The 144,179-nt window shown below is 41.9% G+C and overlaps 1 protein-coding gene and 1 pseudogene across 1 annotated transcript; both read left to right on the top strand.

Annotated features, from left to right (window-relative positions):
• The first annotated feature begins 14,313 nt into the window (after positions 1-14,313).
• LOC149441889 (serine/threonine-protein kinase SBK1-like) lies at positions 14,314-18,263 on the top strand. Its single transcript, XM_089656791.1, has 4 exons — positions 14,314-14,346; positions 15,005-15,173; positions 17,174-17,376; positions 17,664-18,263. Exons 1-4 carry the CDS (start codon positions 14,314-14,316, stop codon positions 18,261-18,263), a joined length of 1,005 nt encoding a protein of 334 aa, XP_089512917.1.
• Positions 18,264-85,142: 66,879 nt separating this feature from the next.
• Positions 85,143-135,346, top strand: LOC149441888 (sodium channel protein type 8 subunit alpha-like; annotated as a pseudogene).
• The last annotated feature ends 8,833 nt before the right edge of the window (positions 135,347-144,179 follow it).

Below are 144,179 nucleotides of genomic sequence, written 5' to 3'. Positions count from 1 at the left end.
CAGTTGAAGTATATGTATGACCATAACCTTTATTTATTTTTTAGTTTTGGGGTAGGAGTGGATTCTATTGTGTCCCCCTAAGAAGATTAGTTTTCTCTAAAATGTGTTGGTGACCACTGTCATTAAGACAAAGTGATGGGAAATTCAGAATATTAGTTTTAACTCTCATTTATTCAAGCCTAAAAAAATGGGCATACCTGCACCTTAATGTACTTACAGTTAGAAAAATCATGAACAGATCACCAGCAGGGGCCAGTTCTTGGCCAAAGATGAAGTAGTCAATGGTGGAAAAGAATAAGCCATAAGATCCAATTATATTTTGATGAACAGAAAAAGTATGTAGGCGTGCTGCCACACCTGGATGTTATCACTGTCCCTCTGACCTTTTATCGAGGCCAAAGTCTGCAAACTTTATGCAATGGCACTCCTTGTCAAACACAAACATTTTCTTGCTTCAAATTCATGTGTACCTGTATCTAAAGCTAGGGGGGGTATCATATGAAATAACAGACAAAAATTGAGTAATAAGGAACAAACCAAGTGGAAGAGATGAGAGAAAAGAAGGGGGTTGGGCTGGGAGGTCCTGTTCCACGCTTACCCCCATTGCCTCATAACCTCTAAGTCAGTACATACTATGAGAGCACTCCTGTAGTGGATATTGTTTTGGTGTAAAATCTAAAGTATCAGTCGTGACATTTGTGCAATTGTCATGTACCATTTGCCAGAAAGGACGAATTGAGTCACAGGACCACCAGATCTGTAGCATGGTGCCCACTGCAGAGCTACATCTCCAGCAAATTTTTGGGATTGAGGGGAAGAATTTGTGAGGAATAGCAGGAGTCCTGTACCACCGCATTCGAATTTTGTAGCAGTTTTCCTGGATTACTACATTTAGGGGGCTTTTGTGGACACGCTCGTTGATTCCCATTCTTCATCAGATAAGGAATGTTGTAATTCTCTTTCCCACACTTGGCTGTAATCCAGTGGTGTAGACATTGCTTGGGTCAGCAAATATTAAAGTGCTGAAATAAGGTGCCTTTTTGAGGAGTTTGAGATGGAGGCTTTCATATTTTGTGTAAGGCGCTTAGGATACAGTTTTTTGGCTGTAGCTGAATTTACTAAAGTGATGTAATTAAAGATACGCCCAAAATGGTAAGGCACCTTACTGAGAAATGGCCTACCATTTCTATTCCAAAACTAAACTTTTTACTCATGCTCAACTAAATGTTAACACATCCTTGAGTAGCCAGATGGTAGCCAGGAAGTGGTCCGATATGCTAGGAGAGAAATCAGAATTGCCTTTCACTGCCGTTAAAGGGACCTTGTTTTGAAGAGAAAGCGGAAGATTTGCAAGCCCATCTAAAACTGTTTCGGGTTGGGTCAATCAGAGGGTGATTCAGGAGAGCGGGAGGAGTACAATTGAGGGGGAGCAAGGGTAATAAGTGGAGAGGTGGGATACTATAGGAATTTTTCTAATGGGATCCATGCTTTCTTACAAGAATGAACGTTGCAGTCAACTCTGGTGTGTAAGCATGCGTTTGTAGTACAAATCCAGGAAGCTGATCCATCCTTTAATTATTGGTAAGGTATGATTATATAATACGTGGAGGAGAATTCTGCCAGATGAAGTGTGAACAGTATCTTTTATATGTGGAGAAAAAGGATGGTGGAAGGTGGACTGGAACAGTCTGCATTTGATAAAGAAGCCATGGGGGAATGTACTTTTTTTAATTAAGGCTGAGTGTCCAAAACAAGACAAATTGCAGCTTCTCCATTGCTTAAGATCACTTTGAATTTTCCCTAACAGTTTGGAAATTTCTGACGTAAAGTTCAGACAGATTGGACGGAATTTGAATTCCAAGGTAAGAGCGTCTTTCTTTCAAGTGAAGGGAAAATGTTCCTGGAAATGAGTAAGCAAAGATGGGGGGGGGGGGAGATATTTAATGCACATGACTTTGTATAATCTAAGTTTGATATTTTGCCTAAAGAATGTTAGATCAGTAAGGACATTAGGCAGGGATGTACAGGGTTCAGATAAGAATTAGGAGCAAATAATCGGCAAAAGCTGCCACTTTATACTCTACATTCTTCAGCATGAGACCCTTGATATCTGGGTTGGCATGCAGCCCATTCAGGAAAAGTTCCAGGGTCAATACGAACACCAATGGTGAGAGAGGGCATCCTTGGCATGTGCCATTTTTGATGCGAAAAGCATTTGACAGGTGGCCATTGACTTTTGCTTATGGAGCAGAGTTTAACGCTAAGATACTAGTACGCATTCATGGGCCCAAGCTGAATGCCTGAAGCACTGCTACAGTATATAGCCCCAGGCCACACAGTCAAATGCCTTCTCAACATCAGAGTGGAAAAAGCCCTGATGGAAGCTGTTTAATAGCCAGTGATGTAGAGTAATTAATTGCATTTATGGTATTGTTCCTCGCCTCCCAGATACAAACCCTACTTGATCAAGAGGACAGGTGATAGTCTGTTGGCAAGCATTTTGGCGTACAACTTCATATCCAGGTTTATTAAAGAGATTGGCTTGTAGCTAGATGGTTGAGTCAGATCCTTGCTCTCCTTTGACTGTAATGTGAGCTTCAAGTAGGCATTCTAAAGAAGCCTGTGAGGTAGGTAGGGAGTTTAGTGTTTGAAGCAAATGCAGAAGTAGGACTGTGCCAAGTCACATATAATATTGGAAAGTGAGACCATCAGGTCCTGGGTTCTTTGAGCAGTCATTTTATATTAGCCCCATTCTTTTTTCATAAATCAAATAAATGCGGCCATTGCTAAGCTACTTACAGAAAAGAGACCTTTTTACAGGATGAAACTGACCATCCTCCCAGAGACTGAGCTGTACATTCATATGGTAAAAAAATAGGTCAGTGGGGTATTAATAGCCGTAGCAGTCCACGTGTCTATGGGGCCCTGGGGTAGGAAGAGGACCTTTTTTTTTTTAGGGAGGTTGTGAAGGAAAATAAGCTGTGAAGTATCCAGTATAGAAGGTCTGAAGTCCAGATCTCAGGACCATCAATGGTCACCGGTCCTCCTCTATGCAGTAAGAGGTGTTTGCTAATCTGTCTTAGCAGTGTAGATTTATTCTCTGAATTTTCTTTTTTTTTTACAGACTGACATTGACCCTTAATGGAGTCACCAATTCCAGAGATTATCCTCTAAAACCTCATAGGTTATTACTGTTACAGCTATAGTTCGCTAGAGAAATATGTCATAGATTGGGGAAATGAAATCACAAAATCCCAGAAATTAACTACTTATTCAATAGAGAGACTACACACTGGCCCCATACTTGGAGATGCTACCAATAGCCTGTAAATTGAATAAGGATGGCACAGACAGACCTACAAGCCCAGGGAGAGTAGACTGTGCAAGCATTGTGACCAACGGTCCTGGAGGATGAGACCCATTTCCTACTACAGTGCCCTAGGTACTCATCAGTGAGGGACACTCCCCTTCCAGACAAGGCCTGGGCAGGAGGGGCAGATGCCCTTGGCACTGTGGTATGTGAGGAGAGGGAGCGCGACAAGGATTTTGGGGGGGGGGGGGGAAGAGGGGATTTAAGCTGTGGGAATTTGGGGGCATGGCAGGGGGTAAGAATTGTTCTTGGAGGAAAAATTTGGGGAGTGGAGATTTTGTATTTGGAGGGGGCAGAGGATTTTTTTCTAGGAAGAGAATTTTTCTAACACAAATCCCCCTTCCTAGAACAATTCCTCTTCCATAAACTCCAAATCCCCCCTCCCCCAATCGCCCATCCTAGCCCACTCCCCCCCCCCCCAAAAAAAAAATCCCCCTCAAAAAAAAAATCCCCCTCAGCACCAATTCCCTCCCCCCATATTTTTTCTATGAGGGGATTTTTTTTTTGTGGGGGGGGGGGGGGGAGTTGTGCTAGGAAAATGATTTTTTTGGGGGCGTTGGGATTTGTGATGGGGGCATATAAGGAGAGGATTTTAGCCCTGGGGGCAATGAGGGTAAGGGGGGCAAAGATTTGTCCTGGTAGGGGAGATTTCAACAGGGGTGTATTTGTACTAGGAGGAAGGTAAACTTTATGGATTTTTATTTTAGGGGGGTTGATTTTTGTTCACAAAAAATGCTTTTACATCTTGGGAGGGGGCACAATTTAGCATGTTTGCCCTGGGCTTTAGATAACCCTGTCCCAGCACTGCTTCCAGAGACTCTCAGCTCTCCACATTCTACTGGGAGAAGAAACCAATGACGAAAATTGCTCCACAATATGCCACATAGAGAGAGGGACATGAAAAACTGAGGACTTATCCTCTGCATTTACTCCCCCCCCCCCCCCCCTCACCTTGTTAGTCTTACTATAACATTGCCCCACGCAGCCCATATGAACTCAAATGCTTTGGAAATTCTAAAATGTATTTAAAATGAGAGAGGGATGGGAAGGAAAGGGAGAGGGTAGAGATGGGGAAAGAAAACAGGGGAGGAGGAAGAGAGATAATGGAGAGGAAAGGGGGCAGGAGGAGTGACAGAGAAAAGGGAAGGTGGAGGGGGAGGGAGGAAGAAAGACATAGAAAAGTGAAGGAAATAGAGTATAGGTGGAGAGGAAGGAGAGAGATAGGAAGGGATGGAAAGAGGAAAAAAAGAGGGAGAGGAAGAGAAGGAAGTAAATCAAACATATATGTACTAAAGGGAACTTTAGAAGTGCGAAGCCCCATCATAGGGGTAGATTCTCAGTACGTGTCAGGGAGCGAGGAGCCAGACACACAAGGAGGTGCAATTTAAAGGTAAGTTTATTATACAAAAAACAAGACAGTCTATGCAAGTCCAACAGCAACAGTGGATGACTTGATAGGACAGTAGCCAGGAAGGATGGTTGTCAGAAGCCAGGAAGGAGTCTTTCCAAAGCAGAGTCGGTATACAGGAGAGCAATGAGAAACTAAACAGGAGCTTGCTGCTGTGCAACAGACAGGACACAAATGCAATGGACAGCTACAAACAGTAGACTTGTGTAATAAGCCACCACCTCCTGGAGGCGGAGCTGCAGAGGGCTAAAAGCATAAATGATCCCACAATGCTTTGCAGACACCTAAGATGGATGCCAGCACATGGAGCAGCACAAGTCCTGAGGAAAGGTAGGACCTCGACAGTACGGCTGACGTATTTTTAAGTGGGTCCCTTCTTCACCAGAGCTCTGATGACTTACATGCTTGATTTTACTTTGTTGTTTGAGTATCATTCTGAATTTAATAAAATTTTGGTTTGCTGAAGTAATGCGCAAGGTTGGTGCGCTTTTTTTTTTTTAACTTTGCAGTACTGGTCGGGCTTCCCCAGCCTTGTTTAGAGCTTCACAACCTTATATACATTGGTGGTTGAATTTTTCAAGTTCTGGTTCCATCCATCCACCCTTGCTCTCGGTCATAGAGCGCAAGAGAGATTGTTTCTAATTCTTCGTCGAATACCAAAACTTTTTTAGGTTTTATGTCCATATGTACAAAGTCCTATCTCTGCAATAAATTGCAGAGCACTGGAAATCTGCATGGTGCATCTCTTAACGCTGTACATTCCAGGTTGGACTTCCAGAAGTCAAACAAAAGGTTATTCTTCTTCTGAAAATTAAATATCTAGAAATTGCTAAATGTTGAATAAATTAAATTAGAATCAGACTTACATGGGGTGTAATGAGAGAGAACAGGTCACCCAATGGTTCCACTTCCTAAGAAAATACAAAGTAGTCTTGGGTCCTGAAGGCCACGCCAAAACTCCTGATGTTGGAATGAGATAAAAAGTAGGACACACTGAACTCCATCAGAAACTTCTTTTCACTTGTTCTCTTTTCCATGATCTTCAGTGCCATCCTCTGATCTGTAAATAGGGAATGTTCAATATAGATTAACCACAACTTATGTGTCACATAAATTGAATCAAATGAAAACTTCCGAAACACAAAATAATTGGTCACGCTTACTTGATTCTTTGCCCTTCACCAGAAGCACTGACCCGTATCCTCCAAGTTCTTTAATAAAGTTGAATTTTTCATCTAAGTCTATCTGCCACAGATGCTGTGATAAGGAGAAAAGTCCATTCAGGAGTATCTCCATGTCATGATCAGAAGCCATTTTGATCAGGATAAAAGGGAACAATTTTTTATTCATTCAAATAGCACCTATGTAATAATAAAAACAATAAATACTACATTAGTGTGCAGCATGATTTAGGGAGATATGCCTCCTCACCGCATGTCAAATGCCCAGTGCATGTATCAATGAGGCCTTTGAGTCTCATAAGTAACAGCACAACATGGGCACCTGTTAGGATGATTTTTTTTTTTTGCTTGACTTATACTCTATAGAATGGAATGCTTACAAGACTGTTTCTTAAAACTACTGTTCCATTTTTTGTTTGTTAGGTGAGGTCAGAAGGGGTGGAGGAGCCTTTTTTTTTTTTTTAGTTCTATGGAACCTGGAATTCCACTTTTGGACTATAAGTTACAAAGTATTCCAGACTGGACATGGCAGCCATTTCTGTCAGAGGGTAAATATGATTTCCAAGGTATTCAAACTTTTCAAAGTTCCACTAACAATGGGAGAAAATATGAATGAAAAAAGGTGTAAAACCTAAAAACACAATTTTTTTTCAAACCATAATAGTCTGAGACAAGAACATCCAGTACACCCAAGCAGCTCAGACTCTAAATAATAAAAAAAGAGGGCAAGAACAAGCGAAATAAAGAAAAAACATTAACTTTAGCAAAGTTTGTGTTTTTTTTCTATAAGACATTTGTATTATTAGATTGTCATTGTAAAATTTCCTGGAAAATTTTTTTTTTTTTTTGTGCATGCAAGTATTATAATAACAGAAATGTTGAAATTTGGAACTCAGAAAATTAACTTTTTGACATTGAATTGCTTAACATGAAACTAATCTACAATCCAGCAGACAACCTGAGATGGAACTGTTTAACCCCTTCACACCTAAGGGTGAAACACATCTTAATGTCAATGTTGAAAAATTGTGCTTAGACATTTTTTTTATTTTGCTTTATATTTCTTGCTACTACCATAACCTGTCACCAAAAAAACCCCTCACATTCTCCTGCTCTCATTGATCACAGCAATACCACATACATGTATGTTGTTGTTTGTACCCATAGTACAGCCCAGAAACAATAGTGCGCATTTTGCTTTTTTTTTTTTTTTATTCTACCTAAAATACACTGATACCAATTTAAAAATGTAAAAAAAAAAATACATGCGCGCACACAAAAAATACTGACCCAGATCAAACCTTGCGTATATGTGTGTGTTTTATTTCTGCAAGGACAGAGATACAATGCATCTCTCTCCTCCATTCAAAGAGAAAAAAAAACATGGAGCGCACTCCCAGCACAAAGACAGGTATGCAAATATGCGGCTCCAGTGGGGTCACATATTTGGGTACTGGCAGTGCCAAGGGGTTAATCTTATTTCAAGGGTACATGAAGAAAGAACATCTGATTTGTAATGTGTGAGGTTCAATATATTGGAAAACTTAAATATTGTAAGATAATGTGGATAATCAATAAACTGATCTCTGAAAAAATACACCCTTCGTGTAGCAATAAGTAAATTAAAAAAAAAATTTAGAGAACATTAAAATATTTTTCTATTTACTCCCTGCTAAGTACATCTCCTAAAAGCAGAGACCCCCCCCCCCCACAGCATTTTAAAGGATAAGACTATTAGAATGATAAAACTGCGATATTTTAAATGACTTACCTTTTAAAGAAAGAAGGTATAGATGGTCTTCACTGAAGAAATCGGTGGTCTTATCAAAATAAATTCCTGTGGGAAGTAGTCAATAGAGAAAATAAATCTCTTTACTACAAGCAAAATGAGATTTACTAACTGGAAGGACTGGACGGAGGGAATATATGTGGGGAGAGATTTGAACTTCCTAATTGATGGGAGATACTGATTGGCCAACACACAGACTGGCTCTGAGGATGAGGTTCAACCTCGAAATGCGTCGGCCACCAGCTAGCTAGAGGTCTACAGTCCCCCACCAGACCACCAGGGGTTTTTGGACCACATTTCATCCTTTGACATGCTTTCCACTTGACTTTATTTCTCCAGTGAGTATTTTACTATTTAAAAGTAAATCTCATTTTTAAAAGGTAACGCACTAGGCCCGCGTGCCATTTTTGTTTCCTATATACAACACCCAGAAGCTGCTCATTAACCTTTTGACTGGAGATTTTGGAAGGAGCTCTAGAAGGGTGTAGTCAATAAGTCCATATGAATGGGTTCTGTTTATGCTGTGCCATTGTGTTGAGGGTGGGAAACCTATCCTGAAACTAAATTTCAAAATTTAACCAAGTAAACAGTTTCTGGATATTTTAGTTATCTTTAGAAAAATAAAGTATTCTGGTTTGAAATATAAATATAATAGCATACAGTATATTAAAAAATACTCAATTATATATTATGCAATGGAGTATTTTATATTATATAATTTTATACTATTCACACTCTGAAACATTGTATCCAGCCACTGTAACCAGATCTAATAAAACATAAAGATAAACCAAACCATAGAAAACTGTGTTTCCAAAGATTAAATAAATGATCTCTCTTTAAAGAAAATGAATATACAATCATACATGCATCCAGATAAAACTCGTGAATATAACCACTTGACCCCCCCAGGCCAATACTGACACTTCTCATATACAGTCCCAGGTTACCCAAGAATGGGAGAGCCCAGGAAGGCAGTGGAAGGAGCTAAGGAGGGGGAGAACCATACTCTACCACATGTAAACGTGACCCAGCAGCCCTATATAGTTACTTGGATCACTTTTACAATATAGAGCAGGGCTCTCCAAATTTTCTTTATCAAGGGCCAGGTAACTCTCTTTCAGATGTGGGGGTGGGGGGTTGGACTGTGGACATTGGGAGTAGAATGTTGAATTGTCCCTGCATCATCTGGCCCCATTGTTGGTATCATTGGGCTTCATTTTGTTGTCAGTGGGAAGAATTGTGCCCCCTTCACTGGTGTCAATGGATGAAAGAATGCTCCAAGGGCTAGATGATTAAAAAAAACAAAAAACAAAAGGGTTGTATCTGGCCCACGGGCCACAGTTTGGAGACCGCTGTTATAGAGCATCATCAGCTCTAAAAAAAAAAAAAAAAAATAATAAATACCGTGGTCATAGCTGCAGCCATGGTCCTGGTAAAACCACAGATGGATAATGTATAATATATACCAATTGGCTTCCTAAGAAATGTTGAGACGTTTGAGCGTAATTAGAGAAGAACTTCAGTTCCAGGACCCAAAGTGTTTGAGGAATATGCTCAAAGCTCACTGAAGGCTTCACAAATGCTTTGCAGACTCTTGTGGTGCACACTAATATAATGTACAAGCAGTGGGCTGACATAGCCATACATTTTGTATAGCTGAAATCGCACTACATCAACACCTAAAAAAGTGCAAGACCCTTTTTTAGTCCGCACCAGAATCGGATCACATGGGTGTTCACACTCAATTTGGACAAATTCTGATTCTAACCTCCAGCTAATAAAAATAGAGAACAAAAGATGACCTGGAGAGGTTGGTCAGCTTGTGCAGAGGCTGAAGGATGCAGCGAGGGAAGTTCAATGATCGTCTGCAAGGAGCAGCTTGTTCAATTTCCACATACAATAGATATGGTGACTGATTTGTGTATTTCTAAATTCCACAGGAAATGATCCACATCTACTGTATGTGTAATGTGAATAAATCATTGGAAGGGCAGAAAGAAATTTCCCATATCTTGTAAGCAGCCAGAAAAAGTTCAAGTTTCAGCCATTGAATGTTCTCCAGCCTACAACCTTGCCTTTTCTTAAGAGATTCTGTAACACTTTAAAAAAAGTTACACATGTGGATTTTTTGGCCACATTTAGATTTTTGTCCTCTTATAGGGGAAATAGTGCAAAATAAAATACTGAACAATGAGGTGTAAGTGAGTAAGGAAACCCTGAATCATGGACCCTCTCCAAACTATTAGGGCAGAAAATGAGTCTTTACTGGCTGAGAATAACCAACAGAAACTGGAAGTAGATGGGTTTTTGAAGGAATTCCAAAATTTCAAGAGATTTTATTGAATCCATGAATTGGAAAGAATCAGAAGGAAGTAGGTGGCCCATTAGGAACCTTTTGGAGAGGTAGAGAGAAGTGTTATTAATGGTTTGAGTTTTGTGTTTTAGGAAAAATATTGACCTAACTTGGCAAAGTAAATCAACAAATGACTGGAAAGCATGGCATATTTTTTATTTTTGTTTAAAAGAAATGCCTTTGAATTTATATTCCAGTCAGGATCAAATTATATTTATTGCAGTTAGGATCAAATAAAATTATATTTTTGTTAATTACAAATCAGGCACAAAAAAATATTTAAAGTGAAGAAAAAAAAAACAATTGTTAAATTGAACCACTTAATACAACTTTACATGTTGATCACTACAATGGGGGAGGGGTTGCCTTTTGTTAAGTCACTGGGGAGCTGCAGTTTTTTTCCTAATGCAGTTTGCATTGATTTCTCTGGCAACTCTATTTTTTTTTTTTTTTTAAAGTGAATACAAATTGAATGCTCTAACTATTTAAAGGGAAAATTGTATGATAAATGTCACTACTGAGACAGCAGTAAATCTGTACTTTTGTTTTATCATTTTGACCACTTTTATCTTTTCTTTTTATTCTTCCAATGTGCTCATTAAGTTGCTGTTTGGGTTCTATGTGAAATAAAAAAAGGAGGTGGATATAGAAAGTATGGAGAACGTTTAAATTTTTCTGTTATATAAAATATTGAACTCCCCTCTACAGCATTTTGGTCAATTTTCTAGCAATGATTTGTGTAACATATTGAGGCTCTTCTATGTCAATTAGCTATTGGTAACTATGAGAACAGTAAAAGTAACACCAGGTTTAAGAATTGGTCGTGTAACAATTTTGTACATGTCACAAGACATTCTCCCTTCAAGCCAAATATGCATCAGTCCAGATATTTGTCCATATATTTTTTTTAATTGGGCCAAGTTAACGGAAAACTGCTTGGATATCCTATACTAATGATATGGAATATGGTCAATCAATATGGAGATGTGTAACCACAGCCTTGGTTGGGATTTTAACCAATGACCCTAGTACTGCCAGGTGGAAGTGCTAACCATTTAGAAACTGTTCAGTAAATCACCATGGAAGGATGTTCATGAAGCTGGTAAAACATGATCAGATCAGCATTATGGACTATTGGACTGTTCTGAATTAAGACTTTTTATTATGGACTTCCTATATCCAGAGCACGTGATTGTCTATATATTGATATCCAAAAATATGGACTGTAGAGATCATTGTGTTTTTAAGTCATTGTGTTCCTTCCTATACTGAGATCATCATGCAAATCTGTCATTCTCTGAGGTCCACAGCTGGACACCCCTAGTCCCACCAATGGAGTTCAACTTCCATAAACATGGTCATTGTGATGGAAACAGTATCTGCAGTCACACCTCAGCCAGGTATTCTACCTCCTCTTTAACATATCAATTCACACGCCCATCACCATTGAGATGATCAGTTCTGTCCTGGGTGTAGCCAGATATACATTTTAGGTTTTGCTGCAGACTTTGATAATGGCTATTTGTGAATAACACAACTTCAGCTGTGTTGTTAATTTATCAAAATGTTTAAAAGTCAAATTGGTTGCTGGTTTATACTTTTCACTACATTTACAGGTCTTCAGGTTTTTTGTTTTTTTTTTAGCAGCCATCTCCATGTAGTAGGCATCTCTGGTGAACAGCAGGCGCCAGAAAGGGAATCTATATAGCAAGTGTATTGCATTTATACAGTCTATTTAGACTGGAAGAACCTTATTGAGATGAGGTGAAGTAAAACAAAAAGTGATAAGATGGAATCCGATTCTCTATAAATAAGTAATTGGGACTCCCTTTTTGTAAATATAGGCTTTTTTTCTACATAAAGCATAGCTAAAGACTTTTATTTTAAGTAATTGCTAGCTCTTTGGTAGTTTTTTTTTAAAGGCAGACAAGACAGCATATGGCTGCTCTGCCATGAAAGCTATTTATTTGCCTATTAGATATATTTTCCTAATTTTACACCGACTGCCATACAGAGCAACTCGGCATGCGATCTCTGTATAACATGAGTAAGTGCCGGAACAAAGTTACATCAAACCTGGCTGCCAAATAAAGTGGAAGACTCTGGACCAAGAAGATGGGGAGAAGGTGGCAAGAGGATCAACATTCTAGCTAGTGTCCTGTGGCCCTTATGTCTAGTTCCATTTTATACTGATCACATATACTGTGTGTTTTCTCATATATATATATATATATATATATATATATATATATATATATATATATATAATTTCTTTAAAACAGAAACTTATTGTCTAAACCATGCTAATAATTACTTTATCTACAGCTCTGCGTACATTAGTGTGATGGTCAGTGGAAAGAATGTTCCTCACATTTGTGGTCAGTGAGAAGAATCGACAATTCTCTTTCTAGCTATCGGTAAGGTAATTTGCAGTTTGGGTAGAAATGACAGTTTGGGTTGTCATACTGAGCAATTTATTTGTATTCTTTTACTTTTTGATTTTTCACACTTATGATTGTAACCTTCCTTGCCATTAATGGGCAATTATCCATAGGCATTGCTGGTTTTCTACTGTGCCACATGGCTTGATTCTTTCACCTGAATTCATGATGTATCATTTTTGTGAGGATAATGGATACGGGTTGTACAAATGTATGTCATTTCTAATATTTGCATTACTCAATTAGAGTGATTTACTACACTGTCAGCTCATATCTTTTGACCCGTCTACTATCCGATTTGTACAAAATATTGATCTGACTATTGCCATGTTGTATTCTGTTTTTGTTTTTCTCAATAAACATCTCTATGGGGAAAAAAAAGAAGAAATGAATGTTTGGTAAAATAATCTTTGGGAACTTTGGCAATCCATATCCCAGATGTGAATGGCTGAGCTAGATCTTTTCTCTTCTTATTGGAACTTAGTTAAAAAGGTTAGATGTCAGAATGATGTTTTTCTATTGCTTGATATACACATGGCTTGTTCTAGGTCAATGACCCACCAAGAAGTGAAGAAACAATCAGACTGTCTGGAGATGAATTTCTAGAAATAAGCCCAGGCATGGCAGCTCCAATATTCCTACCCCGACAAGTCATTTAAATTCTCCTGCAAACAATTTTTATGCTGATTGCATTCGTATTCTCATTCATTTTTTTTATTTTCAATAAAGTCCTTTTTAAACTAAATCCATCTGTGTACAATGTTACTGGAAGTAAGACCTAATGTATAAAAACCAAAAGAATCTACAGCGGATGTTACAATGAGATGTTTCCCAATAAATGATCTGGTTAATGTTCCCTCTTGTATTAGTTATTCTACAATCAAGTTTTTAGTATGGCAGAAAGTAAAACTTTACTGAGTTTAAAGTAAAAAGGGTTTCCGCATGTTTAATCCTATCACCTATTCTCTAGGAAACCTCTTTAGATGCAAATTGGGAAGAACAATCCGGGGTTATTTACACAACATTTACATTAGAAGTCGGCCAATAGAGAGACCTCATTCTCTGCCTTCCCCACCCATCTCCCTTGTATAAAGCGGGCCTCTCCCTCTGATCAGTCACTCTACTTCCAGAGATTTTGGTGTACGCATCTATTACAGCCCAGTTGAAGATTTTGGTGACGTCTGGAGTTGATCTTCAGTGGAACTCAATACTCAAAGGGACTAATCTGATATCACAGTTCTATCCTCCTCCACAAAGGTAAAATCACTTTCATCTAACCAATCAATGGATGTTTATTATTTAAGGAACATTCTGAAAAGGTATCCTACAGAGTATCATATTTAGTTTTTAAAAGATTACAAACATGCCATGACCAACTGACCAAAGGGGCAATGAGTGGGGGGTCAGGACAGGATCATATGTAATAGAATGTATAACAGGAGGACAGGATAGCCATTGGAGGCTTGCCACGATCAGCCTGATGAAAAAGTTGTTCATAATACAGGATATGTAACAAGCTGATGCAGTCATTTGTGTGATGCAATACAAAGGGAAACATGTTTGTGTGGCCAGGTAATGTATAATTTTACCTAAAGCTCCTATTACAAGTATATTCCAATCTGTACAAAAAACAAAATGAAAATGTTTTTAAGAAGCCTGCAAAGATGTGTGACATCACTCATGGTTATTGTGGGTTATTCTGGGACCTCACAGTTTTGGGGAGAAAGCTTTATGGAAGTGTTACTAATATCTTCTGATGGCCTTTAGCATGGCCTCTGCTGCCTTGTACTGGGTTCTAAAGGTGAGGCAACCATTTTCCATATTTTACGTGATAGTTCTGATTAAACTCACACTTCTTACCTGGCTCAGCTCTGTGTTCATCCTCTTAACTTTATGCAACAAGACTGGAAATTCAACATAACTGGTTGGCAACAAGAAATCAGAACATATCTTGTAGTTCATTCTTATGTTTTAGTCTTTTCATGGCAGTATCTGCCAGAAATATGAGGGTTACCAAGATGGTTCTGGCACCAGATACACCTTTCCATAAATGCTGGCCAATGTTTCATTGCATTCCTTTCCTCAAGGACACTTCAGGATAAAAATTATTATTTTGGCCCCCAGTTACTGAGAGGGCCCCCACACACAAATGAACTGGAAATTATTAGATATGTCCTGGCACTTCTGTATGTATGTATGTCTTTTCCATTGTTTTTGTACTGTATCAAGGTCCTTTAACTGAACTCAATAAATGAATCTTGTTGTGTTCAAGCTCTACAGTATATGGTGTCCAAACTTATTCCTGAATCAAATACATGTAGATGTGGACGCCTATTGAGCATTTCATATTATTAGGCATGTAACTGAGGGGAACAGTATTTGTATTTGACACATTTCTGAAGTCTGCCTTTAAGGTTTGTTTTCTCTTAATGTAACAGTTTTCTGGTGTTGTTCTCCAGGACACTATGGCCTCCGTTGACCAAGATGTTGGACGTCTTTTGGATAAAATGGTATCCTTTTACTCTGAAGGACTGCAACAGGTGGACTTCCTGGACTACTTCGACATTGAGAAGGAACTTGGAAATGGTGGCTATGGAAATATATACTTGGTGAAGGACAAGAAAACAGGTCAGTGAATTATCTAAACATTATTTAAATATCCTCTACAAATATATATATGCATGTAAATTTGATCTACAAGTACAAACTTTTTCCAAGAGATCACTAATTGTCATTGTAAAGGAACAGTAAAGTAGAATCCCTGAGCAACATGCTAAATGAAGAATAGCAGATATTTGTAGTGAGCAAATATGGCCCAATACCAGAATTTATTACATCTCTAATTCTAAAAGGTTTCAGATATTTAGGGATCTAAGCAGTGGGTTGATTCATGCGAGGAATTATACAAATATAAACAAAATGCTTTGATGGTAAATACAGTATTTTTCTGGATAAGTGGATATTCCTAGACAGAATGTATTAGCATGCAGTTCACCCTAGATCAGGGGTCTCCAAACTATGGCCTCCCAGCTGCTGAAGTATTAAAAGTCCCATCATGCTTCTGGGAGTCTTGCTTGTAACTGTCAGTCTTGCAAGGCCTCATGGGACTTGCAGTTCCTCAACACCTGGAGGGGCATAGTTTGGAGACCCCTTCCCTAGATAATGAATAAATAATGAATACGTGATGCTCATTCAGTCCACTGAATGAAAGGAAGGGGATTAGGAACAGTCAGGCTGGGAAGGATATGATGCTGGATATCCTCTAGTCTGGAAGTGAGGCCGGCTCTATCTCACTTGCTGCAGCAGTGTGCAGTGAAATCGGAATAAACTATTTCTGTTCAGGAGATGAGCCCATACAGCTGACTGTTGGCAAGGTTGAAGTTTAGCCTAATACATTCTCAGTCTGGGAGGAGCAGATCCAAATAAACTTTGAAGATTTTGGTGGGTGAAATCCATACTTCACCTTCTGGTGGAGTTTGGTAACCTGGCACTCCCCAACTTTAAGGTCTACTACTGGGCAGCCATTTTAGTTACTGTCCAATGTTGGTTTCTGAGATCAAAGGAGAATGCTGCTGCCCTGCTGGGCTCCTTTATGGAACTGGCTAATTTAGAGTATAGGGGTTTTCAGACTTATTCCTCCCTCGCTCTCCCCACCAAGAACATGCTTGGTGTGTGGAATTCAGCTAGAGTGCAATTTTTTTTCAACCCAATCAATTGTCTCCATACCATCCTTTCTGGGGAAATTCCTCATTGTCACACTTCAGGCTCATCCCAGATACATCTGTCTGGGCCTGGTATAGGGTCAAAACCCTTAGAGATATGATGCTCTCCAGAGTACTCTTGTCCTTCTAGAAGCTCTCTGTTTGGTCTGTTTCCCCCACAGGTTGTACTTTCACTACTGCCAGCTGAGTTATGCTACTGGATCCCAGTTTCCTGTACCACCCATATTGGTTACTAACAGATCTCCTGTCATAGGATTCTCTCTCTAAGCTGCTTTCCACACTCTATTCTACTTTTACTTGGGGTGATCGCCTATAAAATAGACCAACTCTTGCCAGGAGCCCCTATCCAAGGTTGGGATATCAGCCCTCCAATATTCCCAGAGTTAGTTTGAATCAATGTGTCACTCAAGGAGATGACCAACTTGAAACTGTGTTCCAAGTTTTTTCATAGGGTGTATTACACCCCTCAGAGGTTGCACAGAATCTATCCACAGAGATCTCCAGACTGCACTAGATGCAGCACATTGGTGGGTAATTTCACACTTTGGTCCTGCCCCAGGATAGTGCAGTTCTGGGCTGAGGTGTTTAACCTAATCAACAGTCATTTACAGCTGTCTCTTCCACACTTGCCTTAACTGGCTCTCCTGGGGATACAGGACAATGAACAGAGACCCAGTACCGGTTCTGTATTCCTTGCATTTGGCTTTCATGATTTTGACCCTGTATGCTCTTTCGTGTTATTTCTCCATATTTCAGCTTTTTCTGAGTTACTTGTACCATTTGATCTAAATAATAAAGAGCAACACTGGTTGTTTTTAAAATCTCCAATTTTTTTAAGTAAAACATACAGAAATGATCAGTTGTAAATTTCCAGTTGTTGATCCAAGTTTTCATTTTTTTCCACAGGTAAAAGTATGGCAATGAAGGTGATGGATAAAGACCGGACCAGTCAGCAGTCTTTTCTCCATGAATTCAGCATTTCTTACTTTCTTTCTGCTCATCACAATATCGTCGGATCTTGTGGCTTATTCTTCTCCACCATCGACTACTTCATCTTTGCCCAAGAACTGGCCCCTGCTGGTGATCTGTTCTCCATGATTTTTCCAAATGTAAGTGCATTAAGGTGCAGGTATGCCCATTTTTTTTAGGCTTGAATAAATAAGAGTTAAGACAAAGTGATGGGAAATTCAGAATTTTTGTTTAATGACAGTGGTCACCAAGACATTTAGAGAAAGTGAATCTTCCTAGGGAGGGACACATCCAACAATAGAATCCACTCCTACCCTAAAACAAAAAAAAAAAAACATGTTATGGTCATACATAACTTCTATTGATTCTTTATTTCTCCTTATAATATACACTACTGTATTTAACATCTATTGTATTTTTTTTCTAGGTGGGAATTCCAGAAGCTTCAGTAAAGAGGTGTGCTGTGCAGATTGCCAGTGCTCTCGAGTTCATAGCGGAAAAAGGTCTCGTCCACATGGACCTGAAGCCAGAAAATGTCTTGGTGTTTGACCAGGACTGCCATTGTGTCAAGGTCACAGACTTTGGCCTTGCTAAGGTCAAAGGGACAGTACTTCGAGCCAGGTGTGGCAGCAAACACTACATGGCCCCAGAATTGCGTGAGATGACCATTTCCGATACACTGGTTGTAGATGGCAGTCTTGATGTGTGGGCGTTTGGTGTATCCATCTACTGCCTCCTCACAGGAGAATTTCCATGGCAAGTGGCCAACCTTGATGATGAAGGATACAAACAGTTTGTTGAATGGCAAAACACTTTCCAGACAGATGATCCTCCCGAAGCATGGAGAAAGGTTCCCACTGGGATACAGAAGATGTTTTGTGATCTTTTGGCAATTGATTTTACCAAAAGAGGTCAAACAACGGAAGTCTTCAAATATCTGAATGAAAGCTGGAAAGAAGAAACTTTGGATTCAGACATAGGAGGAGATTATGAGAATCTCATAGAAAGTATTTCTTCTTTTATATAAGAAGCCAATGGTTGCTCAGACTGTAAACACCTCACAGAACATCACATCGGCTCCCAGCTCCTTGTCTTCGGCTTTGAACACACACTTCTGGATCTCAGTCTGAGATGTAAGGGATTTCTGGCAAGAAGAATCGCGATCGGAAATGCGCATGCGCATAGGAATTCCCACAGAAGAATTGCCGGTTGTGCTCAGAAATATGGGATCGCACATGATTGGTGCCAGGTGGCCTATTTAAGGAGTGTCTCTGCTCATGTTAAGTGCTGACTGGTCTTCAGCTCCCCCTTGTCCTGCTTGTTCCTGTGTGATTCCTTTGTTGCTGGCCCGGCTTGTTCCTCACCTGACTCTGATTGCGCTCCTGATTGATACGGATTCCTGACTTCGGCTCTGCTCCTGACCTTGGCTTTTCCTTCTGATTCTGTACCTTGCTGCCCGACTGCTGATGACCCTGGCTATTCCATGACACTGCTCCTTTTCTCTTGTCCTGCCTTGCTCTGGTGCATGCCTGGTAATCTACAAAACCTGCTCTGCCTACTACTACTGTGCCAAAATCAGAGGATCATCAGCCTTCCAAGGTCATCTGTAAGAGCTGCAAACAACAACTCCTGGCGCTCTTGTCCCCCTGGGTCTTAGACTCCCTCTGTTTCAACTCCAGAAGGGTCAGGACTAGTGACGCAAATGAGGCCAGCTTCGTCATTTCAGTCTCCCATCAGGTATGTGATAGTACCAGTCAGTCAATGATAGAGTCTGAAAGGGAGGCCTCTCCATTGGGGGACATTTGCCAATCAGTATCTGCCTTGTTTAACTTGCTCAAAGTTTCTCTGCAAATCTTGCACCATCTGCAGAGTAAACTGCTAACTGACTCTAATGACTGCATAGACACGGATCTCACTGCAGATGCAACACTAAAACGGAGCCCAATATGATCTTTGAAACTCCTGCCCTACCGGAACCCCGGGTGCCTACGCCTGAGTTTTTTTTTACAGGAGACCGCAAGAAGTTGAGAACTTTTCGTAAGTCCTGTGAGTTATATTTTTCCCTTCTTCCAAGGACTTTTTCATCAAATACCAAGGTAGGATTTATCATCACATTTCTTAGGAATGAACCTCAATCCTGGGCATACCACCTTCGTCAGCAACATGATCCGGCTCTAACTTCAACAGACTTTTTTTTTTTCACAGCAATGGCACAAATCTATGCTGATCCTTGCCTGCGTCAAACCGCTGAATCTATGCTTATTTTCTTCCACAGGCCTTTGGCCTTGTTGTAGCTTACTGTTACTGATGTCCGCATCTGGAGTTCCGATACTTAATGGAACGAGTCTGCTCTCCGCTACCAGTTCCGTCTTGGTCTTTCTGACACCCTGAAGGAGGAGCTTGCCCGAGTGGGGGTACCAACAAGGTTGGAGAAACCTGATAGACCTGACAATCCACATTGACCGTCGGATTTGGGAAAGATAGGATGAGAAAACAAATGGGGGAATTCTGATATGTTCAGAAATAGGGACCTCCGTGCCCTCTCTGAATGCTGTCCCATCAGAGTCGCCCATTAGTCCATCTAGGAGAAGCTTTTGGAGACCACAGTTGTCTGCGGCTGAATGCATTCAATGACAGAAGTTTAACCTCTGCCTCTACTGTGGTGGTGCAGGTCATTATGTGGCAACATGCCCAATAAGACCTCATAAGCCCTCTCCCAACTGGTTCTATATGATGCACCCCCAAGGTACAAACCAAACGCATCCCTCCTTCCACCTTCAACTACAAATGGCCGAAAGGACAATCACGGTCCCAGCCATCATAGACTCGGGTGCTTGTAGTTGTTTTTATGGATGCCAACTTCGCTACCCAGAATAAGATTTCGCTCCGTATCAAGTCACAAAAAATTGCAGTTCATCTTGCAGATGGGTCCGTTATTAGTTCCGGCCCCGTGACACAAGAAACCATGCCAAAGTTATGCTACTCTCCCTCAGGACACCAGGAATTTCTATGTCTGGATATTATTACCTCTTCGATTTTTCCAGTTATTCTCGGCCTGCCCTGGCTAAGAGCACCCAACCATCAATTGGTTGTCTGGAGAGATCCTCTTTCCTTTGGAGATACAGTGATTCAGACAGTATTCCGAAGAAACAAGTGCAGCAACCCCTCTTCTCAGCATTCACTCTGATCCCAAGGCCATGAAACTCGTTCCTGTGGTGTACCATGAGTATCTGGACGTATTCAATAAAAAGAGTGCCAATACTCTTCCTCCTCATCGTTCCTATGACTGTCCGATTGAGTTCCTGCCCGGCGCCGAAATTCCTTTCGGCCGAATTTACCCCCTATCCAAAGTCAAATTAGAGGTCCTCTGGGGTTATATTGATGAGAGTCTAGAAAAAGGGTTTATTCAGCCTTCTACATCACCAAAAGGAGCTGTTATCTTCTTTGTTGAGAAGAAGGATCACACTCTTAGACCTTGTGTGGACTACCGTGTCCTAAACAAGAGAACGTTTAAAAATCGTTATCCACTTCCTCTAATTCCCGAGTTATTCCAAAGGCTGCGAGGAGCATGTTTCTTCTCCAAAATTGGATCTGAGGGGTGCTTACAATCTAGTGAGAATTTGTGAAGGTGACGAATGGAAGACGGCCTTTCGAACCCGATTTGGGCATTTTGAATACTTGGTAATGCCTTTTGGTCTCTGTAATGCCCCAGCAACCTTCCAACACCTAGTACATGATGTATTTCCAGACTATCTGGATCTATTCCTAATCATTGAACTGGAGAAAACTAGGATGTCATCCAGGTAAATAGAAAGACATCGGGATCACGTAAAGAAGACTCTGGATAGATTACGCCAACATCGCCTTTACGTAAAGGCCGAGAAATGTGAATTTGAGACACATTCTATCCAGTTCCTTGGACTTGTAAATCACCCCCAAGGGAATCTCTATGGACCCCCAAAAAGGTGTCCTCTGTCTTAGAATGGCCCATTCCAGGAGACAGGAAAGCAGTGCAGCGCTTCGTAGGATTCGCAAATTTCTACAGGAAATTTTATCAAAACCTTCTCTGGGATCATCGCACCAGCAATGCAGCTCACCAGGCAGCATATTCCCTTCAAGTGGACTCCCAAGCAGCCTTTGAGCAATTAAAGACCTTGTTCACCTCCCCACCTATCCTGAAGCATCCAGACCCTGCTCTAGCCTTTGTCTTCAAAGTGGATGCTTCGGAGAATGCTGTAGGAGCCATCTTATCACAAAGACAGGGACTTAAATCCCTTCTGCACCCTGTTGCATTTTTCTCCAGGAAATTAAATCTCTGAAAGGAACTATGATGTGGGAGACAGAGCTGCTAGCCATTAAGGCAGCCCTGGAAGAATGGCGCTACTGATTGGAGGGAGCATCCCACCCTATTCTCATCTTCAGAGACCATAAAAACCTGGAGTACCTGAAAACGGCAAAAAACGCCTCAGGCCACGACAAGCAAGATGGGCACTATTTTTCTCCTGCTTTGTCTTCCATTTGACATACCGTCCTGGATCAAAAAAACGGTAAACGAGACGCACTCTCCCGTATGTTTCCTGACCCAATTATACAGTCTGAACGTGACACGATTTTGCCAGCCAAGAGCTTCTTACTTCTCCAGACAGACCTCATAACACAAATAAGAGAAGTGGTGGATAATCATCCACCTCCCATAGATATGCATCTGCAGTTAAAGGACGGTCTGTACTTTTCACAAGGAACAAATCTTTGTGCCCGAAGAACTCATGAATCCTGAAGTGACCTGCTAAGCGGTGATCGTGACATCTTTTGAGGATAAGAGTCCTAAGACTTCAGATTTGGTCTCTCGTTCCTTCTGGTGGCCAAACGCAATAAAGGATTGCCAGGACTATGTGAGATCTTGTACAGTCTGCCAAAGCCAAGACCTGGGGCCTGTTGGAATCTTTGGCCGCACCGGAAAAACTTTGGAGTATGATCTCCATGGACTTTATTGTGGAGCTTCTCCCATCGGAGGGATTCACCACTACTTTTGTAGTGGTTGACCGCCTGTCAAAAATGGCTCACTTCATTCCCTTGAAAGGGACTCCTTCTGCCACGGAAACTGCCTCTGCTTTTATCAAAGAGATAAGAACACCATGTAATCTTACGAATATTGTATCTGACCGAGGAGTACAATTTACATCCAAGTTTTGGAAATCGCTGTGTGAAGCATTAGATCGAGTTACGCTTTTCCTCTGCATATTACCCACAAACTAATGGACAAATGGAAAGAACGAACCAATCTCTGGAGCAATACCTCTGATGTTTCTCCTCATTCACAGAATGACTGGGTATCTCTCCTTCCATTAGCAGAGTTTGCATACAATAATGCCATTCATTCAGCTACCAAGCAATCCCTCTTTTACTCCAACTATGGATACCATCCCTCCTTTCTTCTGGAAATACCAGTGGAACCCGCTGTCCCGGCAGTATAAGAAAGGATGGAGTTCCTCAGGAGGAACGGTGAATCATTGTAGAAAAAACTATTTCCGAAGCTCAGGTGAGTAACACATTTTTTGACAGAAGGAAAAGGGGAAACGTAAAACTGAAACAAGGAGATAAAGTCTGGTTATCCACGGCAAATCTAAAATTAAGTTGTTCTTCAAGAAAGCTTTGTCCAAGATACCTGGGACCATTTACTATCGAGACAGGTTAACCCTGTGGCTTTTGAACTGAAACTACCTGCTAATATGAGGATGCACCGGGTGTTCCATTGTTAAAACCACATATCCCAAGTGGGTTTCCCAATCGAGATCTGGAGGCGCCTGCTCCACTGCTGGTTGAGGGAAATGAGTACGAGGTTGAGGCTATCTTGAATTGTAGGAAGAGGGGCGGACAGACCCAGTTCCTCATCAAATGGAAAGGTTATGGACCAGAGGATAATTCCTGGGAACCATCTACTAATGTCCATGCCCCACGGATAGTTCAAGCCTATCTCCATCTTCACCCTGAGGAATGAGCTTTAGTGGGCATCCGGAGGCTGCCCCTAAGGGGGGGGGGGGGGGGGCGCAATGTAAGGGATTTCTGGCAAGAAGAATCGCGATCGGGCATGCGCATAGGAATTCCTGCAGAAATGCATGATTGCGCACGTGCACACGCACGCTGAAGATTGGTGCCAGACGGCCTATTTAAGGAGTGCCTCTGCTCATGTTCAGTGCTGACTGGTCTTCAGCTCCCCTGTGCCCTGCTTGTTCCTGTGTGATTCCTTTGTTGCTGACCCGGCTTGTTCCTCACCTGATTCTGATTGCTCTCCTGGTTCCTGACTTCGGCTCTCCTTCTGATTCTGTACCGTGCTGCCTGACTGTTGATGACCCTGACTATTCCATGACACTGCTCCTGTCTCTTGTCCTCACTACCTGCCTTGCTCTGGTGCACGCCTGGCAATCCACAAAACCTGCTCTGCCTACTACTACTGTGCCAAAATCAGAGGATTGTCATCTGCAAGAGCTGCAAACTACTGGTGCTCTTGTTTCCCTGGGTCCTAGACTCCCTATGTTCCAACTCCAGCGGGGTCAGGACTAGGAAGTGAGGCCGACCTCATCATTTCAGTCTCCCATCAGGTACGTGACAAATGTCTTCAGAGCCAGAGAAGAACAGCATGGCAGAGGCACCAATCATGTTTGATAAATTCTCTTTACATGTTGGTGCAGAAGTAGAAATTGGATGAACAAAAATCGAGTGATGGTGAAAGAACATCACATATGGTCAACTTTCTCAGGTATGTGGCTTTCTTGAGGAAATAAATGGGTCTTATAATTTTGTATTTCATAGTATCAACTCCACAATTCAATATTTAGGGTGCATGTCAACCTGCAGATCTTCACTAAGTGTGTAGTCATGTTCCAACACTGATTTTAATTTGTTACTAATGGCATTGTGTCTCCGCCAAAAGGATGGGATTATCCATTTTTGGAACTAAATCCTTCTGTCTAATTTCTTCAGTTGTCCCTTTTCTGAAGTACAGATTCCTGTAAAAGTGTACTATTTCACTACCAAGAATGTTGTAATGTAATAGTTTAGAAGTTGGATGAATGATTTAATGCAAGCATGACTGGAGTACATTCTAGGCCTGCATGCTATGTGTCCTTCCTGTGAGGTACTATATGCCAATGATATAACTTTTGTTGGCCATTCCTAGAGTGGTGGGGCCAAGCCTTACAGTTCGGAGTACTAAAGTGAAACTAGAATCAGAGGTTGATACAAAAGTTCTTCTAGGCTTGCAATGACAATAGCAGGACTCTTGTTGGGTATGCTGTTATTCATTTTAAAATATTTAATAGTAAAATGATAACCAATTAATTTAATCTAGAGATGTAATATCTGTTCTTGACAATGCTAAACACAACTCAGGCCCCTACGAGTTACTGCACTAATCAATCTATTATCAAAAACAGTAAAACCAGTGAAGGATGGTTTCTTTTGGTTAATGTAGGTCTCTCTTCCTTTGTTGTCTTATTAACTAGGATTCTCCATTCTAGGGCCATTTTCTAATTTGCACAAACCACTTATATAGCCAGTACCTGTAACTTTATAAATCTTTAACATTTCATATATACATAATGTAGATCACTTTGTACTGGGATATTCAGTCATTCTATAAGGAAGTAATGTTTGAGAACTGACCCTGTGCCGTTGATTACCATACAATTCTGCTTTCATGGTTGCTGTTCACAGATACTTTTTCTTTATTTTGCTCTAACAATATTTCTTTATATTTTCTTTCATGACAAATCTGGACTATCCCTGGTGGATGGACAAGACCCCTGCCTGATGCATGGGGGATGTAACTTGTACATATATGAGAAGATACTCCTCCTGTGCACTGGGTGGGGCTCTTGAATTTTCTCCGTACATAAAAAAAATGCTTACTGATCCTGCCAAAATCCTGTGAGCACCTAAATTCTGGCTTGCAATGACAACACGGCCTCTGTTGTTGAACTCAAAGCTTATCCATGGTGAAAACAAACCACTTCCATATATGGCAAGAAAAAATGCCAAGTGTCCAATTTATATTGGAATATTTCAGACCATGTTTAGCCCCTTGTTAAATTAGGTGAAAACATCACAGCACCCTTCCTCAGCACTCCTCTCAAGCCATTTTTAGTCCTGAGGCAAATGGTGGGCTGGATGTTGGAGGAGTTGAAAACATAAAAATGCCTTGTTTGGTGGATTGTGAGTATGGAGGCGTGGCCATTCCTGGACAGGCTTTATTTTCATGCAGACTCCCCTGGTAACGCCCACAACTGATAGAACAGAAATCCAATAAATAAAAGGTGGACCAGGGACAGTCAGGCTGGGAAGGAAGTTTTAGATAAAGCTCAATGTCTTCCAGCCCAGAAATGAGGCTCTCTCACTGTTACAGACTACATTCACTGACAGTCCAGGAAATTCCTGGTCTGGGTTGCCCACTCATTGCTATCAAGATGTGCTGCTGCATGATGGGACTTTCTTGGAGAAGTGCCGTATAGAGGATATGACTGTGGCACATATTTGATCCCTCCTATGGGTGCCCAGGCATAACTCCATTTTACTCTGGAAATTGATGATGTCACAGACCTTTTTAGAATGTCATTTTCCCCACAGCTAGGTAAGTTGGAAATGTTCATTTTTAATATGCCCAGGGAAAGGATGGATTGGTTACCATTTGAAAGTGTAGTGGGGTTTATCTTGAATACTGCAGATTTAATATAAGCATCTTTAATATATTTAATAACATTGCCAATACAAGGCAGGAATATGCTGCTTCTCCTTGGAATGGAGATTTTTCAGATGACATGAAATATTCACCCGATTTGTAGGAGTCGAGGAGAGGAGATTCTCTGTATGCAGAAAAGGATATTTGAGCTTCTAGCACTATATCGTATGGATATATCAATGATACTATACTTTAACAATGTACTAAAATATAAAAATCACATCGACCTATTTCATACATGAAGACATGACACAACAGAGAAGGCAAATAAAGAAGAAAATAACTATATAGACCAATGCAACCTACTTACCTTCTAGTAGAATTCTCATTCTTCCTCTTACTAACCCCTTTGTGATGCAGAGTTCTAACCCCTTTGTGTTAAGGTGTTGGGATTTGTAGAACTCTCCATCACAGTTTTAAAACTATGATGTGTTAGATATCTGTACATATCATCCCAGATAGTGTGTATTCAAGTGGATTATGCCGGGTTTTCTTCAGAACAAATGGGCTTTCATTTGATAAATGGTAACACATCACCTTTTTTTTTTTATTTTTTTTATTATTAAAAGAATACTTCCCCTAAATAGCAAGAAATATACAGCTAAATTTAAAAATATTTACTATTACCATAACCTACCACCAAAGAACAACCCAAAATAAATTCTCCTGCTATGGATGATCTCAGTGTTACCACGTATGTGTATAATATTTGTACTTGTAGTAGGGCCCAGAAACATTGGTTAGTGTTTTCTCTTTTTAATCCTACTTCAAACACATTGACACTGATTAACAATATGACACTTCCGGGCTATATATGTTAAAACATTAAATATAAAAAAAAAAAGAAGCAGCCAGCACAGTATCGCAGGTATCGATACATAAAGCTTATAAGACAGTACAGTGCTACAAATACAAAACTATAACTAAACAAAAGATAATTTTCCATTTGTGGTTATTGGTCACATGATGTAAGAGGGACTCCCATCTTAATTTGAATACTTTGCTGCCTTTTTTATTGGTGCAGCCAAACATGCAATGACTTAGAAGCGGACTGATCCATGGACTAAGAACATGACATGTTTTTATTTTTTTATATTTGTCAATTTGACATTTGGAACTATGTAAAAAGAAAATTTACAATTTAATATTTTGATAATTTGGAGTGCTCAACAATTTGCTTTTTTTATATATATATATCTGTGTGGCAATACAGTGCCAACAACTTTTCATCCAAATCAACAGAAGAATTATGAAGTACAGGTCATTCAGCACTTCTATGGTAAACTATTTTCTTTGTGTAGGAACAGTACTTGGCAGAGAATTCAGGGCTGCCACATAACATTTTTTTTTTGCTAATTCTTGTCTTAATTCTCCTTTTGCCAGTGGTGATCTAGAGCAGGGAAAATAAATCTGTTCCGAAAGTGATGGAAGGATGAGTGTCCAAATCTCTTAATTCCAGAAAGATCAAACAACTCTTTCACTTTTGCATAGCTTTATCCAGATAGAACAATGGAACCTGAAATTAAAATGTTTCCTGGTGCCAGATTTTTTTTTTCTTAGGCTGACTTTCCCAAAATTTGGAATGATGTAAAGGACAAGTGGAATACACTGCTGGCATACTTCCAATAAATTGCTTTTCTAGCTTCATCCTGCAAAAACAATCTTCCTCAAGACAATAAAAAAAATTGTGGATTTTGAATGCTGTTTAGATAAATTGTTATTAGACAATATTTATAGGAGGTGAAAATGTTGGCATCTCCTTACCCTTTCTCCCTTACTGTAATCACGTTACCCTATTCCCCCATTCCACTGTCATCCATTTTTCCCTCCCCCCCACTGTCATACTCTTTGCCCCCTGTCATATCCTTCCTCCTATCCCTTTACCCTATCCCACCACTGTCACACCCTTCCCCATCATATCCTAAGCCCCCCCCTGTCATCCCTTCCTCCTATCCCCCACCATCTCTTTAGCCTATTTCCCACCCCCCCATCATTCCTTTACCCTACCCTCTTCACTCCCATCCCTTTACCCCATCTCCCCCCTACTGTCATCCTTTCTTCCTATCCCCCGTCATCTCTTTACCCTATTTCCCACCTCTCGGCATCCCTTTGCCCTATCTCCCCCCCCCCCCCCATTCCACTGTCATGACTTTACCCTTTCTCCCTCCCCCCCTGCTGTCATATCCTTCTCCCTATACCCCTCCGTCATCCTTTCCGCCTACCGTCCTCCCCCCCCCCCCCCCCCCATCATCCCTTCCTCCTATCCCCCTCATTATCTCTACCCTTTTTTCCCCACCCCCCTTTCATCACGTTACCCTATTTCTCCCCAACTCTGTCATCCCATTGCCGTTATTCCTTTACTTCCCCCACCACCCCTTTGCCCTATCCCCCCACTGTCATCCCAGTTTGGTTGCTTTGGAAACCATGTCTTTATGCACCTGTGAAGCAATTTCCTGTGAGTATACAGGAGATTCCTGTCCTAAGTGAAGCCATGAATGTGCCTTTGTCTAGATATCTGTGACAACTCCAGTTCCTATTCTCTGCCCCATGGAAACCAAAAATGCCACCAGAACACCAAGTCCTCGTGCACACTGGATGTTTTTGCAGCTGATGTTTTTGGCTTTTCTACAGCCAGTAAACTTTCAAGGATGTTATCCTACGTGTCAATGCACACACAGGCTTTAATCAGCGTCTTTGGTTGTAAAAATGTGGCCACATGCATTTTTGATGCCAAATGTTTTTTGAAATGAATATTTTTGGAAATGGTAAATTCCTCCTGCTTTTCCCATTTTTCTTTGCTGCTCTTGCAAACCGGAACAATTTCCCAAAGTTATTTGCAGCTCCATTGCCTTTGTACTCTTTGCTGCCGGACTCTGCCATCTATTGAAATGACTCGGGCTTGTGCAAAATCATATTCCCATTGTCCTTTCATCTGTGCTGATCTCCATTTTTGTGATGGACTTTTGTACAGTGAAGATAGCTCGTGATGTTTCCCAAACAAATCTAATATCGGCAGTACAAGCTCATCAAGAATTGTGGGATGTGTCCCATCCACAGCACACTAATGATCTCCATCCATATATTGTTTTAGTGAACATGATCAAATTAGGATCAGATGAGTACTCCCAGGAAAAGTAAAGGGGTAAGTGAATAAATTTAAACATTTTCATTATGAGAAAATACAATTTATGTTTCTAGTCTTTGTTAAATTGTGTTGTGTCATGCATGGACTCTTAATGCTTGGTTAAAACTGAGCAGGTGCACCACTACCATGTGAAACCTTTTCCCTCTAACTTCACAACTAGACAGATTTAGTGCACAGCTTGGATTATAAGACAATCTAATATAGATACTTACTCTCTAGTATTGGCAATCATAATTTAGTTTTTTTGATAATTTTAATGTACATATTTTGATTATATTTTCAGTTAGAAATGTGACACCCCTTCCCCCACCTCCCAGTAGGGGGTTCAAGGTCTTTGCTTTTTTTTTCCCCTCTGGGTAAACAAACTCCAACAATCAAGGAAGACATTTAAAAAAACACTTAAGCAAAACCCAGAGACTCTAACAAATCCGTTTTCCTTGTATTGTGTTCAGTACTAGAAAAATAAGCATTCTATAACGAGAACACAGAAGACTGCTACCCAGCTTTCTGTAAATACTACAAGAATAGCAAGGGAGGTGTCTTCAAGGGCTGACAGAACAAGGCCAGGGATGAGGAAAATAATTTTTGCGCTACTCACCCTGAACATATACCACCATGGCACAAGGCACAGAGGAAAAAAGAGTTCAAGTAGTCTTTCCTCAAATTAAAGATCAGGTCAATGGTCTAAAAACTCCAGTTAAAATGATGAGGAACATATACCAACAGAGATTTTGTCCAGAGACATGCCTGGTCTCCCCTCCCCCAATGTCTCTCTCTAGCTGAGATTAGCAGTCTGAGGACTTTATTCAGTTCAGGGAACAGCTTCAAAAGATAGCTAGGTGACAAAATGTAAAATGACCAGCTGAGGGAAGAGCTGGACACACAAATTGGAACATGGGTCTTTTGGAGAAGAAATCCAATCAACAAAAAAATAAAATAAAATCTATAAGAAGAAAACACTCAATTGAGGGAAGAGATAAGGGCCCTGACATCACAAAATGATGCTGGACAATCCGGAAAGAAAATTACAAGGGACGGTCTGTACAGACATCAAACAGACAGGTGAGACAAATCAACATGAGAAACACCAGCAATAGCCAAGATAGCATCAATAATCCGGAAACAAGAACAGGCAGCACACTCCTGAACAGCTCTTCACAGAAACAAGAGTCACCAAAAGGCACTGCTCTGCAAATGAACAAACAGAAGTCCTGAATCATCCATATTTCACTACCCCCAAACCTATACACACAGGCACAAACATCATCCAGGGACAACAGGAAATTATCGTGGACAAACTACTACAACAGAGACTGCACAACAAAAAATGTCCACAATCCAAAGTAATACTGTTCTCCTCTATTGCAAGAAAGGACATCTAAGGATCAAACAATATAATCCAGCAAATCAACACAGAGCTGGCAGATAAAACCAGGTCAAAGCCTTCCATTCACCTGGCACAACATCACCCCATAATAATTCAACACCTATCTCAACAAACACGGGGTCAGTCACCTGGCAAGAGAATGTAAAGCTGAATAAAACGAACAACCCTGGATCTGACACAAACCATTCTCAAACAAACAATTGCATCACCAAGAAGACCTCAAACCTCACCACAAGTCCAATACAACAATACAGTCAACCGAAAAACAGGGCCACAATTATGGCAAGAATGGAGGAACCACCCACCCCAGGACCACCACAGAGCAGAGAAATGGAGGAGATAAGAACCCTCAGCATATTATGCAATAAACTAATGTGACTGAGCTTAAAAAGCAAACACACTGACAACCACCCACAACCCGGTTTTGTCTCAGAATGTTTACTCACGTCAAAGTATAACACTACAAAATTACATCATTCGTAATCAGTAGCTGGAACAGCCAGGGTCTGAATGCTTCAGTCTTCGGCTCCAAAGTGATTGATCCAGATTTAAACCAAACACTACTCAAGACTGACATACAAATCCTCCTGGAAACATGGACACAGGATGAACCAATAGCACCTACTGGCTATAGGGAATTCTCTGTCCCAGCACAGAAGGATAGAAACATCAAACGGTAAGTTTTCAGGAGGAACTACATGAAAACATCAATGCAATCAAAAAAGGAGAGTGGCACATCTGGATAAGAATTAGCAACTCCATCCTCACTTCTCAGTCTGGTAAGGACAATGTATGCTGCACACAGGTAGATGTCAGAGTACCCAAATGTCAGATCAGACATCTATGAAGTTCTAAAAAGTGAAGATACACAAACTCCTACATAAGCAGCAGTGTGGTCGACTACACCTTCACAGACATAAACCCTGCACTCGTCAATGCCTTTACAGTCACTCCACAAACACACCAACCAGACCACAGCCAACTACTGCTATATATTAAATCTTCAAACAAACCATCTCCAAAAACTCCACTGACTTCTCTCTGCAACCTGCCACCATCATTTAAATGATCCAAAGAGTCTACCACAAAATACAGAGAGGTAACTGACAGACCTAACATCCAAACAATCCCTATGGAGGTAAGTCCATGAGGTGTGAACCAGGCAGTAAAGGACTTCCACAAAATATTACACACCATTGCAGAAAAAGCCCAGCTGAGAAAAGTCAACCACAAGAAACTATCTAACAAACAATCCAATAAATGGTTTAACAAAGTGTTTGAGAGTGACCGTAAGGTGTTCCTCAATGCTTTGCAGATAATAACATTTGACCTAAGGATAGCCTATGGCACCCTAAAGAAAAAATACAAACCCTTAAAAAGAAAAAAAACCCAAAAAACACTAAAAACTTCATCTTCAACCTGCAACAGTTAGAATACACACACTTCAGGAACACTCTTCCTGGGAGATAGAAGAATAACCTTCACATCCAAAATGGCAACATTTGGCTCAACCACTTTCCACAAAGATATTCCAGAAAAGGCATTAACTGTGGAACAAAAAAAGACATCACCAAATGACTGAAAGTCCTTGATTTTTTTTTTCCTCCATATCATTTTAAAGCCCCCCTGGATGTGTTGAATTCTCTCCATTATTTCATGTAGTGTAATCAACACCTGTAAACTAAAAAAAAGCCAGCGGAATGGATGGAATGCTGACAGATGATTAAACACGGCTCCCTAGGTATAGATGCCATAATATGTAACGTGTTCAATGTGGTCCTGAGTGCTGGTTACTACATTCAAGTTTGGAAGCCTCACAACACCTATCCATAAAGAGAGGAGACCAGTAGGATCCAGCAGCACACTGGGGAAACTATTCAGCAGTATCTTCAACTTCCTGAGGCAACACAACGTCCTCAGTAGAAGTCAGCCGGGCTTCATGCCAAACCACCACACTACAGACCACATCTACACCCTGCACAGTCTCATCAAGAACCATGTCCACAATACAAAACTTTAAAAAGACCTTTGACTCAGTGTGGCGCCCAGACCTGTTTTAAAAATTATGGGAGCGTGGTATAAGAGGGAAAACATATGATGTCATCAAGAGTTCATATACCAAGAACAGCTGCAGCATAAAGGTGAATGGGAAAAGAACAAAGCACTTCTGGCAAACCTGTGGAGTCAGACGGGGCTGCAGCCTAAGTCCAACCCTCTTCATCAATAAACTGGCTGCAGCTATAGATTGCTCCCCAGCACTTGGACTGACTCTGTGACACCAAGGTTAAGTTCCTTCTGTATGTGGATCACCTATTACTGTCACCAACAGAGAAAGGTCTACAAGACAGCCTCAAAGTGCTGGAAAAATACAGTTCCACATGGGCACTACCTATCCATTCAAAGAAAACAAAAATCATGGTGTTTTCAAAATAACAAAACAAAGTAAGAGCCCTTGCTGTACATTAAACAAATGCATTCTTGATTAATCCCACAGCTACACATACCTCGGTCTAGAAATAAACCAATCAGGAAGTTTCAAGCCAGCCATTGAGGTCCTGAAAGATAAAGCATTCAGAGCTTTCTATGCCATCAGGAGAAAGCTGTACCACCTAAAACCACTTGTAAGAGTCTTGCTTAGAATCTTTGATAGCGTCATCACCCCAATCCTTTTTTATTTTAGTGAAGTTTGGGGTCCTGTCACCTACCCAGACCAATCCAAATGGGACTCCAGTCAACCAGAAATATTTAATCTGCAATTCTGCAAGCACCTCCTCTAAATCCATCGGAGCACCTCCACCAATGCTAGCTGGTCTGAGCTGGGCAGATTTCATTTGCTTCTCAGTACATAAGGATGGCACTATCATACTGTGGCCATCTACAAAAGAGCAGTCCTAACTCAAAAAATACCATCAAAATGTCCTACTGACCAATTAGGACCAATCAAAGCCATCTGGCCTGCAATGACTCATCGGCGTCTTGTCCATCCAAACACCCAACAATTTGGTTTGACTAAATATCAAATAAAAAACATGAGTGATTCTGAAGAAAAATATGTTGGGGAATGGAGAAATGAAAAACTCCAAGAAACTTTGAACCAGCGGTAAATGATCGCTGCTCAGTTCTCTGGAATTCTCGGAGAACACGATTCTCCTGTGAATGCCTTTTATGAAGCAGTGTAGATCAGTTCTCCGAACGAAGGGAGAACAGTCTACAAATGCTGGAGAACGGCTGCTTTTACTATACCTCTGCTTAGTAAATTAATCTTGTGAGATTACAGTAAAAGATCAAATTAACTCTGCTTAGTTTGCGGTTCCTCTGATTCTCCAGCTCTGGGCTGGAGAATCTGGAGGGAGAACACAGGAGATCAGTGGAGAACATGTTCAGCTCTTCGCTGGAGATCTGAGTGTTTTAAACTTGAATGACCAGAGAATAGCTGCAATCCTCTGAATCGCAGCTATTCTCTTGTCATAACAGACACCTAACTGTTTACCAGTCACTACAAACTGGGGTCTTGTAGCATCTCCAGGTACGGGGCTAAAGACAGACAGACAGACCCTGATCCGGTACAGACCAAGTGTCCACAGCCTGGAAATCTAATCACAATGGCACAAACAGACCTACAAACCCAGGAATGTGGACCAGGGGGTCCTGGAGGACGAGGAGCACTTCCTTCTACAATGCTGCAAGTACTCATCAGTGAGTAACACTCACTTCCAGAGACCCTCCACTCTCATCCCAGACTTTACTTCTTTTTGAATTTGGAGTTTCCTCTTCTTTTCTATAGAAGAGGAGCCAGTGGTGACAAAATAACTGCACAATATATTATACAGTATTTATAAAGCGCCAATATTTCGCTCAGCACTATAGATTACAAAGGGGGACAGAACATGTGACAGAACAATACAAATACAATGCAAAACATGAGGGGATTGAGGGCCCTGCTCTTTCGAGCTTACAATCTAGGAGGGAGGGGATGGTGGAACAGGAGGAGATATCTGTGGGGGATGGAGTGGTAGGAAGAGTGGAGGAGGTTGGCAGGTTAGCAGGGGGTGGGGTAGGCTTCCCTGAAGAGATGGGTTTTCAGGGTGCGCCTAAAGGAGAGGAGAGTAGGTGATAATCTGATGGGTTGGGGCAGGGAGTTCCAGAGGATGGGTGACACCCTGGAGGCGGGCATGGGAGGAGGAGACCAGGGAACTAGAGAGAAGGAGGTCTTGTGAGGAGCGGAGTGTGCGTGCTGGGCGGTACTTGGATATTAGGTCAGTGATGTAGTATGAGGCAGTATGGTGGACGGCTTTGTATGTCAGTGTTAGGATTTTGAATTTGATCCGTTGCGCAATCAGAAGCCAGTGGAGGGATTGGCAGAGGGGGGGTGGCAGAGATGGAGCGGTTGGAAAGGTGAATGAGTCTGGCAGCCGTATTCAGGATGGACTGAAGCGGGGATAGCCAGCGGCAAGGCAGGCCAGTGAGGAGGGAGTTGCAGTAGTCGAGTCGTGATATGAGGGAGTGGATGAGCTGTTTAGTGGTTTCTGGGGTTAGGAATGTGTGGATTTTGGCGATGTTGCGGAGGTGGAGTCTGCACGAGTTTTTGTTAAAGATAGGGTTGGAGTTCAGAATGACACCAAGTCCAAAGTACTCTGGCCTGCGGGGCGGGTTTGTTGGTGGCGTTGTTGGATGTGACGGAGAAGTCAATGCGGGGTGGTGTCCGGGCTGGGGGGAAGACAAGACACTCGGTTTTGGAGAGGTTCAGTTCAAGGAAGTGGAGTGACATCCAATCTGATATGTCGCTCAGTAGGTGTGTGATTCGGGCGGAGACCGAGGGGGTGAGGTGGGGGGTTGAGAAATAGATTTGTGTGTCGTCGGCATAGAGGTGGTAGTTGAAGCCGGGAGAGTGTGAGTTGGCCAAGGGAGGAGGTGTAGATAGAGAAGAGAAGGGACCCGAGGACACAGCCTTGAGGGACCCCAACAGAGAGGGGGAGTGAGGGGGAGGTGGTAGCATTATAGGTAATGCTGAAAGAGCGTTGTGACAGGTACGATGAGAGCCAAGAGAGAGCAGAATCTGAGGCCGAGGTAGTGTCATTTTTTTGAGGAGGAGGGGGTGGTCGACTGTGGCGAAGGCCGCAGAGAGGTCAAGGAGTAGGAGCACTGAATAGTGGCCATTAGCTTTGGTGGTTAGCAGGTCGTTGGAGAGTTTGAGTAAGGAGGTTTCGGTGGAGTGTAGGGGACGGAAGCCGGACTGTAGGGGGTCGAGGAGGTTGTTGTCGTTGAGGTGAGAGCATAGGCGGGTGTAGACTAGGCGCTCGAGGAGTTTAGATGTAAATGGGAGCAGGGAGATGGGTCTGAGGTTGTTTGGGTCATTGGGGTCCAGGGAGGGCTTTTTAAGTATGGGGGTGATGTGTGCATGTTTCAGAGGGGAGGGGAAGTGCCGGAGGAGAGGGAGAGATTAAAGATGTGGGTGAGGGAGTGTAGAATGGAGGGGGAGGGAGGTCATGGAGTTAAGGGGATAGGGTCGAGGGGGCAGATGGTGAGGCGGGCATTAGAGAGGATGTTGGAGACTTCCTCGATGGTAGCAAGGTCAAAGTTGCGGAGTGTTGGGGGGGGGGGGCTTCAGTATTAGGAATGTAGGGTGGGGTGGAAGTGGGGGTCAGAGCAGTGGTGGGGCCATGGGAGAGGGGTGATGAGGGGGTAGTTGAGTGAGGGGGAACGGGGTTGGAGGGAGTTTGAGCAGCGACGAAGTTCCTGCGGGTTATGTCGAGGGAGAGGGGGGGATGAGGGGGTAGCTGTGTGAGAGGGGACGGGTTGAGAGGGTGTGTGAGTTACGGCGATGTCCTTGCAAATTGTGTCAATCTTGTTTTTGAAGTGATTGGCAATCTCAAGGGCAGTGAGTGAGGTGCTGGGTGGAGGTGGGGTGGCGAGAGTAGAGTTGAAGGTGGAGAAGAGTCGGTGAGGATTGGAGGAGAGGGCCTTGATGAGGGTCAGGAAGTAGACTTGTTTGGCTGCGTGGAGGGAGGAGGTGTAGGTGTGAAACGCAGATTTGTAGCATGCGAAGGCTTGTTGGGATTTGGTTTTGCGCCATAGTTGCTCCATTGCACGACTGTGTCATTTGAGGGTTTTGGTGTGATCAGTCTTCCAGGGCTGGAGCGGCCGGGGTCTGATGTTGCGTGTGGTTAAAGGCGCTAGTGAGTCAAGGGCCGTTGACAGCGCGTTGTAGGCAGTCATAGCCAAGTCGGGGCAGGACAGGGGGAGGATGCTGTCGTGGAGTTGATCAGCTGCAGAGTGGAGGGGGGCAGGGTTACGGTTGCGGAGGTTACGGCTGGTAGTAGTGTGACATTTGGAGGGGTAGGTGTTGGAGGGCAAGGAGATAGAGAAGGTAAATCAGGTTGTGGTCAGAGAGAGGGAAGGGGGTGTTAGTGAGGTTGTGGGGAGCGCAGTGGCTGGAGAAGACAAGATCAAGGATATTACCGGTCGGAGTGGGTGGTGGATTGTATGCACTGTGCAAGTGCAAAGGAGGAGGTTAAGTGGAGGAGATGGGATGTGTCTGGGTTGTCGAGGTTGACAGGGATGTTGAAATCCCCAAGGATGATGGTGGGTAGCTCAGAGGAGAGGAAGAAGGGTAGCCAGGAGGAAAAAAAAAGTCATCCAGGAATCGGGATATGGATCCAGGAGGCCGGTATATCACAGCAATCTTCAGGGAGGTTGGGGAGAATAGTCAGACGCAGTGGGCCTCGAAGGAGAAGGATAGGGAGGGGGGGGTTTGGGAGAACTCGGAAGGTTCTCTGCGGTGACAGGAGCAGACCAACCCCACCACCTTTACGACCGTTAGGCCTGGGTGAATGGGTCCCAGATGAGACCTCCGTAGGAGAGTGCAGCAGGGGAGGTAGAGTCAGTGGGCTGGATCCAGGTTTCTGTGATTGCTAGGAGGTTGAGGGAGCGGGGAACAAAGAGGTCATGGATGGCGGTAAGCTTGTTGCACACCGATCGGGCCTTCAGGAGTGCACATGAAAAACGGGGGGGGGGGGGGGAGATTTTAGGGAGCAGGGACAGATACTAAGTTACGGGGGTTGCGGCAGGACGTGGAGGCGGGAGGGTGTTGTGCGGGTGAGGGAGGTGGTAGAGGGCCAGGATTCAGGGAGATGTCCCCCGTGGTGAGAAAGGTGGTATGGGAGCGGGATGTGCAGGAGCGTGAGAAACTACTAGTGGAGGTGTTGGGGTCAGTGGGAGAGTGGAGTAATAGGAGGAGGTGGTGGGTGCCGTAGAGGGGCGAAGGAAGCAGTGAGGACACAATATACAATTGTTTGGGAGGGGCAGAGGGATATAGTGAATGGATTTTGGGAATGGAGGAGAGGAAAATGAGTGGAAGAGGCATTTTGGGGAGGTGATGAGAGCAGTCAGTAGGGAGATGATAGCAATGAGGGGGAGATGTACAAGTGTTGGGGTGGAGCAGAGGGGTAAAGAAATGAGACTTGGGAACAGAGGATAGTAATATGATAAGAAGAGGGGGGCGTATTATATAAAAAAGGTACTCGGAGTGGGACTCGGGTATGTAAGAGATGTTTCTCAGGGTGTATGTTTGCAGTCTGTCCAGCGTGCAGAAGAGTTTCTTGCTGCTGTTGTGTCTTCCTGCTGCTTAAGTTCTCCTGCTTTAGTTCAACTGCTGTGCATATATGACAGCATGCCACAGACTGAAAGGGACATGAAACACTGTATGAGAAAAGTGGAGGGGGTAAGGGGTAATAAAAATCCTTTGCACATACCCTTCCTCCATTCTCCCTTTATAATTCCTCAAACTGCTTTGGCAAAGCTAAAATTAGAAAGTGAGAACTGTCAGACAGCATGAGCGAATGTCAAGACCGAGCATTTTCTCCTTTTTTCGAGTTGGCAGTTGTGGCGTGCATCGTGATTGACGTTGGATCTGCTTTGGGGGACATTTTATTTGTGTTTTACACTAAAAGGACCAAAAAGTATTCAAAGACAGAAGACAGTCTTTTTAATACACTGTTTTGTGAATGAGTAGCAGTACTATGTACTCCATACTCGTTCACATGTAGGTGGGATCTGGGGGGCCCCTTTGTGGTTGTCTGTTAAAGGGGCTTCCAGATTATAAGCCCCCCGCTAGCAAACACTGGCCAGAGTTGTGGGGAAGAGGCCCCAAAGCACCCCCCTATGTTGAGGGCCTGAAGGACTTGGTATAGATGAGGGGACCCCACGCCAATTAAAAAAAAAAAATTGCTGGCCATTCTTTTTACATTTAGCTATCAGTGGGGAAACCCGCTGACAACTGAAACAAAAACTGGTCCCTGTTCAAGCAGTGGCTGCTTAAGTTGTTAAAATATTATACCCAAAGAAGAAAGTAAGCCATCTGAAGACCGTGCTAAGACCTTGCTGCATCATTTGCTGGACACGATCAGGGTAAATTCTGCACATAACTTCAGTCTTTTACTGCTCTGAGCATCACAGGCCAATGCCAACCCTGTTTCATTTTGGACGCTTGCTTTCATCATTTCGGATCCAGAGATTTACAAGAAGGTCATAAGTGGAATTACTTCTGTCTTTGGTGAAAGAGGGAAGCCTACCCCACCACCAACTAAGAACTGTACTTGAATCACCTCCACCAGATCATCCCCCGCAGCTATCACCTTTTGTATCACCTCCCCCTTCCTTTAGATTGTAAGCTCCACGGGCAGGGCCCTCACATTCCTCCAGTACTGAAATGTATTGTAATGTCTCCCTTATATTGTAAAGTGCTGCGCAAACTGTTGGCGCCATATAAATCCTGTATGACGACATGACAAATAGTTTATTATAAAACTACACAGCACCTGGCTCCTGTTTATACTTTAATACAAATGCTGCCACACTTTTCAGATATGTATTTGTGAAGTGTAAGGGAAATGATAAATGGTTTTCCAGAATTTTTTTACAATTATGTGGCAGTGTGTTGGTCTATCACATAAAAGCCATTTATGTTTTTGGTTGTTACATGGCAAAATGTGGAAAATCTCAAGGGGTATGACTTTTTCAAGGCACTGTAGAAAAAAAAATTTCACTCAGCAGGGATATCATGGTGAGGTTGCTTCCAGGTCTTCAGCCACTGCAGCTGGTATCTCCAGATTGGACTATGAATATCTGTGGCCCCCAAGACTAGCCCACTAAACAGTTCCACCTGTTCCTATGCTTGGAGACCATGAGTTGGGTAAGCAAAACTCTTGGTACTAATCTTGGGCATCTACCACCAGATTTTGGAGAGTCTCACAGAAAGGATGTTCATCTGGGTAGCGAAGGAGAAGTGTGCAGCCTCTATGAGTGGCAGAGTCCAAATGGAAACTTCCATCTGTAGATGCAGTGTTCCCAAAGGGTAACGAGAACAGGGTGCACTGCTCTGTGATTTTGCAGCGTGAGCACTGAAGTCCTGGAGAAAAAAAAAAAAAAAGCACTTAGGCCCCATTGAAACTTAGGAGTTCTGGGTTCCCGGTACACTGTATGACCGCCTCCAAGCAGTAGCTTACAAGGCAGCATAATATTCCCTAGGAGGGTCAGTGTCTCTCCTCCTAGGTCTAAGCACCCTGTGTACTTTCTTAAACTCCACCGTAGAGTAATTGGGCCATCCCAGCAGTTCGTTGAATAGAGTTTGCAAAGCCTGGGGGATCTGAACATGCTCCAGTGTTTTGAGGATTCCACACACTCACGGATACTTCCTCCTCCTATTGTCAACCTTCCAGGTCCTTTTGAAAACGCATTGAGATAGTTCTGATGCCCAGTCACATGGCATAGCTCTTCCAGCTCAGCAGAGTGGATGGCCCCCCTCTTCAACACTTCAAGGTGGGTGTCCATAGAGTGGAAATTCACTTTTAGATCAGAAATGGCTGCTGAGAGGACAGGCAAGGTCCAAAGCTATGGTATGTAGAGCGGTTATTTTAGTAGCAGAGAGATTAGAGAAGTATCATCTGACCTGTGTGATATTGGCACTGGAGAGCCACAAGACGTGCTAGGAGGAAGAGGCCGTCATGGTGTCCTGGACAGGAGAGTGGGGCTGAGAGTCTGATGGGCGACATTTACCCCAAATTGTTTGGATGCAGCCAAGTTGATATTGTGGCATTTTAGTAGCTGGAATGTATTTTCCAACCTTGCCCATAAAGGTGTGTCTCAGCAGAAGCCGAGAAAATCCTGTGCAGAAGCCAAAGCAATCTCAACATGCAACCAAACTTCTTTGAAGAACAGGAGTACTCTGCGTACATTTCTATAAATATCCTCATTTTTGATAAGTATACTAAATTTGTGTTTGTCCAAATAGATATTTGATTTCAAAGAGGATAAGTTCACCAAAAAAAAAAAAAAAAAAAAAAAAAAAGCGCATTTTATTTTTAAAATTTTTATTGATTTTCACATACATATAAATAACAAAAAAAAAAAAATCACAGAAGAAAAAGGAACAAAGGAACACATTGATGATGAGAACTGCATGCTTATGAACATTGGGGTGGCCAACAGAACTATACATCTGCAGAAAGGCGGAAGGACGAGAATGTATCCCATGGGTGACACACTGCCTCAAACAAAGCAAGCGAACTAGCTTATACAGCCGTCAGGTACTCCATCTGTCGTACATCAGCAATAATTTGTATTGTTATTGTTATGTCACATGTTCTGTCCCGCTTTGTAAATGTACAGCGCTGAGCGAACTATCGGCGCTTTATAAATACTGTATAATAATAATTTTAAACAGCGTTGACATCGAAGGGGGTATAGTAGATAGCCAACACATCAGAATGCTTCTTCTGACCGCAGTCAGGATATGTGTGGAGAGTTTCCTGGTCATTCTGGGAAGACCTGGGAATGGCAGGCTCAAAAGGGAGAGAAGTCTGCAATAACAATTGTAAAAAAGACCGAACCTCCTCCCAAAAAGGGACAATGGATCCACAAGTCCAAAAAATATGGACGAGGGAGCCAACATCCCTCCCACAGCGCCAGCAAGCGGAAGAAGCATTCGTATTAAAGGCATGGACAACCTCAGGAGTTTTATACCATAACATTAAAATTTTATACGTGTTCTCTTTATAAACTACACAGAGGATTTAGATGTGTTATCCCAAATTTTCTTCCATGGTATAAGGTCAATGTCACATTGCAAAAACTGAGACCACTTGCGCATGTAATGATGAGTGTCCTTAGTAAGGGAGCAGCATCCATAAAAGGGTATAATTTCTAATATATATAAACTTCTTAATGCGGGCCTTGTATACAGAGACGTTCATAGGGGGTAGGTTTCCCACGAGTCAATGTGGGAGATATAGTGGAGAAAAAAAAATGACGTATCTGGAGATATATATAAAAATGGTGAGAAGGCAGGTCCCTTTTCTGGAGGTGTGAGAATGGCTGCAGTCTCCGGGTAACAGGATGTGTTAGGTGACGTAGTTGGAAGAGCCTAGCCGTGACCCAAGGAGATAATTGGGGCACCATCAGACTGTCTGGAAGATTGGGGTTAAAAAGGATATTGATCAGTGGGAAGCAATCGGAGGCCAATGTAAACCTTGTTTTACATTTCCGCTATATACTCATGGAGAACCGCATGGGGCCAAGGAACAGACGACGAAGAGGGACAAGGTCCACCTCCGAAGCCAACCATAGGAGAGAACGGGGATGAGTCGGGGCCAATTGTAAGGACTCTCAGTCCATAAATTGGGGGGGGGGGAATAGAGTGGACCGGGAAGTAAGGAAGCAAAGGTGAGTGGCGTAATAGGTCACAATATCCGGTGCACCCAGGCCTCCTCTAGAACGCAGGGAGAGTAGTACAGTAGTGCAATTGTCGTTTATTATGCTAAATGAAATGCAGGAGGGATCTCTGCAGGGAGTGTAGCTTGGACAAAAGGGACAGGAAGGGTTGCAAATAAGTACAAAAGCTTGGGTAATACCGTCATCTTTATGACGTTGATACGTCCCAAGAATGACAAGGGCAGAGTATCCCAAAACTTCAAGGAGCGGGAAATAACTAAATAGGGGAGGGAAATTCACGTCATTTATTGAATTATAAGAGTAAGTAAGATTCGTACCAGATATTTTAGAGAGCGGGTGCACCATCGATACGAGAATGATTCTTGAAGGGACGAGAGTACAGCTGGGGAAATATGAAGTGGAAGTGCTTCAGTCTTGGAGGTGTTAACCTTGTAGCCGGAGAGAGTCCCAAACTGTCGTAAAAGTTTATGCAGTGCTGGGAGGGAAATTTGGTGATTCGAGAGTGTAAGGAGGATATTATCTGCGAAAAGGGACAATTTATATTCACGGCAATGAGATGTTATGCCTTGTATATCTGGATGGGACCAAACTGCAATAGCCAATGGTTCCAAACAAAGAACAAACAATAGAGGGGAAAGGGGCATCCCTGTTGCGTACCATTTGACATTTGAAAGGGTGATGAGAGAAAGGAGGACAACTGACCTGCGAGGATGGGTCTCCTGGACAAAAATAACATCTGCTCCTGAGGATCGAAATTCCTTCAAAGCCATCCACCGTTTCTGAACAGAATTAAGGCCTTTAAGACTTCTGTTGTATAATGTTAAAGCCATCACAAAATGACAATGAGTAAGGCACATGTACCAGCAGAGAAAATAAAGGAAATACCATCGATGAGACACAGCAAAAAATGAAGAATAATAATGGATAAACTAGGAACAATACAGTGGAGAACATGGGTGTTGATGTTTTTCCCAAGTATATATCCTTATGGATACCTAACTTGTCCAGGCTAAAGACTGGAAGAAGTCGGGGGCAACACGGCAACCGGGACATAATCAAACCCGGCCAAACAGAAGAAAACATAGTAAATGAGGGCACCCAGCACAGGAAAGGGAAAAGGAGAGGGGATAAAGGGGGAGGATAAGGGAGAGGGTGAGGGGAGAAGGATACCATTCTGGAAGTCCACAGATGAAGACCTCAGCGACACATCATGCAGGCTCATTCCTGAGACGAGGAGGGTGAGAGCGTTGAGGCATACGTGAAAGCTGCTTCCGACCCCTATGAACTGGTATCCAAATATTGTTGGGGGTAGCAGAAGGAAGAGAAGGAGTAGGTGGCAGGGAAGAGGCATCTTCCGGCAGAGGGGGTAGTCCCAATTGCTTCAGAAAGGAGTCAGCTTCCAAAAGATCCCGAAGAGAAACTTGGGAGTTATCCTTCGAGACGACCAGCTTGAAGGGGAAACCCCAGCGGTAAGGGATACGATGGATGTTGCAGATATGTGGTGTTTGGCCAGGGTAATCGAGGAGAGATCACAAAAAAGCTGAAGTCTGTCCCCTTTAAACTCCAGGGAGGGGCTGTTGCGTACGGCAGCCAACAAAGCTTCCTTGGTCTCAAAATGGAAGCGAGCGATGACATCACGTGGACTAATGCCATCTGCCGGTCTGGGGCCCAGTGAACGATGGGCCCTGTCCAGGCGCCAATCCGCTTCTGGGACCATGGGGGCAGTTGCAGTGAAGAAAGACAGGAGATGTCGGCAGAGTTGGGAATCGACAATAGATTTGGATATCCCGTGAATTTGGATATTCTGCCGGTGTTCCCGATTTTCTAAATCTTCTTGTTGGAGTTGAATTTGGGACATGGTGTGCTTCAAATATGCATTGTCTTCTTCTAAGACATGGACGTATTGCACCAATTCATCAAGTTTATTCTCCAGATCTCCTAACTGCGCTATTTCCCCACGGAGCTCCAAGGCCAATTTCCCCACTTCAACAGATATAGAGGCAGTAATATTATGTAAAAATACTTGCAGTTTTTCCTCTAATGTAGATACCGTGAGAGCAGGTGAGGCAGGCAGGTGATTGGCAGAGACAGTGGAAGAGATCCAGGCCCGGTCGCTCCAACATCCCTTCTCCAGGGATCAGGGGTTCTGATTCCTCCGTCTCGGAAGCAGGAGGTGAAGAGGTTGGCTGCAGTGGCACAGGGGCTGCAATATCGCCGACCACCAATGGGGGCCCTGGGCTTACTGTAGAAATTGAGGCCGGGGACTGAGGCCCATGCAAGAAACGCCTCAATGGAGATGGCCGCGGATCACAAGGCGGCGGAGAAGGGGGCTTCCAATGCCCTATTTTCCCCATTATCGGTGGGGATTATGGTGGGCTGGGTGCCAAGCTTAACTGACTCACCCGGGGATGCCTACAAGACGGCAGAGCGCTGCGTGTGAGTCGTGATTGCCGGGAGAGGAGCGGAGCTCAGCAAGAAGCGGCCATCATCCTCCCTGGCCGTGCATGCGCCCCCCGCATATTTTTATTTCATTTTACTAGGAACCTGGAAAGCATTGCACCCACGGTCAGCAGATTGCGGGTGCCATGCCGTTCGCCTGCAGACTTGTCAGCGTATCTGCTCTTAACTTATATGGACAGGAAGAGAGAACAAACTACCAGAGCGCTCAACAGCACCCTGGTAGTTCATTGACTACAAGTCAGTATTTGTAGTTGACAATTCACAGAATTCTGAACGAATGATGCAGCCTGGTGGGTGGAGCGCTGAACAACCATGTTTGTTTTTTTGTTTTTTTTAATTGTGACATTGAGCAGAAGGAGAATTTCCCCAGCAGGGTGTCACTAGATTCAGCTGATCAGAGAGCTGTTGAGGGAGTGGGAACATGTTCCATGTTCCATCCTAAAAATGGGTGGAACATGTAACATGTTCCCAAATGTGAACATATCCTTTAAGTTAGAACGCAGTTTGTTTTTATCCTTTAAATTAGAACTTTATTTTCTTTATAGATATGACAATACATTACCTGCTTGTAAGCATGGCACAGGGCAAAAAACACTTTCCCCAACGTCATTTTTTTGTTTTCTTTTTACAAAAGACACAATACTAATTCAAATGCGTGAATAACTGCAGGCATGGGAGAACAAATGACTGAAGACTTCACAAAATTAATAGCTGGAGACAAATGTGGAGATACATTTCTCATGTTTTCATCCCATAACAAGGTCCGGGATAAATCCCCTGCTCACATTTGTTCCAGAAAGAGTAGTTTGTTGCCTTCTGAGGGGCTAGAAATATCAGAGATTTGTTTACTATAGGTGTACTGTACATATACATGGGAACACGGGTTCAGGTTTTAGTAATTGATCTACTACATAGCTTTGTAGTGGAGGAATGTTTTGATGTGCTGAACATGTGCGTGCCACAGAGAATGCTCTATTATACTGTATGGGAGAAGGGCCAACCACTAATTAACTACCTTATAACTTTATGGGGCCAACGTAATTATCTGGACCAGGACATTTAAATCTTTGGTTTTTACTATGTCCACTTCAAAGTACCCTCTTTACATGTGCAATGGGGATGGCCATCTGTCCAGGAATGCACAGTTTTCCCAGGCTATGACCTTACATATGTTTAGATAGACCGGTGTTACCAAATCATATATACACGTGTTAATTCTATCCCATACGTCAAAACTATACCTTCACCCCCAAAAGTTCACAGTTTAAAATCACTTTTGGTGTCTCAATGTCCTATATCACCACTAGTGTACACCAAAAACATGATCTTCTTATTCAGTGTTCTTCCTGCATATGTGAAATCTTTCATATTCACTTGTCACACTCAGAAAATAAGAAAATATAACCACACAGCGCATTACCCACAATATGCTGATATAAAAACCGAAAAAAAAAAAAAAAAAATTGCAAACTAGTGCAAAAACCACTCCACCATGTGTCCACTTCAAAAACATCTATAATCTTTACTATTACCCTAAAATTGGCTTGAACATAGCCTTAACCACTTCACGTCCGGACACTTACCCCCTTCCTGTTCAGACCAATTTCTTAGCTTTCAGTGCTATCACACCTTGAATGACAATTGAGTGGTCATGCAACACTGTACCCATATTAATTTTTTTTTTTTTATTAGACATAAAACTTTATTTTGGTGGTATTTAATTCAGAGATTTTTATTTTTTTGCTATACAAATGAAAGTCCAGAAATTTAAGGGTTTTTCTTATAAAAATTTAGCAAATAAATAACTTCATGAATCTTGGTGACTATTTATTCAGTTATCTTTTTAGTAAAAAAAAACCCAAAAAAACACAAATACAAAATTTTGTTTATTTTGTTTTTTTCCCTTTTAAGCATACTGTCACTCTAGCAGTACAGTGTGACCATAGTGACACTACTACTTGTGAGGGGTGATGAAGTTTAATTTTTTTTACACCCATAAAAGGCTGTAAAAGCACTCATTTCTCCTTCTGGCTGCATTCTTGCAGCCATTGAAAAATACTGTGTGAGCTGTGATTGGTCACAGCTTGTCACATGGTACAAGGCTGTTGTGAATAGCCCTTTATCATGTCACCTCAGTGATCATTCACAGACTTTACACATAAGAAGCAATGATGTCAGAAATGACTACCAAGCCAATACAATCTACAAATGGCAAGAGCTTGTAGGGGGCAATTGTCCAACTGATTCATCACCTGTGAGGTCCTCTGCGCAGGTTAAGGATATAGAACACCATAAAAATAATGGATCCAGAAATCCAACTAAGGGGGAGGAAAGGAGAGGTCCCCAAATCCACTGTCAGGGACAAAGGAACAATGGTGTACCCTATAAAAAAAATGGGGAGAGGAGATACTGGATATTACCATAGCCGCTAGGGATTTAGAGGGCAAGAGGAACCCAGACAACAATATAATGTCTCTATGCACAATAGATTTCAACCATTAGAGGGCTGGAAGGAAGGATAACTAGAATTATGGAAGAAGCCCTAGAATGAGTGGAGGGAACCATAATAAGTTTGTTTTCAGAGGGAATACAGAGGAAGACCACCGGGACCTCCTCTCAGGACCCCAAATCAATATCAGGGATGGGGAAGGGGAGGGCCCAGGGATTATCAATATCAATACAGGATGGAGGGACCCAGAGAGCAATTTCAAGATCAAAGGGAGGAAGAGATGACCTACAGATCGAGTCCAGGAAGAGGAATGCAGAGGGAGGGAGGAAGGAAAAAAAAGGGAGAGAAAACAAGAGATGACAAAAAGGAAACTTAGGGGAGGGAATATATAACCTTAGCTCTGCCTCATCAGATAAAGAAATTAAAGTATTAGATCGGGGATTGAAATTCGCACCCAAGTCAAAATTTGAATAAGTTTCAGACGTTCATTAAATCTCAAATATATCAGAAAACTGAATTTAAAGAAGTATTTTTTGTCCTTGCCAGGGCCTACTAATTCTGCTAATAAAAATGGGACTCCTTGTGAATTCAGAGTGGTTTGAAAAACAGATCCGCTTTTAATCCGAATCAGAATGTGGAGGTAAAAACATGGTAAATCAGATGGTCGGTAGTGATCTTTGGGAACTTTAGATTTGGAAAAATTGGCTGATAAGAATATTATTCGCCCAGCAAATAAAGGGGGAGGGGTGGTCCTTTTCGATAGGAGAGACTGAGATGGAGATGAACAGAATTTTAAGTGAAGATACATATGTCAAAATTAAAGGCAACCCCACTAAAAAGGTTTAAAAAACAACTTAGCAATATAGTTATGGAGGCCAAAGATTTAAAAATGATCAATGAGAAGGAAGCTAAATAGTTGATCCGTTCTGTAGGGTTCCAGTATTTTATTATTTGCCGAAGATTCATAAAAGTCTTAAATCTCCCCCCCTGGCAGACCGATTGTTAGCGGTATAGGTTCTGTGCACTCCAGAATTGGAGAATACATAGACATTTTTGCAACCTGCAGTGATGAAAATGCCGGCCTACCTGAAAGATGGACAAGTAGTAATTGAATTGGTAGAAATATGGAGATTACACACATTATACTAGTCACCATAGATGTAAAGTCATTGTACACGAGTATTAAACATGAAGATGGGATCAGTGCGGTGAAATGGGCCCTCATGGAATATACTAAGATTCATAGGAAAAAGGAAATTTATTATCCAATTATTGGTGTTTTTCAAGGCTAGGTGGGAACATGCTGAGATTTTTGGCCAGGAATGGAAAAAGTGTTAAAAACAAAGAATTAACAATGATATCCTATTCATTTCGGAGGGTGACATGGAATTACTGAAATTATATTTGAGACACATTTAAAATAATCCATATGGACTAGAATTCTCGCAAACTATGGATGAAAATAAATTGGTGAACTTTATGCATTTTCTACGTAAAGGGTAAACTGTATACTAAAACATTTTAAGGCCACCAAATCGGAATGGATTCATCCCTACATCGGGTGGTCATCACCCACAGTGGATTCAGGGAGTGCCTAAAAAGGACAATGTTGTAGGGCTAAGAGGAATTGTTCAAAGCTAATTGATTATATTGAGCAATCAGAGGTGATCAAACAGATTTATTCACAAGGGCTATGACCCGGATAGATTGGAAAAGCTGAGGTTTGATAGGATTACATAGGGAATGGGAAGAAGAAAATTGTTAATAAAAAGTAGATTGAAAGTAGGGAGATTTGAGTTTGCTTTTGTCTCCAATTTCAGCTGCCAATATAAAGCTATAGAGATGATTAAATATTGGCCTATAGTGAAAAGCGATAGGATTTTAGGCCCAATACTTCCGATCAAACCATAATTTAATTTATTATGTAAATTCGGTGCCTTTTCTATAGTTAAGTATCTCCCTTCTTAACAAAAACAGAATGTTCGACCTGAAAAGGTTTCTTCCCATGTCAGAAATGCAATTTGTAAAACTACAGGGATAAGAACAAGAAAAATAGAAAAATTTTAAGTCACAAGTGACTAGTAAGGAATATAAAATTGATTACATGCACTGTTATGTAACCTACCTATTGAAGTGTTCATGTAAATTCCAATATGTGGGGTGAACAACTACACCATTGTTCAATAGACTAAGGGAACATGATGTAAATATTAAGGAAAGAAAGATCATAGTCTGTCCAGGCATTTTAGGGATTCCCACAAATGTGATCCATCATCACTGACATTTATTGGGATTGATAGGGTGGATGAACACTGAAGGGGTAGGAACAGAACGAGGGAGGTGTCAAAGAACGAAGCATTTTGGATTTTTTAAACTAGATACTATGAAACCAAAAAGGGCCTTAACGTGGAACTAGATCTCAACTGTCTTATCTCAGATGCATAATGACATTTTAGTTTGAAAGGTTGGAGGTTGAGGAATAGGTATCCCTTATTCCCACCATACATAGGACTTACTGATCAGCCTCACTTAAGTTCCCACGTAGGAGGTGTTCTAGTCGTACAGCATACTGTATGATGTAGAGATCCTCCTCTAGATAATTGGGGTCTTCTTGTCTTGATTGAGGGTGCCATATGTAGTGCTTTTCACGATATGAGAGAGCCGGATATTAGATGGTTTAAATTTTCCCGGGTAGTGTGATAACTAACCTTGCTGGAGGGTGATGTATGCTTATGTTGCTTATAGGGAATTTTATGCTAGATAGATATGGGGGTTAATCTTATCTTATGTATATCCTATTAGTACATACCTATTCATATTTGTATCCTAGACTAAGATAGGGACATCCATTTGCCTTTATGTGGATATTGTCTCCACTAGTCTGATATTTTATGTGATGAGTGGTCTTATATCATTGACAATTTACTAGTCTTAATAATAGACACTTCCGATTCATTTATATCATGGTTTGTATTGGGATGGGGTAGTTTAACTTTTTTCTTTTTTTTATAGAATAGGTATCTTAATATATTTTATTTATTGGATAAAGTTAGTATGGTTCTGGTATAGAGTGAGGCAGAGTACTCATATTCCCTCAATTATATACCGTATTTTTCGCTCCATAAGATGCACTTTTTTCCCCAAAAAAAGGGGGAAAAGGTCAGTGCGTCTTATGGAGCGAATATGGAGCGGCCGGTCCGGTATTTCCACCGCCGCCGTGTCAGAATAGCGGGCCGGCCGCTCAGCTCTGCAGTGGGACCTTACCTGTTCCTCTATCTAGCGGCGCTCTGTCTTCCCGGCTTCTGTAGTGTGCGTGACAGCTGGGTCCCAAGTGCGCATGCGCAAGAAGCGGTGCTCTTTGTGAATGGTAAGGCGGTACCTGGAACACATGACAGATCCCAGAAGCCGCCGGACCAATCACAAAGCGCAAGTGCTTCTTGCTCATGCGCACTGGGCACCCGGCTGTCAAGCCAAGCGCCCACACTACAGAAGCCGGGAAGACAGCACGTCGCTGGATAGAGGAACATGTAAGATCAAAGAACAACTCCGCGGAAGTAAGAGCGGGTACCTGTCAAATTAAGGTACCCGCTCCCCCCCTCCCCAAAGGTCAGTAGTCATCCCCTGTACTGTGTGCGCAGTCTCTGGTCATCTCCTGTACTGTGTCCGCAGTCTCTGGTCATCCCCTGTACTGTGTGCGCAGTCTCTGGTCATCCCCTGTACTGTGTGCGCAGTCTCTGGTCATCCCCTGTACTGTGTGCGCAGTCTCTGGTCATCTCCTGTGCTGTGTCCGCAGTCTCTGGTCATCTCCTGTGCTGTGTCCGCAGTCTCTGGTCATCTCCTGTGCTGTGTCCGCAGTCTCTGGTCATCTTCTGTGCAAGGTATGCAGTCCATTAGTTCAGAATTTTTTTTTTCCTGTTTTCTGCCTCTAAAACCTAGTTGCGTCTTATGGAGCGAAAAATACGGTACATTTTATTCACCTGTTTAATTTTGGTATAATTATATTTATTTTAATTTTGTAAGGTATATGCTGTGTAATTTTTATTGTTGTACTCCATTAGGAGTAAGATATCCCATATATGTACATGCACAGTGGAGTTCAGTTATAACATATACCACTAGATGGCAGTATGACTGATGTTATACATTGTGTATTATTTATATATTTATTGGGGTGCATATATGCTGCCCCCAGTGATGAGCATAATATCTATATCTGCAAATTACAGGCGTAGCCATGGGTGCCAAATTTGCACCAAGTTTGGCCAACCTCTTCATGTCCAGATGGGAGGAGGACATGATCTACTCTCGCGAATGGCCATACTTGCGTTTCTACTTTCGCTATATAGATGACATCTTGTTACTCTGGGAAGGTGATGAGTTCTCGCTACAGAACTTTTTCGTTACTCTCAACTATAACAACTTGAACATCAAACTTACCTTTCCAGTACAGTTATAGCAACATTTTCTTGACCTTACTCTCCTCAGTGACGGTACTAGAATTACAACTAAAACATTTTTCAAAAGTACTGATAGAAAACGGTTATATACCCAAGGACAGTTGCCACCTACCAAGATGGTTGGACAATATCCCTAGGGGCCAATTTCTCCGTATACGTGATAATTTGGATGATTACACTATACAATCTAATATACTCAAAACAAGATTTATGGAAAAGGGTTATGACAGCCATACACTGGATGCTGAAATCAGTAAGGTGGCTGGTATGGATAGAGCCAATATTCTCACTCTACAAAATAAGGCTCAAACTGAAATATTTTCTCCATTCATAACCAATTTTTCAATGCAGCATAGAGAAATCGCTACAATTTTAAAAAATTGGAACATTCTCAGAAATGATCCAGTATTGGGTAAGGTCTTACCAGAACACCCAGAGATCACATTCCAGAAAGCACCTTCGTTGAGAAATAAATTGGCTCCCAATATTGTCAACCCTCCGAAACAACCATCATTCAGCTTTCATAACAGAAAAGGATTTTTCCCATGCAATAGATGCATGATGTGCGTTTGCAATGGTATCCACAAAAATCCTATTAAAACCTTCCGCTCAAAACACAACTGGTAGGTCCTATGATATCCAGTCTACCATATCTTGTCACAGTTCCTATGTCGTTTACCTTTTTGAATGCAATTGTGGAAAACAGTACGTGGGAAGAACAACTAGGAGACTGAGAGACTGAGGGAACACTTAACCAATATTAAAAAAAGGAACATTCACTATCAATGCATTATCGCCAGCAACACAACAAAAATCCACATTCATTAAAATTTACCGGCATAGATATCATTACAAAAAACTGGAGAGGCACCCATAAAAAAAAAGAAGAGGGCTGTATCGATGCTTGAAACAAAATGGATATATCTGTTATATACCCAGCCACCCCACGGGTTAAACGTTGAATTAGATATAATTTTACTTGTTATCCAGCCCGAGGTTTTATCACATATAGATTATCATCTTATATCATTATTTGTTACTATTTGTTGTTTTACAAACAACATTTTTTAGTTTATATACTGAATTTTTTTATATATATTATATTTATGGGATGTTTTATCTTATTTTATTGGTGTAATTAATTGTGTATATACACACACAATATCTAATTATTCTCTGGGAAAGAAATGCTGGACGGAATGATTTTTATTACTGTTAATTTATGTAATATTTATTACTCTTTTCGTTCTGCCATAAGATCACCTGTGACACTGTTTCTATTCATATAGATCTTTCATTCATACATGTTCCCATTTAGATCATAATTTCTCATATAATTCGGCTTGAATGTAATACAAGTATCCACGAGTCACACCTTAATTAAATATTTTGTTTCTCTTGCTGAGCTACTTGTTCCATCCAGCATCCCACCTCAGATAAATCTGATCTGTTTTATCCTACTGACCTTCAACAAAATGGCCGCCGCGCATGCGCGATAGGCCCATATGCGCTCCTATGAGAGCTTCTTGAAAATGGCCACCGCAAATGTCTACTGCGCATGCGCGGACCGGGAATGATGACGCGGTCGTACTAGACTGCGCAGGCGCACCGAGGGCTACATATTTAGTGAATTTGCAGTGGGCACAATCCCTCTGATGAAGTGTATGGACACGATAAGCGTCAGGGAAGTGCCCCTTACTACCATTGTACATGTACCACCAGGCCAGCTGTCAGGGAAGTGCCCCTTACTACTATTGTACATGTACCACCAGGCCAGCTGTCTCATGGCGGCCGAGCTATCAATGTAAGTTGTGTTATATTTATTACTGATGTATAAAAGACGCTATCACAGTATCGGAGGCCTTCTCTGCAGGCTCTTTATTTCCTGTGGATCCTGTGTTTTGAAGATCCTTTACTGTGGCTGGGAGCTGTGCATGCTAAACCCCCCCCTGGTGGTTGTGACTGACATTTCTGGAACCTGGATGCCTCTCTTAGATGGATGACACCTAGTGTTTACCACACGGATGACACCACTTTGTTCCAGAAACTATACACCCTGAGCACCAGGAGAAGGTCTTAAATGCTCCATGCGCATTCCCTTGCGCTATCTGGTTAGTGCAATGTTTGTCCTTTTCCACCACCACGAAAGGCACAAGCCTATGTCATAAGATAATGTGCACGCATCACCTCTATCATCTCAGCTCAGAGAGACTTATGCACGTCATAGTGTTTATATTGGTTTTATATATTTTTTGTGATTTTATAAGGGCTTATTACCCATGCGTACTACCATTATAAGTTATTGATTTATGTTATTACGCACTGTTTTGGAGTTTATGCACACATTTTAGATTAATATCCAGTGTGTCCCATTTATATGTTTTTATTAGCGCTGCATTTCAATTTTGTTTTCATTTACTGTTTATGGGTTCCTGAGGTACCTTTTATGCCAGCAGCTATTGTACGTTATAGACCCAGCGCTCGATCTTCCATTTTTCAACATAATATCTATATAGTAACATCGATAGGGGAATTGTGGTTCTAATATATTTTTAGTGTTCTTTAGAGAGTAGGCATCTCCATACAGTGTACTGCCCTTCTCTAAGATGGTGCATGCCCACCCATGTCAGGGAGGAGTGAAGGTATTTACCTGGCCGCAAGTCCAACAAGCACAGCCTTTGATGAAGTCGGAAGTGACGAAACGCGTCAGGACGTGACGTCGCACATAAACCAGAAGTTACGGAGCAGCCTTCTTGAAGGAGGTTTTTGTCCCATGCTGTTGCTTAAGAGATTCTTTACATGCTCAGACACTTTATTCTTCTGTAAGCACAATTTTACTAATAAATGGTTAATTTGATATTACCTTCTACACTATATTTATTCTGATCCATGTTATGATGCCATTTGGAAGCCGGACACATTGTTGAATGAGAGGAGCCAATGTTAATCTATGCTGTTGGATTTATACGGTGCGGTAAGGTGCATGGGTTGTGAGATGGAGGAGAGTATTCACAGACACTGGTGAATTTTCTTTTGGAGAGGTGAGGAGCACAAGAGAGCGTACAATTATAAGGATATCACACTATATCTTATTTCTTTGGATGTGTATCTCCTATGAAGAGGACGACGGATTAGGAGGTTGAATTTTGGAGGAAGTTGGAGAAGGAATGTGTTTAAGGCTATGCTCAAGCCAAGAGAGGGTAAGAGTGAGGATTATAGACATTCTGAAGTGGACACATGGTGGAGTGGTGTTTGCACTAATTTTGCAAGTGCATTTTTATTATATCAGCATATTGTGGATAATGCGCTGTGTGTGGTTATATTTTCCTTTTTTTCTGAGTGTGACAAGTGAATATGAAAGATCACATGTGCAGGCAGAACACTGAATAAGATCATATGTTTTGGTCTACACTAGTGGTGATATAGGACATTGAGACGCCAAAAGTGATTTAAACTATGACCTCACGTAACTAACGTTCCCTCCAAACAAAGGTCATGACCAGGCATACATAATTTTAGCACCACAATGGGAGGTTCTGGTAAGGGGCTGAGTTATTCTAAATATATGGGATGGGAACATTGTCCAATCCTGGATGAGATGCGTGAGATATAGGAGATGGATTAGATAGTTCTACCAATCAGGATGGCCCCATGCAAGTCTATATCAGGGTAGGTTTGGGTGGAAGACAGGAGAGAAGATCCAACGATCCTGGTGTCGCCCATGCTACACCACTGGTAAATATCAGGACATCTCTCTGGCACGTACATGTATGCATGCTTGTCTTATGTGTTGTCTGTCTTGCTGTTTATAGGTGAAGGGTATGAGTATTATATTCTGTAATTCCTTTGTTTAATTTTGCAAGTTTTTTTTTTCCTTTTCTTATTGTAAAATAGATTGGATTGTTAGTTAATACCTGCGTACTATTCACCAATACATGTGTTAGTTTAGACCTCCGTACAATTCACCAATACATTTTGGTTGTTGTGTTAAACCTCTCACTCTTGGTCAAAGAACTCCCATTAATGTTAACCAAATCATAGTCAAGAGATATTAAATCTCAAAAATAGAAAGTGCAGGTAACAAATTGGTGACCATGAAGGGACCCGAGAGAGAGTAATACAACAACCCCGAGATTTACGTAAAGTAGGTTATGGTTAATGGGGTGGTTTTAAACTGAGTCAGTTTGCAAGTCGCAGCAACCCGATCTAGGTAAACCTGTACCTTTTGCATTTTAGTGGGTATTAGAAGAATTCTAAAAGAGGGAGGATACTTCATAGAATTTTTGTTTTATAAATATCCCATAATTATACTGAAGTAGTATATTAGAAGAACCATTAAAAACCAGTCAATTAAATGGGGAGGATATACAGAGCAGGAAAATTGTGTTTTTGTTTGTTTCTTTTGGGCTTACCAAGCTTCATTTCTCTTGAATTATTGTTGCATTTTGCTTTGTTGGTTCATATACAGTATGTATTTATTGGAAAGGCACTAAAAGTTGTCTGTTGTGTGGTGAAAAATCTTGCAATCTATTTTTTTTTTTTAATTATTTTTCTTTCCCCTTTCCTTCTTTTATTTATACAAAACATGACTTATTTTTTATGTTCTCTTTGGAAAAAAACTACTTAACAATTTTGTTGGTATTCAGATTGGGTAGCCACGAAAAGGCATGATATTTCATTTTTTTATAATAAGTTTAAGCTACAGTAGTATAGTGTGTTATTTATGCAGTTTTTTTTTTTTTTTTTTTTTTAAGAGCGATTCTCATGGTTGTCAGAGTGAAAAATGTATTGCAGATGATGAGAGTTGTTCTTTTGTGCATGGTTAGAACACTAAAAAAAAATTTGAAGCAAATTATTATTGAGATTGCAGGGCAAAATAAGTTGCTGTTACCATATTTTAATAGACACGGGCAATGCTTTATCTACTTATTTTAAAGCTAAACCACACTAATCATTTTGTAAACTGAATTTGTGGCAGGGCCAGATCTAGCCGTCCAATGTGGGGGTGCAGTAAAGAATGTCAAGGGGGCAGAGGATGGGAGGTCAGCAGGGCAATGTACAGGGGGTCACGAGGACAAAGGCTAGGGACATCTTTGAAAAGCAGGGAACAGAGGCCATTAACTTGTAGATCAGTGTACAGGAGTCCACAGGGCTCAGCAGGAAGGAAGACAGGAGGTCACTTCTGAAAAGGCAAAATGTAGAAGTCACTGCTGGCAAGACAAAAAGGCAGAGGTCAGGGGTCACTGTAGGAAAAACTCAGCAGAGGTTAGGGGTCACCTGCTGGCAGGGCACTCAGCAGGAGGTCCTTTTCCCCATCCACGCACTGCACACAACCTGGGCACAAGCAGCAAATCTTCTCCTCGGCACAGAACACAGCTTTACACAATCAGATACAAACCTTAACTACTCAAATGGTTAAATCCTCCCAGGAGGGAAAAACAGTAATAATTGCAAAGGAGCTCAAAAAAGAATACAATATAAAAAGACATGCTAGCAAAAGTTGAGTGAACGGGACCATATAATTAGCGCATGCAAAAGTAGTCCAAGATCAGTTACAGGAAACAAAGAAAGCAAAAATGAATGATCATGCACAAATTATAGATCATGCACAGTGCAAAGGAGGCACAGCTGCTACAAATTCCCTAAAGGACAGGCTGCCATGGCTAACAGATTAGGACACATTAATGCAACTGCACCTATGAAACTGGGGACAACTATGATGAGTATTGGGGAGAAGATATGGATAGAAAATCTCCTTTTCCTGTGGCTATGGTAGAAATCACTGACTCACAGGAAAATAGAGAGTTCACCATTGTTATAGGCACTGAGGACAATGGGGATCAAAGATCCACATATGGGGATCAGGACAAAAAGTACCCATCATGCCTAGGACCCAGATAGTCTCCTCTCCTGAAGTCAACCAAATAGTTCTAGGATTTGACAGTGAAGGAAATTAGCTAATATCTAACCTATACCCTACTCCGCCTGTGAAAACCCTCAGGAGTGTGGCTGATTTCATTGGCAAAATTAAATATAATGAACACATTACTTCACATGCAACAAATGTACAACAGAGGTGTGAGCTTCTAGATGTGAGAAGTCCTAGTGACCAGGTTAAGGTGTTACAATTAACCCTTGATGCCCACACCTGGAATGCTCTTCCAGATTTAATTAAGGAAGGCTAAGGGAGTTACAAAGAAACAGAGGCAGAATTGCAGAATGTTATAAACCCCTCAGCCATAGGTTTGATGGTTATTAAAAATATAGTGCAGCGCTGTAATATAGATGTCAATAGATATGTAAACAAATAAGTGAGCATAAAGTTCATAAAATCTTCATAAATGCGAAAAAAACTCTTGCAGAATCATTTCAGTCACACTGCTGATGGCGTCCCCCCTCTGATGATGTGCCGTAGCACGAAAGGCCTCAGGAGGAGCCAACAGCACGTGTGACTTTCTGCACCGCAGTGACCACGAGGAGGTCCAGTGGCTTCTTACTGTGCCGGGTCAGTACATGTTCTTTTATTGCTCCAATACTGGCAGTATATGTATACATGTACCCCTGGTTGTTACTCTGTGACCTAATAAATCCGTTTGAACCTACTACACTATTGGCACTCCCTCTCGGTTTTTAACCCTCTCTCCGAGGGTTTCAGATCTATAGCAGCTGGTTCCTAGTGCATCTTGTATCCAGAAGAGGGAGCTCATCCACCTTCACTTATTGGCTTTGAGTGTTCTCTGGACCTTACTACATATCACTACACCCAAGGCTGATGATCCACCTGGGAGGGATGGTCCGTGTGTCTGGCTGATTACCTGATAGAGGGTCATATACATGCGCATATTTAATGCGCGGTCTGTGAGTGCGCATTTTATCTATACGGTTCCAGTCACCTATTTTGATAGAGAAGATTTTCACTGCAAGTTTTTCTGCAAGAGTTTTTTCACATTTATGAAGATTTTATGAACTTTATGCTCACTTATTTGTTTACATATCTATTGACATATCTATATTACAGTGCTGCACTATATTTTTCATACTTATATGAGATCTGGTAATTCCTTGGAGTGTTTTAGCAGCTGATTATAATGAGCGCTCGCTATATTCCTTTTAATAGGTTTGATGGTTGCCTATCAAATTAAACAGGATACCGAGGAAAACCCTCTACTTTATGCCAATAGATTGTGGGCAGCATATAACACTAGTAATGGGAAAGCCACTTGGGAGGATATACAATATAAAAATGTATGGATTCACAATGCCCATCCGGCTATTTGATTAAAATGTGAGATCCCAGAAAACACATCTGAGAAAGTGATCGGATTAATACATAGATCATTTCAAGCAATCCAAATCATATAAAACAACACAGGCTTATAGGAAAAAAAAAAAAAAACAGTTGCTGAAGAAGGTGGCGGCATTACAATGTTAAACTACCACCATAGAAGGCCCCCAAACCCCAGGGGAATCCAATCCTTCATACAACCCTAATTAGAACAAAAGTTTACAAGGGAGGGGGAGTGGATTAGGGAAAAGTGTCAGGAATGGACTCACCACTGGTGGTGCGGTGGCTCACTTGCTCTGTGGGCTGCAGTACCAGCTCCTACCAGAGGGTGTTTTCAGCAGCCAGGGTCTTACTCCTGCAATCAAGCCATCACCTGAGGCTGATTGCAGGAGGTCTATTTAAGCAGGACCAGCCTGCAATCAGTGCCTTGGTGTGTTTTCCATGAGCCCCTGTACCTGGTATCCTGTGAATCTTCTGTTGCCGACCTCTGCATTTTTACTGACCCTGCTGACTGTCTCCTGTTTAACCCCTGGCTTGCCTGACTATCCTTCTGCCTACTCCTCTGTACCACGCTGCCCATGAGTTACTGAACCCGGCTTGTGACCCTGACCATTCTCTGCCTGCTCCTCCGGTACCTTACTGCCCGCACATTGCTGACCTGGCCTGCCTGACTACGCCTTACGCTACTCAGACAATCCATCCATCCCACACGGATCTGTCCCTGTTACCAGGTCTGCCAGCCTCTTCACGTCAGGCTCCTTTCCCTGCACACCTCTGACGAATCTCTCTACCATTGCCAGATGTACTCAGGGGTCGCTACCTGGTTTCAGTCTGCTCCAAGTTAATCCCCACCATCAGGGGCCCTGGCAAATAAGCAGATTGGGACTTAGACCCCGCGCCCTGAGGAACCCTGTGCTGTGGGCTGCTAGAGACGCTGCCAGGTGGTGCTTAACAGTACCAAACAGCCTGCCTGACCATTCCACCTCTCCAGCCCTGACTACACCTGTGTTCCCACACATTTCTGGTCATACCCGGATCCCTGACAAAAAGTCTGCCTATAGAGGCATGAGAAGAGGAAACCTTCATAGCCATTCATCAAAAGGCAAGCAGATCAGTGAGACACAAAGAGCCCCTACTAATGCAGAATTACAGCAACAATTACAGGAATTGCAAGTATGCCCTGAAAAGGAAACAAAAGTAAAACCCCAGACATAGGCTGAAGGTCTTCAATGTTGACAATTACAAGGCCCCATAATTTTGGCACCTATTTCTCTGGATAGGTGCGGGTGCCTCCAAGTGTCACCATTGATTAGGGGCTGTCAATGTACTATGGTTTTAGATATAGGGGCTGCCGTTTCCATTCTGCATGACAAAAGACCCATTAAAATCAACATTATCTTCAGAAAAGCCATTAAATCTCCATAGCTTCACTGAGCACACTGTTGAGTCAGCTTTGTTTAAACCACTGACAATCCAAATTGGATATTTAATCAGTAAAACATCCACTTGCATTAATGCCGTTGCCAAATGAAACCAGCCTCCTGGGGTCAGACTTCTTAATGCCTAATGGATGCATTTTGGACTTGACCAATCAGTTACTATGGCAAGGGGTTCCAAACAATTATGCTAGCACCATAGTGATACCCGATTCACACACAATTGCAGCTATCAAGGGTAATGATTCCACATATGACATCTTACAAACCATAAAAGATCATGCAGATCATGATAGAAAGACAGCAGGAAGCTTTTGCAATGCATAAGCATGATTGTGGAAAGGTAGACAATTCACATCAATGGGCCAGATTCAGCTCCACAAAAGCAATATCCCTTTCCACAGGAAGCTATCAGTTACATTCTGGAAACGATAGATTCAATGCAAGACCAAAGGGTCTTCAAACCATGTGTATCCACAACAAATGTGCCAATATGGCAGATTTGCAAACATTCTGACAATTCATGATGATTACCAATCAATTGCCAATTAAATTAAACAGTGTTACTAACAGTTGTGCCCTCACAGTCGCATCTGTCCCGGATGTCTTAAGCATGTTGAATCCGAATCAAATATTTCATATATTCAGAAGAAATGTCAAAACAAATTTGCATTTACATTTCTGGGGAAGCAATACACATTCACATGTCTTCCTCAGGGATTTCATAAGTCTGCTTTATTTCATGCAACCATGAGAGATGTTTTAATGGATTTTTCTTCTCCAAAAGAATCTCAGTACGCTGACAATTTGTTAGCCACAGGTGACAAAGAGGAACATTTGCAGCTATTGGGAGGAGCTCTTGCGGATCCTAGAGAAGGTGAAAATGAAATGTAATCCCCTTAAGGCACAATTGCTGAAAGATTGTCTTTTCTGGGGATTACAGTAACCCCAAAATGGTCGTGTGTTAGCAACTGAGAAGGTACAAACCATTTTACAATTACCTCTGCCTGCAAGCATCCCCACACAGTTTTCTAGGGCTAGTGAAATATTCAAGAAATTTTATTCCTGAATTTGCCCAAAAGTCTGTATCCGCTGTATGATCTTTTGAAAAAGGATACCCGATGGCACTGGACTGAGCAACACACCAATGCAGTGCAGGAGCTTATAGAAGCTTTAGCTCAAGAACCAGCTTTACCAAATCCAGATTACCAACTGCCCTTTCACATTGAGACTACAATATCTGATAAAGCCATGTCAGCTGTTCTGTCACAGGAAATTCATTGGCAACAGAGGCCCATATCATATGCTTCTAAAAAATCTCATGTGGAAATTAAGTACTCCATTTGAAAACACCTCCTTGTTACATTTTGGGCAGTGAAATACTTCACATACGTCACAGGGCTCAACCTGGTCATCTTGCATACAACTCACACAAAATGTTTACTTACAGAAAGAGTGAAGGATGACAATGTATCCAATGCTAGACTGGCCCATTGGGCTCTGTTGCTGAGACATCAGTTAAAAACAAATAGTCCTTCCACCAGGGTCCATGGCCTTATTTACCAGAGAGTACCACATGAATGTGATATCATCCCACAATCATCTGCCCACCGATTTTTTAGACCCTTTTCATCAAAGGAAGAAGTCCCAGAAAATGCAGCCCAAAATTTCACAGATGGATCATGCTTTTATGTGGATAGTTCCCCACATGTAAGGTTTGGTATATTATTGATCCCCAAGAAAAGACACAAAGGTCTATATCTTGGTCATGCCAAGTCAAATCAGCACAATTCTCTGAGATGGCTTCAATCACTCATGCCCTAGAGTTAATGAAAGGAGACCAAGAAATTGTCTTATAGTCTGACTCAGCCTGGGTGTGTAACGGTCTCACAGAATTTCGGCCCTTTTGGCACATCCACCAGTACATGTCCTCAGATGGGTATCCACTTAAGCACGCATTCCATTTGAGATACATTGCCACATAACTTGCCAGTCAAACCATGGATATGTAAAAAGTAAAAAAAGAAGAAGGACATTCCACTAGTGCCCCATACTGTGAAAAAAAGAAGGTGGCAGATTGCTTGGAAATTTCCTCCTCTTTACAAGACCCAACCTTGTGCCCCAGTGTTGGTGCCTTCACAAAATCCTGCATATATCCTGATATTTCAGACATACAGAGACAGGATGTCAACATTAAAGAAATAATTCAGAAACTGAAAAATGAGACTCGGGAACTATTTGAAGTGAATACTTTGGCAAAAAATGCATAAAAAGCCTCACTTTCAAAAGACCAAAAAGTATTGTTGCACCATGGAGAGGAAATAACTTGGGTGTTTCTGGAAAATTAAAGAAATTATTTACTTAGTGCATGACCTACCTACTGGGGGTCAAGGGTCAGAAAAAAAAACATTTGAGAGGCTAAAGAACATAATATGGTGGCCTTCTATAACAGAAGTGAAACCGTATTGTGACAGGAAGATCGATGCCCCTTTAAGGATACGATTGAAAGAAGGGCCCTGGAATGCCTTACAAATGGATTACATGGGACCCTTGCCAGTCACCTCCAAAAACAAAATGTTTAGGTAGTCACTGATCTGTTCTGTAAATGGGTAGAAATCTTCCCAACCAAAACTAACATTGCACAGAATACTGCTAAGATTTTGGTGGAACAGGTATTCAGTAGATGGGGGCTCCCATCATCAATAGAGTCAGATCAGGGGTCCCACCTTACTGGAAAAGTGATGAAAGCTTGCCTAGAGATGGGGGGAGTGAACCAAAAATTTAACATTCCATAATCACCCAGAATCTACCTACCATAGACAGACTTTCAATGGACAAATACCTCAAAACTAGAAAAAGCGGTAAAGGAGATCCATATATTTGCAGTGGCACAAATGGGTAAGAATCAAAAGAAAACAAAAAGCGTATTTTGGCAAAGTATAAAATACTACAATACAATGGAGGCTTAGTTCACGCCCCTAATTATACTAGCCTATAAATGCCAGTCCCTGTCACCCAATGCGATATCCTGAGGAAGCCACGTGTTGAATTGTGGTGTAACGCGTAGAGCGCATGCGCGATGACGCACTTCCGGTTTCGGATGCCATCTTGGAACACCCAGGTCTTCCTTTACACCCATAGCATATGGGAACTGCTGGATTGTTATGGGATTAATGTGAGTGTTCATTTGTTTTGGCGTTTTTTGTTATTAAAAAGCGGTATTTCACTATGGAGGTCCTTTTTATTCTACCTTCCTTACATGCCTGAGTCCGTATGTGTGTAAGGGCATCTTGGAGTGAGCTATACTAGGAGTGGAACCCTATTGAAATTGTGGAGCCGGTGGAGCCAGCTTATGGGACGTTATCTTGTGTGGGAATACTCAGTGCTGTGACCCTGTGGGGTCGATGTTGGGAGGTGAGGAGGCATTTTAGCCACTGAGGGATAAGTCTCACTAGAGTCACTGAGATCACAAGCAAGTGTACACGGATTATTGAAACACTGTTGGATTGGACTGATCACTATTATTCATTGCACTAATTATATGGTTTTTAAACTGATTTATCTAAACACTTATCACATTGAATCATTTTTGTGGTTTGTATGTCACTTTATCTGGCGTGCATTTATTGGCAGACCATATATTTGTTTTTGCACTAAGATTTTGAGCACATTGTCACTTTATCAATATGTTGAGGTGTGGTAGTCTCACGATTTTGATTTGAATTAATGTTTGAGCACGCGTCACTATTTTAAAATGAGAGATTTATAATTGATATATTTGCTTAGCGCTTCACCAATTTCTGTATTCTTTATTTTTCCTGAGGTATAAGGAGCTCGGTGATAGCAGCTTGCTTATCATATTAAGTGATCACATAGTTGAGCGCAGGAGGATATTTCTAATTTATAACATCCTTGGACTGTCCATCACTGCAGGAGGGAATGCCTAGAGGCCTAACTGTGACATCAATCCCCAGAACACCATTTACTAAAATGTTAAATTCATTCATGTACCCATAGTGCTTAATTTGTCCAAGTGGAACATAGCCACATGTGGCTCATATGCCTGGACAAATATATGTGTCACGGTTTTATTTTTCCTTGCTGGTAGAATAAATGCCTCCCATGCCAGCCAAACTCAGGATCCTTTTGCACAACCAAAATGGTTTGATGACCAATGTTCCATCCATTAATTGGGATGGACCCAATTAGACCTCCTGAAACAAAATCAACCCTTCGATTTTAGATTGTCCATGAAAAAAAAAAAAAAATATGTCTTTGAAAGCTGCCTCAACCGTTTGTTTTTCTGTTTTTCTCTTTTTTTTTTTTTTTTTTTTTTTTACAATGTCTTGGAAGCATGACAGTTGTGTTTTCTACATGTATATTAAATCATGAGAATCTTTGGGAACGTCAACCCGAGATTATAAAAAAAAAAAAAAAAAAAAAAAAAAAAAAAGTGGCTGTGGGAAATGTTTCCAGTTCTATAGTACTCTTGGGTTTCAGCTGCACGAAAGTTAAAAATTTGATTTTTCAGGAATTAAAATTTTCAGAGAAACTTCCTTTCACTATTTTCAAAGCTGATTATGTATTTTCTTTTCCAGTGAAAGTCAAGTCAATTGCAGAAAAAAATTAAACAGTCCAAGAAGAAATACATAAAAGAACAGGCTAAGAGAACACATTTTTCTTAGCCAGGGATGGTCAGTGTGACAGCACTGGATTCAGTGCCAAATTCTGCACATATATGTTTATGGGTACAATCTCCAGGAAAAGAATGGACTTTGAAGTACTGCAGGTAACCCCAACCACTTCATCAACAGCAATGCAAAAGCAGGGATTTCAAAAATGCTTAACACATTCTGGATGAAAAAAGTTTGAGCAACATTTTATTGGTACTGATAGCTACACAGGTATGTCAATCATCAATTTGATATATTTGGCATTATGAAGAAAAAAAAAAAAAAAAAAAAAAGAAAAAAAGTGCTACAAATTTACAAAACACAAAAAAGCAAAAAAAAAATTGGTTACCTTGAATAGGCGCAATTGTTAATTTCTAATGGTGCAGCCAATAGGGGCAAAGTAGAAGTTTTTAAAGAATGCTGGGAATCTTTGCTGCACCACATAACTGATGAGTACAAATGGAAAGATGGTGATGTTTAATATACATGTTCCCATAAACCAATACCTGCTGAAAATCAGGATGTTGCATGGCTATCAAAATAATCCTGCTTATGAAGCACTTTCAATATTGATGTTTATCCTTAACTACAGAAGGACAACCCACACTGAATGTACTTTTACCAAACAGGTGTGTAACATCCTCCTAATTAGATAGGGGGAGCTCTAGCTTAGAGGCAGAGTAGCAGCCTGCATGTGATAGCCAGGTGGGTCAAATTCAGGTTAGATCCTTTAACTGTTAATAAGCCTGCTCTGCACCAAGAGTTTGGATGGAAGATGGCGGGGAAGTGAGGCTCGAGAAAGGAGCTTGGGGAGGGGCCAAGATGGAGAGGGGCTCACCTCCAGGCAGAAATTTTGGAAAAAGGAAAGCTTTGGACTTCACCAGCCCCCCCCCCCCCCCCCCAGAGAAAACCACCTGTGTGGCATGGAAGGAGTGGCCCAGCTAGAAGGCCTGGTAGCAGTAACTGACCCACCAGCAATACAAGAAAAGTATCAAATGAGTAAACCTGCACCCCCCCGCCCCCCCGTCCAGATAGAGAAAGGAGCACTCGGTGGGAAACCAGATTAGCAACTACTCTGCTTTCTGTTAAAGTGACAGGAACTAGATTCCTTGTTCAGGGATTTACCCAGAACAGCTGGATTAGGGGAATCTGGGGTTGGGTGGTACAACAGGAGACACTGGCTAGCTATTCAAGAAGATGATTTTTTTTGCAAAGATTTGTACATAGTTCAGGAAGATTGTCCTCTTACAGTTATAGTTCCTTTGTACTTTCTGTACACTCCTTACCCTATCCAAGTTCAATTCCCCTAATAAAATCAAATCACAAAACAAGCTCAAGGATTGGTTACTGTCTCCTGGATGCATGTTAATGTGAAAATGTGTGTCGCCTGGCTGTGCAGGACAATAGGTGGACCCAAAACTTCAGCGACTCTGAAGGGGGTAGGAGCTACAAGTGCATTGGAGATGAACCACAGCATAATGCTAAAATGTTGACAGAAAGGAATACACTACCGTTAAGATTCAATGGAGGGCAGGACAAAACTAGCTGCATTGTATCAATACAAATCTCATAAGAAATCCAGCAATATAAAAAAAAAAAAAAAAATGAAAGTGGTGAAATTGTAGTAACAAAATGAAAATAAATGCTGGAATTTCCAAGAGGGAGAAAAAATGGATTGTAAGAGACGTATATCAGACATTATTAAGCTCCCTTTATATGAGCATTAGGCATACAGATAGAATTAACTTAGTCAAATGGGCTTTGAGAACATTTACAGATTTACACATTAAAAACAGAAGAAACTTTTTTGCAATTATTGGAGTTTGGCATGCAGAGAAATTACTTTTGGTATGGGGGGAAGGGGAGTTTTTTGCTCAGAAAAAAGGGAGTTGCTATGGGAGCAAAGTTCTTCCCCAGTTTGGCGTATATCTACGTCCAAATGGGAGCAAGAGGTTATTTTTAGTCATGAATGGGAGGCGATTGGATGCTATGGAGGAGGTTCATTGATGATATTCTGGTGATATGGGAGGGCAGTATGGAAGCACTTGAGTTTTTTGTCCTCAGATAGCAATGAATATGGATTGGAGTTTAAGAATATTGACACCCTTTCGGTTGATTGAATTTACATAGTTTTAGTATGCAAAACTCCTTCATAGCAAAAACTGTCAGGAAAGGGGTCACCGCTGGTGGTGCTGGGGCTCACCTGCTCTATGGGCTGCAGTACCGGGACTTACCAGCAAGTGCCTTTCAGCAACCAGGATTTCACCATCACTTGAGGCTGATTGCAGGAGGTGTACTTAAACAGTAATCAGGCCTGTAATCAGTGCCTTGGTGTTTGTTTCCCATCAGCCTGTGTTATCCTGTTTCCCTGAACCTGTTATCTGATCCGTGTCCTGTCTTCCTCCCTGTGCCCCATGCTTGATCTCCCTTGTATGGCCCCGGCTAGCCATGACTACGCTTTTATTTCTGTACAAGTATATATAATCGGGTGAAGGTTTTGGTTTTTGTGCTCGCACTGTGCGTTTTGTATACTGGTGTATCTCGCAATAAATTAGATTATCTGCATCACTCCTGAAGCGTGATATTCCCTGTGTCAGTCCACACATCTCTGGTCATATCCGGATTACTGACAAACTCATTTTAAGTCTCCTGACCAAAAAAACGGATATATTCCGAAGTTCAGTTTCCAAGCTTAAGGACTACACAAGAGGCGATGCAGAGGCGGTGAAGAGAAAAAAGGATCTGGGAAGGTGATAAAGATATGATCATTAGGTGCACTCTCTTGATCAGCCTTATTGATCATGGAGCTCCGGGTCTGCTATCCTTTCCAAGTGATGACCTCCACCTCGAAGAACTGAGCAAGCCAGTTAAATATATGTACGACAACAAGGACGTACAAAAAAAGAGATTGTTCAATACATCGAGACCTGTGAATTTGGCTCCATGAAAATCTACCCAACATTGAAGTTTATGCTACCATAGCAGCCAACCCTCATGAGTCCTCTTACACTGAGAAGCAAGACCGATACCTCGGTGATCCTTACAGAGTCAGCTGGATGGAAGACTACACAGTTTTACTGGTCAAGGCACACACTAATACCAGTCATGTGATGCAGTATTGGAACTGGACCATTTCAAGAGGAAGGCGAGCCAGTTCCAGGGTAGCGCTAAATCAGTGGCTTCTTGCAAAACCCTGGAGCCGCTACACAATGTGGACCTTATCCCTGGCCCAGCAGAGCCCATGGCCATCCTAAAAGAAGAAATTCCTGGCCATCAAAAATTAATTTGATTTTAATTCTAGTGATTCTATTTGTTTCTTATCCCTTATAATTATTTCTGTAATTGTTTTACATAAAAGATATGCCTAGCTACACTTAGTGCTGATTGTCACACACAGTAGACGCAATAGATTGCCAACTTGCAGAGGACTCCACACAGAGATTTACTATTAAAAGCGTCTGAAAAGAAAGCGCCCACGGCAGACAGCTAAATTGTGTCCTGCACATGCTCATTTATATCCGTGCATACATGCTGGAGAAGCATCTAGTTCTTGACTGTCATGTATTCCTTTAAAAAAACGACTTACCCATTTTTTTTTTTTTTTTTTAAATGTAATATTTAAAATTAAGTCCCAATACTTATGAAAGCAAATTTCAATGTGAACATGTTTCTGCAGTGATTTTTTGTTGTGTTAGACGTGCTTCTAGCATATCTGCTTTCTTAGATGGATTCCTGTATTGTGCCTAGTTCGTAAATTCGCTTTTGCGTCTACTTGTTAGATGCTCTCTTTAGTAAGTGTCTTTGCCATCTAAAAGTAGATGGACTCTAATGAAAAGTAGACATTAGCCCACGGAAATGTACCTAGGTGCCGTCTAGATACATTAGTAAATCAGGGCCTCAGCATCCAATCACCTCACCTTTCATGATGTCACAATATATATTCTCTCTCTCATGCAGATCAACTATGTTTAACATAACCAAAAAGGTGAGCTAAAGGCTGATATCCAATTAAAAAAAAGGAGGTTATTTGCAAAAATTACCCACTCAGTTGGGCTCCCACTGGTAAATACATAAATCCTGCATTTTACAATCCCTATTTGTGGGTCTCGCATGACATGAATTCACTTTGTCTATCCCTCACCAATTTGGCCTTAAGGCATTACAATATTTCCCATTATTAGACCCCAAACAAGCTACTGTCATCATAGAAGTTACACAAGTCTGCTTAATCCATAATTATTTTAGTTATAATGGTGAATTCTATATACAAATCCAAGGCACAGCTATGGAAACCAATTTTGCTCCCTTGTATAAAAAAATTGGGCGATGGGCCTCTGGAAAGAAAAACTACATATGGAAAAAAAAAACTTTTGCTGATAATTTTTTTGGGAGATATATAGATGACATTCTTGTCATCTGGGATGGCACAGCTACATTAATAAACCTATTTGTGGAGCATTGCAACAGCAACCCTCATGACCTTTGCTTGGCATATGTTTATGACCAATAGTTTGGCCTTCCTAGATCGATCTTGAAGTTAGTCACAATAGTGGGGTAATACAGGCCAGAAACTTCACAAAGCCCACATTGGGCAATTCCTATATACGACAGCTGCCATTTCCCCAAATGGATTAACATCCCTAAAAAAGGGACAGTTCTGTTGGTTGTACATTGAAGGAAGCATAGCCCTAACAAAAAAAATAAAAAATAACAAGTTTTCAGATGAGGGTTAGCCAACTGAACCAATAGAAAAAGTCTACAAACTGATATTTAAACCGTAAACCTGAAAAGAAAAAAATACCAAGAACAGCGACCATTCTACTTGTTTCATTACTACATTTCACAATCAGCATGTTAAGATGGAAAGGGTACTAAGCATTGGAATATCCTACTAGAAGATCTACACCTTAAGACCCCACTCCCTAATAAAGTCACCTACCGGAGGGATCCAAACCTTAACAAAAAAAATAGCCCGCTAATCTTCCTCCCACTGTGTCCAACTCAGTCCACTTGCCTTATCCCCCTTACCGGCATGTATCAATACCGTAAGGCTCTGTGCAAGACCTGTTCCTTTGTCACCCATGGACAGAGGAATTTACTATAAAAAAAATGGTAAGACCTCCAAATTAGACACTCTATAATTGCTTCTCTGATTTTATCTAGTATACTGCCTATCTTGCCCATACACTAAATTTTATGTGGGCCGAACTATACGCCATTGACGGCTAATAGAGGAGGGGAAAGACAAGACAGTGTTCCTGTACACTTTGCAGAATATCACCACAAATCAACCATCGGACATCAAGTCTGGGTGTTAGATCACATCCCCAAAACATTGCCAGAGGCTGAGCGATTCCATAGGTTGTGTGTCAGAGAATCCTTTTGGATTTACTCCCTGCATACTCGCTCTTCAAGGGGTTTGAATGAAGAATTGGAAATTTCCACCATCATGTAGTTTGATATATATTTTAACCTACTATACATAAAATTTTTTTTTTTTATTTACATGAAAATTGAATTTAGAAATTTCTGGGAAAATATGGGGGTGGATGGTCCAATTGGGGTGACTTTTTTCCTCGACATACCAGTGAGTATATTAGGATTAGCAGGATACAGTTTTATTATATCTTATGTTTTTATATTCTATTAGTTGTCTCACCTCTATTAAGGCTTAGGAAGTGTCCTGATTTTATATATGCTCAGAGTCTCGTAACTTATCTCACAGCATATGCATTTATTTTTGGGTTGTACAATTTACACCTTCTATGATGGTTGCCATGGCTTAGCCCACTTTTATTTATGTAATTTGCACAATTTATACAATTTATCATGGTTTATTTGCACTGCTCTCTTTTAATCCTTTATTATGAAGTATATTGCATATAGTCCCTGTCACTTTAAGAATGGCAGCCTTCAACTGACTTCACATCTTGTGTAAATAGCCGAAAATATTCCTCCTCCGTCAGCTTGACAAAGGAGCTTTCCTGTGAAGAGACCTACAGTGCACATGCTCGTGAAACGCATAACGACGCTCTGATGTCATTACACCAACGTGAGCTCCAGCCCTCACTTCCGGGCACCACCATCTTGCCGGATCAGCCTGGAATAGTGATAGGAAGGATCACATTGTGATGACAGGACCACCACACTGAGGCGGTTTATCCCCGATGGACTAGATGCCATATTTCACCTACTTTCCTGCAAGTGGTTTTTAATTGTGTACAATAAATGTTTGTTTAATCTACACTTAGATGCTCTCTTCTTTGGTTTATTGTAGTTGAAGCTGCATGATTTCCAAGTATAATATAGATCACTTTAGAGAACTCAATGTCCTTACACTGAAGGGGGTCAGTTAAAGAACCAATATAATGTGTTTTTCATAGATATGGCGGCTATGGCCAACAACCAAACCTTCTTCACCCATGTCAAGGCTCACTTGCTTTGTTCTTACATTTCTAGTCATACTGGTGTCCCGGTGGCTGGTTTAGGACATTTGGGGGAGGACCAACACCATCAGGTGTGGAGCCAGGATCCCCGGTGGTGAGTATATATGATTATACATTAACTTGTGGTTTTTCACCCCCTCCCCTCCTAGCTCATGCACAGTTCATTTTCAGTCTGTTTTTTTCATATGAATCCTCATCAACTGTTCGAAATTTCGTCCCGATATCCAACATGCAGGATAAGACACTTTCAGCTATGGTCCGAAAAATGCATGTCGTTGCCGACACACTAATGATGCGAAAAACGAATGATCCAACTATCAACATGAATGTTAATTTGCTTTTCAGCTCATCTGTGGCCTGCTTAAAGCGCATCTTCCCTGCATCAAAGCACCACAATTAAAAACACAACCCAATTCATTTTTAATACTCAATATCTATCCAGGCCTCCATTTTTATTTTATTTTGTTGAGATGTCACAATCTGATCTCATTGCTGTGATAACACCCAGAGTGCAGACCGCTGCAGGGGAGCAGGGTCCTGTTACTAAATGTAAGATGCTTCCTGTAACAATAATCCTCAGCCTTACTGTCCTAGCCACATCCATGCCCATGGATGACCCAGAGGTTGGATAGAAGCAGTGGGTGGTCCTGGTGGCTTGCTCCAATGGCTGATACAACTACACAGACATCAGTGCCAAGCTTATCAAATCAAGTAGATCATGGTGATGATGTATGATGATATTGCAGATAAGAGAATCCAACCAAGGGAATCATTAAAAATGAGCCCAACAGTATACATGTGTATGTGAGAGTGCTTAACCACTTCCTGTCCGGACACTTTTACCCCCTTCCTGTCCAAGGCAATTTTCAGCGCTATCACACTTTGAATGACAATTGCGCGGTCATGCAATACTGTACCCATATGAATTGTTTCCCATTTTTTTGAGACAGAAAGTTTTATTTTGGTGGCATTTATTCACCGCTGGGATTTTTATTTTTTTTACTATGTAAATGAAAAAGTCCAAATATTTTGAAAAACTTTTTTAATAAAATTTTGCAAATAAATATTTCATCATAAACCTTGGCCAAAATTTATTCCGTTATTTTTTTAGTAAAAAAAAAAAAAAAAATCCAAATTAGTTTAGAACCAAAAATTATAATTTAAAAACTTTCAAATTTTTTATATTTTTTTTACATACTGTCACCCTTGCAGTACAGTGTCACCATGGTGACACTGTACTACTTGTGGGGGGGTGATTTTTTTTTTTTTTTTTTACACTGATTGCTTTTACACCTATATAGGATGTAAAAGCAATCATTTCTCTCTGTCTGCATTCTTGCAGTCATTGAGAAGTACTGAGTGAACTGTGATTGGTCACAGCTTGTCACATGATACAAGTCTGTTGTGAATAGCCTTGTACCATGTGACCTCTGATCAGTCACAGATTTCACACGTAGTAAGCAATGATGCCACAAGTGACATCTTGCTTACTACTTTGCATGTGATCACTGATTGGCCAATCAGTGATCACATGATCGTGACCTCGTACAGAGGTCCCGTCCGACAATCGGTGTTTCACTGGAGGACACAGCGGGCACCGGATCGCGGTGGTGCGCGCTCCCAGGGAGAGCGTAGAACTAGAAAAGGAGGGGGTCATTTAGGGACGGCAACCCGCCCCTGGACTGCCACCGCCCTGCCATTTTTAAACAGCAGGCGGACGGCAAGAGGTTAAGGACTACACAAGAGAGGCGATGCAGAGGCGGTGAAGGGAAAAAAAAAAAAAAAAAAGGATCTGGGAAGGTAATAAAGATATGGTCGTTAGGTCCACTCTTAATCAGCCTCATTGATCATGGAGCTCCGGGTCTGCTATCCTTTCCAAGTGATGACCTCCACATCGAAGAACTGAACAAATCAGTGAAACATATGTACGATAACAAGACGTACAGTTGCAAGAAAAAGTATGTGAACCCCTTAGGATTACGTGGAGTTTTGCGTGAATTGGGCATAAAATGTGCTCTTAACGTCATCTAAGTCACAACAATAGCAGAACACAGTCTGCTGAACATAATACTACACAAACATTAGATGTTGCCATGGTTTAATTGCACATAACATGTACACATTCACAGTGCAGGGAGGAAAAAGTATGTGAACCTTTGGACTTAACTGGTTGACCCTCCTTTGGCAGCAATAACCTCAATCAAATGTTTCCTGTAGTTGCAGATCAGACCTGCACAACGATCTGGAGTCATTTTGGACCACTCCTCTTCACAAAACTGTTTCAGTGTAGCAATATTCTTGGGATGTCTGGTGTGAATCGCTCTCTTAAGGTCATGCCACAGCATTTCAATGGGGTTGAGGTCAGGACTCTGACTGGGCCACTCCAGAAGGCGTATTCTGTGCTGTTGCAGCCATTGTTTTGTTGAATTACTTGTACACTTTGGGTCATTGTCCTGTTGCATCACCCATCCTCTGTGGAGCTTCAGTTGGCGGACAGATGGTCGTATGTTTTCCTGCAAAATGTCTTGATAAACTCTGGAATTCATTTTCCCATCAATGACAACAATCCGTCCAGGCCCTGAGGCAGCAAAGCAGCCCCAAACCATGATGCTCCCTCCGCCATGTTTTACAGTGGGGATGAGGTTTTGATGTTGGTGTGCTGTGCCTTTTTTTCTCCACACATAGTGTTGTGTGTTCTTCCCAAACAACTCAATCTTGGTTTCATCTGTCCGCAGTATATTCTGCCAGTAGTGCTGTGGAACATCCAGGTGCTCTTTTGCAAACTTCAAACGTGCTGCAATCTTCTTTTTGGACAGCAATGGCTTCCTCCGTGGTGTCCTCCCATGTACTCCATTCTTGTTTAATGTTTTCCTGATTGTAGATGTGTCAACAAAAATGTTAGCATGTGCCAGAGATTTCTGTAGGTCTTTAGCTGACACTCTGGGATTCTTCTTTACCTCATGCAGCATTCTGCGCTGTGCTCTTGCAGTCATTTTTACAGGACGACTACGCCTAGGGAGAGTAGCAACAGTGCTAAACTTTCTCCATTTGTAGACAGTCTGTCTTACCGTGGACACATGAACATCAAGGCTCAAGGAGATACTTTTGTAACCCTTTCCAGCTTCATGCAAGTCAACAATTCTTGATGGTAGGTCTTCTGAGAGCTCTTTTCTGCGAGGCATGGTTCACATCAGACAGTGCTTCTTGAAACCAGTAAACCCAAAACAGGTGTGTGTTTTTTAAGGGCAGGACAGCTGTCAGCAACACATCCAATATCATCACACTGATTGGAGTCAAGGTTGGCTCACTCCTGGCTCCAATTAGCTCTGGGAGAAGTCAGTAAGCTAGGGCCTCACATACTTTTTCCTCCCTGCACTGTGAATATTTACATGTTATGTGCAATTAAATCGTGGCAACATCTAATGTTTGTGTAGTATTATGTTCAGCAGACTGTGTTCTTCTATTGTTGTGACTTAGATGATGTTCAGAGCACATTTTATGCCCAATTCATGCAAAACTCCACGTAATCCCAAGGGGTTCACATACTTTTTCTTGCAACTGTACAAAAAGATTGTTCAATACATCGAGACCTGTGAATCTGGCTCTATGAAAATCATCTACCCAACATTGAAGTTTATGCTACCATAGCCACCAACCCTCATGAGTCCTCTTACAATGAGAAGCAATACCAATACCTCTGATCTTTACAGTGTCAGCTGGATGGAAGACTACACAGTTTTACTGGTCAAGGCACACACTAATACCAGTCATGTGATGCAGTATTGGAACTGGACCATTTCAAGGAGGAAGGCAAACCAGTTCCAGGGTAGCGCTAAATCAGTGGCTTCTTGCAAAACCCTGGAGCCGGTACACAATATGGACCTGATCCCTATTAAGGATTAGGAAGTGTCCTGATTTTATATATGCTCAGAGTCTTGTAAACTTATCTCACAGCATATGCATTTATTTTTGGGTTGTACAATTTACACCTTCTATGATGGTTGTTGCCATGGCTTAGCCCATTTTTATTGTTTATGTAATTTGCACAATTTATACAATTTATCATGATTTATTTGCACTGCTCTCTTGTAATCCTTTATTATGACGTATATTGCATATAGTCCCTGTCCCTTTAAGAATGGCAGCCTTCAACTGACTTCACATCTTGTGTAAATAGCCAAAAATATTCCTCCTCCGTCAGCTTGACAAAGGAGCGTGCCTGTGACGAGACCTACAGTACGCATGCTCGTGAAATGCATCACAACGCTCTGATGTCATTACACCAATGTGAGCTCCAGCCCTCACTTCCGGGCACCACCATCTTGCCAGATCAGCCTGGAATAGTGATAGGGAGGATCTGGTTACTACACATTGCGATGACAGGACCTTCACACTGAGGTGGTTTATCCCCGATGGACTAGATGCCATATTTCTCCTGCTTTCCTGTAAGTGGTTTTTAATTGTGTACAATAAATGTTTGTTTCATCACACTTAGATGCGCTCTCTTCTTTGGTTTGTTGTAGTTGAAGCTGCATGATTTCCAAGTATAATATAGATCACTTTAGATAACTCAATGTCCTTACACTGAAGGGGGTCAGTTAAAGAACCAATATAACGTGTTTTTCATAGATATGGCGGCTATGGCCAACAACCAAGCCTCCTTCACCCATGTCAAGGCTCACTTGCTTTATTCTTACATTTCTAGTCATACTGGTGTCCCGGAGGCTGGTTTAGGACATTTGGGGGAGGACCAACACCATCAGGTGTGGATCCAGGATCCCCACTGGTGAGTCTGTAGGATTTCTTATTATACATTAACTTCTTGTGGTTTTTCACCCCCTCCCCTCCTAGCTCATGCACAGTTTATTTTCAGTCTGTTTTTTCATATGAATACCCATCAACTGTTCGAAATTCGGTCCCGATTCCCAACATGCAGGATAAGGCACTTTCAGCTATGGTCCAAAAATTACATGTCGTTGCCGACACACTAATGATGTGAAAAACGAATGATCCAACTATCAACATGAATGTTAATTTGTTTTTCGCCTCATCTGTGGCCTGCTTGAAGCGCATCTTCCCTGCATCAAAGCACCACAATTAAAAACACAATCCAATTCATTTTTAATACTCAATATCTATCCAGGCCTCCATTTTTATTTTGTTGAGATGTCACAATCTGATCTCATTGCTGTGATAACACCCAGAGTGCAGACCGCTGCAGGGGAGCAGGGTCCTGTTACTAAATGTAAGATGCTTCCAGTAACAATAATCCTCAGCCTTACTGTCCTAGCCACATCCATGCCCATGGATGACCCAGAGGTTGGATAGAAGCAGATAATGAAGAGAATCCAACCAAATGAATCATTAAAAATGGGCCCAACAGTATACATGTGTATGTGAGAGTGCTTAAGGACTACACAAAAGGCGATGCAGAGGCGGTGAAGGGAAAAAAAAAAAAAAAAAAAGGATCTGGGAAGGTGATAAAGATATGGTTGTTAGGTCCACTCTTAATCAGCCTCATTGATCATGGAGCTCCAGGTCTGCTATCCTTTCCAAGTGATGACCTCCACATCAAAGAACTGAACAAGCCAGTTAAATATATGTACGATAACAAGATGTACAAAAAGATTGTTCTATACATAGAGACCTGTGAATCTGGCTCCATGAAAATCATCTACCCAACATTGAGGTTTATGCTACCATAGCCGCCAACCCTCATGAGTCCTCTTACAATGAGAAGCAAGACCGATACCTCTGATCTTTAGAGTGTCAGCTGGATGGAAGACTACACAGTTTTACTGGTCAAGGCACACACTAATACCTGTCATGTGATGCAGTATTGGAACTGGACCATTTCAAGATGAAGGCAAACCAGTTCCAGGGTAGCGCTAAATCAGTGGCTTCTTGCAAAACCCTGGAGCCGGTACACAATATGGACCTGATCCCTGGCCCAGCAGAGCCCATGGCCACCCTAAAGAAGAAGTTCCTGGCCATTAACAATTTGATTTTAATTCTAGTGATTCTATTTTTGTTTCTTATCCCTTATAATTATTTCTGTAATTGTTTTACATAAAAGATATGCCTAGCTACACTTAGTGCTGATTGTCACACACCGTAGACACGATCGATTGCAGACGACTCCACACAGCGTTACTATTAAAACAGCGTCTGAAAAGAAAGCGCCCACGGCAGACAGCTAACTTGTGTCCTGCACATGCTCATTTATATCCGTGCATACATGCTGGAGAAGAGTCTAGTTCTTGACTGTCATGTAATCCTTTAAAAAGCTATTTACCCATTTAATTTTTTTTGAAATGTAATATATTTGTTTAAAATTAAGTCCCAATACTTGTGAAAGCAAATTTCAATGTGAACATGTTTCTGCAGTGATTTTGTCGTTGTGTTAGACGTGCTTCTAGCACATCTGCTTTCTTAGATGGATTCCTGCATGGTGCTTAGTTCGTAAATTCGCTTTCACGTCTACTTGTTAGACGCTTTCTTTAGTAAAATGTCTTTGCCGTCTAAAAGTAGACGGACTCTAATGAAAAGTAGACATTAGCCCACGGAAATGTACCTAGGCGCTGTCTAGATACATTAGTAAATCAGGGCCTCAGCATCCAATCACCTCACCTTTCATTATGTCACAATATATATTCTCTCTCTCATGCAGATCAACTATGTTTAACACAACCAAAAAGGTGAGCCAAAAAGGCTGCTATCCAATTAAAAAGGAGGTTATTTGCAAAATAACCCACTCAGTTGGGCTCCCACTGGTAAATACATAAATCCTGCATTTTACAATCCCTATTTGTGGGTCTCACTTGACATGAATTCACTTTGTCTATCCCTCACTAATTTGGCCTTAAGGCATTACAATATTTCCCATTATTAGACCCCAAACAAGCTACCGTCATCATAGAAGTTACACAAGTCTGCTTAATCCATAATTATTTTAGTTATAATGGTGAATTCTATATACAAATCCAAGGCACAGCTATGGGAACCAATTTTGCTCCCTTGTATGCAAACTGGGCGATGGGCCTCTGGAAAGAAAAACTATATAATGGAAAAAACAGCTTTGCTGCAAATTTTTTTTATTTGGGAGATGTATAGACGACATCCTTGTCATCTGGGATGGCCCAGCTACATTAATAAACCTATTTGTGGAACATTGCAACAGCAACCCTCATGATCTTTGCTTCACATATATTTCTGACCCCAAAAAAAGTTTGGCCTTCCTAGATCTTGAAGTTAGGAACAATAGTGGGGTAATACAGGCTAGAAACTTCACAAAGCCCACATTGGGCAATTACTATATACACTATGACAGCTGCCATTTCCCCAAATGGATTAACATCTTTAAAAAAAAAAAAAAAAAAAAAAAAAGGGACAATTGTTGGTTATACATTGATTACATTGAACACAGCATAGTCCTAAAAAACAAAACCAAGTGTTCAGCTGAAGGTTAGCCAACTGAACCAATAGAAAAAGTCTACAACCGATATTTAAACAGTAAACCTGAAAAGGAAAATACCAAGAAAAGCGACCATTCTACTTGTTTTCCATTACCACATTTCACATTCAGCATGTTAAGATGGAAAGGGTACTAAGCATTGGAATATCCTACTAGAAGATCTGCACCTTAAGACCCCACTCCCTAATAAACCTAAAGTCACCTACCGGAGGGCTCCAAACCTTAAACACAAAAATAGGCCCCAGTAAACTTCCTCCCACTGTGTCCAACTCTGTCCACTTGCCTTATCCCCCTTACAGGTATGTATCAATGCCATAAGGCTCTGTGCAAGACCTGTTCCTTTGTCACCCATGGACAGAAGAATTTACTATAACAAAAAAAAAAAAAAATGGTAAGACCGCCAAATTTGACAATTTCTATAATTGCTCCTCTGATTTTATCTAGTATACTGCCTATCTTGCCCATGCGCTAAATTTTATTTGCTCAAAACTATTCGCCATCGACGGCTAATAGAGGAGGGGAAAGACAAGACAAACAGTGTTCCCGTACACTTTGCAGAATATCACCACAAATCAACCATTGGACTTCAAGTCTGGGTGTTAGATTACATCCCCAAAACATTGCCAGAGGCTGAGCAATTCCATAGGTTGTGTCAGAGAATCCTTTTGGATTTACTCCCTGCATACTCTCCCCCCAACGGGTATGAATGAAGAATTTTAAATTTCCACCATGTAGTTTGATACTTATTTCAACCTACTATACACTTTTTTTAGTTTACATGAAAATTGAATTTAGAAATTTCTGGGAAAATATGGGGGGGGGGGGGTGGCTGGTCCAATTGGAGTGACTATTTCCTCGACATACCAGTGAGTATATTAGGATTAGCATAATACAGTTTTATTATATCTTATGTTATATTATATTAGTTGTCTCACCTCTATTAAGGCTTAGGAAGTGTCCTGATTTTATATATGCTCAGAGTCTCGTAACTTATCTAACAGCATATGCATTTATTTTTGGGTTGTACAATTTACACCTTCTATGATGGTTGTTGCCATGGCTTAGCCCAATTTTATGTAATTTGCACAATTTATACAATTTATCATGGTTTATTTGCACTGCTCTCTTGTAATCCTTTATTATGAAGTATATTGCATATAGTCCTTGCCCCTTTAACCACTTCCTGTCCGGACACTTTTACCCCCATCCTGACCAGGGCAATTTTCAGCTTTCAGCGCTATCACACTTTGAATGACAATTGCGCAGTCATGCAACGCTGTACCCAAAATTAAATTTACCTTTTTTTGCGACAGATAAAGCTTTATTTTGGTGGTATTTATTCACTGCTGGGATTTTTATTTTTTTTGCTATGTAAATGAAAAAGTCCAAAAATTTTGAACAAGTGTGTTTTTATAAAATTTTGCAAATAAATAATATTTGATCATAAATCTTTGCCAAAATGTATTTCGTTATCTTTTTAGTAAAAAAAAAAAAACACAAAAACAAATTAGTTTATAACCAAAAATTATCATTTTTAAACATTTTTTTTTACATTTTATTTTTTTATATTATTTTTTATTTATTTTTTTTACATACCGTCACCCTAGCAGTACAGTGTCACCATGGTGACACTGTACTAGTGGGGGGTGATGAAGTTTTTTTTTTTTTTGTTTTTTTTTTTACAATGATTGCTTTTACACCCATATAGGATATAAAAGCAATCATTTCTCTTTCTCTCTGTGTGCATTCCTGCACTCATTGAGAAATACAGAGTGAGCTGTGATTGGTCACAGCTTGTCACATGGTACAAGGCTGTTGTGAATAGCCTTGTACCATGTGACCTCTGTGATCAGATTTCACACGTAGTAAGCAATGATGTCACAAGTGACATCTTGCTTACTACTTTGCATGTGATCACTGATTGGCCAATCAGTGATCACATGATCGGGACCTCATACAGAGGTCCCGTCCGACGATCGGTGTTTCACTGTGTCCAGAGGACACAGCGGGCACCGGATCGCGGTGCTGCGCGCTCCCAGGGAGCGCACAAGCAGGGTGCGGGGAGGCCGTTCATAAACAGCCACCCGACCTTGTACTGCCACCGTCCGGCCGTTTATATGCAACGGCTGGTCGGGAAGTGGTTAAGAATGGCAGCCTGCAACTGACTTCACATCTTGTGTAAATAACCAAAAATATTCCTCCTCCGTCAGCTTGACAAAAGAGCGTGCCTGTGACGAGACCTACAGTACACATGCTTGTGAAACTCATAACGACGCTGTGATGTCATTACACCAACGTGAGCTCCAGCCCTCACTTCTGGGCACCACCATCTTGCCGGATCAGCCTGGAATAGTGATAGGGAGGATCTGGTTACTACACATTGTGATGACAGGACCTTCACACTGAGGCGGTTTATCCCCGATGGACTAGATGCCATATTTCACCTGCTTTCCTGCAAGTGATTTTCAATTGTGTACAATAAATGTTTGTTTCATCTACACTTAGATGCGCTCCCTTTGGTTTATTGTAGTTGAGGCTGCATGATTTCCAAGTATAATATTGATCACTTTAGATAACTCAATGTCCTTACACTGAAGGGGGTCAGTTAAAGAACCAATATAACTTGTTTCATAGATATGGCAGCTATGGCCAACAACCAAGCCTCCTTCACCCATGTCAAGGCTCACTTGCTTTGTTCTTACATTTCTAGTCATACAGGTGTCCTGGAGGCTGGTTTAGGACATTTGGGGGAAGGACCAACACCATCAGGTGTGGAGCCAGGATCCCCGCTGGTGAGTATATAGGATTTCTTATTATACATTAACTTCTTGTGGTTTTTCACCCCCTCCCATACTTGCATCCAATTGCCTCATCCTGTGTTGTGGAGATGCCACCTTACATCTGCACTAAAATACACACCTGCAACAACGTGGTCTAAATTGTCCACATAACCCCCAAAACTGTTTTTCCCCAAATAGAAACACAGTGTTTGGAAGCCTCAAACTTAATTTTTTCTAAACATATCCCACTGTAGTATATGCTCACCTCAAAAACAATTTGTTTCCTCGCTCTGCATGACTCACTCATGATCGATTTAGTTGACACCCAAGTCTCCTGAGAGATGGTCTGTCTCCCTTCCAGGACACAACAGATTAGTTTTACCTTAATATACTTAATGACCCAAATACCTATGCACTTTACCCAAAGATCCCATTTTAACATATAAACGCACCTTAAAGATTATCAGAAATGATTTTAAAGATGGAGTGATCAATAAAAAAAAGGAGGGAATTTTTTTATGTCCCTCTGATCCTAAACTACCGGTTCTTTATAATTTTACCCAAAATCCACAAAGATCCAATGAAACCACCTGGAAGACCTACTGTATAGTAAGAGGTATAGGTTCCCTTTGTTCTAAGGTGGGATAATAAATTGATTGTTTGCAACCACTGGTGGTACAAACTACAGCTTTCTTGCATGACACCAGCCATATTTTGGATATTAAAAGATATGTCCACAACTCTTAACACCTTTTTAGTTACGGCAGACGTTGCTTTGCTTTATAGCAACATTGCCCACAAAGACGGAATGGAAGCAGCAGAATTTTATTTAAGCACACATAGCGCTTTACCACTACCCCAGATTAAATTTTATTTTAAAGCTATTGGATTTTGCCATGAGCAAGAATTACTTCTGGTTTGACCAGAAATATTTACAGATAAAAGGCGTGGCTATGGGGGCTAAATTTGCCCCCAGCCTCGCTAACTTATTTATGGCACACTGGGAAGAATTTTTAATTTTTACTAGAGATTGGCCAGAACTAAATTTTTTATAAGAGATATATAGATGATATCTTTTACAGCATGGAACAAGCGCTAATAAAGTTTAACACTTTGAATGACAAATTGAATATTGACCTCTCCTATACTTATAGCACCAAGGAGATCAATTTCTTGGATCTCACGCTGATAAACCACAACGGGAAAATAATCACTAAATCCTTCAAGAAAACTGACCGGAATAGCTTTATCCCATTAGGAAGTTGCCACTATCCGTTATGTTTGGCAAACATACCCAAGGGACAGTTCCTAAGAAGAAAGTATCTCTCCTCTAAAGAACAAAAATAGAATGTTCGACCTGAAAGGTTTCTTCCCATGTAGGAAATGCAATATTTGTAAAACTACAGGGATAAGAATAGAAAGTTTTAAGTCACAAGTGACTAGTAAGGAATATAACATTGAGCAATAACATGCACTGCCTCTTATGTAACCGACCTATTGGAGTGTTCAAGTAAATTCCAATATGTTTGGTGAACAACTAGACCATTGTTCAAGAGACTAAGGGAACATGATGCGAATATTAAGGAAAGAAAGATCATAGTCTGTCCAGGCACCTTTAGGGAATCCCACAAATGTGATCCATCATCAGTGACATTTAATGGGGTTGATAGAGTGGAGGACACTAGAACAGCTCATTTTTGTAGTTTGGAGAGATCATCTGCTTTGTAAAATCTAAATACATGGCTAGGTAAGAGTGGCTAGAGAAGTGTACAGGGCTTTGTTAAAAGTGATATGGTGCAGACTCCACCATATGTCTGGAAAATGTCAGACTGGGCCAGGGAAGACTGATGGGGAACTGGGGAAGCTGGATCCCCATCAGGTCACCTTATTTTGGGTTACAGAATCTACAACTGCTATTGGAAGGACTAACAGCCTTTCACAGACACTTCTCCACACCGTCAGGTTAAAGTGAAGGGATAATGGTTAAGAGTTGTCTCAGGAAAGAATCCGTGTCTGGCCACCACTATTCAGAAACTCCTTTGTCGTGCAGCTGTCGGTGTCACGGCCACATTGGCGGATGAGGGAGGATGTAATGGAGTTTGAGGATGTATTGTGGTCACAACTTCCCAAGGGCACACGTTAAGAATCATGTTACAAAATGCTTCAGCAGTATTATAGGGTGAACATGCAACATGCTGGCCAAGCTGGACGTAGCCTTTTTCAAATGAGGAAAGTTGGCTTAAAAGCAAAATAAGAAGCTTCACAATTAGAATACATATGGAGGATGCATTTGTTTGGTTGTTCAATGGAGAAGCTACTGAAACATGTAGTCTGTGCCGTGTTTTGCATTTTTTTTTTCTGCCCAACCAAAAATGTTTACCTTTAACCAAAAAAAAACTGCAGTAAAAAACAAAGCATGTAAAAATGCAAAAATCATTGAAAGTGATCAAAGCAAAAAAGCATAGGCGTTAACCAAGCCTTCAGCTGCAATGGATTGCATTAACCTTTGCTTTTAGTAGTGATAAGCTTTTGTTTTTCCTACAAAATTGCTTGGTAAATGTCATGGTCCTCTAATATTGAAGTTAATGCTCAGCCTCCTATAAACGTCTGTTCTAAATGCTGAAGCCCCTAAAAAAGCAAAAGTCAAAAACAAAGTACAAGAATAGATTGCAACAAACACAACATTCACATTCTTTCAAAAATGTGGACTTGTTTACAAAATTAAAACATGAAACCAAGAATTGGATGGGCAGTTAGGGTATTGGTGTGATGGGCAGTGGGAGTGCTGAAGTGAGGGTTTATGGACATGCAGGAAGCTATTGTCTTTTCCTATAGCAGGTATGGAAAGGTGTAGCATGGGAAGGGATGTTGGAGCTGTAAAAAAAGGAACATGAAGGTGGGGCGTAGAAAGGGATGTTGGGCTGCTTAAGGGGGCTGGGCTCAGGAATGTGAAGGTGGGGCATAGGAAAGGATGTTGGGCTGCCTAGAGGCTGGAGCTTTAGGTTGGAGTTGGAAAGACAGATGTGAAGGAATGTTGGACTGGATAGAAGTGGTGGGGTGAACTTGGGAAGTAGAAGCAGAGGACTGTTAGGAAACAGAGGAGAGATGGACAAGCAAAATTTTGAAGGAGGTGGCCTTTTCAAGAAGATAGAAAGGGGTCTCCGCTAAATTTTATAAACTGTGAAACAAAAACAAGTATTTGCTGTGAGAGTTTTGGATTTTATCTCAGCCTCTTATTGCAGATATAAAGCAACATGAAGATGTTGGTCTTACCAAGAGGGGCAAGAAATGTAAACCGAGATATCAGAAGCACAAGATCACAATCCAGTACACTAAACAGGACAGTCACTGATAGCTCACTAAACAGACTGGCAACTTTATCTGTTGGGCTTTTATGGCAGATTAGGTGCTCATTCGCTAATGGCACCACATGCAAATATTTATTGAGCCATAATGGCAGAAGCAGACTTCCAGTTTTATGAGAAGGATTATGAGCAGGTCATTAATACCATTCACCTTGTGCCACAATATATCCACTTTTCATAATATGCTGTAGAGTAGAGGACAGTAAAGGTGGATTTCTACTGGGGTGCTCACTTCCCAAATATTGTTGGTTCAATTGATTGCATCCATATTGCAATCTGGCCCCCTAGGCACAAGGAAGTGAGCTTCAGGAAGCACAAAAAGTACCACTCACTCAATGTTCAATTAGTGTGCGACGCCAGTCAGCACATAAAAGAGCAAAAACCAGGTTTCCCAGAATCATGTTACCACACCTCCATCCTTCACCGCAGTGGGCTCTTTCAGAAGTTTGAGAATGATCAAATGCCCTCTGGGTGGCTTATGGGAAAAAAGTATTACATTGGGTTTGTGTGTTAAATGAGGTAAAGCCATATGGACCACACAACATACCACAACAAATACAATAATAGGAATTACAAAATCTGTCAGTGATGCTATGAGGTCTTCCTGAGAACATAAAGATGACATTGAGCAGGAAAAATGCATTGAAAATATTTGATTTAAAAAAAAAAAAAAAAAAAAAAAAAAAAAAAAAAAAAAGTGCCTGAAAAAGGATGTGACTATTGAGATTTGGATATTAATACATCATTCATGGTTATTGTGGTTCATTCTGGGACCGTTTTATGGAAGTGTTACGGATATCCTTCTGATGGCCTTCACCATGGCCTCTGCCGTCTTGTATTTGATACAAAAAAGGTAAGGCAACCATTTTCTATATTTTAAATTATAGATCTGATTAAAAATTACACATCTTAGCCGGCTGAGCTGTGTTCATCCTCCTGACTTTATATAATGAAACTGGAAAGTCGGCATAGCTGGTTGGCAGAGTATTTCTTGTAGTTCATCCTTCTGGTATGTTTAGTCTTTTCATGGAAGTATCACCAAGATGGTTCTGGCAGCAGATATGCCTTTCCATCAATACTGGCCAATGCTTAAAAAGGAGACGTTCACCTTTGGGAACATGTTTCATGTTAAACCCGTTTTTAATATAGCACAAGTAGCATGTTCCAGCCACCGCAAGCCCCTCGGCCCCTAGTACAAGGAAATTTCTCCCCGTACTGTCAAATTTGAAAACAGAGCAGCTATGTGGGGCTCCAGCCACAAATTCACATCATTCACAGTTTTCCATGAAGACTTGCATGGCATCACTGATCTACTGATAGCCGGGGCAATGCTTCCCAGGTTCCTGTAGACAAAATAAAAGCAGATTTTACCTGCAAAAGAATTAGCTTTAGTTTTGTCCAAAAGGTGAACTTATCCTTTAAAATTACATTTTCTTACCCAAAGACTATTGATCAAAATGAGTCTTCATCACCAGCTACTGAGAGCCCCCCCCCCACCACCACCACAAATGAACTGGTAACTGTTGGATATATCCCGGCACTTATTTGTGTATTGCTATGTGTCTTCGCTTTTCCATTTGTTGATAATTTTCTTGTTTATAGATTGCAGGTTTTGCATACTTGGGTTCCATGTACACTACAGCTGATAAATGCAAGTTTAGGAGCTTTTCTGCATTTTTTCAGCAGCCCCTGAACCCTCCCTAATGTTTTCCTATGTGTCCGTGTACACATCGTCATTTACAGGCAGTTGAGTTTACAGTAGTTTTTTTGAATGCACCAAACCTGCATTCAGGAGTAGATTTATCAGCGTTTCAAACGCCAAATGAGTGTAAATGCGGCCAACAGTGTTTATAAGCCTTTGGAAAATTCTCAACTCCTCCATTTCCAGATGCTGTCCAGAGCCTTTTTTCATCATGAAATATGCACGCAAAGTGTTTTCCCGCTACTCAAACGGACCCGGTAAACCAAACTTTGAGGTTCCGCAGGAAAGAAAAAATGTTAGACATTGCTGCAATAATTTCTGCACAGAAATAAACTGGAACACATCTAAAACATAAAAAAAAAAAAAAAAAAGAAAAAAGAAGAAGAAGAAGAAGGACAGCCCATGTTAAAATATTGCTCTCTCGAAATGTCTAAAATAGTTATTTTTACAGTTTCAGTGCATTCTGGGCATTTTGGAATGTCTCCTGAGGTTCTCTTTAAAAAACACTTCTTAACACAAATGTTCATAAACGCGGTATGCAAACGCAGCTAAAACTAGTTTTTTTACCCTACGTTTTCCAGCAGTCAGTTTCCATCGTTCAGAAGTGTCCCGTGTACATGGAGCCTTAGATTATTATAACTGAGCTCCATACATTTCTGTGGTGTTCAAAGTCTATAGTGTCCAAACCTTGTTCCCGAGTCATGTACATGTAGATGTGAAGGTCTAGTGAGCATTTCAGATTTCTAGCTATATAACTGAGGGTAACGGAATTCATATTTGATAAAAGGTCTATAGTTTCTCTTTAGAGATTTGTCTGCCAAATATTGTAATGTTTGTTTTTTTCTTCTCTCCAGGACACTATGGCCTCCATGGCTCATGATGTGGAACATCCTCTGGATATAATGGTCTCATTTTCCCAAGCACTACAGCAGTACATACTCCTTGTGAAGGAACTAGGAAAGAAGGTGGATTTGGAAAAGTATGACCGAAAAAAAAAAAAAAAAAAAGTCTGAATTAATCTAACCACCATATCGATATCCTCCACAAATATTTATGTATGTTCAGAGAAATGTGATCTGCAAGACAGACTTTTTCAAGAGGTCACTAACTGTAGACTTACTCTAAAAAAGGAACTGTAGAGTAGAATCCCCATTCAGTACTCTTAGTGAAGAGAAACAATATGGTCCAATGACAGTTAATACATTCTATCAATAGAAAACACTTCAAACCTTTGTTCCAGTCCATTTCAGCATCTGGGGCATGAGGCTTACAGGCATTTTAGGTCCCTGTCAGGATGGCCATGCAGGGACAAGACGGCTCCTCTGGGTGGACTTGTGCATCTTCACAGGATAATCCACATTCCTTCTTGTAGAAGTAGATCAGGCAAGTGCTGATACTTGTGCGCCGCAGCGTGCTCATGTGCACCCCTGGCAGATTGTGGCACCAAAACGGGCTATTTAAACTGAGCCAGTACTCATGTTCAGTGCTACTTTATCTTCATCGTCCTGTGATCCTGTATCCCAATGCCAGTTGCTAACCCGGCTTGTCCCGACTGTCCACTGACCTCCTCTCCTGTCTGCTCCATTGGCCTTTACTTCACTGATCAGTTCCAGATCTGGCTTGTATCTTGATCACACGTCTGCCTTTTCCCCTAAACCCGATCTGGCCTGTCCGTCTCTTCTACTTTGTGTGCTCTGTTGCCGATACCCAATTACCACCCCCCTGTTCCAGTCTATCTACAGGCTGCTGCCAGCAACTGCTGTTGCCATCACCAGTCTGTTTCAGTCTGCTGCCTAGCTTCCTGCCTTACAGAAGGCTCCAGCATGGACACCTGCTCTGCTGCTAGCAAGACTTGCAAACACTTGTGCCACTCTGTACTCCTGAGCCTTCTCTTTACACTACCAGAGGCCCCAAGTCAGACGTGTATGAGTGGCTTTCCTCCTATCAGGCTCTGCTACCAGGTACATGATCACTCCATAATAATCTTACAGATGGAAACTAGCACTCTACCTGATCAATAATAGGGACTCTAAAAACACATTGGCCTTTGGCTGAATCTTTTTACCTCCAAGTGCAATGCCAAGCTGCAGTTCTAAAGCTTGCACAATCCTCTCTTGTATTAGGAGATGTATAGACTCCAGAGTGTGAGGTATCATTCCCCCCCCCCCAGTACAAATTAGTAAGACCTCATCTCGAATAAGCAGTAAAGTTTTGGGCACCAATTCACAAAAAGAACATTGGGGAACTGGAGAAAGTACAGAGAAGGGCAACCAAACTGATAAGAGGCATGGAGGAGGTCAGCTATGAGGAATGATTAGCGAAACTTCATTTATCATCTCGAAAACAGGAGATTAAGGGGGATGCGATCTCCATGTATAACACATAAGGGGGATGCGATCTCCATGTATAACACATAAGAGGGGATATGATCTCCATGTACAACACATAAGAGGGGATATGATCTCCATGTACAACACATAAGAGGGGATATGATTCCCATGTACAATCCATAAGGGGGGGGGGGGATATGATCACCATGTATAATCCATGGGAAGGGGGGGGATATGATCACCATGTATAATCCATGGGAAGGGGGGGGATATGATCACCATGTATAATCCATGGGAAGGGGGGGGATATGATCACCATGTATAATCCATGGGAAGGGGGGGGGATATGATCACCATGTATAATCCATGGGGGGGGGGGGGGATATGATCACCATGTATAATCCATGGGGGGGGGGGGGGATATGATCACCATGTATAATCCATAAGGGGGGGGGATATGATCACCATGTATAATCCATAAGGGGGGGGATATGATCACCATGTATAATCCATAAGGGGGGGGGGGATATGATCTCCATGTATAATCCATAAGGGGGGGGATATGATCTCCATGTATAATCCATAAGGGGGGGGGATATGATCTCCATGTATAATCCATAAGGGGGGGGATATGATCTCCATGTATAATCCATAAGGGGGGGGGATATGATCTCCATGTATAATCCATAAGGGGGGGGGGGATATGATCTCCATGTATAATCCATAAGGGGGGGGGGATATGATCTCCATGTATAATCCATAAGGGGGGATATGATCTCCATGTATAATCCATAAGGGGGGATATGATCTCCATGTATAATCCATAAGGGGGGGATATGATCTCCATGTATAATACATAAGGGGGGATATGATCACCATGTATAATACATAAGGGGGATATGATCTCCATGTATAATACATAAGGGGGGATATGATCTACATGTATAATACATAAGGGGGGATATGATCTACATGTATAATACATAAGGGGGGATATGATCTACATGTATAATACATAAGGGGGGATATGATCTACATGTATAATACATAAGGGGGGATATGATCTACATGTATAATACATAAGGGGGGATATGATCTACATGTATAATACATAAGGGGGGATATGATCACCATGTATAATACATAAGGGGGGATATGATCACCATGTATAATACATAAGGGGGGATATGATCTCCATGTATAATACATAAGGGGGGATATGATCTCCATGTATAATACATAAGGGGGGATATCATCACCATGTATAATACATAAGGGGGGGATATGATCTCCATGTATAATCCATAAGGGGGGATATGATCTCCATGTATAATACATAAGGGGGGGTATGATCTCCATGTATAATACATAAGGGGGGAAATATGATCTCCATACTTCTTACCTAAACTTCCAGCTTGCCATCAGAATGAAGGTCGTTCTGCTCATCGCCTTGTGCTGCATCAAGTTTTATATTTGCCAGCATCTCCTACGGAAAGTCCCATCATATGCGCTAATGATGACTGTGACCTCACAGATCCCGGTACCAATAATGACGTCATAGAAGAACATGGTTCTGGAGATGACAGGACTGATTGCAAAGGAACAAGGAGAGGTTTCTGGAGAAGAGGAGAGAACACGAGACTGATTGTAAATAAGCGCCACGAGCCAAACCCTCCTATTCCTTCTGTACTGAAATGTATGGTCTTATAATACATAAGGGGGGGGGGGGGGAATGCGATCCCCATGTATAATACATAAGGGGGGGGGGGAATGCGATCCCCATGTATAATACATAAGGGGGGGGGGGGAATGCGATCCCCATGTATAATACATAAGGGGGGGGGGGAATGCGATCCCCATGTATAATACATAAGGGGGGGGGGAATGCGATCCCCATGTATAATACATTGGGGGGGGGGAATGCGATCCCCATGTATAATACATAAGGGGGGGGGAATGCGATCCCCATGTATAATACATTGGGGGGGGGGGAATGCGATCCCCATGTATAATACATTGGGGGGGGGGGGAATGCGATCCCCATGTATAATACATAAGGGGGGGGGAATGCGATCCCCATGTATAATACATAAGGGGGGGGATATGATCTCCATGTATAATACATAAGGGGGGGATATGATCTCCATGTATAATACATAAGGGGGGGGATATGATCTCCATGTATAATCCATAAGGGGGGGTGCGATCACCATGTATAATACATAAGGGGGGGATATGATCTCCATACTTCTTACCTAAACTTCCAGCTTGCCATCAGAATGAAGGTCGTTCTGCTCATCGCCTTGTGCTGCATCAAGTTTTATCTTTGCCAGCATCTCCTACGGAAAGTCCCATCATATGCGCTAATGATGACTGTGACCTCACAGATCCTGGTACCAATAATGACGTCATAGAAGAACATGGTTCTGGAGATGACAGGACTGATTGGAAAGGAACAAGGAGAGGTTTCTGGAGAAGAGGAGAGAACACAGGACTGATTGTAAATAAGCGCCACGAGCCAAGCCCTCCTATTCCTTCTGTACTGAAATGTATGGTCTTATAATCCATAAGGGGGGGGGGATATGATCTCCATGTATAATACATAAGGGGGGGGATATGATCTCCATGTATAATACATAAGGGGGGGGATATGATCTCCATGTATAATACATAAGGGGGGGGATAGGATCTCCATGTATAATACATAAGGGGGGGATAGGATCTCCATGTATAATACATAAGGGGGGGATAGGATCTCCATGTATAATACATAAGGGGGGGATAGGATCTCCATGTATAATACATAAGGGGGGGATAGGATCTCCATGTATAATACATAAGGGGGGATATGATCTCCATGTATAAATAAATCAGTGGTTCATATAGTGAACTCGGTGTAGAGTTATTCACCCTGAGGTCATCACAGACAATATGGGGGCGCTATTTTCATGTATTTTCCTCCAGACATTAATCTACAAAAAACACGGAAAGGTTTCTTCACAGTGAGCTGTGAAAATGTGGAATAGACTCCCTCAAAAAGTTAATTCTGGCCAGTTCAGTGGATTGCTTAAATGAAAAAAAAAAAAAAAAAAGTCCTGGACTATGTAACTTGCATCTTTAGAAAAAAATGTATGATTTCCACTGCCTGGGCAAAGTGGAGAGGATCAGGAGTCCTTCATTCCATCCCGGTTATCAGTTCAAGTGCTGCCTTCTGGTAGACGTTCTAGAAATATCAAGGCCACGAGGAGATACAGGGATGGCATTTTTTCCCACAGACAATAAAGGCAGTGAATGGGATTTTAACTATTTAGCCTATAGTTGGGGACAATTGGATATTGCCATTATAAAATCAGATGTTTAGTTATTATGCAAGTATTCATGAATGTGAGTCAAGTATTGATTTTAAAATGTGTGGGAGTTAATTCTCTGTAATTGGACTTTATTCACAATGACAATAAATCTCATCTAATCTACCTGGAAAATCTTCAGGAGGCCAGACAGTGAGAGGAGCGACACATTTTAGTATGGAGCCAAAACCAATAAAAAATGAGCAGTAATCTGATGTGTGAGAGGGGAAAAATGTTCCCAACAGACGAGAGTGTGGCCATTTTGTTGTAGCTCAAAAGTAGCAATGGAGTCTCTCGTGGAGATGTGCGCCCAGTGCAGAGGAGGTATTAATGTTGGTTATAGTCCTGGAACATGAATGCTTTAAATGTTAGAAGTGCTGGAGCTACTCATCTCTATGCTAGTCTCAGGTCAGGGAAGGGGGGGGGGGGTTTGAAGCATAAATTTTTTTTTTTTTTTTCATACAAAATAAGGTCTGTCCCCCCCCCCCCCCCCCCAATGTTTGGTCATAGTCCAAATGTCTTCAGATCTGGTTCTCATATCCAACATCACCAGTTACAGGATCCGGCTGTCCCAAGAATGATTACCTGGATTATCTAGATTGTAACCTGGGATCTGCACAGAATAAAGTCCTGAAAACTTTAAAGGATAACAGAAGGTCACTGATTATCCCGATTGTACAGAGAAGAGACAATAAAAGCTGATTTTGGATCAGGAATGTTACTGGTCCATGACCCAGGACTGACATTAACAGGTCTGTACCTTCCCTTATTTCATTATTTTAATATTAGGGTTCTATTTGTGTTACCAAAAATGTCTTAGAAAATATATATATTTCTGGATGTGCACACAAGATTTTCGAATGCTATGCTATTTGTAGATTTTTTTAGGTTAATAACTGGAGCAGAAATTAAAGGTTTAAAAAAACAAAAAAAAGCTGTGGAGAAGGAGAAAGTCAGCAAGCTTCCAAAGCTAACATCTTGGCTGAAATCAAATTCCATGTCATAACCATTAGTACCGATTCCTCAAATTCATAATCTCTTTCACATCTACTCCTTCACCCATTCCTCCAGTTCCAGCAGAAAAAAAAAAAAAAAAAAAAAAAAAAAAAAAAAGAAGTCTTCCTGATGACGACATTCCACAAGAGGAATCAGCTGAATCTATGATGGTAAGGAGTGTGACTGATCTGATCTAAGGCCTCTGACCGCACACAGAGGAGGCAGTTTTGCTCAAATTTAATCCAGCATGGAGTAAAAGGGGAAAAAAAGAAAAAAAAAAAAAAGTTTTCAATGTCTAATATAATAAAAGGTAAATGCAATTTATACATGATATTTTAATAGTTTCAGTGCTATTTACTTGGTGGCCTTTTTATTTTCCCTCAGAATGTCAAGGTTACTTGTAAAAGAAGGATTATACAAGTCCAGAAAACTTGGAGGTCCTCTATGTATTATGTCAAGGTGGTGATTTTCCTCTCCTTTCTCTGCATTTACTGTATCTCATCCTACACCTACAGGGAGTCCCTGACACCCTCGGATGTGTAGTTTTAGGTGAGGGAGATGTATTGTTTCACAATAAGCAAATCAAAAATTAAAATGTCCAAATATCTAACAGAGAAAAGGAAACCTAAGCCCCTGATGGAGCAGAATGTTCAAAATTCAGGAAATACATTGAGCAGACAATATCGGTCAAACACACTATAGGGGTTTATAAAAGTTTTGCTATTGGGAGGTGTCTTTCCCTCATATCTATATTTTGTACATATTAGTGCTCCAGTTTAGTGGGTGATAGAAATGTAGTTTGTGGATTTCCAAACTGTTGGATTAAAACAAGTTTGCAAACGGTGGCTCAGGGGCCGGATGTGGCCTTTTGCTTGCTTTTATCTGGCCCTTTGGGCACCATTTCATTCACTGACACTAGTGACAGGTCCTCCCAATGACAAACAATGGGGCCCAATTCCTCCCGATGACAAACAAATGGAGCACAATTCCTCCCGATGACTAACAAATGGGGCCCAATTCCTCCCAATGACTAACAAATGGGGCCCAATTCCTCCCAATGACTAACAAATGGGGCCCAATTCCTCCCAATGACTAACAAATGGGGCCCAATTCCTCCCGATGACAAATGGGGCCCAATTCCTCCCGATGACTAACAAATGGGGCCCAATTCCTTTCACTGACACCAAAGATAAGCAAAATGTTTACTCCAATTGATGCTGGGACATTTTCTTCTCTCAATGGCCAGTCCAGCCCCCTTTGACGTCTGAACAGTAAACTAGCCCTTTATTTAAAAAAAGTTTGAAAACACCTGATATTTGTGGTTTCTCAAAAGTCCTGCCTTCTGTACATTTTGACTCTAGCATTCTATGACCCGGGACATAGAAATAACACTTCTGATATTTTTGAAAACGCAGCACATTTTGAAATGGCCTCTTATTAATGACTGGAAGCACAGGACTTAAAGCTGTAGCAGAACATGAAAAAACAGAAACAAAAAACATGAGAAATGCCTGAGGAGATATTTGATGCACCATAGGAGTAAAGATTCTTACTTGAATATCACTCAGAACAGGAGTGCTGGCAGAAATGTATTAACAGTTTCTGTGATTCACCATTTTGCAGAGAATCAAATTATTGGGTCACCAAGAAATGGAAACTATTTAGGTATAATAGGCCTGATGAGACAGGAGCGTGATATCCAGGACCTGAGAATCAACAGAATAGCTCAGCAGCATACAAATCAGCAGGATAACCTCACGCACACTAGGCATCAGAAACGCCACTTTTCAGGGCAGCCGGCTTAATTTTCTGCCTTTAGATGCCCTTCCATGTTAGCTGATGTGTCCGTGCACATATAGGCATTTTCAGGCATTTATAGATCGATCGGGGGGGGGGGGGGACCACTAAAAACAAACCACAGGGCAGGTAGGTAAAAGCATCTAAACACGCTTAAACACAGATTTAGAAGAGTTGCAGTGTGCATGAGGCCTTGGGCCTTCTGTAAACAGGGAGAGTTTAATTGTAGCTGTGAATGTTATCCTGAGTGTCGTATACAGGAAGACATAGCCTTGCTTTGAGCCGTGTTCTTTATGCCCCCCTTAATGACAGTTTGAGCGATCATAAATCTTTAGTATTAGTTACATAAGCTTTCAGCAAACTTCAGAAGGCTTTTACCAAGTTGTAACATGGAGTTTATGATACTCATTTCTCTTTGTCTCAGAGATCAGTTAGTGGCTGTGAAAATGCTGAGTAAAGACACGACTCCAATGGACAACTTCTTGATGGAATGTCTATCAGCCTCAGCGGCCATCAAACAATGAATATTTAAGTTAGAGTTATGCTCACTGTCCCGTGTTTTTACTTTGAGGTTTTATAAAATGTTCACCGGGTACATGGAGTTGGTGGGACATAGGGAAAGCAGCTTGTTTTAGGTGTGTGACTTGCTCCGTTGGAAGCCGGGGTACAATAATTAAGATGGTTACGTTAGATATCTTGTGCCATCTATGGCAACTCCCATTCTGTATGCTGAGAGTTCTCCTTGAACAATGGCCAGGACACCCTATGACTAAGCACTTGCTCGAAACACGCCAGGGTCGGGCTGTAGCTGTTTTGACGCCTTACCGCCAGCACCACAAAGGGGTCCCGGCGGCAGCTTGCAATCGGTCAGTAAATCTATTTTATTTGCTTTCTTGCTGTATACATACCCATTGTGTGGAATAAACATCCTAAAAAAGGCAATATTGCACTACTGGCCTCCTCTGTTTCTTTCTGAGCTCCTGTGGGAGCCAGGTACATCCGCAGAGTGGTTACCATTTGGGAAGGCTAAGTGCAAACCGTGGGATAGCGAAGGAGGCATTGACCAGATCTGACCAGACCTTTTTGATGAGATGTCTGAAGTCTGATGTCCTTATTATATCATACAAGTGTGCAAAAAAGGTTGCGTATCTGGTGAGTGCGCAATCTACACTTTGTCTCACCTTATCCACAAGGTGTGTCTTTTAGATACCAGAAGATCATTTGAGATCTCGTTCACGCCTGCACTCTGGACATTTTTTAGACAGTGTTTTCCTTTCACGTTTATATTGGCCACATATTCTAGTGGCACATACATAGATGCACAGTGTCACTTTATATATTTGTGTGCACTCTTACATGTTTATATATGTATTTACTGGTTTTAACAGCGCTGCACATTTGTTTTTTATCTGTTTTAGAGGTCTTATATGGTGCCTTTTGTGTACAGCTGCTGTAATCTGGGAATTGATAGACTGGAAGGCGCTCACTTACTTTGTTTTTATCCTTGAACAATCGTCCTACTTTATTCAGCAGTAATCATGCTTTTTTTTTCCATATGTCGAGTACCATATTAATGTCTTGTCACTGGGGGGGATATACCAAACACTGGTGCATGCAGAATCTAGTGCAGTTGTGCATAATAACCAATCAACTTCCAGCTTTTATTATCAAAGCTTATTTGAACAAGCTGAAGTAAGAAGCTGATTGGTTGCTATGCAAGGCTGCACCAGAATCAAAGTGCTTCAGTTTTAGTATATCTTCCTCATTGTTTTTTTTCACAGGTTGGATTAAATTAAGTGTTCAGATAGCAAGTGCATTGTACTTCATGCATAGCAAAGGAATGGTCAATCGGCACATTCATCTCAACAATATTCTACCAAAAAAGGACTTTGAATGCAATGTGATCAAATTGGCAGATTTTGGACTCAGAATGCCACAAGGTACTCAAGCACCATCTATGTCTTGATTCATTCCATTCACAACTGATCAGTGTAACCTAAAATGAGGTGAACAATTTTGCTGCCCCAAAGTATTGATGTTTGGGCCTTTGGTGTCATGGTGTACACTGCTAGTACTGGGTTCTTCCCTTGGAAAGGAGCAGAAGATCACAAGCAAATGTATATAGACTTTGCTTGGTGGCAGATAAAATAGGATCTCACCTTGGCACCAGGTAGATGGAGAAAATTTTTTAAGTCGGGCAGATGTTCTGGAACATATTTATCCTCAATGCTCCCAAGAGGTGCTCCGCTATGGACATTGTAGAGCATGTTCACCTGCTATGAAAAGCAGACATGCTTCCAAAGAACAAGGATTACAGTAGTGTGACAAAGAATGCAAGATGTCCATTGTAGAGTTTCTCTAAGTGTTGCCTCATGTCTTCTTCCAGATCATGAGATAACCTAGCATGCCTCAATATTGTAGCGGAGGTGGAAACCATACAAACACCCCTTTTTATGACCTAATTAGGAGACTGGCGTGTTGGATGTACTCTGGGAATTGTACAATCCGAGGGTAGGGGGGAAACTGGGGTGGCACAGTGTTCATACCATCTGGTTGTAATGCAGTTTTGATGCTGCTGCAATTTAGATTTTCATCAAAGTACATATCGCTGTATATTCCTGGGCAGCTTCTTTCATTCCTGCTCAGCACTTCAAGAATAGGTTCACAGTTCCACTGTAAAAGGACCTTGCTCACCTACTACCAGCTAAAATCCGTGCACTGTGCAACCACGCTGTCTTCTACCGTCTCCAATGTCTTCAAAGCATTCCTGCTGTTCTTCACACTCCCGGGAAGAGTAGGAACTGACGAAAGGCAATCCTCAAAAGACAATCCTTCACCGATATCCCAAACCACGAGTGGGAACTTCGTGTAGGGTTAATGAATGAATCGCTTTATTGAACACAACTCAACTTATACAGCACATGCTGGCAGTAATCCCTGCCCCCTCCACCCCCACCAGTCTGCCACCTGGTTCCCCACCCAAAACTCTACAGTACAATACAGCAGTAATCAGCACAGTATGAAATCTGGATAAGTGAAAGGCTACAAGTCCCCTTTACCCAAGCAAACTGCAGAATGCCTGTCTACGCAACAGCTGATAAACCGTTTAAAAAAACGTAAAACAGGAAGGTAACTTAAGAGGATAAAACCGGAATGGAAAAGGGAAAAATGTTATCACAAAAAAAGTTACGGTTCTTCACAGGGTGCGTTCCCCTTCCTTTCAGTCAGTTCTCCTGAGCTCTGTAGGAGGTTAACCTAAGCTCTCCGCCCCCTTTTTGCAGACCACTCAAACAAGCTTTATACATTCTGGACTTGGAGCAGATTAGAGAAGAGAATACTGCAAATAAAACGGTTACAAGGTATGGAGGAGGATTTGTTTCATCTGTGGATCACCTGAGGCCGGTCACTTCAATGGGTATATGGAAGGGTTTACAACCACTTTACAGTAGCCCACAAATTTGGATATAGAAGGGCTCTTTTCCTGAGAAACAAACTGGTGGATAACGTACCAGACACCCCCAAGAAAAGGATCAAAGAGCAACTACATAGCAAATGTTTTGCTTTTACACAGTCTATTCAGTGTATTGCAAAGAGGCAAAATACAGCAATATCAATGCAATGAAAATCAAATTCACCATATGTCTTGAGAGATATTACAAATACTTTATGTACACCAAGGATCCATTCACACGAGGCATGTTAATGCTGGTAGCATTAGCTGTGTAGTCACGTTATAAACGAGTTTGTTTTAGCATTTTTGCATTGGCATTTAGCCACTTAATTCAAGCTAACATAAAAGGGGAGTTTGCAGCCAGAGGGGAACAAAAAACAAAAAAAACCACAAAAACTAATACTTAAACCAGCGTGAACAATGGCACTGAGGCATGCTATATGAGCTTGTGAATTTCTATCAGTCTGAGTTTGCTCAGGCCAAAATTAAGAAACTGATTGGTTTGAGAGCATTATCTCTAACCGGGTAGGAGATAAGGACATCACCAATGTGGAAGATAAAACCAACAACCAATCTCCACGGCCCAGCAAACCATCATCCAACAGCAAACAGCGCTTGAGCAACCTCCTACCCAATATTTTCTCATTTGCAAAGTCTGACCAGAACGAACAATGACAGTCTCTGGGACATGATTGTAAGTCAATTAGACATTGACAAGGGCGGAGGTGTGGTCGTCATGAACAAAAAACTGATTTGTCACAAGTGCATAAAAATTTTAGACGATAAAAAAGACACAGACGCAGAATTACAAAGGAACCACCTTATATCCTATAAGAAATCTTTGAAGGCGCTAATTAAAAAAAATGGTCAGACATCGGTATCCTGAATAAGAAAGGAGGGATTACCAATGTCCCTCAGTCCCTAGGCTACCAATTTTTTTTATTGCTTGCCAAAAATTCACAAGGATCCGGTCAAATCTCCACGCCGCAAGATAGTTAGTGGGATAGACTCAGTGTTCCCGAATAGGAGAATATATAGACTCCTTTCTCCAACCGTTAGTCTGCAGCACACCATTTTTTCTTAGAGACTCTAAACAGGTTTTGATGGATATTAAAGACATTCAATTTCATAATCCCACTTTTCTGGTTACAGCGATGTAGCAGCGCTATATAGCAATATTAAACATGCAGATAGTCTCAGTGTTGCTGAAATTTTATTTGAATGAGGCTGATATACCACAACTACAAAGACAATATATATTGGAACCATTAGATTTCACCATGAGGCACAACTAATTTTTGGTTTAACGATAAAATACTATTGTCGGGAATGGACTCACCACTGGAGGTGCTGTGGCTCACTTGCTCTGTGGGCTGCAGTACCAGCTCCTACCAGAGGGTGCTTTCAGCAGCCAGGGTCTCACTCCTGCAATCAAGCCATCACCTAAGGCGGATTGCAGGTGGTGTATTTAAGCAGAGCCAGGCCTGCAGTCAGGGCCTTGGTGTTTGTTCCCCATGAGCCCCTGTACCCACATCCTGTGCTTCCTGCCTGATCCTGACTCTGCCTGCACCGACCCTGGCTATTCCTGACCTCTCTCCTGCCTACTCCTTTGTACCTTGTCTACCCGATAGTTACCGACCCGGCCTGCCTGACTACGCTTGTGTTCCTGCACATATTGAGACTAGTTTAAGGTTTGGTTTGCACTGTGTTAGCTTAAATTATATTACTTTTACACCATACTTGAAGCCTGCGTTTCCCTGTGTCAGTCCACACATCTCTGGTCATACCTGGATCCCTGACAACCATTTACAAGTTACTGGCATTGTCATGGGTGCGAAATTCGCATCCAGCTTAGCAAACCTTTTCATGGCGAGGTGGGAAGAGGATATATGATTTATTCTAGGGACTGGCCTCATCTACTCTATCATCGTTAAATTGACGATATTCTGCTATTCTGGGAAGGAGATGAATTTACACTACAAAATCTCTTCACCACCCTTAACTACAATAATCTGAACATTAAAAAAACTTTTCAGTATAAACTATCATGAAATAAAAATTTCCTTGATCTTACCCTTTGCAATAACGGCACAGGAATTTCATCTAAAAAAACTTTTCAAAAAACTACAGACAGGAATAGTTTTATCCCCAAGGATAGCTGCCATCTACCTAGATGGCTTAATATACCCAGGGGTCAGTTCCTTTGTATCCGCAGAAACTGCGATAAACCAGAAGAAGATTTGTTACAATCCAACATACTTAAACAAAGGTTTATTGAAAAAGGTTATGACACAAATGTATTAGAAGCTGAAATTAATAAAGGTTGGTGTTAATTGATAGAACAAGTCTCCTTACCTCAAAGGGTAGGGTTCAGACTGAGATGTCCTTATTACCAAATTTCTCAACCCCATATTAGGGATGTAGCAAGGATCATTAAGAAAAACTGGAATATCTTAAAAAATGACCCAGCGTTAGGGAACCTCTTACCAGGACTATCCAGAAACATATCGCAAAGCGCCCCTCGCTAAGAAAAATTAGCCCCCAACATAGTTAATCCTTCGAAGCAACCCTCTTTTATTTAATAGGAAGGGCTTCTTTCCATGCAATAGGTGCATGCTGTGCGTTAATGGCGTTCATAAAAACCCCGTAAAAACTTTGTTCCAACTTTACTGGTAGATCTTACGACATATAATCTACCATCACTTGCAATTGCTTCTATGTAGTGTACCTGTTGGAATGCTCGTGTAGTAAGCAATATGTGGGCAGAACAACCAGGAGGCTCAGAAATAGGCTACGCGAGCATTTAGCTAACATTAAAAAAGGCTACAAAGAGCATTCAGTATCTATGCACTACCATCAACATATTAGGAACCTGCATTCTCTGCAATTCAAAAAAGGTATTGATAATAAAAGGGAACTGGAGAGGCATTAAAAAAAAAAAAAAAAAAAAAAAAAAAAAAAAAAAAGGGAGGGCCGTGTATGCTAGAAACTAAATGGATTTATTTGGAATTTTTTGGATTCAACTTTAATCAACCACAATGGGAAAAAAATTACCAAATCATATTTCAAGAACACTGATGGCAATACCTATATACACCAGTGGATCGTTGCCACCACTCTTCATGGTTGGCCAATATCCCCAAAAGGACAGTTTGAGGTTCAGGAGAAACTGCAGACACACAAATTGATACCATTCACAGACCCTGATCCTTACACAGGTTTATGGAAAAGGGCTATGATGAAACCACCTTGGATAACACTTTAAACTTGGTGGCCAATATAAACAGGGATGACATGCTCAAAAATATTGAGACATGGACAAACCCGTTCATCACAACCTACTCTACACAAAAATGGACCATCAGGGGAATTATAAAAAACTGATCCAGTCCTGTCAAGTATTGCCTGCCAAAGCTGAAAAAATATTCCGGAAGACGACTGGCCTTAGGAATCGAATAGCACCCAATGTGGTTAGCCAGCCAGAAATGAATTCCTCTTTTTTTCCCCCCAACCATAAAGGGTTCCATCCATGTAATTAGAGATGAGCGAATCGAACATGACGAAGTGGAATTCGTTCCGAAGATTTGGAAAAATTCTATTCGCGACGAATCCGAAGATTAGCAAACTTCGGATGCACGAATCGAATTTTCCCAAAAATGGCGGCGACATGTGTGGCGACGGAGAAAATGGACAGAGAAGACGGGGCGGGGATCTCTGGGAAGGCGCGCAGACAAGGCGCGCTGACCCATAATGCATTCATGACATGTGATCGCATTAGCCAATCAGCAGCCAGCCAGCACTGTGTAATGGTGGAGCTATAAATCGCGGCCATCTTAGAATTTTCCATTAGCCTCCGGTCATTCAAGAGAGACAGACCTGTCTGTATTAAGGGACAGAGTTAGGGCCACAGAGACTTTAGGGACACAGAATCATTACTCAGGGACACAGAATCGTTACTCAGGGACACAGCTATCAAAGAATCGAAAATTTAAAGTGACATACACCCTTTTTTTTTTGGTGGCTGTCGTGCACAGTTGGTGCTGCAGTTTGCCGATTGTGCAAAATAAACTGACTTTCTGCTTCACAACCACTATTGTACGTTCAAAGAGTTAAATCCATTTACACGCCGGGTGGCGGTAATATTTTTTGGGTGATTAGTGCATTCCAGTGACACAAACGTACAGTTTCCAGCCAACGGCAAGCTGCAATTGACCGATTGTGCTAAATAAACTGACTTTCTGCTTCACAACCACTATTGTACGTTCAAAGAGTTAAATCCGTTTTTATTTTTGGGGTGCTTATTGAATTAAAGAGTATGTCAGACAACACGCAGAGGAGTGGCAGAGGAGGCAATGTTTCAGGAGCGAGCAGACGTGGCAGCAGAGGAAGGGGTCGAGGCAGCACTAGTCGCAGCCAGAGGCCAGTGCTCCCGGTGTCATCCAGCGGTCGTGTCTCCATCGACAACCCTGCCGTCATCGATTGGTTGACTCGGTCGTCTTCCTCTTCCCAGGTCACCTCTGACACCTACAGCCAACGGTCGGTGGGTACGTCAGACACAACCGTTAGTTGGCATGGCCCGGGAGCAAGCCCACTGAAATCACGTGTCCTCGACCTGCCCCTGTCCTTTTCTGTTCCCTCACCAAGCGAAGTATCGCATGCTGTGGGCTCAGCCCCACTGTACAGTGAGGAAGAGCTAACAGAGGGCGGTCAGGAACGGGGGGAGACATCCGCCTCTTCAGCAGCCAGGCGAAGAAGTACTGGCGAGGAGAGTGGCTCGGTAGCCGGTCTAGAGACAGGTCTGTCTCCTGACCCAGACGCAGCCGAGGGGGCTAGTAGTGACGCGGAGACCCTAATTGAGGATGATGAGGCTGATCGCACTTGGCAGCCTCGTCATCAGGCTATTGCTTCCGCATCATCAGGAGAAGAGGGTGCCAGCTTGCCAGCGAGCAAAACTGTCGGTGGGTTGCCCAGGAGGCAGCAGGGTCGCAGCAGTGTCAGTGGAGCCAAACGGCCACGGAGTAGAGCACCAGCTCCACTGCAGCCTACCACCACGGCCAGTAGTGGTGCCGGTGTGCACGGAGGAAGTAGCAGTCAGCCAGTGAGGAGTAGCGGGGGCAAAGTTTCCTACTCGGCGGTGTGGCAATTTTTCGTCAAGCTGCCCGGAGGAAGTAAACGTAGCCGTATGTCGACTATGTGGCCAGAAAGTCAAGCGTGGTCAGGGGGCCCATGTTGGGACTACAGCGTTGCGTCAGCATATGCAGCGTCGCCATTCGGTGGCCTGGGAAAACCGTGATAAAGATACGGCGGTTCTGCCTGCCCCAGCCCCCGCTCCATCACCCGCTCCGTTACTTGCTCCGTCACCCGACGTCAATCGCCCTCTATCAGCCAGTCAAGGCTCCAACACCTCTGCTGAGGGGAGTTGTCGCTCGTTGGCATCTTCCGCTCGTTCAGATGCTCCTTCTCCTGCTACTCCTCTTCACGGATTCCGTCAGCAGTCTCTTGGAATCCGTTTCCAAGAGACAACAGTTTGCGGGCACGCACCCGACGGTGCAAAAGCTGAACGTCCTCCTGTCCAAGTTGCTGGTGCTGCAGTCCCTCCCTTTCCAAGTGGTGGACTCAGCACCTTTCCGAGAAATGATGGCTTGTGCCGCGGCGCGGTGGAGAGTGCCAAGCCGGCATTTCTTCGCCAAAAAGGCAGTGCCAGCCCTGCATTCGCATGTAGAAGAGATGGTGGGCCAGTCTTTGAGCATGTCGGTCTCTGCCAAAGTGCACGGCAGCGCCGACGTGTGGAGCTGTAACTACGGTCAGGGACAGTACATGTCATTTACGGCCCACTGGGTGAACGTGGTGCCGGCACAGCCGCACCAGCAACTTGGACAGGTCACGCTGCTTTTGCCTCCACGTTTGCACGTCCTTGGTCCAGCAAAGATGTCCGCCTCTACCACCTCTTCTTCCGCCATGTCCTCAGCCGCCACCCCCGTGCCAAGTCCCATTACCCGACCGGCATATCACCTGGTATGCCTTGGCGAACGTAGTCACACAGGGGAGGAACTTCTGAGTGTAACGAACAAAGAAAAATAGACAGATGGCTGTCTCCGCGCAAACTGAAAATCGGAACCATGTTGACCGACAACGGAAAGAACATGGTGTCTGCTCTGCATCAAGGAAGGTTGTGCCATGCGCCATGCATGGCTCACGTGTTCAATCTGGTTGTCAAGCGGTTCCTAAAATCCACCATCCCACTGCAAGACATCCTTAAAATGTCACGTAAACTTTGCATGCATTTCAGCCATTCCTACACCGCAAAGCACACCCTCCTTGAGCTGCAGCGGCAGAATGGAATTCCACAGCATCGCCTGATCTGCAACGTTGCAACAAGGTGGAATTCAACCCTACATATGTTAGACCGCCTTTACGAACAGCGAAAGGCCATCACCGATTTCCTGATGTTACAAGCGGATAAAGGTACTCCCCTGTGTAACTTAGATGTCAGCCATTGGCAGCTCATGCGTGACACCTGCCGCTTGCTCAGGCCCTTTGAGGAGGCCACGCTATTCGTGAGTCGGCAGGACTATGGGATGAACGACGTCATTCCTCTGTTGCACGTCCTGGAACAAATGCTGTTAACAATGGCTGGTCAGGGTGCGGTAGACGTGGCGCACAGATCTCAACGCCACATGACCCCTGTGGGGGCAGGACAGGAAGAAGAGGAGGAGGTAGAGGAAGACATTGGTGCTCAGGAATTATTGAGTGAAATGGGTGGTTTTTCCACTCAGCGGACAGGAGTGGAGGAGCAGGAGCATCTGGTGAAGGAGGAGGAAGAGGAGACAGAGGACCCAGACGCACCGTGGCAGTATGCTGTGGAGATGGAGGCAGGGAGTCCCTCGCATTCCTTGGCACAAATGGCCCATAGCATGCTCGCTTGCTTGCGTAGCGACAGCCGAATAATAAACCATCAGACAGAGGGATGACTTTTGGCTGTCCACCTTGTTGGACCCTCGCTACCGTTCAAAAATGGTGGCCTCTCTCACACCTGCTGAGAGGGAGGCCAAAATAAAGTACTATAAAAACCACCTATGTAGTCAGTTGGTCTCTGCCTTTGTGCGCCAACGTCCATCCTCAGACACTGTGGGCCCTGTGCGCTCGCGTTCCGCTGCCATGGCAGCAGGGGAGGGGTGGGGTGGTAGGAGCAGTGGCAGCTCCACCAGCAGCGGCTGCCTCAGTCTGCAGTCGATGATGAGTAGCTTTCTTCACCAGCGCAGTGAGGAAACTACTAACCAGCCGCAGCAGCAGCAGCATCAGGTGGACCTGGAGCAGGACCTCAAACAGGCTTGGGCCTACTTGGACAGCACCCTGCCAACCGAGGTAGACAATCCCCTTGACTACTGGGCAACGAAACTTGACCTTTGGCCCCAACTAGCTGAATTTGCCCTTGAAAGGCTGTCATGCCCGGCCAGTAGCGTGGCATCGGAGCGCGTGTTTAGTGCGGCAGGAGGTATTGTAACTCCGGAGGACACGACTGTCCACCCAAAGTGTGGAGAGACTCACGTTTGTGAAAATGAATCAGGCGTGGATTAGTCTGGATTTCAAACCACCAGTTCCTGACACAACTGACTAAATCCGCCATGAATCATGCCCCAAACATGTTATTAGGGACAAATAGAAGACCTCCACCTGATCCGTACATTTGTATATATATTTTATTGAGAGGCTGCTGGTCGGCCGACTCACGTTTTGCACATTTTTAATGACTTATACTCTGCTGGTCGGGCCCCTCATGAATTGGGGTTTTTAAATTATTTATACGTCGCTGGACGACTGTCACATGAATTTAAACTTTATTTATAGTCGACCAGTTCCAGACCGATGGAATAGCAATTTTTTTAAATATTTGACACGTGTTGTCCATCTCATCAATGAGGTGGACTGTTTATTTATTGGCCACGGTTTGGCCCCCTCCTGTTTCTTACATTGTTAACTTGTTGTATCGGTCACGGTTTGGCCACATGTTTGGTTGTCTTGTTAAGATTTTCTGTAATGTACACAGTTACGCTTGACTTGTCGACTTTCCACAATCTACTAATGTATAGCATCGCATCAAAGTTTTTTGTTTTTTTTTTGGTCTAAACCATTTCTTATAATGTCAATTTGTAGGATACGCCGCTGTAAGGCGACCTACTTTTTTGTCACTGTGTAGACATCTATTTATAGGCCGATGTTTGGCCAGAAAGATATATTTAGTAATAACCTAGCCGTTCAAGCCGCTCACTGAACACCTCGGGAATTGCTTTGTATATCTGTCGCCTTAGAGGCCGCTGGCTGGACAGCTGATGAATTGATTTGTATATATGTACTTATTGTCCGCTGTCCGGACAGCTCATGAATTACTTTTTGTATATAGCCTTCCAAACCACTCTCAGAATAAGTCATGATATTCATGCTGTGTATAGCCTTATAGGCCGCTGTCTTTACAACTTTATAATTCCATGCAGTATATAGCCCTATCGGCCACTTTCTGGCATCCAGTTGCTGTAGCCCCCATCACCACACTGTGCCACGGGCCCCTGTACCGCCTTCTCATACTGCTGCCAGATCCATCCTCTGCCATGTGCATCTTTGTCTGCTCACGCTGCTGACTGCTTCCGCTTTTTAACCTAGGCCTGTGTATGGCTTCCGAATACTGCTGCCTCCACCGCCACCCTGCGCCATGTGCCACTTTCGGGTCTCCTCACACTGCTGCCAGGTCCATACTGATTCATGGCCCCCTGTACCGGCTCCTCATGAACGTGGTTCAGCGGGTTTGCATCACTTAACGGCAAATCGTTGACAAATGCTGGGACGTTCAGTGTTGTGCGCATTAAGCCAGACACCAAAGGGCAGCACAGACCTGTTATTACTCGCTCAAGCATGGCTGAACAAAACCAGTCTCTACCACAAATTGGACCCAGACCTGCCCAGGGTCTTGTAACTAGATTGCACGGAGGAGTAGAGTTCGTTATTGGAATTAACTGAGGGACTTTTAAACCTAGGCCTGTGTATGGCCTTCAATTGAAGCTGCTTCCGCTCCGCCACTCTGCCATTGGACTCTTGATAGTCGTCTCCCCACGCTGCTGCTGGGGGGACTTTTTAACATAGGCCTCTGTATGGCCTTCAATTTTAGCTGCTTACGCTCCGCCACTCTGCCATGGGCCCCTGTACCGCCTCCTCATGCTGCTGCCAGGCCCGTAATCTGCCATGGGCCCCCGTACCGCCTCCTCATGCTGCTGCCAGGTCCAGAGTGTGTCATGGGTCCCTGTACGGCCTCCCATTGCTGCTGTCTCCATCGCCACACTCTGCCATGTGCCACTTTCAGGTCTCCTCACACTGCTGGTGGGTTCCATTTTGTCATAGGGTGCTGTATGGCCTCCCATTGCTACTGCCTCCACCGCCACACTGTGGCTCCACACTCTGGTTTTGGCCCCGTGACTGGCCAAATGAGTTTAGTGTGCGGTGATTCTAAGATCGACGGCACTCATCTGCATGTCATACTGACTGACAGTATTATTTCTCTTCCCCAGCAGACTCCAAGGGCATTTAAATTAAAGGTACAGTGTTCTGCACTAATATAAAAGGCTCTCTGAAGCCTAGAAACACCTTTTAAAAGTTAAATTCGCAGCGAATATATTCGGCTCGAAGCAAATTTATTCGGCGAATCAGCCGAACCAAATTTTTGAATAATTCGCTCATCTCTACATGTAATGTGTTCTGTCAATGTAACAATGTCAGGAAAAAGAAAATAGAATCTTTCACATCCCATAGCACTGGGAGATCATATATTGACATTTACTTCCTGTACTAGTCGCCATGTAGTATATATGCTTGAGTGTCCTTGCCACAAGCAATATATAGGATGCACAACTAGAAGGCTAAGAGACTTCAAGACGTGTACAAAAAACATATGGGTTTTAAAGGAGCATTCATCTTAACATTACAAATATTTCCACAGTAAGAACCCCTCTACTCTTACATTTGTGAGAATTGACATTGTACAACCACATTGGAGGGGTACGCATAAAAAAGGAGAGAGTGGTTTCACAACTTGAAACTAAGTGGATTTTTGAAATATGTACTGTACACCCTGTTGGACACAATATAGATATGGATCGTAATGGTTTTGTTTTATTAAATAGCTAGACTGAGTTTTTACCAAGTTATTATGCTATAATTTCTGTCTTCATATATATCTTCTCAATTCGTTTTACCCCCCTTTTATACACAAACCATTTTGTCCTATTATATATTTTATCCCGTAATTTTCAAAATAAGTGAGCGCTTAAAACAACTAGTATAAAATCACTAAAAGTAAAATAAAAGAAGAAGAAAACAGCAGCTGAACACCAAAGAGGTACCATATGAACCTTCTCAAAAATGCATACAAGGGAAAGGTGCAGCGCTAACTAAATGAATAAATATACTTATATACTTGATAAATATAAATATAAATCAGTAAAAAGTGCTATTAATGTGCAAAACGGTGACTAAATGATGAATATAGTCCATATCGTGCTCAGAATCCAAGAGGGTCCTTTAAGAGCTCCAATCCCTGGATTCGTGGATGAGGTGATAAAAGTAAAAATTGCGCACTCACCAAATGCGCAATTCAAATGCGCATTCAAAGCTGATATTCCAAGGTCCTCATATGGATCTGGTCAGATCTGGTCATGGAAAGCCCTCTGCCACCTGGTAGTGTATTCCACACATAGAAGAAAAGGCCGCTCTGCAGATGTAAAGGACTCCCACCAGAGCCCAAAGAACAAAGGAGGCCAAATAGTGTGATACCTTATAGGCAAGGGGTATTTATTCCCAAAAAAACACACAATATAGTATACAGGCAGAGGCAGGAAGGATACTGACCATGCAATGGATATGGATATGTAAGTAATGGATGGCCGCCGGGGCCCTCGTGGCGCCGGTCGGCGTGACGTCACACCGCTTGTAGCCGCTCCCTGACGCGTTTCGTGCGAAGGCACGTAGTCATAGGGGGTTAGCTTACAGCAGTGGACGTCAGTGTAAGCCTTAAATAGGGAAAGTGGCGCATGCGCTGTAATCGCGCGCCATTTTCCCATCAACATATGTCTCCGTATCGGGCGCCATTTTCATGTAGCCCGCCAAACAGCGCATGCGCGAGCGCTGTCACCACGGAGTAAACGGCATATCAATGATCACCAGGGAAAGGTGTGTAGCCCAGCAACCAGTGCATGGAGACAATTAAAAGCAGTCTCATGGGCAATATAAGAACACCATCAATACCAGATTACTAATTAACATAGCAAAAATGGTCATCAGAGGGACATCTTACCCAAAGCCTTATATATAGATAAAAACAAACAATATGCCCACAAATTAATCAGCATATTAATCAATATATTAATCAGCAATACGAAAAAAATTTTTAAATCCAAAAATGTCAAATGGTTAAATTTAAAATGAAGTTATACCTGGTGGTCATTGCTAATGCCACACTCTTTAATAAACTTACATTCAAAATACCAAAATACAGAAACATATGACATAGTGAATATAATAATATAATGCAAAACATCACACGATTAAAACAAATTAAAACCACATATAAAATGTATTTAATATAGAGAAACATATCTCCTCATATATAATATAAAATATAAAATATAAAAATGATTTCACTATGACCCAAAACCATAAAACCGAAAGGGGATAAGAGACAATGAGGTAATGGGATAAAAAAGATAATGGGATAAAAAAGATGCTAACTGTTGTCAATGAAACAATTAATGTCCATGTCTATGTTAAGTCCTTTAGGACGCATACAGTCGATTTGATAAATCCATTTAGTTTCCATCTGGGAAACCGCTTTCTTTTTATTCGTTCCTCTCCAATGGTTTTGTACCACATCAATTCCTACAAATGTCAAGGAAGATGGGTCTCTGTTATGATGAGTCCTATAGTGCATTGACAATGAGTGCTCTTTATAGCCTTTTTTTCACATTGTTAACGTGTTCCCGCAGTCGGTCTCTAAGTCTCCTGGTAGTACGACCTACGTACTGTTTCTTACATGGACATTGCAAAAGATAAACCACATATCTGCTATTGCATGATATGAAGTTGTTAATCTTGTAGTTCTTCCCGGTACTGGTAGACATAAAGTCATCAATCCTCTTTTTCCTATGTCCATTACATGTGCATATGATACAATTATTGCACGGGAAAAATCCGACCATATTGTTAAAAAACGTAGTTTTAGTAGGGGGGTTGACGATATTAGGGGCTATCGTATTTCTCAAAGGTTGTGCCCTCCTGAACATAATCTCCGGCTTGTCCGGCAAGATCCTCGCCAAAACTGGATCCGCTTTAAGAATTTTCCAATTTTGGTTAATTATTCTCGTAATTGTTTTGAACTGAGCAGAAAATGTAGTCACAAAAAGGACAAATCTTGGAAGGTTTACAAATGGGATTATCAGTCAATAGTGACTCCCTATCCATATTTGCCACCTCTTGCATGATGCGAGTGAGATGAGATTGCTCATATCCTTTTTTCAATAAACCTATTACGCAAAATAGAGGCCTGTGCGTGGTAGGTGTCCACTGAGGTACAGTTTCTCCGGATTCTGAGAAACTGACCCTTAGGTACATTGGAAAGCCACAATGGATGGTGGCAACAGCTAATGGGAATGTAGCTGTTGCGATCCGTCTCCTTAAAAAAGGAAGAGGTTGCAACAGCCCCATTGGAGTTAATTAATGTTAAGTCTAGAAAATTAATGGTAGTCTTACTATATTCATAGGTGAGTCTGATCTTGAGCATATTATTATTGAGAGTCCCAAAAAAGTTCACAAGTGCTTGTTCTTCTCCTCTCCACAAGAGCAAGATGTCATCTATATATCGTTTATAGAAAACGAGCTCTGGCCAATCCCTGGCATAAATGACATCTTCCTCCCACCTGGCCATGAATAGGTTGGCCAGGCTGGGAGCGAACTTTGCTCCCATAGCCACACCCCTTTTTTGAAGATAAAAAATACCATCAAACCAAAACCAGCATTAATCACTCCCATGGTATGGAAGCAGTTGAATTTTACCTGAAAGAATCTGAATTGTCTATTTTGCATCAAACTTTTATCCTCACTCTTTTAGATTTCACTATGACTACAAACTATTTTTGGTTTGATGGTATTTTTTATCTTCAAAAAAGGGGTGTGGCTATGGGAGCAAAGTTCGCTCCCAGCCTGGCCAACCTATTCATGGCCAGGTGGGAGGAAGATGTCATTTATGCCAGGGATTGGCCAGAGCTCGTTTTCTATAAACGATATATAGATGACATCTTGCTCTTGTGGAGAGGAGAAGAACAAGCACTTGTGAACTTTTTTGGGACTCTCAATAATAATATGCTCAATATCAGACTCACCTATGAATATAGTAAGACTACCATTAATTTTCTAGACTTAACATTAATTAACTCCAATGGGGCTGTTGCAACCTCTTCCTTTTTTAAGGAGACGGATCGCAACAGCTACATTCCCATTAGCAGTTGCCACCATCCATTGTGGCTTTCCAATGTACCTAAGGGTCAGTTTCTCAGAATCCGGAGAAACTGTACCTCAGTGGACACCTACCACGCACAGGCCTCTATTTTGCGTAATAGGTTTATTGAAAAATGATATGAGCAATCTCATCTCACTCGCATCATGCAAGAGGTGGCAAATATGGATAGGGAGTCACTATTGACTGATAATCCCATTTGTAAACCTTCCAAGATTTGTCCTTTTGTGGCTACATTTTCTGCTCAGTTCAAAACAATTACGAGAATAATTAACCAAAATTGGAAAATTCTTAAAGCGGATCCAGTTTTGGCGAGGATCTTGCCGGACAAGCCGGAGATTATGTTCAGGAGGGCACAACCTTTGAGAAATACGATAGCCCCTAATATCGTCAACCCCCCTACTAAAACTACGTTTTTTAACAATATGGTCGGATTTTTCCCGTGCAATAATTGTATCATATGCACATGTAATGGACATAGGAAAAAGAGGATTGATGACTTTATGTCTACCAGTACCGGGAAGAACTACAAGATTAACAACTTCATATCATGCAATAGCAGATATGTGGTTTATCTTTTGCAATGTCCATGTAAGAAACAGTACGTAGGTCGTACTACCAGGAGACTTAGAGACCGACTGCGGGAACACGTTAACAATGTGAAAAAAAGGCTATAAAGAGCACTCATTGTCAATGCACTATAGGACTCATAACAGAGACCCATCTTCCTTGACATTTGTAGGAATTGATGTGGTACAAAACCATTGGAGAGGAACGAATAAAAAGAAAGCGGTTTCCCAGATGGAAACTAAATGGATTTATCAAATCGACTGTATGCGTCCTAAAGGACTTAACATAGACATGGACATTAATTGTTTCATTGACAACAGTTAGCATCTTTTTTATCCCATTATCTTTTTTATCCCATTACCTCATTGTCTCTTATCCCCTTTCGGTTTTATGGTTTTGGGTCATAGTGAAATCATTTTTATATTTTATATTATATATGAGGAGATATGTTTCTCTATATTAAATACATTTTATATGTGGTTTTAATTTGTTTTAATCGTGTGATGTTTTGCATTATATTATTATATTCACTATGTCATATGTTTCTGTATTTTGGTATTTTGAATGTAAGTTTATTAAAGAGTGTGGCATTAGCAATGACCACCAGGTATAACTTCATTTTAAATTTAACCATTTGACATTTTTGGATTTAAAAATTTTTTTCGTATTGCTGATTAATATATTGATTAATATGCTGATTAATTTGTGGGCATATTGTTTGTTTTTATCTATATATAAGGCTTTGGGTAAGATGTCCCTCTGATGACCATTTTTGCTATGTTAATTAGTAATCTGGTATTGATGGTGTTCTTATATTGCCCATGAGACTGCTTTTAATTGTCTCCATGCACTGGTTGCTGGGCTACACACCTTTCCCTGGTGATCATTGATATGCCGTTTACTCCGTGGTGACAGCGCTCGCGCATGCGCTGTTTGGCGGGCTACATGAAAATGGCGCCCGATACGGAGACATATGTTGATGGGAAAATGGCGCGCGATTACAGCGCATGCGCCACTTTCCCTATTTAAGGCTTACACTGACGTCCACTGCTGTAAGCTAACCCCCTATGACTACGTGCCTTCGCACGAAACGCGTCAGGGAGCGGCTACAAGCGGTGTGACGTCACACCGACCGGCGCCACGAGGGCCCCGGCGGCCATCCATTACTTACATATCTATATCCATTGCATGGTCAGTATCCTTCCTGCCTCTGCCTGTATACTATATTGTGTGTTTTTTTGGGAATAAATACCCCTTGCCTATAAGGTATCACACTATTTGGCCTCCTTTGTTCTTTGGGCTCTGGTGGGAGTCCTTTACATCTGCAGAGCGGCCTTTTCTTCTATGTGTGGAATACACTACCAGGTGGCAGAGGGCTTTCCATGACCAGATCTGACCAGATCCATATGAGGACCTTGGAATATCAGCTTTGAATGCGCATTTGAATTGCGCATTTGGTGAGTGCGCAATTTTTACTTTTATCACCTCATCCACGAATCCAGGGATTGGAGCTCTTAAAGGACCCTCTTGGATTCTGAGCACGATATGGACTATATTCATCATTTAGTCACCGTTTTGCACTTTAATAGCACTTTTTACTGATTTATATTTATATTTATCAAGTATATAAGTATATTTATTCATTTAGTTAGCGCTGCACCTTTCCCTTGTATGCATATATTTTATCCCGCCTATCTTACAGTCAATATATATTACATTTTAAAGGCATTCGATTATAGCATGCAGCTACATTCTTTAATTTATATATTTGTTGATTTATAGCATATTTTATATTCAGTTCTGATTATCCGTTTTAAGGGCATTACACACACACACACACACACACACACACTTTTATTTATGTGTACGTTGATTTTTATTTTATCTGAAAATTATGGTGTTTTAGTTACTTATATATTAACTTTGTTGGTTCTACGTGGTTTTTTTGCTGTGGATTTTTATCATTTTTATCTTTTCATGTAAGCTGTGATTTAGGGGTTTTTAATCCTCCCCTTAACATTAATAATTTGATAATTCCGGTCAACTGTAAATTGGTTTGTTTTATGATGGATGTTCCCATATCTTTTATTATTGGAAAGGATTAGAACCTGTACTGCAATTCAGGGCTCCCTTAGAGGGATTCCCCTCACTTTTGAAATTTTATCAGACAGGAAATGAAGGAAAATCTAAAAAACAGACAAATAAAAATCATATAGGGGTTCTAATCCTTTACTTAACGTGTGTTTCTGTAACACTGAACATATTTTCACTACTTTGTTGTAGGAAACTGAAGCTACACCAGAAAGACCGGAGGAGCCCAGCATTACAGTTTAACAGGAGGGAAGAAAAGAAGAAGAGCTTCTGAATATGACAAGGCAAAATGTTTTGCGACAAGCATCTGCTGCCCTGGCTGAGGACGAGAGCGATGTATTCGCAAAACATATTACCCACAAACTGCACAGGATGAGCAAACAAAGGAAAATCATTGACCCCCTGATTTATCATTTACTAACCAAAAAAATCGGCCAAAGGGAACAGAATACATAGGATACAAACATTGTAGGCTATAAACCCCATCACATCACAGAGTACTGAACAGCAATATAACTATATGTCCCCAGGTATCACAGAATAGGGCCCACCCATACTCTAGCTAGGGACCCACAACCCCATATGTCTGCCACACAAGGCAATCCAAACTGGCAAATGCCAGAACTACACAGTTCATGGGATATAAACTATACTAATCTGTGAACACATTGTTCAGTTTATACATATCTGATCTTTAAAAAATTTGAAAATTACTTTTGTTCATGTTTTTTGAATAAACTTGTAAATAGTTAAAATGAGAGTGACTTTGGATAATTTGTGATCACTTTTTTTGTGGGGGGTTATGAAGGTGCGGATTGGTTCTATAAATACTTAGATTTTTGATGTACTAATGGCAAATGGACAGGAAAGGGGGTGATCAACCGGTTAACTGTGTACTGTTTCACATTATATGCTTTGTTTTTCACTGTAAGCACACTGGTTTGTATGACTCAGATAACCAGAGCCAGATAAATGTGCAGAGCTGAAAGGGGAGATAACTGTTTGGTTAAAAAAAAAAAAGTACCAAAGAAAAAAAAAAAAGTTCTATTTCAGTCTATACATAAATACCTTCAAATAGTCAGCTTTCAGCACATTGGATATTGCTGCTCCTGTTTCTGGGATTATCCGACCCAAGGACTGAGCTGATATACCCGTTGAAAACTTGGTCTTCATAGGATCTTCCCGTTGCTAGGTAACGGAAGGTTGCTATGAGTCTTTCCTCAGAGCTGATGGATTTGTACATGCAAGAGTGTCTTGATGTGTGGTCCAACCATGTTTAGGAGGAGCTCAAACGACTGCTGTGACATTCAGTTTTTGTAATCGTCAGGATTGGTTCTCTTAAAAAATTTGAAAGCAGGTTCATGTGGGAAAACATGGCCCGAAGAAGCCAGTCTTTGGACCATACTCTGCTCTTCCTTTTTTGCTCCTCCAGTGCTAGCAAGCCAAGCACCATTATGGCAATTTTTCTTTGAGATGTTGTCGGGCATTTTCGTACAAGATACAGATTTTTTTTGTGCGTACAAAAAACGATAGTGATGTTCGTTCTGTCAGGCTCTGTATAGTGTGGGAGGGTATGAAAAAAAGGTTAAAAAAAAAAAAAAAAAAAAAAAAAAAAAAAAAAAAAAACACATTTCCTGTTAGGTCATGATTTTTATGACTCGGTCAGCCGATTTTTGTAATCATTGGTGGTTACGTTGGTTTAACGAACGACCAATGTTTTGTTTATCGGATGGAAAAACGCCCAGTTTGAGCAGTCTATGGCCTGCATTACTCAAGAAAATAAATTTTATTTTGTCAATGTTGGAGAGCTCCACTCACATTCTGTCTGGAAATCCTTGTCAGGACAGAATGGGACTGGAAATCCCTCCAATTAGAGACCTTTTTAGCTATAAAACAAAAAAACAAGCTTCAATTCTTCTCCACTAAATAGAAAAACTAAAAATTCTATAGATTCACTGTAACTGTGCAGGCTCCAGAGCCATCATCCCAAACCTTGCTACACAACCTCATATTTCACTGACTTGGAACAAGCATGAAGTCAGTGAAGTCTAAATAATCTGACCACCTGCATGCTTGTGGTCAGTGACACACGAAGTTAAGAAGGTGAGGTTTAGGATGAAGATGACAGCCCCAGAGCCTACAGCTTTATAAATAAAGTTTGCAATGTTGTCGGCTTCCTTATTGTCCGAGTATTGTAACATTCCGTACTGTGAGGTCAGTCTCTGCACAGATTCCCCCCAGATCAGGGGCGGACTGACCATTTGGAAACTCAGGCACTGCCCGGGGTCAGTAGGGGGCCCCATGAGATGCCCCTTGTACCCTTTTCATAGGCATTTGAGTTTGGGCAAGGACACAGGGCCCCATGATCCCCTATTGCCCGGGGGCCCCATGAGTTATCAGTCGCCCCTGCCCCAGATATTACACAACCTATCCCCACACCTAACCCAGCATGGGAGGGGCTCAGTGAAAGTGTCCTATTGGGTCACAATTCATGAGGAGGAGATCCTCCCGGCCTCATAATCCTGACTGTTACTGGATATATTGCCAGGTAATGGGATCCTCTTCCTGTCACGTCTCACCAAGTACTGACTATCCCACAACCACCTCTCCAAACTCCAGGACTTATATCCAATCACTGGACTAACCTCTTATACTGGGGTAACATTGACTATCCAGCATTCTGACCCCCCAGAACACCCACTTCCCAATAATGTCTCCTTGAGGACAAATGGACTGCTTAACATTTGACACCAAAATTTCTCTGGTGTATTTAGGCAATTCCAATGTGATGAGGAAACAGTTCTGCTGTCATCTGATATATGTAGACCATTACCAGCTGTGCTCACATCCAGCAATATGTCTAACGTCTGACACCCTTGATGTTTGTTGTACAGCCCCAATATTTGGTCCCCCATTCGAGAAGCTTTTTTTGGGGGGGGGGGGGGGGGTTGGGAGACATCGCCTGGATAGTTCTGCATTGATGTGAACTGTCTTTTTTTAGTGGAATGTGGATTGACATGTGTGCCTGTACATTTCCCCCAGACAAGATATCAGATAAACCTGTGTGTAATGTGTGAGATCCCCACCACATCCAGATCCCCTCCATCTGGAAGGATCTCATGTGTCTCCCTGTCATATCCATCAGTATCACACAAGTCACCTGTGTGATTCCTGTAGGAGTCAGTGGATCCATCATGGTACACAGCTCAATGTCTCCCATCTTCTTCGACAGCTCCTCTATTTCCATATCCCGGATCATATCAGAAAGTGATAGAGACCTGCTCTGCCTGCCCAAGATCTACCTCAGGACTTTTCCCCAGGTCTTCCAGACGTCTCTGAAGAGGGCAGTGACTCCCCTCTGTTTCACCATCTGCTTTTCCTTGCACTTTACTCCTGTGTTCTTGCAGACTCAGGACTCTTTTCTCTATCTCCTCTTAGTTTCTGCAGAACATTCTTCAGTTTCTTCATCTCAGATGCCTCACCTGGTGTCCCCGATGTTCTCCATCCAACCTGCAGGACCCACAGATAAAAAGGAGTCGTCCTCAGTGCAGCAAAACTTCAGTAGTTCCTTATGGAGGGAGCATTTCTTGTTTTCCTGGGAAGTGGTGGGGGGGGTCACATAAGACATGTTCTGTTGACTTGCTGTGGACTCAGGTGATGTTCACACAGATGCTTCACAATTCAGACAGAATTTCACAGCCAGTACAGGAGTATGAATACAGTAAGTACCGAGGACCCTGGACTCCTGATCTGGCTGAGCAGACAGGAAATTCTCCACTATGTTACGCAGCGTTCCTCCGCAGTGCAGGCCGCTCCTGAACTCTTCTCTGCATTCAGGACAGGAATAACCTTCAGACCACTCCTGTGTATACACACAACCAATACAGACCCATATTCCCTGTTGTACTTTTTAGCAAATCTGGAATAAAGTAAAAAATTACAAAATTTTGTATGTTCTAATTGTCAGGGCTCTGTTCTTGGCAGAGGTGTTAGGAGACCTGCCAGTACCTTGCATGGCTGCAGAAGTTCACATCGGCTAAAATTTGGAACAAAAAACACAGCCTTTTTTAAAAAAAGGAAGCCCTGCACTACTCAGGTGCTAGTTGATCTCTGGCTTCCCAGTACCCTTTTCTATTGTGATCTGTGATTTCCTGATGCCGACTCGGCTTGCTCTTTGACCTGTCTTCTCTGCTTAACCCCTGATCTGTCCTCGGCTTGGCTAACAGATATTCCCTCTTGCTCCTCTGTGTATGACCTTGGCTATCCCATCTGACTACATCTGCTCTGATTTCCACCTGGTACCTGACCTTGGCTTGAACTGGCTATCCTGTGATCCTCTGTTTCCCGAAAGGCTTGCATACCTCACTCAAGCACCACCTGTTTGCAGATCCCATCTCAGTGCATCAGCTGTGCTCCTGGGTGGACCATCAATGAGCACTCCTACAGGCGACCTGTGCCATTTTGGGCCGGACTCCTGCTGTCACTCTCAGGGAGTCTGGAACTTGGCCGCAAGGGAAGCCATCTCTATTGGCCTCTAACACCAGGTACGTGATAATTATGGTGGAAGGTTTAATTTTAAAACCCAGTAAAGTATTTGGATGCCATCATTTATCACCTATTCACTAGAAAACCTTTAAAAAAGCAAATCAGCAAGAAGCCAGGTTTACTTACACAGCATATTCATTAGATGTCAGCCAAGGGAAAGCTTCCATTCTCAGCCTTCTCCCTTGTATAAAGAAGTCCTCTCTCCCTCCGATCAGTGACTACTTCCAGAGATTCCGGTATATTCATCTACTACAGCACAGCTGGAGATTTGGTGACATTGTTGATCTGCAGAGGAACTGAATACTCAGAAATGAATCCAACTTCATCACAGCTGAATCCTCCACCACATTAAGATACAAAGGTCACTTTCATCTAACCAATGAATGGATCTTGATTATTTAATGACCATTCTGATAATCCTGCAGATGTTTATAATGTGTAATATAGTTTTAACAATTTTAAGAAATTGACAAAAATGGGGCATTGAATGGAACACTTAGCCATGCTGTCCTATGTTTACGCTATTGGATGTGGATGTTCAGTATTCAGAGGCGTCAATATTCGTAACTCCGTCCTTGTGCATTGTGTTATAACATGGTAATGTTGGAGATTTCAAGTGTCGGGGGGGGGGGGGTTTCGCTATCCTCCCCACCCCACCTTCCCTCCACCATAATGTTCTGGGACACACGACAGATCCCAGAAGACTATGGGACCATTCACAAGGCAGAGCACTCCTTGTGCATGGGCACCCAGGTCTGAAGCCGCAAGCTTCTCAATGTCTCCCACTGTGTGCCACGGGAAGGTGGGACAGGTGAGTGGCTGTTTTTTGAAAGTCAGCAGTTAGACTGGAGCTCTGCTTTAAGCTTGGATCAAATTCTGTTCTGTTCATAGTCCCTAGAGTTTCTATTCTGTGCATGAAGTGGCTGGGATAGATGAGAAGCTATAAAATATAGCTCAAATTTACAGGACAAAATATAGTAGTAACCTCAGGATTCTGAGAAGGATCAGGAAATAAATGCATGCATATCAGGAGTTTTTTTTTAAGTATACCAATAAAAACCACCACTGTGTGCTGATCAGTTAAATAAGGGTTTTCAGCCAGACATACCTGTGTGGTAGAATTGGAGTGACATAAGATGGTGTGTAAATATGAAAGAAATAAGGCTTTTATCCTTAAATCTCCAATGCCCTCAAATTCATAGCAGAGAAAGGACTAGTACATATGGATGTAAAGCCAAACAATAGAGTTTGACCAGGCGTGCCATTGGTCTTGCTAAAAAAAAGGTGTAAAAAAAAAAAAAAAAAAAAAAAAAGTGTGATTAGAGCCAAGTGTGGCACCATCTTCTCCATGGCTCCAGTAAAGTTTTTATCCTTTGATCTACAATTCCCTCAAATTCATGAAGAAAGGACTGGTACATATGGATGTAAAGCCAGAAAATATTGTGTTTAACCAGGCGTGCCATTGGTCTTGCTGAGGGCAAAGGGACAGTGATTAGATTTAAGTGTGGCACCAACTCCTACATGGCTCCAGAAACATGTGAAATTACAATGTCTGATGGGCTAGTTGTAGAAGGCATCCTTGATGTGTGGGCGTTTGGTGTAGTCATCTACATTCTACTCACAGGGCAGTTTCCATGGCAGGACACCATTCCTGATGAGGAAGAATATAAAAAAAAATAATTTTTGACTGGCAATCTTGATCATTCACTATACTAAAAAAAGTCAAACTAAAGAAGTCCTTAAATACGAGTGAAAACAGCAAAGGATTCCCAGATCCAGCCACGAGAATGAGGATCAATAGAAAGCAGTTCTGTACAGTCTGATGAATCCTTATGTGAGGCTTCCCACCTGAACACCTCACAGAGCAGGGTTTCCATCCTGTAATTTCAGTTCCGAGTCCCATATATTAAACAGACACATCCAGATATCAGTTTGAGCCGACTCTAGAGCCACAGCAGGACAACAGACAAATCAAAGTTTGATGATGAATCCTCTTTACCTATTGATGCAGAGGTAGACATTGGATTAACAAAAATTAGTAATGATCCATCTGAGCAAAACATTGTCAACTCTCAATGTAAAATTTTCTTGAAGGAATAAAAAGGGGCCATAAGATTACAGATGTATTTTGTAGTCAACTTTTTTTTTTTAGGGTCATGTCACCAACAGTAAGTGTATAGTCATTACCCTTTGCACCATTTCCGCTACAGATTTTAATTATGCTACTAAATGCATGTCATCATTGTCCAGTACAAAGCTCATGTTTTCCTCATTTTGGGAACTAAATCCCTCTGTCCCACCGATTTCAGTTATTACTCTTGTGACGTTAAAATCTCAAAAAAAAAAAAAAAAATATACCATTTCACTATGAAGAACTATTGTGACAAAACCTTTCATCCAACCTCTAAACTATTGCAAGCATGGCGAGGGTGTTTTCTATGCTTGCATACTGTATGTCCTTCCCTTTACATTTCATCTAAGTCAGGAGGTAAGCCAATGATAGAACTCTCGTTAGCTCCTCTCACTATGGTGGAGCCAGGCCTTATACTTGAGTATAACGTGAAACTACAAATCAGAAATGTAATACAAAAGGCCTTCTAGCTAACAATGTTAACAGTAAGACTCCTATTAAGCCTTTAGCGTTTTACTATTAAAAATTTTAAAAAAATGGTCGAAAAATGTATTTGTTGTTATGGCATTGCCAAGAGCAAATTGTAATGTTTTGTGCAGCAACCTCTAGGAACTTGAGTTTGATATCTATTACTCTGCTTCACTCAAAACCAGTGAAAGTTGGTTACTTTTTGGTTAGTGTGGGTCTCTATCACTTTGTATCTGGGTCTTAAAACTCCTATATAGTCAGTGTCTGCAACCTTACAATGGACCTTTTAAGAATATATAATTTCCTGTGGGATATTCAGTTATTCTGTTAAGTGGTAGCCCTTCAGAACTGTCCATGTGCAGTTTCATAAAAGAGAAAAAAAAAAAAACGCATTTAACATTTTTCAACAAAGCCTGGAAAGCACTGCACCCGTGATCAGTGGAACATTGGCACAATGTCAGGCTCCTACAGACAAGCCCTGCAGCTTTGTGCGTGTACCTCCATGTGGGCTGTTTGAAAGCTGCAGGGCTTCAGAATTAACTAGGAGAGCTCTCAGTGCCCTTGCTATTTTTTTAACTACAAGCCACCAGCCATTGGGGGTGTCCTGGACCTCATGTAAACCCGATTTGAACCAATGAAATATTAGTTCAACTAGCTGTGAAACCCAAACTTCAATCTGCACATGTGCAAATCCAGCCTTAGAAGTCTTAATGCAGCAAAAATGTTGGGGAGAGGAAGTGCATGGATTCAGTCACGTGATTTGTGGCAATAAGCGTGGGGAGGAGCTGGACGCTGTGTGCACACCAGAACAAGCCAAAATTTTTACCAATGCGATACTACTTCATGTAAAATGTGAGTGCTATTTTAATAAAATGAAATCTCTCATTTGAACATACTACACTATGGTGGCCTTATGTGGTGTGAGTCAAACCAAGAGAATCATTATGGTGGTAACGTGAAAGATACCCCTTATGAGTGATTGCTACAAGAGGAGCGAGACCTGAGAGAGGACTCACCATCTAGGAGGGAAAACATGCAGTTTGGCTTATTATAATTCATGGGTCAACCAATAGAGGTGAGGGTCCATCTTTAAATATCACCAGTGTGGTGATGCACATTTATAAATGCTTACAGCCCCAGGAAAGTGGGTTCATTTATGAACTTAAGCTTTAAAATGGAAGGAGACTTTCTGTGATTTTGTTCAGCACTATAGAGATTCTAATTTTGGCAATTTAATATTTTTTTTACAGTAGCACGAGACTTTAATTTTGTTTACAGTTTGTGAACACAAATTGGTGGTTTGCAGCAGCTTCAATTTGCTTATTTGCAAAATTAGTGGCAGCGCACAATTTATATTCTAGGTTTCAGATTGTTGAATCTGTTGGCATCAGCCACCCTAAGCCTGCTTCACCGGTGTGCCACCTCATACAGGACAGCACTGCCCACCACAAACCTTTAATATCTGCAGGATGATGCTGAAGAGGTTTTATAAGACCTCAGCCTCCTCAAAGTGGAGGCGGCTCTGGTCCTTCCTTTGGAGAACCTAGGGGCTGAGCTACTATGCAGCTTTCTTCAGTTCCAAAAGTTAAGTGTATATTGTCTTTCTACTGTTTAAAAATGTATAATACCGATACCTCCCTGTGCTTGTGCTCCCCAAGACTGCTTGTCCACTAAACCTTTTCCAGCGCCATTTATTATGCAACAGTTTCCCACCTGGCCACTGTACATAAATAGTGGAGTTGGGCAAGCAGCATTGTGACTGGATGTACCCGTACATTGACCGAACCTAGGGCTGGCGATGCAATCCTGTGATGGCTGTCTCTGATATCACAGATCACGGGCTCACTGATTGGCCCTCCCTAGCACGTGATGGCTGAATCCAATGACAGCCATCAAAGTAAACAGAAGCATGTGCCTATCTGCTCTCTTCCTAAGCTCAGTGAGGGGGGGGTTGCTGCAGCCTATCAGCTAGGTGTAGCTGATGCCTTTACTGTGCACCTACACAGAAAATCTCACACAGTGCAGCTATCCCACTCCATTGGACCAAGCACCATCTGTCCCAGTGTACCACTGCCCAAAAACATTCTGGTGTCCTTAGTGGACCATAAACATTTGTCAGTGTTCTAGTGCACCACCAACATCTGTCAATCCCTTGGCCCTGGAACAGTTTAAAAAAAGGTGAACCAATATTTTGATTGTACCGAGATCAAAGAAATGGTGCATACACAAGATAGAACAGTCATTGTGTACAGCTGCTAGACACTCTGAAAGGCTCAGCCGAAATAATCAAACAGTGACCCTTTAAAAAACAAACAATGTCCTGCAGGACCTGAGGTTTAACACCAATCTCCACTCAGATTTACGAAAAATGAGCTGTAGGAGGATTGCAAATTAGTCAGGATGACATGCAACATCAAGCCAAATTTGAAGGAAGAGGAGAGTAAGGGGAAGGAGATTCTCTAGACAAATATGGATTTTTGCCCTTTTACCAATATCACCTATAGATACATTAATGGAACGCTACCTGAATTATGTTTTTACATTTAAATTTAGTGCCATTTACATCCATGCCCTGGGACAAGACTGAGGATGCGATGGGGAAAACTCAACCTTAAGGGGAGCCTCCACTCAGATGAATCTACACCGTGTACACTTGCACAATAACTCACCCAGTTAACTCAGGTCCCCATATATATGTACACCTTCACTGTTGACTTGCAATTAATGGAAAATGCTGGACAGGTGGACAACAAGGCTAACCATGCCCCCCTCTCTCCATGTAGATAAACAGGGCTCTACAATGAATTTAACGTAAACCTTGAGCTTCTGTACAGGATGGGAACCTCTGTGGTGCCGATCTATTCCTGTTATGTGAGAGAACGCATGTGAAAAAAAAAAAAAAAAAAAAAAAAAAAAAAAAAGGAGTTCCAACAGCATCTTCCTTTGCTTCTAGAGGCCATTCCTCCCCCAACAGGTACATGCCAACAAAAAGACTGAGCGACTGTACACGTCTGTTACACTTGGTAACCCTTCAAGTGACTACACACCATGACTTCGTGTAATGCCTTCATATCCTAATGAATCTAGTGACCCAAAACTGTAAACAACCAGGTATAAAAATTGTGCCAGTTACTTACACTGCACTCCTTTAATAGCTTCAGACGAGACATGAAATAAAGTTTAACTTTACTTAGTGCAAAACAAGTACACATGCATGGAGAACATTGTCCCTAGGCCCTAACTCAGGCTTGTGTACTGCCTTAGCATACCTGCAAAAAAGGTGTAGTCCATCAATGATAAAGTCAATGGTTGTCAGTGTCCACAGCTGGTGAATGCAAGGGCTGCAAGGTGTCATGCAGCCGGAGAACAAGAGATCCCTAATCTTTTCCAAATCACTGACCCTTTTTTTATCTCCAGGATTAGTGGGTTGGACTCCAAGAAACCCACCAAGAAGAAAACCCGGAAATTAAGGTTAACTCTATCCCTTTGGTACGGGGCAGCACCTAGCTAAATTGCAACCCTCTTACAAGTTTATCATTACATTTCCAAAATCAGATAAATGCAAATACACAGGTTTCTACAGGTTTAAAAATTAAGATATGGTAAAAAAAACACAGGTAGCAAGTGCATTGGACTTCATGCAGAGCATAGAACTGATCCATCAGGACATCCAAGCTGGACAATATTCTGCTAATGGACTTTGAATGCAGAGCATAGAACGTATCCATCAGGACATCCAAGCTGGACAATATTCTGCTAATGGACTTTGAATGCAGAGCATAGAACTGATCCATCAGGACATCCAAGCTGGACAATATTCTGCTAATGGACTTTGAATGCAGAGCATAGAACTGATCCATCAGGACATCCAAGCTGGACAATATTCTGCTAATGGACTTTGAATGCAGAGCATAGAACTGATCCATCAGGACATCCAAGCTGGACAATATTCTGCTAATGGACTTTGAATGCAGAGCATAGAACTGATCCATCAGGACATCCAAGCTGGACAATATTCTGCTAATGGACTTTGAATGCAGAGCATAGAACTGATCCATCAGGACATCCAAGCTGGACAATATTCTGCTAATGGACTTTGAATGCAGAGCATAGAACTGATCCATCAGGACATCCAAGCTGGACAATATTCTGCTAATGGACTTTGAATGCAGAGCATAGAACTGATCCATCAGGACATCCAAGCTGGACAATATTCTGCTAATGGACTTTGAATGCAGAGCATAGAACTGATCCATCAGGACATCCAAGCTGGACAATATTCTGCTAATGGACTTTGAATGCAGAGCATAGAACTGATCAGGACATCCAAGCTGGACAATATACTGCTAATGGACTTTCAATGCAGAGCATAGAACGTATCCATCAGGACATCCAAGCTGGACAATATTCTGCTAATGGACTTTGAATGCAGAGCATAGAACTGATCCATCAGGACATCCAAGCTGGACAATATTCTGCTAATGGACTTTGAATGCAGAGCATAGAACGTATCCATCAGGACATCCAAGCTGGACAATATTCTGCTAATGGACTTTGAATGCAGAGCATAGAACTGATCCATCAGGACATCCAAGCTGGACAATATTCTGCTAATGGACTTTCAATGCAGAGCATAGAACTGATCCATCAGGACATCCAAGCTGGACAATATTCTGCTAATGGACTTTGAATGCAGAGCATAGAACTGATCCATCAGGACATCCAAGCTGGACAATATTCTGCTAATGGACTTTGAATGCAGAGCATAGAACTGATCCATCAGGACATCCAAGCTGGACAATATTCTGCTAATGGACTTTGAATGCAGAGCATAGAACGTATCCATCAGGACATCCAAGCTGGACAATATTCTGCTAATGGACTTTGAATGCAGAGCATAGAACTGATCCATCAGGACATCCAAGCTGGACAATATTCTGCTAATGGACTTTGAATGCAGAGCATAGAACGTATCCATCAGGACATCCAAGCTGGACAATATTCTGCTAATGGACTTTGAATGCAGAGCATAGAACTGATCCATCAGGACATCCAAGCTGGACAATATTCTGCTAATGGACTTTGAATGCAGAGCATAGAACTGATCCATCAGGACATCCAAGCTGGACAATATTCTGCTAATGGACTTTGAATGCAGAGCATAGAACTGATCCATCAGGACATCCAAGCTGGACAATATTCTGCTAATGGACTTTGAATGCAGAGCATAGAACTGATCCATCAGGACATCCAAGCTGGACAATATTCTGCTAATGGACTTTGAATGCAGAGCATAGAAATGATCCATCAGGACATCCAAGCTGGACAATATTCTGCTAATGGACTTTGAATGCAATGTCATCAAAAGTGGCAGATTTTGAACTCCCAAGGCTCCAGGTTGCTCAAGCACCATCTATGTTTGAGTTCACTCCATACACAGCTCCTGAACTGTGCAGCTTAGGAAAATGAGGAACAATTGCTGCTGCCCCCAAGCATTGATGGGTGAGCCTTTGGTGTCATAATATACACTGCTAGCAGTGGGTGCCTGCCTTGGAAAGAATCAGAATTGTGTTCCAGTATATGGGGACTTTGCTTGGTGGCAAATCAAAAAGGATCTTAACTTAGCACAAAGTGGAAGGAAGTTCTCTCAGGCACGCAAATGTTTTAGGACATGTTGGCCCTCTATGCCCCCAAGTGTTGCTCTGCCATGGACATTTTAAAATACGTTCAGTGGTCATGGAAAGCAGAAATGCTTTCAGGAAACCTAACTAGGAGTACGGTAATCTATATCCTATTTGAAGGTAAGAATGTCTTAGTAAATCTTAGTACACTGTTGATTTGATCAAAAATCTAGCGATTTGCTTGGTGGTAAATGAAAAAAGATCTCACCTTTGCATCTGGAAAGTGGAGGAAATTCACTATTGAAGCCAGTCAGGTTCTGAGACATATTGGACCTCAAATGTTCAAGGAGATGCTCTGCTATGGACATTGTAAAATATGCTCACCTGCTGTGGAAAGCGGAAATGTCTCCAGAAAACTGACATGTAATATAGCTTCATCAAGTGCTGTCTTGTGTCTTCCAGATCATGAGAAACTCCAATATCAGAGCTGGAGATGGAAAATCACATAATATTCTTTAAAGTCACCTTTTGTTAGGAGACAGGCATGTTGGATGTACTCCGGGAATTTTACAAGCCTCATGTCCTAGGTAAGGATAAAAAAAAAAAAAAAAAAAAACACACTTTCTTGGATACGAAGACCGAATTTAGTGAAGGCCAGAATTCTCCATTCCAGGAACCAAGTCCAGAGGCATCTGTGGCATGAGATGGGACACACCAAGAAATATCTTGCTCAGTGGGTTGAAGGGCATGTGGTCAGGCTTGGGGTGAATCCTACATATGAAGAGCTGCTGCAAAATCATTTCTAGTCTCTGCTGCAATCACCTGGCTAGTGTTGGGAGTCATCTCAGAATGGACACTGAAGATTCACAGCATGGTAAGTAAAGCAGATGTGTATTTTATTACTTTGTACCTTTGCATACTGTCTTATACTGAAACACTAAAAATAAATGTAAATATTTTATATAGCTTTGCTTTACCAGTCGAGAGGCCACCTGCCCAGCAAGATTTTGGCGTGGTTTAAGTATACAGAAGAATGAAGGCCCCCCTCCTGGTATTTTTACATTTGCAATCTGTGCCTTTTGCTCTATTGCATCTCAGCTGTTTTTTGGTACCAAAATGTAATATGGTTTAACTTGGTTGCCTACTTATTAACCATTTATTCGTTGTAATGAGAGCCAGCACATAAATTCTTAGCATTTAAAGAGGCTCTAGTTTTGAGCAGGAGGTGGTTGTGTCAAAAAAAAAAAAAAAAAAAAAAAAAAAAAAAAAAAAAAACACGACCTTTCCAGTTCTAAACATCTTAAAATGTCTGTCTCTCATTGCCTAGACCCCTTGGTTTTAGTTTTTGCAACATTGTCAAGTTTTACAAAAAATTGGTGTCAGGTGGAGAGCAACATTTGTGCCATGAGTTCTCAATCCCATTACTTTTAGTTATAGTTAGTCTGGCTGAAAAAGGTTATAATCCTATACCCACAGCTGATCCTGAGGAAGGCAAAAAACCCAGCAAAGCATGGTCCAATTTGCTCCTGCAGGTTTAGAAAAAATTCCTTGACACCGCCCCTTCCCCCCCATCATGTAAAAGTGTTCTACAAATAGTGTTGTAATCCTGGCAGCAGGAACATGGTTTGATGCTACACCACCCACCCCCCTATTTACTGTATGCTTGTGCTGTGTCCTCAACATTGTTGGCCAATGCCTCTTTCAGCCAATACTGGACACAGCTGGATCGGCACCCCTATCACTTGCACACAGCCAGCTTATAAACCTTGGCGAATGGTGTAATGGATAATTTTAGGCTGACAATTTTTACCTTCATGAACACTATTGTGAACTTGATAGGGGTCTCAGTTCCCACAAAAAAAAAAAAAAAAAAAGATATCAAAATTAGGTATTTATGAACTTTTGTATTCCCAAGAAGCTCTAAGTGGACATTGACTGTGTTCCTTTGAATATACAGTTTACCGTCTGTTTCATCACCATAAAAACCCCCGTTGAATGTTTCCTGCAGAGGTTTATGTTAGTATGGTCAACTGGCTAATGTAAAGGGAAAATATACCCTGGGCTCCTTGTCATTTCTAACACCTCCTGGTGAGTATTGTACTAGATCAGGGGTCTCCAAACTTTTACAAAGTGCTGGTTTACTGTCCTTCAAAAAAAAAAAAAAAAAAAAAACAGGAGGGCTGGATTGTAACCAGTGGGGGTAGAGAATGTTCCAGGCCCAGTATCAGTGAAAACATTGGGTACTATTCCTCCCATTAATGGTGTTATACAAAGCCAGAGGTTGTCATTGTGCACCATGACCTTCTAGCTGCCTGTGTCCTAACAACCAATGACATCAGTTGAGGACATTGGACTGCATCCTTGTTTGACGCTCCCCTGAGGACCGCAGTCAGTTCTGAGTGTCACAATAAACAGAGAAAGAGAAACATTGGAATACTAGTCAGTACCAGTGTGCTAGAGTTAGCTTTATAAGGAAAGGGGAAGAAAAAAAAAAAAAAAAGAAATCAGGAGCAGCACAGTGGCTAAGATGATTAGCACTTCCTCCTAGCAGTACTCTGTTTGAATCCCAACCTAGGCACCACCTGCCTGGAGTTTGCATGTCCTTGTGTGGGTTTCCTCCAGGTACTCAGGTTTCCTCCCACACTACAAAGACATGCTGGCAGGTTCATTGGATCTTGTCCTAATTGTCCCTAGTATGTGTATGCATGAATGTAAGTTAGGAACCTTAGATAGTACACCCCTTGCGGGTTGTGAATGTGCATTTTATTTGTAAGACGCTGCATAAATTGACAGCACTATGTATCTATAATAAATGTTAGGTGTCATATGTGGATGTTGCTGCATTATAGAAAACTAGTAAAAATTTTTACATTTTAGAATTAAGAATCTCTAGACAGAGCACCTTAACTGGAAAAAAAACCAAACATTTAAAGGACACACACGGACACACACACGGACAGACACACACACACACGGACACACACACGGACAGACACACACACACACGGACAGACACACACACACACGGACAGACACACACACACACGGACAGACACACACACACACGGACAGACACACACACACACGGACAGACACACACACACACGGACAGACACACACACACACGGACAGACACACACACACACGGACAGACACACACACACACACGGACAGACACACACACGGACAGACACACACACACACACACACACACACACACACGGACTGACACACACACACACACACGGACTGACACACACACACACACACACGGACTGACACACACACACACGGACTGACACACACACACACGGACTGACACACACACACACACACACACACACACACACACACACACACACACACGGACTGACACACACACACACACACACACACACACACACACACACGGACTGACACACACACACACACACACACGGACTGACACACACACACGGACTGACACACACACACACACACACACACACGGACTGACACACACACACACACACACACACACACACACGGACTGACACACACACACACGGACTGACACACACACACGGACGGGGACACACACACACGGACGGGGACACACACACACGGACGGGGACACACACACACGGACGGGGACACACACACACGGACGGGGACACACACACACACGGACGGGGACACACACGCACACGAGCAGTGGAGCATGGGAAGCAATCTGCTTCAATCTCCTTCCCAAAGCCTAACTGAACAAGCTGGAGGAAGGGGATTTGATGAGATACAATGCTGCTACATATGGCTACCTCCAGCTTTACTAAATCCCCCAATAGTTTGCTGCAATAAGCACCCCCTTCAGTATGACAAACCACAGGTATCCAGACTAGGGCACTCCAGCTGTAGTAAAAAACTAATACAAACATGCCTGTGGGGATCAGAGTCCTGCAATGCTTGATGGGACAACATAACTGACACCACAAACTGTTCTTCTGTGTTAGAGAACATGCTTGAAAAGGTTTGGGAAATGTATCCTGCGAGCTGTGGAGGGACAGTATGTACAACTACCCTATGATTAAATTCTTTGGGTGTGAAGGATGCCTAGGAGGTCCACAACTGATACACTAAGGGTACACTGACTTATTAGAACAGACATGTGCCCTGAGGTGCGTAGTATCTGATGGTACAAAGTATTAGACATAGCAGTGAAACATCCTGAGACCAAAACTAAAAAAACTTTCAGAGTGTCATTTCACTTGAATGTCAGTGACCGGACATAGTCTATTTCCAAGAATACCACATTTATATATTGATCCAAGTCTGAGTGCACTTTTATACTGAAGGTTTTGCTAGATTTCTATTCCAAAATACAAAAGCAGCTGAGAAGAATCTTCTATCCCTCCATTCCCAACCCCTTACAACGTGGATTTCCCTTTGTAGATGTAAACCTCACCCACCAAGAGCTTTGAACAGCCCATAGAACTCTATACACTACCGGCCTGGCCCACAGAACTCTATACACACACTAACCTTTCCAATAATCAAACTTGGATATTAAACGACTCCCTACACAACACTTGACTTTCTGGATCTTCTCTTATTGCTAGAACCTCAGAAGGTAATTGTCCTATTTCTGATTTCCATGGACTGAACTTTGTCTCTAATAAAGAAATCTCCCTGGACTAAGCTCTGTCTGATCTAGACCTCTACTTGTTTGTGCTCCCTGGACTGATATACAAGTTTTTTGCGCTCTATACTGAGGGAAAAAAAAAGTCATCTGTCCCTCTCTAGTCTCCTCTATGAATCAAGCTTTTCCCTAGAAACCACTTCAGCATCATTGGATTGATATTTTCCCTCCCCCAGAACCCTTCTTCTTTCCAACACACAAATGTCTAACAGTGTTTGTCTTCTCTTCACCCAGATTGAATACCTTTTCTATCCGCCCACTCATCACATGACCAATACCAACCAATAAATGTGAAGGTGTCCCAAGCTCCAGCCCTTCCCACTCAGACGACATCTCTCATTAGCTATTCATACTGAGCTATAGTTCCTCCCTTTCCCAGATTAACTCTTGTGCCGCACTTCCTCTTGGATGCTTTATAGGATAACTGACCCCCAGATCCATCTATTGGATGGAGGACCTCATTTGGTTTTGTCTATTAGAAGAACCATGGAAATTGGTTCCTACAGACAACTCCTCACCTTTCCTCCAATGACAGAACTATCCTGTGCTGGTGATCTGACCCCAGAGAGGAAAGGATCTCATCAATATCCAAACCAATTGTCAAAATGTGTGCCAGACAGACAACATTCTTCCACCCCTTCATACCTTAGGATTGTTACTAAACTTGCTGCGTCCTTCTTGGATGATTGCATCAAAGTTGTACGTTTATTAAGCAAAGAATTTTTGTGCGGCTCCACAGCCACACCGCCCACATAGATGTGAACCTAGCCTAAGGCGCGTGGTGCAGCTGCGGATTCAAACAAAAATCAGCGCAGCCGCACCACCCGCACAGGAGGAATGTGGGGCACGGGAGTCCAAATAAATAGGCTCTCGTGCCCACGCAAAAACCGCAGGAACGCGGATGTGAACCAGGGTAAAATGTGTATTATGGCATCCGCCCACGGGTCCCCATTCCTGTGGGTGGGTGGTGCAGCTACGGATCCGCACAAAAATCCATGCAGCCGCACCACCCGCACAGAGGAATGTGAACCCGTGGGCAGGTGCCATTATTTCTAATGACACGCCGCCCGCACTGGAGATCTCAACCGTACTGGGATCAGAGGTTCAGGTGTGGGCTGCATTTTCAGAAGAAATGCAGGAACCCTGCGTTTCCCGGGGCACGGGAGTCCATTCAAATTAATGGGCTCTCATGCCCGTGCAAAAAAAAAAAAAAAAAAAAAAAAAAAAACTCGGCTTGCAGGAACACTGATGTGAACCAGGGGTACATTTGTATTTTGGCTCCTTTTTATTGAGCATTTTGGCATTTACGTGCATTTTTCTGCTTTTTAACCTGCTGTATTATTTTAAGACGCATTTTGGCATGGGTTTCTTAATGTGCATTTTGACGCTTTTTTAAACACACATTTGAGTGCTTTAATGTACATTTTGGCACAGGTTGTGTTAACATGCATTTATAGTTTTTGTCCAAAAGGTGCCTGGCAGGTCTCCTGCAGACTTGTCAGAATATCTGCTTGCCATATGGGATGTACAGGACTGAATGGGGTGTATGGCGAAGCAGATATTCCGACAAGCTTCAATGAACTACCATGGTGCTCCAGAGCCGTGGTAGTTCATTGAAAAAACTACGAGCGCACAGCCACTAGGGCTGTCAGAACTCGTAGTTCATTTTATTCACGGAAGTCCATGAATGACGCGGCAATGTGGGCGGAGCACCGTACGGCTGCACGGTTTTCAAATTGGACAGATAATACGGGGAGACGTTTCCCTGTACAATCTGCAAAAGGGAGGGGTGGCAGGCGTGGCTGCAGCTATAGGAACATGTTACATATTCCACCCTAAAAAACAGGAGGAACATGGAACATGTTCCAAAAAGGTGAACTGATCCTTTAACCCCGCTGGTGCTGATATTAGGAAGGAAGAAGCCATCTACCTCACATCACAGCAGCTGCTCACCCATATTCTCCAGCTCTGGGACGGAGATATTTTACGGAGATGGTCAGTGAGCTCTTCAGATCTCACCTTCATAAATTGGCCATCTCTGTAAAAGTGAATGACAGAAGGGTGTGTCCTGTGATGAGAAGTGAAGAAAATGTTCTCCGCTCCTCAGCTCCATAAACTGGCACAACTTTGCTTACATAAAAGAAAGAAGCTGGGCTAGACGACATGTTCAACTTTGAGACTTTTGGCAATAGCACGGTTTATTTCAGATCACTACCTCTTCTGGCTGGGATGGCTTGTTATTACCAGTCTTAAACCGCCCCCCAGACTGTGATCCTAAGAAGGAGAACCCAGGAAGTCCAATGCAAGGTGATTGTGGAAACCCATCTATAGGAATCTTCTTTGTCAGCTATATCATCATCTCCTCTCCCATAGTGGAGAACATGTATATTGCTATAATCCTGGAACATTTTAGTGTTACCACAGAAGAGAGCGCAGATCCTCTAAGTGAGGATGACTTGGAAACATTCTATGAAATAAGGGAGAAATTTGATCCCGATGCCACCCAATTTATCCAGTTCAGTAAACTCTCAGATTTTGCTGATGCCTTGGAGCATCCATTGAGAGTTCCTAAGCCAAACACTATTGAACGTATTGCCATGGATTTGCCTATGGTGAGTGGTGACAGAATCCATTGTTTAGATATCCTCTTGGCCTTTACTAAACGTGTACTTTGAGAGAGCGGGGAGCTAGATATGTTGCGGCAGCAAATGGAAGAGCGCTTTGTAGCTTTCAAAAGTGTAAATGAGTCCATCACCACTATGCTCAGGGTGAGCAGGACGACGTATCAGCTGTGGTTATACAGCAGGCCTACAGACGCCATTTAACAAAACAAGGTTTTGTTTGTAGAAAACCTTCAACTAAAATAGTGGAATATGGACAGAAAAGAAGGCACCCCTTCTACAGCATCGCTACCATCATATACCAGTGTAACTAAACCTGAAAAGGAAAAAAAGAAAATACAAGAAGCGATGATAGAGCAAAAAGACAAAAAACTGTCAGGGAATCCAAGTGTTGAAAAAAAAAAGTTAATTCTCATTTGCAAGAAAAGGATTGTTTACAAATTTAATAATGACATCAATGCAGATCAGCTATGGAGACACTTATCTGATGATAAATATTAAATAATCTGCTTATTAGGACATGGTTGCATTTTAAGGCAGCGAATCACCACCTGGTTAAAGAACAAAAACAAGGAAGTTGTACTGCATGTCTCCCATCAACCAATGCAACTTAGGAGAAATGGCCAGAGCTGCAAGGAAGAGTCCAATTCCAGGGCAGCCAGATGGAGTTTATTTTCTCATATTCTGAAGAAAAAAAGAAAAAAAAACACCACTTTAGGGATGTGATTATTCAAGCAAAAACTATTCGCAATGTTACTTTAGTCAAGTAGCAAGAGACAAATCTGGGAAAAAAAAAAAAAAAAAACACAACATTAAGCCCATGCCACAATTTGGATATACCTGCATAATTTTTCTACATGGGCTTCATGTGATTCAGGAGATGGGAAAATTGGGTTGCTTTTCTGGCTGAATGGCCAATTTCAAAAAGAAAAAAAAAAAAAAAAATAAAAAAAATAAATTGCACTTGTTCAATGCATAGAAATGACTTGTATGATGGCACGCTGTGATCAGGAATCATGCATGAAGAATAAAAAACACAAAAACGTCAGTTCTGTCCACTGCAGTGGGATAGCTGTAAGTTTGAGGCACTCCACTGAATACTGAACACTATCTGGAGGCAACTTAATATATACCCTTCACCAATATTTACCAAATCTTCACACACTTTTACACGTCATGGTTAGGAATTAAAGCAAGACAAAGATGTGTGTTTATTAATGATTCTTTAAAAATATCACTTTTGCACATTACAAACAAAATTTAAAAAAACAACTAGTTCTGCTTAAGGTTTCCTTTACTGGGGTACTATAAAAAAGTAGAAAAAAAAATTGCTTCTAATATTCTATGTCACTGTAAACCAAAATCTAGGGCTGACGACATTCTGCTTTTTGTACTGTACAATGTTTTTAGTCTTCATTCTACAGAGGGCATATATTTAGCAGAAGCTGCAATATTTAGAAAAGCCTTTCATTGACAGTAAAGATCATGGCGCTGGGATGTGTTTTTTTTAAATCTGCTTATACTTTTGTATAGGCATTGTTCTCAGAAAATGGTTTTGTTTCGCTCGGGACAATTCACAGCTTAGCACTTTAAAATGGCATGTTTCACTTTGTCCTCAATTTTGAGTTGTATTTTTTTTTAATTTTTGTTTTTTTTTCGCTTACAAAAATGTATTTGCCACCATATTTATAGTGGAAAATTTGACAATTGTCAGAATAAAAAAAAAAAGGTATAGTTCAAAAAATGAGTTTTAGGGTCCTAAAGTGTAACAATGCGTTGTGAGATGAGTTCCAAGACGCTTTAATAGCATACCGCTGAGGAACATTTTTTCCCATTTCATTTTAGGTTTTTTTTTTTTTACAAAAAAGTATTCACTACGAATGTTAGAGACCAGAAAATTAAGAACGTTTTATTTTTTTATATTCATTTTTAAGTATGGTGTGACCTGGCTGTTGCTGCAGGAACATTATGCAAAAACAATGAAAGCTTGCCGTGTTCTGTATGTTATTAGCTCATGCTGCTGAAAATGCTATGGAATCGTGTGATGTAAATGTGGTTGAAGAAGAAAGCTGTTTTTGGTGTAGACCAAATTACCAGATATCTTGCCAAGACACAATGCATGAAATATCATACTGTACACTCATTTGTTACTAGTTCATTACTCAATTTTCTGTTGAAACCCACTTTACACTTCCAGCCGTACCTCTGTGCCAAGACAAACCCTTCCAGCCGTACCTCTGTGCCAAGACAAACCCTTCCAGCCATACCTCTGTGCCAAGACAAACCCTTCCAGCCATACCTCTGTGCCAAGACAAACCCTTCCAGCCATACCTCTGTGCCAAGACAAACCCTTCCAGCCATACCTCTGTGCCAAGAGAAACCCTTCCAGCCATACCTCTGTGCCAAGAGAAACCCTTCCAGCCATACCTCTGTGCCAAGAGAAACCCTTCCAGCCATACCTCTGTGCCAAGAGAAACCCTTCCAGCCATACCTCTGTGCCAAGAGAAACCCTTCCAGCCATACCTCTGTGCCAAGAGAAACCCTTCCAGCCATACCTCTGTGCCAAGAGAAACCCTTCCAGCCATACCTCTGTGCCAAGAGAAACCCTTCCAGCCATACCTCTGTGCCAAGAGAAACCCTTCCAGCCATACCTCTGTGCCAAGAGAAACCCTTCCAGCCATACCTCTGTGCCAAGAGAAACCCTTCCAGCCATACCTCTGTGCCAAGAGAAACCCTTCCAGCCATACCTCTGTGCCAAGAGAAACCCTTCCAGCCATACCTCTGTGCCAAGAGAAACCCTTCCAGCCATACCTCTGTGCCAAGAGAAACCCTTCCAGCCATACCTCTGTGCCAAGAGAAACCCTTCCAGCCATACCTCTGTGCCAAGAGAAACCCTTCCAGCCATACCTCTGTGCCAAGAGAAACCCTTCCAGCCATACCTCTGTGCCAAGAGAAACCCTTCCAGCCATACCTCTGTGCCAAGAGAAACCCTTCCAGCCATACCTCTGTGCCAAGAGAAACCCTTCCAGCCATACCTCTGTGCCAAGAGAAACCCTTCCAGCCATACCTCTGTGCCAAGAGAAACCCTTCCAGCCATACCTCTGTGCCAAGAGAAACCCTTCCAGCCATACCTCTGTGCCAAGAGAAACCCTTCCAGCCATACCTCTGTGCCAAGAGAAACCCTTCCAGCCATACCTCTGTGCCAAGAGAAACCCTTCCAGCCATACCTCTGTGCCAAGAGAAACCCTTCCAGCCATACCTCTGTGCCAAGAGAAACCCTTCCAGCCATACCTCTGTGCCAAGAGAAACCCTTCCAGCCATACCTCTGTGCCAAGAGAAACCCTTCCAGCCATACCTCTGTGCCAAGAGAAACCCTTCCAGCCATACCTCTGTGCCAAGAGAAACCCTTCCAGCCATACCTCTGTGCCAAGAGAAACCCTTCCAGCCATACCTCTGTGCCAAGAGAAACCCTTCCTAGTCAACTCCAAATGCAGTGACATAGGTGAGCATTAAATGAAGGAAAATCTGAAGGAGGAACAGTTTCTAACTTCATAGCGTGTTTCTATTTATTTCTCTCCATTTACAGCTGAAATAGGATGTATTACAGATCAACTCCATACATGTGTACAGGCTACGTTGTAAACAGCACAAAAAGCTGAAAAGTGTGGTTCAACTTTAAGAGGGTATTATAAATGCTGTAAAATATTTTAATTGACTTTTGTAAATATGGAAAATATGACAAACAAAATAGCTTCTGGTGTACGCCATTGTCATCTCATTTATTTTCTATTTTTTAAATACACCAGGTGATAATACACCTGGTGTATTATCATTTTTTAAAAACAAATAGGATTATGAGTGGTCTATTCTCATTCCAGTGTGCAATAAGTACTGACCACTTCTATGCAACATTCGGCTAACCTTCATACAAGTATCTTTAAGCTGTGAAAAGCCAAGTTTTTATATATATCAAATAGAATGGTGCAGCGCTAAATATTAAAACACAGTTTATACACACGATATATTAGTGCGAATTCACACATGCGTGATTTCACTCTGATGGTGATCTGTAAATATAAAAGTTCAATATAATGGTGCGGATCATGGGGAGATCCTTATTCCAGGTGAGTGGACTTCCTGATCCAAGGTGTGATAATAGGTGTGAACCACACAAATAGGTGAAAAAACGCACTCACCAGATGTGCGTTTAACATACACAATATGTAATCCTGTGTCACCAGGCCATAGAACGATCATCAGATCCCAGATCAGATTACCCCCAGATCACCATTCCGGTTCCACAGAAGTAAGGTCATCAGAAACTGCTACCAGGTATCACCACCAGGGTCCTGAATCCTCCAGATGGGCACTGCGAATGATAGCACTCACACAGAGTGCCCAATAAGAGACCACATAGCGTGATACTGCTTAAGATACCTTTATTCAGAGTTGGTTGGTGTGGGGTACATAAAAGATTTTGAACAAAAAGTTTACTGACCATATATGTTTCCAAAGTGTCCACCAGCGGTGGTTAGGTGTCCTGCTGCTGCTGCCCCCCCCCCCTTGAATTGTTTTGTGCGATGCACGTATTCATAGGGTTCAGGGCTAGCAAAATTAAGAAACTGATTGGTTTGAGAGCATTATCTCTAACCAGGTAGGAGATAAGGACATAACCAATGTGGAAGATAAAACCAACAACCAATCTCCACAGCCCAGCAAACTATCATCCAACAGCAAACAGCGCTTGAACAACCTCCTACCCAATATTTTTTAATTTGCAGAGTCTGACCAAAATGAACAATGACAGTCTCTGGGACAGGATTGTAAGTCAATTAGACATTGACAAGGGCGGAGGTGTGGTCGTCATGAACAAAACTGATTTGTCACAAGTGCATCACATTTGCAGATAAAAGACACCTACGCAGAATTACAAAGGAACCCCCTTATATCCTATAAGAAATTTTTGAAGGCACTAATTAAAAAAAAAAAAAAAAAGGGTCAGACATCGGTATTCTTAATAAGAAAGGAGGGATTACCGATGTCCCTCAGTCCCTAGACTACCAATTTTTTTTTTTATTGCTTGCCAAAAATTCACAAGGATCCGGTCAAACCTCTAGGCCACCCAATAGTGGGATAGGCTACCTGTGTTCTCGCATATGGGGACTATATAGACTCCAACCGTTAGTCTGCAGCACACCATCTTTTCTTAGAGACTCTAAACAGGTTTTGATGGATATTAAAAAGACATTCAATTTCATAATCCCACTTTTATGGCTACAGCGGATGTACCGCGCTATATAGCAAATATTAAACATGCGGATGGTCTTAGTGCTGCCGAATTTTATTTGAATGAGGCTGATATACCACAAACTACAAAGACTATATATTGGAACTAATGGATTTTGCCATGAGGCATAACTATTTTTGGTTTAATGATAAATACTATTGTCAGGAATGGACTCACCACTGGTGGTGCTGTGGCTCACTTGCTCTGTGGGCTGCAGTACCAGCTCCTACCAAAGGGTGCTTTCAGCAGCCAGGGTCTCACTCCTGCAATCAAGCCATCACCTGAGGCAGATTGCAGGTGGTGTATTTAAGCAGGGCCAGGCCTGCAGTCAGGGACTTGGTGTTTGTTCCCCACGAGCCCCTGTACCCGCATCCTGTGCTTCCTGCACCGACCCCGGCTATTCCTGACCTCTCTCCTGCCTGCTCCTTTGTACCTTGTCTACCCGATAGTTACCGACCCGGCCTGCCTGACTACGCTTGTGTTCCCGCACATATTGAGACTAGTTTAAGGTTTGGTTTGCACTGTGTTCGGTGTAACCTTAAAATAAAATTATATTACTTTTACACCATACTTGAAGCCTGCATTTCCCTGTGTCAGTCCACACATCTCTGGTCATACCTGGATCCCTGACAACTATTTACAAGTTACTGGCATTGCCATGGGTGCGAAATTCGCGTCCAGCTTAGCAAACTTTTTCATGGCGAGGTGGGAAGAGGATGATTTATTCTAGGGACTGGCCTCATCTACTCTATCATCGTTATATTGATGATATTCTGCTATTCTGTGAAGGAGATGAATTTACACTACAAAATCTCTTCACCACCCTTAACTACAATAATCTGAACATTAAAAACTTTTTAGTATAACTATCATGAAATAAAATTTCCTTGATCTTACCCTTTGCAATAACGGCACAGGAATTTCATCTAAAAAACTTTTCAACAAACTACAGACAGGAATAGTTTTATCCAAGGATAGCTGCCATCTACCTAGATGGCTTGATAATATACCCAGGGGTCAGTTCCTTCGTATCCGCAGAAACTGCGATAAAACCAGAAGATTTTATGTTACAATCCAACATACTTAAACAAAAGGTTTATTGAAAAAGGTTATGACACGAATGTATTAGAAGCTGAAATTAATAAGGTTGGTGTTATTGAGAGAACAAGTCTCCTTACCTCAAAGGGTAGGGTTCAGACAGATGTCCTTTTATCACCAATTTCTCAATCCAATATTAGGGACGTAGCAAGGATCATTAAGAAAAACTGGAATTTCTTAAAAAAATGACCCAGAGCTAGGGAAGCTCTTACCAGGACTATCCAGAAAATACATATCGCAAAGCGCCTTCGCTAAGAAAAATTAGCCCCCAACATAGTTAATCCTCTGAAGCAACCCTCAGTTTGTTTTTTTTTTAATAGGAAGGCCTTCTTTCCATGCAATAGGTGCATGCTGTGCGTTAATGGCGTTCATAAAAACCCCATTAAAAAAAAAAAAAAAAAAACTTTGTTCCAACTTTACTGGTAGATCTTACGACATACAATCTACCATCACTTGCAATAGCTCCTATGTAGTGTACCTGTTGGAATGCTCGTGTGGTAAGCAATATGTGGGCAGAACAACCAGAAGGCTCAAAGATAGGCTACGCAAGCATTTAGCTAAAATTAAAAAAAGGCTACAAAGATCATTCAGTATCGATACACTACCGTCAACATAATAGGAACCTGCATTCTCTGAAATTCACAGGTATTGATATTAAAAAGAACCGGAGAGGCATTCATAAAAAAAAAAGGAGGGCAGTGTCTATGCTAGAAACTAAATGGATTTGTTACATACTCAGTCTCCACGTGGTTTAAATATTGAGCTAGACAAATTGTTTCATAGACACGAGTTCAGCTGTTGCCTCCTCCGTTTGTTCACGACTCTTTGGCCTTTCCTATTACGGTTTAATATATTTTATTTATATTTTACTAGAGTGTTCCTTTAGTGAAGCCACACACACACACGAACAAAAATCAGGGTTTAACTTACACATTTCCATTAGATGTCAGCCAAAAGGAAGCCATCCATTCTCTGCCTTCCCCACCCATCTCCCTTGTATAAAGCAGGCCTCTCCTGCCTCTGATCAGTGACTATTTCCAGAGTTTCCGGTATATTCATCTACTACAGCCCAGCTGAAGATCCGGTGTTGATCAGAGGAACCGAATACTCGGAGAAACTAATCCAACATCACAGCTGAATCCATCTCCTTAGGGTAAGGGTCACTTTCATCTAACCAATCAATGGATCTTTAATGAACATTGATAATCCTGCAGAGGTTTAAGAGGTGTATGCAATATTGTTTTAGCAATTTTAAGAAACAAAAATGGTGCACTGAAATGGACCACTTTCAGCCATGCTGGCCTATGTTTGTTTATTATTCTATTGGATGTTCAGTATTCAGAGGAGTCAGTATTCTGGTGAAAGAAAGTTTTGTAATTCCATCCTTCTATCCTTATTGTGTTTTGGGTTATAACATTTTAATGTTGGAGAAGTCAAGCGTCAGGGGGCAACGGGGGAAAGGCGCCTGATGACAGTTCAAATCGGAAGAGTTAGCTATCCTCCCCCATAGTCTTCTGGGATATTAGATCCCAGAAGACTACAGGACCATTCACAAGGCACAGCACTACTTGCGCATGGGCACCCAGGTCTGAAGCCCCAATCTCACAGTGCTCACAATGGGGAGTGAGGACAGCTGGTGAAAAGGGGATTCAGTATGCTGCTGGAAGGTGGGACAGTGGAGTGGCTGTTTTTTTAAAGTCAGCAGCTACAGTTTGACTTGAGCTCTGCGTTAAGCTTGGATAAAAGTGGGTTCTGTTCATAGAACCTAGAGTTTTTATTCTGTGCATGAAGTGGCTGGGAAAGATGAGAAGCTATAAATATAGTTTGAAGTTACAGGACAAAAAAAAAAAAGGTAGTAGTAATCTCAGGATTCTGAGAAGGATCAGGAACGGAATGCATATCAGGAGTTTGTCTTCTACTTCAATGTTATATAATATACCAATAAAACCACCACTGTGTGCTGATCAGTTAAATAAGGTTTTTCAACCAGACCTGTGCGGTAGAATGAGTGACATAAGATATGTAAAATATGAAAGTTTTTATCCTTCGATCTCTGATGCCCTCAAATTCATAGAGGAGAAAAAAAGGACTGGTACATATGGATGTAAAAAGTCAGACAATAGTGTTTTTTGACCAGGCGTGCCATTGGTCTTGCTAAGGGCAAAGGGACCGTGATTAGATTTAAGTGTGGCACCAACTCCTACATGGGTCCAGAAAATGTGTGAAATTACCATGTCTGATGGGCTGGTTGTAGAATGCATCCTTGATGTGTGGGCGTTTGGTGTAGTCATCTACATTCTACTCACAGGGCAGTTTCCATGGCAGGACATCATTCCTGATGAGGAAGAATATAAAAAAAAGTTTTGACTGGCAATCTTGATCATTGACTATACTAAAAAGTCAAACTAAAGAAGTCCTTAAATACATGAGTGAAAACAGCAAAGGATTCCTAGATCCAGCCATGAGAATGAGGATCAATAGAAAGCAGTTCTGTACAGTCTGATGAATCCTTATGTGAGGCTCCCCACCTGAACACCTCACAGAGCAGGGTTTCCATCCTGTAATTTCAGTTCTGAGTCCCATATATTAAACAGACACATCCAGATATCAGTTTGAGCCGACTCTAGAGCCACAGCAGGACAACATAGCAGACAATCAAGTTTAATAATGAATCCTCTTTTTTTTTTAAAAGAAACTTTATTGGGTTTTATTGTACACACACATTAACCAACGATGAAGTTTGTCAGTAGTCATAGCGTGGCAACATGCCAAATCAGGTGAATAGATTCCAGGATGACAATTTTACTCATAAACATGTTGCAAAAGCCCCGAAAGAGACAAAG

Source organism: Staurois parvus, unplaced genomic scaffold, assembly GCF_062004578.1.
Source record: "Staurois parvus isolate SC_StPar_1 unplaced genomic scaffold, SC_StPar_1.0 ptg000938l, whole genome shotgun sequence".
NCBI classification, from domain to species: domain Eukaryota; kingdom Metazoa; phylum Chordata; class Amphibia; order Anura; family Ranidae; genus Staurois; species Staurois parvus.
Note: the sequence above shows the minus strand (reverse complement) of the source record. Positions and strands in the feature narration are given on the sequence as shown.

Bases quoted from the DNA above. Each gene is read 5' to 3' on its own strand.
- LOC149441889 (XM_089656791.1), top strand. From the start codon at position 14,314: ATGGCCTCTGCTGCCTTGTACTGGGTTCTAAAG. The intron at 15,174-17,173 runs GTCAGTGAATTA...TTTTTTCCACAG, and splicing joins GGTGAAGGACAAGAAAACAG to GTAAAAGTATGGCAATGAAG. The intron at 17,377-17,663 runs GTAAGTGCATTA...TTTTTTTTCTAG, and splicing joins TCTCCATGATTTTTCCAAAT to GTGGGAATTCCAGAAGCTTC.